General features: G+C 40.5%; 18 protein-coding genes across 29 annotated transcripts; 9 read left to right on the forward strand and 9 right to left on the reverse strand.

The window, feature by feature from the left end:
* Positions 1–9,947: 9,947 nt before the first annotated feature.
* On the reverse strand, positions 9,948–15,577 carry sparcl1 (SPARC-like 1). Its single transcript, XM_079554389.1, has 11 exons — positions 15,508–15,577; positions 14,485–14,534; positions 13,989–14,057; positions 13,114–13,911; positions 12,920–13,025; positions 12,470–12,594; positions 12,264–12,384; positions 12,022–12,158; positions 11,781–11,929; positions 10,288–10,436; positions 9,948–10,186 (listed from the first exon to the last, which is right to left on the reverse strand). The coding sequence occupies exons 2-11, from the start codon at positions 14,530–14,532 to the stop codon at positions 10,158–10,160; spliced, it is 1,731 nt and encodes a 576-aa protein (XP_079410515.1). The 5' UTR covers positions 14,533–14,534; positions 15,508–15,577; the 3' UTR covers positions 9,948–10,157.
* A 2,650-nt stretch (positions 15,578–18,227) lies between these two features.
* Positions 18,228–20,636, forward strand: scpp1 (secretory calcium-binding phosphoprotein 1). The gene is made up of 8 exons (XM_079554380.1): positions 18,228–18,393; positions 18,489–18,543; positions 18,894–18,941; positions 19,224–19,277; positions 19,364–19,414; positions 19,520–19,555; positions 19,635–19,694; positions 20,005–20,636. The coding sequence occupies exons 1-8, from the start codon at positions 18,389–18,391 to the stop codon at positions 20,533–20,535; spliced, it is 840 nt and encodes a 279-aa protein (XP_079410506.1). The 5' UTR covers positions 18,228–18,388; the 3' UTR covers positions 20,536–20,636.
* A 470-nt stretch (positions 20,637–21,106) lies between these two features.
* On the reverse strand, positions 21,107–22,984 carry aptx (aprataxin). The gene is made up of 7 exons (XM_079554376.1): positions 22,761–22,984; positions 22,634–22,680; positions 22,147–22,428; positions 21,997–22,056; positions 21,690–21,916; positions 21,482–21,585; positions 21,107–21,404 (listed from the first exon to the last, which is right to left on the reverse strand). Exons 1-7 carry the CDS (start codon positions 22,888–22,890, stop codon positions 21,256–21,258), a joined length of 999 nt encoding a protein of 332 aa, XP_079410502.1. The 5' UTR covers positions 22,891–22,984; the 3' UTR covers positions 21,107–21,255.
* On the forward strand, positions 22,959–28,172 carry dnaja1 (DnaJ heat shock protein family (Hsp40) member A1). The gene is made up of 9 exons (XM_079554374.1): positions 22,959–23,080; positions 23,486–23,636; positions 23,699–23,882; positions 24,002–24,106; positions 25,319–25,546; positions 26,106–26,220; positions 26,480–26,595; positions 26,682–26,782; positions 26,850–28,172. Exons 2-9 carry the CDS (start codon positions 23,505–23,507, stop codon positions 27,081–27,083), a joined length of 1,215 nt encoding a protein of 404 aa, XP_079410500.1. The 5' UTR covers positions 22,959–23,080; positions 23,486–23,504; the 3' UTR covers positions 27,084–28,172.
* Positions 28,173–29,142: 970 nt separating this feature from the next.
* Positions 29,143–34,865, reverse strand: LOC306961570 (WD40 repeat-containing protein SMU1-like). Its single transcript, XM_079554373.1, has 12 exons — positions 34,429–34,865; positions 33,662–33,872; positions 33,336–33,488; positions 33,145–33,261; positions 31,839–31,955; positions 31,597–31,716; positions 31,385–31,501; positions 31,184–31,311; positions 29,989–30,115; positions 29,725–29,880; positions 29,483–29,635; positions 29,143–29,327 (listed from the first exon to the last, which is right to left on the reverse strand). The coding sequence occupies exons 1-12, from the start codon at positions 34,452–34,454 to the stop codon at positions 29,229–29,231; spliced, it is 1,524 nt and encodes a 507-aa protein (XP_079410499.1). The 5' UTR covers positions 34,455–34,865; the 3' UTR covers positions 29,143–29,228.
* Positions 34,866–35,166: 301 nt separating this feature from the next.
* LOC306961574 (perilipin-2-like) lies at positions 35,167–37,499 on the forward strand. Of its 3 annotated transcripts, none has more exons than XM_079554378.1 (6): positions 35,167–35,398; positions 35,470–35,686; positions 35,757–35,839; positions 35,958–36,201; positions 36,392–36,495; positions 37,103–37,499. In XM_079554378.1, exons 2-6 carry the CDS (start codon positions 35,473–35,475, stop codon positions 37,442–37,444), a joined length of 987 nt encoding a protein of 328 aa, XP_079410504.1. In that variant the 5' UTR covers positions 35,167–35,398; positions 35,470–35,472; the 3' UTR covers positions 37,445–37,499. The 3 variants fall into 3 exon arrangements, with proteins under 3 accessions (XP_079410504.1, XP_079410503.1, XP_079410505.1); XM_079554377.1 differs by having other exon boundaries at positions 36,395–36,507; XM_079554379.1 differs by having other exon boundaries at positions 36,395–36,495.
* Positions 37,500–42,301: 4,802 nt separating this feature from the next.
* rps6 (ribosomal protein S6) lies at positions 42,302–46,127 on the reverse strand. Its single transcript, XM_079554383.1, has 6 exons — positions 46,068–46,127; positions 45,415–45,546; positions 44,916–45,126; positions 44,516–44,662; positions 42,500–42,657; positions 42,302–42,427 (listed from the first exon to the last, which is right to left on the reverse strand). Exons 1-6 carry the CDS (start codon positions 46,071–46,073, stop codon positions 42,332–42,334), a joined length of 750 nt encoding a protein of 249 aa, XP_079410509.1. The 5' UTR covers positions 46,074–46,127; the 3' UTR covers positions 42,302–42,331.
* Positions 46,128–46,498: 371 nt separating this feature from the next.
* Positions 46,499–53,705, forward strand: acer2 (alkaline ceramidase 2). The gene is made up of 6 exons (XM_079554381.1): positions 46,499–46,864; positions 47,120–47,234; positions 48,716–48,857; positions 49,125–49,262; positions 51,230–51,367; positions 51,495–53,705. The coding sequence occupies exons 1-6, from the start codon at positions 46,751–46,753 to the stop codon at positions 51,679–51,681; spliced, it is 834 nt and encodes a 277-aa protein (XP_079410507.1). The 5' UTR covers positions 46,499–46,750; the 3' UTR covers positions 51,682–53,705.
* A 473-nt stretch (positions 53,706–54,178) lies between these two features.
* Positions 54,179–59,027, forward strand: LOC306961577 (tetraspanin-5). The gene is made up of 10 exons (XM_079554382.1): positions 54,179–54,570; positions 55,149–55,199; positions 56,213–56,359; positions 56,438–56,608; positions 56,751–56,876; positions 57,547–57,594; positions 58,027–58,143; positions 58,323–58,384; positions 58,468–58,516; positions 58,600–59,027. The coding sequence occupies exons 1-9, from the start codon at positions 54,487–54,489 to the stop codon at positions 58,478–58,480; spliced, it is 819 nt and encodes a 272-aa protein (XP_079410508.1). The 5' UTR covers positions 54,179–54,486; the 3' UTR covers positions 58,481–58,516; positions 58,600–59,027.
* Positions 59,028–60,625: 1,598 nt separating this feature from the next.
* On the forward strand, positions 60,626–68,865 carry mttp (microsomal triglyceride transfer protein). Its single transcript, XM_079554355.1, has 18 exons — positions 60,626–60,933; positions 61,635–61,822; positions 61,912–62,055; positions 62,817–62,924; positions 63,012–63,128; positions 63,203–63,342; positions 63,417–63,567; positions 63,960–64,117; positions 64,197–64,365; positions 64,625–64,732; positions 64,811–65,023; positions 65,127–65,338; positions 65,410–65,507; positions 65,613–65,734; positions 66,117–66,344; positions 66,467–66,591; positions 68,195–68,365; positions 68,441–68,865. Exons 1-18 carry the CDS (start codon positions 60,876–60,878, stop codon positions 68,586–68,588), a joined length of 2,658 nt encoding a protein of 885 aa, XP_079410481.1. The 5' UTR covers positions 60,626–60,875; the 3' UTR covers positions 68,589–68,865.
* Positions 68,866–72,283: 3,418 nt separating this feature from the next.
* On the reverse strand, positions 72,284–79,116 carry LOC306961563 (uncharacterized protein C4orf54-like). Its single transcript, XM_079554351.1, has 2 exons — positions 75,107–79,116; positions 72,284–72,433 (listed from the first exon to the last, which is right to left on the reverse strand). The coding sequence occupies exon 1, from the start codon at positions 79,064–79,066 to the stop codon at positions 75,128–75,130; it is 3,939 nt and encodes a 1,312-aa protein (XP_079410477.1). The 5' UTR covers positions 79,067–79,116; the 3' UTR covers positions 72,284–72,433; positions 75,107–75,127.
* A 4,855-nt stretch (positions 79,117–83,971) lies between these two features.
* LOC306961568 (leucine-rich repeat LGI family member 2-like) lies at positions 83,972–87,992 on the forward strand. The gene is made up of 8 exons (XM_079554370.1): positions 83,972–84,298; positions 84,434–84,505; positions 84,672–84,743; positions 84,810–84,881; positions 85,013–85,084; positions 85,366–85,535; positions 86,592–86,756; positions 86,836–87,992. The coding sequence occupies exons 1-8, from the start codon at positions 84,114–84,116 to the stop codon at positions 87,669–87,671; spliced, it is 1,644 nt and encodes a 547-aa protein (XP_079410496.1). The 5' UTR covers positions 83,972–84,113; the 3' UTR covers positions 87,672–87,992.
* Positions 87,993–88,777: 785 nt separating this feature from the next.
* On the forward strand, positions 88,778–92,466 carry ccdc149b (coiled-coil domain containing 149b). 2 transcript variants are annotated; one of them, XM_079554371.1, is made up of 13 exons: positions 88,778–88,948; positions 89,637–89,798; positions 89,875–89,913; positions 90,046–90,153; positions 90,229–90,345; positions 90,428–90,600; positions 90,670–90,742; positions 90,826–90,910; positions 90,989–91,136; positions 91,212–91,288; positions 91,381–91,416; positions 91,524–91,589; positions 91,680–92,466. In XM_079554371.1, the coding sequence occupies exons 1-13, from the start codon at positions 88,898–88,900 to the stop codon at positions 92,108–92,110; spliced, it is 1,566 nt and encodes a 521-aa protein (XP_079410497.1). In that variant the 5' UTR covers positions 88,778–88,897; the 3' UTR covers positions 92,111–92,466. The 2 variants fall into 2 exon arrangements, with proteins under 2 accessions (XP_079410497.1, XP_079410498.1); XM_079554372.1 differs by lacking the exon at positions 91,381–91,416.
* Positions 92,467–92,604: 138 nt separating this feature from the next.
* LOC306961580 (extracellular superoxide dismutase [Cu-Zn]-like) lies at positions 92,605–94,463 on the reverse strand. Its single transcript, XM_079554385.1, has 2 exons — positions 94,283–94,463; positions 92,605–93,909 (listed from the first exon to the last, which is right to left on the reverse strand). The coding sequence occupies exons 1-2, from the start codon at positions 94,294–94,296 to the stop codon at positions 93,252–93,254; spliced, it is 672 nt and encodes a 223-aa protein (XP_079410511.1). The 5' UTR covers positions 94,297–94,463; the 3' UTR covers positions 92,605–93,251.
* An 82-nt stretch (positions 94,464–94,545) lies between these two features.
* LOC306961581 (uncharacterized protein) lies at positions 94,546–97,667 on the reverse strand. 2 transcript variants are annotated; one of them, XM_079554387.1, is made up of 4 exons: positions 97,451–97,667; positions 97,266–97,374; positions 95,966–96,277; positions 94,546–94,991 (listed from the first exon to the last, which is right to left on the reverse strand). In XM_079554387.1, exons 2-4 carry the CDS (start codon positions 97,362–97,364, stop codon positions 94,845–94,847), a joined length of 558 nt encoding a protein of 185 aa, XP_079410513.1. In that variant the 5' UTR covers positions 97,365–97,374; positions 97,451–97,667; the 3' UTR covers positions 94,546–94,844. The 2 variants fall into 2 exon arrangements, with proteins under 2 accessions (XP_079410513.1, XP_079410512.1); XM_079554386.1 differs by having other exon boundaries at positions 94,549–94,991; positions 97,266–97,371.
* A 1,046-nt stretch (positions 97,668–98,713) lies between these two features.
* LOC306961579 (uncharacterized protein) lies at positions 98,714–99,669 on the forward strand (the record flags this gene model as incomplete). The annotated part of the gene is made up of 2 exons (XM_079554384.1): positions 98,714–98,981; positions 99,048–99,669. Exons 1-2 carry the CDS (start codon positions 98,902–98,904, stop codon positions 99,667–99,669), a joined length of 702 nt encoding a protein of 233 aa, XP_079410510.1. The 5' UTR covers positions 98,714–98,901.
* A 979-nt stretch (positions 99,670–100,648) lies between these two features.
* On the reverse strand, positions 100,649–104,480 carry zfp91 (ZFP91 zinc finger protein, atypical E3 ubiquitin ligase). The gene is made up of 12 exons (XM_079553652.1): positions 103,739–104,480; positions 103,264–103,298; positions 103,054–103,166; positions 102,936–102,988; positions 102,671–102,754; positions 102,497–102,589; positions 102,233–102,415; positions 102,116–102,166; positions 101,963–102,041; positions 101,749–101,863; positions 101,577–101,676; positions 100,649–101,500 (listed from the first exon to the last, which is right to left on the reverse strand). The coding sequence occupies exons 1-12, from the start codon at positions 104,155–104,157 to the stop codon at positions 100,654–100,656; spliced, it is 2,172 nt and encodes a 723-aa protein (XP_079409778.1). The 5' UTR covers positions 104,158–104,480; the 3' UTR covers positions 100,649–100,653.
* Positions 104,481–105,504: 1,024 nt separating this feature from the next.
* On the reverse strand, positions 105,505–122,797 carry rbm47 (RNA binding motif protein 47). 8 transcript variants are annotated; one of them, XM_079554365.1, is made up of 7 exons: positions 122,393–122,797; positions 110,316–111,175; positions 109,900–110,227; positions 109,644–109,667; positions 109,107–109,313; positions 108,249–108,439; positions 105,505–108,002 (listed from the first exon to the last, which is right to left on the reverse strand). In XM_079554365.1, exons 2-7 carry the CDS (start codon positions 111,147–111,149, stop codon positions 107,751–107,753), a joined length of 1,836 nt encoding a protein of 611 aa, XP_079410491.1. In that variant the 5' UTR covers positions 111,150–111,175; positions 122,393–122,797; the 3' UTR covers positions 105,505–107,750. The 8 variants fall into 8 exon arrangements, with proteins under 8 accessions (XP_079410491.1, XP_079410493.1, XP_079410492.1 ...); XM_079554362.1 differs by having other exon boundaries at positions 105,506–108,002; positions 109,107–109,316; positions 122,393–122,796; XM_079554363.1 differs by having other exon boundaries at positions 105,506–108,002; positions 109,107–109,316; positions 122,361–122,796.
* Positions 122,798–138,046: the final 15,249 nt, after the last annotated feature.

Here is a 138,046-nt window from a genome sequence, read left to right on the forward strand (position 1 = left end):
TTCTCTTCTTCTCAGAGCCAGGGGTCTCTGGAGCAATACTAATGTTTGAAGACCTGCTAACATCGATTTTATTAAATAGTATTAAACTTTAAATTTAAATTTCAGGCCTCTAAAGTTAAAATTAAAAAAGTTTGAATGCAACTATTTTCTTCTTGTCAACCAGAAACCTTCACTGAAAAGCTACATTGACTCCACTGCTTCTGAATGAAAATCCCTCCCGCTGACAAAGACAAACTGAAAATGCACTGATTATTGTGACACATTCATATCCGCACTCAAAAAAAAACAGCTGTCAATCAATCTAATTGTGTCACACATCTTTATTTGACATGTTTAAAAAGTGTTTGAGATTACATGAATATACAAAGAACAAGACAAATGCTTTTTGCAGAATGAGCTGGCATGGTTTGGACTCCGAGGAACAAATCTCCTGTCGAAGGAGGGGCTTCAAGGCTCGAACAGGAAGGGGAAGTTGGAATGACCCTGAAGAAATGAGCAATAATTAAACACTAATTCAATCAGAGTGCTTTTATTGGGTTTGCGATTACATGGAGCCGTACCTCATCAACCCCGGGACCAGACGCGTCACCGCGCAGCTCCGGAGTAATCGTGGTGGACTCTTTGTTTGTCCCCAGCGGCCATGTCTGAGGCGGAGATTGAAATGCAAAGATGTAATTAACGTAGGGATAATTAATAACAAGAGTTGCAGCTAAATATATATTAATAAAGGCTGTGACAGAAGAGTATATATAGCCTTATCACATTGTCATAGACTTCAACAAAACTTGTACTTACTGAATCTGTGGGCACCTTGGGCTGAGAGGCTTGCTGCAAAATGATATAAAAAATGTGTGAGGGGGAACAAGAATGCCTTGTTTTATGCATACTGAACAGTTCGAAGAGCACATAAAAGAAAAGAAGAAACTACTGTGAAAGATTATATGCCCACAAATTCAATTTCTGTTCCCACACCCAATGTCTCCGACTACTTTAACAGGATATTGTGATTTCCCTCAGCTAAAATAATGTTTCAATAACAGGCTAGACCTAGGCCTGACACTTGCTGACATATTCAAGAAAGATACGTGCAGCGAAAACAATCTGCACAATGTATACCTGACATCAGTGTTAATTTCGTCGACTAAAATATTTAGTCTTAATTTTAGTCAAAGTGTTATTTTTGACGACTAAAATTGGACTAAAACTAAATTAAACGTTTTTCATGAGACTAAAACTAAGACTAAAATGTCCAGATATTTTAGTCGACTAAAATAAGACTAAATAAAAATGAAAGGGAGAGACTAAAATCATCCAAACTTCTATTGACAGTCTGAAAGAGCCTCAGATCATGTAAATCCTCTGCCAAAGGATCAGCTCTGAGCTTTGTTCATGTGGAGCAGCTCCATGAAGCAGAGGAACAAGATTAAATATGATTATAATGAATATTATCAATGCAAAGTCGACTAAATTTGTCTTAAATTTAGTCGACTAAATTTACTTGCAATTTTAGTCGACTAAAACTAGACTAAAATTGAAGATATTTTTTTGACTAAAACTAGACTAAAATGGAATTACATTTTCGTCAAAAGACTAAGACTAAAACTAAATTAAAATATGTCGTCAAAATTAACACTGCCTGACATAAGATGAGAGCATTTCCACCACAAATCCTCACACCCTGTTTGTGGTCAGTCTGCGAGACAGCGGCCATTGCATCACGGCACACCACATCCCCACAGTCATGACACAAGCCAGCCAACCTAATATTATTCTTCTGGCATTTCAGCATGTTTTCACCCCCCCTCCTACCCCTGTCTGAGCCCCCGCTGACTTGTGAAAAGAGTTACAGAGAGAGATTCCAGTCTCGACCTGCAGAGGGAGCTGTGGTCTTTGGGTGGTTCTGTCCAGGTTGGCGTTCGGCTGCATCTGTCCATTGTTTGGCTGTTGTGGCGCGACATTTCTCTGTTGAGTGTAGCCGTAACGGGGCATGAAGTAGGGGAAGCCCTGCAGGTAAAAACATGTCAAGAATATTGTCAGTTTCTAAACAGTGGGAGATGTTAGTGCAAATTAGGCCCTGTCATACCTGTTGTCTGGTTAGCTGGGGATAGCCATAGGCAGGATACTGAAACTGCGGGAACATCTGCAAGAAGTTCAAGGAACACGTTATCAGTTTTCTACTTAAGTAAAGAAAAAAAAGAAAACAGCAACTGTGTTAACATGACTGAAGTTCGTGTTAAAGTATAATAGTCATCATACCCATCTGTAGTCTACCTGTGCAGGGTTCTGAGCCTGCTGCGGGACAGTGGGGGCGTTGGGGTCCTGTGCAGGTCCTAGCGCCTCCTGCTGGCCGTTGGGGAGGATCACAGGCGTCAGCTGGTTTCCCTGAGACGGCAGCAGCATTGGCCCCTGAGGTCCGAAGGGCCCTGCCATCTGTGGGTTCAGGTTGACCACCTGTGGAGTGAGCAGTACTTCCGGCTGCTGCTGCTGCAGCACAAACGGGGGCAGCAAGGAGGAGGCCTGCGTAATTCACAGGTACACCATGTTATCCGGTTGTCCAGCGTTAGTAACTGATGAAGGTTTGTTTTGTTTCACCTGTGCTTGACCAAGAGTGGCGAGCGTTAGTCCATTCAGTCCATTCAGTCCATTCAGTCCATTCAGTCTAAAAATCTACAAATGAAAATGTTTGAATGCATTTATCCTGTTTAACAAGAAAAGGACTTTGGCGACAAAAAATCTAGTAAAATGCGTTGAAATTCAATGAAAAGAAAGGACATTGCTACAATAAGCTGCATACAAAATGGTATTTACCTCATTGCTGTTACTCGTAAGAATTCCAATCTGCACCTGTTAAAAATGCCACACATGAATCAAACAGATCGTATTTCTCAAAGTATAGAAGCATAAAAACTGCATGACATACTGGAAGTCCAAAACTTGTCCTCAAAAGACAGATCAACACGACAGCGACTTGAGGCTTCATTGTGGCCTAAGTGATAAAACAATAATTTTCAACAAAGCTTTCTACAATTGAATTCACTGTTTCTCTGCCAGTGCTTTCCCTTTCAGAGTGCCTATATCTTCACCTCAGACCCATCCTTTATAAATATTCTCCATGTCATCCAGTCCAGCGCCTGCCCAGACAAACCATGTGTGGTCAGTGCAACAGACGCGTCTCATCAGTTAACTGTATTATTATGTATAGGTCATGTCTCTAAATGCCATAACAAGTTTGGATAGTGGCTACGGCTAATCGTTCAGTAAATTATCACCACTTTTATACAATCTTTTATTGCAAAAGTACCATGACTTTGCAGATTTTGAGCGCAGTGGGTAAATCTTGGTGGCGGGGGGGCCTCACCTTAGGTACACTTGTGCTCATGTCGATAAGTGTAGAAACTATAGGGGTAATTACAGGCTCGAAATCAACAAGAATTTGGCTTGTCAGGGGAAAAACGAACGGCATCTGCAGAAAGAGTATAATCATAAAAACATGTGTCTCAATCATGTTCAGACTCATGCCGGCAAAGAGGTGCCAGTGATGAAATGTTTTATGGAAACAATGTTTAGTGAGCTTTTTCTTATTTTACGTTTTTAGTTACATGTAGTTTCCTAATGTTAGCATTGAATGTTAATGTTAATGTTTATGATACTGAACCGTAGCATCCAGACCGTGGCGTGCACATTATATTTTTCTTTATAAAGCCTCGAGACTTGTCTTTGTGAGAATTCCCATACACTATTCAAACAAGAGTGTTGAGAACATGGAAGGTTCAACTTAAGTGTGCACTGACACACATTGTATAGATTGCATATACCTGTATGTTCTTCAGCCTATTTATCATTGTTGTAATTTTTCGTTTGTCCATTTGATGGCAGCAAATGCCCACTTGGAGGCCAAGAAGAGACACTGCTTGGTAAATCAAAAAGTATTTTATTAAAAATTTGATCAGGGACATCAGCAATATATCAGCCGTTTTATTTTTTTTATTTCATTAAAACAAACGCCTCAGTTGTTTTGATGCTGAACTTCACTGCTACAAGGAAGACGCACATCGGTTGGAGATGGAATCTAAAAGAAAAGACAAATGAGTTTATTGTTTAAACGCAATGAATAAAAAACATGCTACCTGGGTATCTACTGTGGTGGCTGCGGTGCTGTCTGGAGCCGTCACCTGTCGCTGAAGAACGAGAGCACCAGTTTAGACATGGAGTAAATCACTCATCAACATTCACCTATAGATATAAGCTGTTTACCCTGAAGCGCTGAAGTGGGTCTGGCTGAGCTGGGAACGGCTGCTGCTGTTGCTGCTGCAGAGGGAAGCCGCCCTGCACAAAAACAAATAAACAATTAGAAACATTAGAATTAGCTGCTTTATTTTTCATACCTATGTCGTTACATAGATTATTAACTATACCATGACTTGTTGCTGTGGAAGTGGTTGCGCGGGGTTGATTGGCATCATCTGTGCAACTCGCATGTATGGATACTGCCAGTGAAAATAATGATTAAACATTAAAGATGCTGCATAACATTTAAACCAGTAACAAGAATACAAAATATGGGCTGATTTGCCCCCCTCAGACCTGACTTGTAACTGTGCTGGGGGTTACACTTTAAATTCTCTACCACATACTTGGTGGCATTGTTGGTTTAGCATTAGGAGAATGTTTTTGGGAGCTTTCGTTTATGTTTTGATGTAACGTAGCATCATATAATGACATTGATCTTCTGTCTGTTTCCGTATGCATTGCTCAAACCTGATTGGCTGCTGGGACAGGAGCTGGGTACATGTTGGGAATGGCTGCAGCCGGGACTCCAAAGGCAGGTAGACCCGGGATGAACTGAAAGAGGCGTAATTGTAACGGTTAACTGTTGAACATCCGATGAATTAGCGTTGCTAGGAGGCAGTTTCAGTTCTCACTTGAGGAAACTGGGGCTGTCCGATGAATCCGGCGGCCCCAGGAACCAGAATGGGACGTACCAGGCCTCCACCTACCAGACCTCCACCTACCAGGCCCGCAGCTGCCGGGTTCACCCCCATGCCCATGGCGTTCATCGCATTCATGGCGGCGAGCAGCCTTGCAGTCTGTCCCAGGGTAAAGAGGCATTCAAGGATCAACTTTGATGTTAATAATATTGTACTAAAAAGTATCCAATCCCTGGTTTGCCTCTTACCTTGCCGCCGCTGACCTGTAATAACAGAAAAAAGCGAGACACATTAAATAGTGCGAAAGATAATAGAATAAGAGTGATAGAAAATGTACACTTACGCAGCATATTGTAGCGAACATTATCGTGAAGGACAAGAGCTTCATCTTGTAATAATAAACAATGTCAAGTTTTTAGTGCTTTTATTTAACATCCTATCAATTCATTTCTATAACTTACCTTAAAATCTCTGTCGTGGATGTATATGTGCCGAGAAGGACTGCAGTCGATGTGTTGTGACTTTACTGGAGCTTTTTATGAGTGCCAGAGATTATTAGCAGCCAATTAGACAGAAGCACACTCAGAGAGATATGTATGGACTATTTTTGTCACTTGTGTGTCACCATTTGACACTTTTTGGAGATTTCAAAAAAGCTGGAGTATAGGTTGTTTTTAATCTTTTTCTTTGTTCTCAAAAGAGTGACCACCAGCAACAACAATGATTCACAGGCCTGAGGCATTAACCAAAAACTTGCACAATCCCCATAAACGCTGTGGGTAGAAGTGATGGGACACAAACAGATGATGCATCACCGTGTGCTGTAAAGGCGGACATGGGTTTTAGTGTCGTAAACATAATAAAATGTGTTTTTATTATTTTTATTATGTCTTTAGCTGTATATGATTCACGTTTATGCCCTTGTGTGTAGGTAGTAGTAGGGCTGAGACTATCCACTATCCATTTGTTTGTTCATACATTTAAATGCACTTGTAACTCGAGTTACTGTACTCGTTACTTTTGTAATACATTACCCCAACACTGATGATATGTAGTTTACCTTAAAATGTGTAAAAAGTCACGTGTTTATAAACCAAATGACATTTATTTAAATTTTAAAATTGAAAAGTGCATGTGTAGCTGTTGCTGGAAAACAAAGGAGAGATGATAGAAATGCCTCCAAAGTATTGTGATACTTTATAAAGTATCGATACTTGGTAAAGAACATAGCCAGAGCCCGCCCCATTCTCTCTCGGGCCAACAGGGAGATGCTAATGCATGCTTTTATCACCAGTCGTATCGACTACTGTAATGCCCTGCTTTCTGGTCTTCCTAAAAAGAGTATCTCAGGTTTACAACTTTTACAAAATTCAGCAGCTCGTGTCCTGACGAAGACCAGGAGGCGGGACCACATTCCACCGGTTTTAAAATCGCTGCATTGGCTCCCCGTGTGTTTCAGGGTCGATTTTAAAGTTCTTTTAATGTTTTTAAATGTCTTAATGGTCTTGGTCTTTCTTATCTTTCAGAACTGCTTTTACCCTATGAACCTTCACGGCCCCTTCGTTCCTCTGGCAGGAGTCTCCTAGTTATTCCTAAAGTCAACAAAAAAACTCACGGTGAGGCGTCTTTCCAATATTACGGCCCTCGATTCTGGAACGACCTGAGGAGGAGCTCAGGGCTGCAGAGAACGAAAATGTTTTTAAGAGCAGGCTCAAGACCCACCTTTTTAGCTTAGCTTTTAACTGAATAATCTATTTATTTAATCCTAATATATAAAATATATATGTGGGATCCTGTGCCAGGCGTATTGTTTTAAATGTTGTAATCTGTAAAGCACTTTGTGATGCCTTTCGGTATGAAAAGCGCTTTATAAATATAGTTTGATTGATTGGTTGATTGATTGATTGATTGATTGATTGATTGATTGATTGATTGATTGATTGATTGATTGTATTGCAGTAGTAGAGTATTGAGGACAGAAGAGAGACTGGCTGTGCGTGTCAAAGGCAGTCAAAAAAAAAGGGTAGGAGGCACTCCGGAGTGGCAAAAATTAATTAAAAATCCTTTATTGGTACATGGACAAAATGGATTAAAAAACGCCAACGCTATGTCTTCATCAGGGCGATCTTTGTGAATGAAATTGCTTACAGGTGTGTTAAATACCCGAGAGGGCTCACGTGAGGTATCACGTGACCCAATGTAGCAAAATAATACAACATGAGATCATTGAAAACATGGAACAAGCCAAAGAGCTTATTGCATATGTAGACAGGACATATTAAAAGGCATTTACATCCGAGAGAAAACAACATGTGTGAACAGTTCAATAATGACGGAGTTTAGAAAAACTGTTCATATAAGTACTCACAAGAGCACTAGTAAGGGGACGACAATGAGTGTGTTAATGCTTACATAGGACACCATAATGGAACAGAAGACGGAGACAACGAGAGACAGACCGAAAAAGTCACACTTGCGAAACCAGGAGTTTTTTGCTGTGGAGAGAAATGTCATAGGAAGGGGGAGAAATCTATCTCCTCATTGAGGCCCGGGGGGCTGGTGGGTAGTAGAGTATTGCAATACGATCTGATATTTTGTTCCTGCCCAAGTAGGACTTTTGTTAGGAATTTATGTAAATTTAGTTTGATACTTTGCATTTGAAGAAACACCTCTGCACTACTTGCTTAGTATGAACATGTTTGCAGACGTCTAAGTAAAAAGTAGGATGATTTATCATCCTACTTTATTTATATTACTACTGTAGTGCTATTGCCAATACTTCCATTACTTCTCCAATGCATGAATACGTCTAAATATTACTCTCAAGAAAACTAAATAAACATATTTATCATGATACTGGTTCATTAGAATAGTTTGGGTATGTGTTATTATTGTAATGTAATATTAGATCACTGAATGTGTGTTTACCATCTCTAACATAATTTCACCTCTCTCTGAAAGGTCAAGCTTCCTGTAAATGGGCACGTAGTCACGGCTGTGTGTTTTCCTGGGCATGTTGTCACATTTTGAGGCTGTCTGGGAGCGTTGTGGAGCTGCTGACTCGTCAGGCCGGACGCAGCAGGTAAACAACACTGTGAGTCTGGACTAAGATCGACTTTAATTACACTCTGTCATTGGCTGCAAATGAGGAAACGCTCTTTCTTTGCACCAACACGTCCTCGCAGAATCACATCACCTTTTCATCACGTGTTATTTTAAACTTTGTGTTATTGACTGGTTACTTTTTATATTCGAACTGCATGCGACATTTTTGTATTAGCTTGTGTTATGTTGTGTCTTTTGGCAGCAGTCTGCAATACAAAATTAGCTGCTATCAGAGGAGCTCCACCCATATAGTGTTTTCTATAGACCTTTTTAGGGGAAGGTTAGCGAAAAACAAGCCAATCAAAAGCTTCATGTTGATCTAATAACCACTACACACAGGTTGATTCATAGATAATCTTTATTGCTTTTTATACTGTGATTTATTGAGACATTGTGTTTAGAATAACACAGAATTTGATGTGATTTCTGCAACTTAAACAGTGTTTCTTTTATGGTTTCCTCTGTTTATCTATCCCGGAGCCTTCCTCCTCTTCCTCCTCTTCTTCCTCTTCCTCAGACGCCATCGCCTTCGACTCTGCGGCTTGTGTCCTCCTGAGACGTGTGGCTGCCGAGCGCACAAATCGGAGTCTGCCTGGTACTTTCCCAGCATTCCCCTGGGCAGGCTGCTGCTGCTGCTGCTGGTTGATTCCTGTTGCAGAGAGCAGTTGGACTTGCCCAGTTGTCAGCAAGCCATTCTGCGGGTTCCCAATGGCTCCCCCTTGTGGAAGCACAGCAAACAACGTGATGGGTGCTCCTTGTGCTGGTTGGATCACTTGCCCCTGTAGGCCCACACCGCCTCCACCTGCTTGTCCCACTACAAACTGACGTCCTTGCTGGACAGCTCCGAGAGGTATGAGCTGCTGTATGTGAGGTTGGCCCACTTGGTTTCCAGCTTGCTGCAGAAAAAGCGATCCCCCTAACGGGACTAACTGGGCCACAATAGCCTGTCCATTCAGTGGGACTCCATTTGGAGCCGCTGCGTTTACATTGTTGCCCGCTACTCCCACAGCGTTTTTGCCTCCCGCTTTTGCAAGTGCCTCAGCGCTAGCCGAGGTCAGACCACCCTCCACCAGAGCAGCCAGGCTTGGGAAAATCAGCCATAGTGTGCACAACATTTTATCAGAGAGCAGTAAGTGATCAGCAGCACTAAGCAACTTTCCACTCTGCTTTTATCCACAGTGTCCCGTATAGTAATTACAGAGGCACAGCCAATCAGAGTCCAGCACATTACCTCAAAACAAGTCACTGTGTTCACCGTGACTGGGCACCTTGGCTATTTTTTGCTTTGTTGACTTATACAGAGACATTCATTTGGATTATGTGGCCATCCTAAACCGGGAATTAGTGGACAGTGTTTTCTGTTGCTATTGTGCACGGGTCATATTTGAAAGTCTCAGCACATACAAAAGTTACATAAAAATACGCTTGAGTGATATATTGCAGTGTTTCACAAACTATGGTACAACACAGATTAAACTACTTTGGAAACTATTTGATTTCAAAATTCCTTCTGTCCTTAATTCACAATGAAAGCTCTGTCCATGACTTAATCCGAATCAAGGTTGAATCCATTTTGACACAATATTGTCCTGGATATAAATACATGTTTATAAATACATGTTGTTTAGCTAATTCTCGATAAATGGATATATGAAGTTTAAAGTCCAACTGTTTTCTTTCACAATGAAGTTTGACAATCATCAAACATGGATATACATTGTAATAATGAATGTATGTATGTCTAAAACAAAGCAACTGTGTTATTCTAAAAAGGTTTAATGAGAGTTGAATAGACAGATACATTTACAGTAATTTCTACAGAAGTAAAAAACAAAAAGAATTAATGGACAATGTTTATACTGACAAGCTAGATCAAGTCAACTACTGAAGGCTTTTGTAAACTCGTCCCGTTTGTATCACGTTTAAATGGTTATATTAAAAATTATAAATCTTTAAAGTCTCATATCTGAAACTAACTACATACAATTAATGTATATTCACGATTAGCATGGCACAAAGAAAGAGGACTCCAAAGTCTGTTCTAAACAGGAGGCAAAGTGGGTTGGTTCGTCTGTATTTGGGAAAGAGACAGTATCTCTTCAAATGCAAGAAGCTCTACAGTCTTCAGAAAAGCAAACTGGTATCCATGTGCTCTGTGAACGGGAGCAGGAAAAGCATTAATGACATTTCTTGAATAATACCTTTCAGATATGTTCATGAAATTTCATATCATTGGTTATTTTGTTAATCAAACCTTCTTTGATGCCAAAACAGGAAGTCCACTCTTTGAAGGACACCTGCTTGTCTTTGTCAGAGTCACACTCCTGAAAGAAGAGGGACGTGCAGTGCTCCATTGGCACCAGGGGCACACGCAGAGGGGCCAGCTCAGAGTGGGACAGCTGTCTGTAAAGTACAAGGATTAAAACAGTGAGTATTGTTTTTTATTGAAGATTCTTGGTTCTAAACTTGACCCCATAGGGGACTCTCCCAACTTCCAAAAATACAGTGATAACCAGATGTTTACAGACACTTTATAAAAAGACACATATGCATTTTTCCCCCTCACTGTGTGACATGAAACCAGAATTGACTTTTCCTTTTTTAGGTCAATTAGAATTTTAAAAAATGTTTCTATCTGCTAAATGCCAGAAGAATGAGAGATAGATATTTTGGGATTTTTTTTGGTTACTACCTACAAAGTCAAAAGTAACTAAGATTACTATGCCTTTAAACAATTTGGGAAAGCCCAGATGACGATGTCATGACCTTGGATGTCTGGTTCATCCTTGGGTGCAATTTCAAGACACTTGAAGGTATCAGGTTCTTTCAAACAATGATGGAAATGTCCAGTCATCATACAGATCAGAAAGAAGGCGGGTTCTGTGTCCCAGATATGAACGTGCTGTGTCGGAAATGTGAATATCAACTCAAGAACAAATGCAAAAGGCTTGGTGAAGATGCTGAAATGGGTAAAAGTTTGTCATTATCCAGTGAAACAAGTCCTGTACCAACATGGACTGATAGGGTACTCTGCCAGGAAGAAGCATGAAAATGACAGATTGGAGTTTGCAAATTAAAAAAAAGGAAAAAGACTAAAATTTTTGAAGACATATCCTGTGGTCTGATAGGGAAAAAAAGAAAAATTGGCCATAATGACCATTGTGACATTTGGAGGAAAAAGGGGGAATCTTGCAGCCTGACAACACTATCCCAACTGTAAAATACAGGGGTGGCAGCATCATCCTGTGGAGTTGTTTTGCTGCGGGAGGGACTGCACTTCACAAAATAAATGACATCATGAAGAAAGAACACTATGTGGAAATATTGGAGCAACATCTCAAGACATCTGTGCTCAAGTTAAAGCTTGAGCACAGATGGATCTTCCAAATGGACAATGACCCTAAGCATAAGGACAATACTGGTTACAAAGTGGCTGAAGGATAACAACGTCAATGTTTTGAAGAGGTTATCGCAAAGTTCTGATCTCAAGGTGGCCTTCACATTTGGCTCAGTTACACCAGTTCTGTTTGGACGAACGTTTGGCTTTGTAAAAAGTAAAATAAGTTCTATCTCTCATACTTCTGGCATTTAGCAAATATAAATATTTTTTTGAATTCTAATTGACCTACAAAAATAAAAGTTCATTCTGGTTTCATGTCAGACACTGAGAAAAAATGCAAATGTGTCTTTTTATATAGTGTATGTAAAAATCTGGTTCCCTCTGTACATACATAAATGCTAATGTACCTGTCAGATGGGTGTTGGTCGAGCTGGGCAAACTGCCAGTGCACTGGGTAGATGTACATGTTGTAATTTTTCTCAAAGTCCTGTTCAAGAAGCTCCACAGGGTGATCACCAGCATGAAGACGCCTCTCACTCTCAAAGATCTTTTTAACCTAATGCATACAAATGAATTCACCCAAAGTATTCATCTTGCAACATTGGGTTATTAGTAGTCGTAGATGTAAACTGGATTAAAAAATATTACTCTGAAGCGTTGTTTGGAAGTGAGGAAGCCCGGGGAGGTGGTGTCATGCTCATACAGCTGTAGCAGTACATTTTTCAGCCAGTCCCTCATCCTCAAGGGAAACTGGACCAACTCTGTGTCCTGACACGGCGGGATCACTAGGGTAAGTCAGAAAGAGGGGATACACAGTGTGAAATACATTACAAACTACTGGGATCAGTTTTGCCATATTTGTAATTAGGAATACACTGTGTAGCACTTGCATTTGCATGGTCCAGTATAGTCCAGGTGAAGCCGATGTCCTTTCTTGGTGCCCTCTAGGTTACATTTGGTGGCAAACAGTTCACAGGATGTGTCATATGTTTTGTTGTCTGTACCACAGACCTGCAGAAACATCAACAAACCTCATGTGAAATGATCTCACTGCCAACGGGAGATCCAGAGGCCTAAGATGCCTTCAAATACTTACGTGATCCAGCTCATTGAGACTGGGCGGACACTCGGAGGGCAATTGGCAGACACAACCCGGCTTGTTGTCTTCATTCAGTTTACATGTTTTCCCCCGTTTGCACCGGAAACTGTCGCATGGATCTGCTGCAAAACACGAAGGCAAACCCCAATAAGCTTTTATATGAAAAATAAGAATTCTGAACTCTGCACAGCTTTATAAAACCAGAACGCTTCCACCACTACATCCCACGCATTCCATAGTGATGTAAGTTTGTCCTGTGATTAAAGTCCACTTGATCTCTCTCATTGACTCTTAAACCTGCCGAGGTTGTGTTTTGCCAGTGACCGGGAAGCCGTGTTACAGGTCATGTGGAAGTTTATGCGGGGCGTTTTGGTCAGCAGATTCCGGGATGAGATTGTTGGGACTGTTGGGCCATAGGATATAGTATGCTGCTGAAAACAAACTGACCGGAGGCTTCAAGGTCATGTGTGACTCCTGCCAGAGCGGCTCTCGAGCTGGGGTAGAGGTCCACTGTGGCTCGGATCTGCACCGGATTCATTCCTACTAACGGCCCCTGGAAAATGGTTGGAAAGATGAAATAAATGTTTTGTTTACACTACACATGGAGTTTATTGTGTGAGAGATAATGTGTTATTATATACCCATTTCCCGGCCCTCCTCCTCTTAGTCTTGTGCGCTCCACTGTCCGTGCTGTTGCCCTCCGACTGGACTGGCTCCTCTTTGGCTGTTTCCTCTGTGCTCCGTTCTGCCTCAGCCTCATCTTTCTGTGGAGAATGCTTCCTCGACCTTTGGTTCTTCTTTTGCTTCCTCTGCTTCTTCCTGCCTTGAACATTACTGTCATTCTTACTCCTCTCCTCCTCCTCCTCCTCCTCCTCCTCTTCTCCTTGCACGGGCATATCATGTTGAAGCTCTGCAACGTCGTGTGGCACCGAATCCAGATCTTTCTTGTTTGTTCGGGTAGATTTATCATTCAGTTTTTGGTCCAGTTTGTCGTCATTTTTCGGGACAGGTTCGAAGTTTGTTTCATCCACACTAGACTCAGGTTTAACATCCATTTCTTTGGCTGGTTGGATCTTGACAAGCTGTAAGATGCTGCTGTCACTGGCGTAGTCCGAATCTACGGGAAGTTCAGATTCAGTGCTGCCGTCGGCCTCCTCGAACAACTGCTCTTGCTTAGCCTTAATCTCCTTCATTTCATCTTCTGCTTCTACTTCCAATTTGGTATCATATGACTCAGAATCTACCAGGTCTTCGTTGTCGTCTTCAGTCTTCACCAGGGCCTCCAATTCCCCCTCACTCATCAGGACAGCATCTTTGCCCTTGGTCTTCTCTGAGGGTGGGTCTTTGTGAGCGCTCTCCTCACTTATATCCGCATCTTGCTCCTGGCTACTGGTCTCATATGTAACCGAAGCCTGATCGAACTTCTCTGCAGAAGCATCCTTGGTCAGAAGGGGAAAAAAGTTGAAAATAGACTTTTTTTTGCAGCCATAGAACTGAATGCTAAGACATGAGTTACCTTTTTATTGTCATTGTCATGGGACACTTTGTGTGAACCATGATGCTTTACATGCGGTTTTGCGTTCACCTGCGAAAATAGAAGTGTGATTATTGCATTTAGTAATATATGTTACAAAGTATAGAATAAAAAAAAATTGAATAGATTTTAGGATGGATTAAACAATGTGAGGTGCATCACAGCACAAAAGGGCTATTGTTTTAAGACGCTGGTTCAATTTTGCGATGGTGAAGGTGTAGATGTAACGGAACAGAATAACAAGGGGCTAAATCAGGGTTCAAATGCAAAATATGTTCTTGTTGTGGGGTTTATGCTTTTTACAAATGTATTTATGCATTTTTTTATTAAACCTAAACTCTTTTCTTCATTTTAAGCCCTTGTCCAAATGTATTTTGTCCTTGGTCGCATACAGACTCTCCTAATAATCTAAATAAAACTAACATCATTTTTTCACCGATTAAAACTTTTGCTGCGCAGAATTGTATTTAATTCTTACCGCAAAAGTTGCTGCCAGTAACCAAATGAATATCAGACAGGTCCTCATATCTGAAAGACAGGGAAAGTTGTAAACACGATTTAAATTAGAATACCTTTATTTCGAGACCAAATTAACTCAGCAGATCAGAGCAGAGTCTCTCTGCTGCCGACGTGTCCATCACAGCTGTTGTCATGGTTACACATGGTCCCGTAAAAGTCACATTCAGAGTTAAGCAAACATCAGAAGCCACCAGACTGGAAGAAATTTGACTAAGTCCACAAACTTTTTGTCCCACTGGACATGAACAAAGTAGACATTATCTGTCCATCCACTTGGCAAAGGCACACAGGGTTTACTGGAGCCGACCAAAACCAGTGGATTCTTGTAATATGATGTTAGGAATAGCTTTGGTTTATTACCAAGATGCAAGAATATGGACCTTACGCTTCAGGCCTATAAGACTGGCACAGTCTGTAATATCCTGTGACCTCCTGAGGCTTTAATCGAGGAAAGACTTTTTGCACTATGCTGGTTGCACTTTATTTCTCACACTACCTCTTTTTTAAGTGCCAGTTTTTTAGAAATTGCGAGTACAATCCAACACAATTATGTTCTGTGTACTTTGGCACTGAATGACAAAGTCTGACTAATTAATGCAGTTATCATCAGATTGTTTACTTTACATTTTCTTTATAAACTGTATTGTAATGAAACAATATTACAAACAAAATTATTCTTAATCATTTGGATTTGAACAGTCTTTTATCAGTGATGCTAGACATTATAATCTATTACACCTTTAATGCAAAATACATTGTAAATAATAAGATGACTTAAATATAAGTGCACACACATGTTTAAGGTTTATTTCATTGATAACTCGTCACCAATAAAAAGCTTTATCAAAGCGATCATTTCCTGCCCATTTTAGCCAGGTCTCTCTCTTGCAAAATAGATCTTAGATCACAGTGGGACTTACTTGGTTAAATAAAGGCTAAATAAATAAAAACAACAAAAGAGCAATGAAGAATATGGTATTACCTGAGGGTGGCAGTCACAGAGAAGAGCGTCTGAATGTCAGTGTGTCTGTGTTGAACCTGTCAGGCCTCTGTTGGATCATCACAGACGCTCTCCCGGACCACTCCGTCACAGAGGTCCCACCCTGCTCACTCTCATAGGGGTAGGCACATTTGCTTGATGGAGGGCCAATTTTCTTCTTTGTGAAAAGACCAAGAGCCGAACCCCCCAAATGAATCTCGAAGTAAAGCACCACTTTCAACAAATGCCAGTGTTGTGCATCATATACAGTATGATTAATTGGGTAATTCATTTTTTCACATTTTTGAGTACTTAAACAAGCATTTGATCTCTGATTTGTGTAAAGTTATTTCTCAAAATCATCTTGAGGGCCAGAGGTTCTGCTGGAATTGGCCCCCGGGATGACGTTGCCTATCCCTGATATAGACAGTACCGTCTGAGAAGAGTGATACAGCAACATGAACAACATTTAAACAGAATTAGTATTCACGGCTAAAGATTATTTATAGTCTCATTTCCTTCCCTAATCTCTGTAGATATTGTTAACTCCTTGTGACATGTGACCACTAGATGTCACTGTGACATAATAGAGCAGGAATCTCCAACCAGTAGCTCTTCAGGCCTTTCTAGGTAGCTGCCAAACACTTTCTACATTTCTACGTACGCTTGATGACTTAAGATGCATTTCTTTTTGTTCTGAACATACTGAACCACAATCTGCTAACATTTGGGTCCATATAGTAAACTATACAGTCAAAATGTATTTGAAATATAATCTTGGCCACTGATGCTGGTTGCACTTTATTTCTCACACTACCTCTTTTTTAAGTGCCAGTTTTTTAGAAATTGCGAGTACAATCCAACACAATTATGTTCTGTGTACTTTGGCACTGAATGACAAAGTCTGACTAATTTAATGCAGTTATCATCAGATTGTTTACTTTACATTTTCTTTATAAAACTGTATTATAATGAAACAATATTACAAACAAGTCAAAATGTATTTGAAATATAATCTTGGCCACTGATTGTTCTGGGTGAACTCCACTTGTCACAAGTTACAAGAATGTCTTTGAAGCATAAGTTGCTCTCCGAAGTTTTTGTTGCGTAAAAGTAGCTTGTCCAAAAGGTTGGAGGCTCCTATAATAGAGCAAGGGGCATGTTCTGAAATGGTCATGCCACATACAAAGTTGGAACGTTTTTTTTCCCAAACAAGAGAGGGCAAACATTTTTATAATTATACATTTGGGGTTCTCCCAGGAATTGATTGGAACATTTCTGACTTTTTTTTTGTACTCTAGCAAGTGCTTAGATCACTGTTGAGCAGAGATGCACACAAGACAAAGTCAAATCTCAACTCTCTAACCTGTAAGTCATGTCCAAGTCTTTTGAACCCAAGTCCAAATCACGTCCCATGTTTTTTGTTGTCGGTCCAAGTCAAGTCTCTAGTCCCATGGCTTTTATATGTTACATACCAATTCAAATTACAATATTAGGAAACTTTGAAATTGGTTGAAACACGGCAAAGACGCACAAAAATATCCAGCAAAACAATGTGGAACCCAGAAACCACAAATGCAGCTGTACCAAGAGAGAGGAAGGTTGCTGCCTGTTTACACGTCACCGTGACGCAAAAAAAACAAAAAAATGAAATTAAATAGGTGGCGGCACATTGTGATTTTGACCCACTTTGCTCTCCTAAACCAACTATGGAATATATGACACCCAGCTTTTCCAAATAGATGCATTAATTTATTCTTTATGATAAATTTAGTTGAATGGTTCCACCCTCTAGTCACAGCGTAATGCCTGGAAAAATTAAAAATAAGTGATATGTTTAAAGAACAGGTACGTTTGCACTTCGTGTCTTCTTGGCCAACTACTTTTAATGACCTTTCTGCTTTGGAGATTAGATGATTACACACAACAAATATGTTATTAAAACAATGTAAAAACTAAATGCAGAGCTTGTTGATGTCAGTCTGAGTGCCACAACAGGCATCAATCTTCTCCTGCCTCCGCCTCTGTGTAAAGCAGAGCCCTCCAGCGCTGGTAGCTGTGGTTTGGGCAAACAGCTCCAGACTAGTGAATATCCACTGTAATTACTGGTCTTTCTGGCATCGTGGAAATCCAGTGTGAGGTTAAACTAGGAATTCTGTAATCTTATTTTAAGCTTGGCCATATATGGATATCCAGGAAGCAATTATGATGTTCACAGAAGTCCTATTTTCGACCTTACTGTACAAGCCCGTTTTCCAAGAACAGCTTGATTTTAAAACTGGAAAGGTGGTGACAAATTAAAACTGATATTTTGTTTTGTCAATTTAACTGCATAACCCATGGCTGTGGTGGAAAATATTACATGCTTTTATAGAAACAAATTTGGCAAGACGCTATAACTTAACTAATAAAAACTAAGGCAGTCACTATCAAAGCAAGAAAACACGCAATTTGAGCGGAAACAAGCATGACCCTGCCTGGCCCTCCTTTCCTCTGTGAGTGGGAGAATGTGTTTTTTCACCAAGCCACAAACCCTATGGTTGAGTATGCTAAACTATATTTCACATAAGTCTGACAGGGGAAGGAGGGACGGCGTCTGAATGAGCCAACCCAGTGTGTTTATGCAAGTCCAATTATCGTCTGCTTTCCATTTTGTGTGTCTTTCCAGCTCTTTCTTTGGGGTAAAAAAAAAAAAAAAAGTCTTGTGATGTTTGCGGGGACAGACAACCGGAAGGAAGTGATGCAAGCATCTTAATGGGCATAACATATATACAGCAGGGCAGGGGATCCTCAGCATCACAACTACACTTGAATACTGCATACGTGACTCTCGTAGCATTACAGGAATATAGCACTGCATCAGGTTTGGAATCACACAACAAAAATGAGGTAACTTGTGCTTTTTTGTTCATATTTTCTTTGTGCATTATTAATAGGCTTGCTCTATGGCAGTAATTTAAATGACCCTTATTATTCTTTTGCAGGGTGAACGCCATCATGATATTCTTTTGCCTTATCTGTACAGTTTTTGCAAGCCCAGTAAGTAGTTTTGTTTCACTTTGATGTATGACCGTGCTCCGCTGTCACCTACATGTACAGACAAAACAATCTATTCAAAGATTTGACACCAATGCAAAAGTTTAACAAGTACTGCATTAGTTACTGTAGTTACGACACACAAAATAGGGTGAAGCTGTATTTAGTGTCAGTGGGAAACTGTAACGGGTAAGAGGGGAATGGCTCAGACATCACACACAGCAAGAAGCTTTAGGGTTCAATCTTTTAGTAGTGGCGTTTGTATGAGAGAGAATGTACAAGCTCCACTACTAAAAGATTGAAGACTGAACCTTGTCTTGTCAAAGCTAATTATTATTATTATTATTTTACAGATCAGTGTCAATATAGATTTGGATTCACCAGAGCAAGACACAAACTCGGTAAGATATTTTTAAAATACTGCAACTGCTTATAAGTAACATTGAGCTCTTTCAACAAACAGTAAATCAGTAAAGTTATGGTTGGAGTTTTTCTGCATCTCCACGCTTCTTTTGTTTATATGTCTGGACCCTTTTGGAATAATTCTTGCTTGGGCAAGGTTTTAAATGAATGGCCCCCGGTTATATGATTTACTCTGTGATTGCAAAGATGAGGCTTGATTGTTCACAATAGAGTATAATTACAAATGTTTTGGTCTTGGCTAACCGCATGTGTCTGTTTAGACAGAAACTTTGTTGGTTGCACAATCATCTGGAAATGGCACCTCAGACGTTCAGGTAAACTCTACAGTCTGTGGAACAGTTTTGTCTTTTGTTTTCTTTCTGTTGCATATAAGTTGTAACTTTTATTTATCACGTTCTAGAGTTCAGAATCTGAATCATCGGAGTCGGTAGAATCTGAGTCAAGTGAAAATGTGAGTTAGAAACCACTTGTACAAAAAATATATATCTTGTTAATTGCATTAAAAAAAAACTATATTATGCATCATACATTAATGTGTCTTTGACCCGTGTTGCAGACATCAGAAGAAAGTGACTCTGTTGAATCAAATGAGGTAGGTTGAAATGTAGAAACTATTACTATTACTTTAATATAGCATGCTATATGTAATTGTGTTGTGTATTTTTTTCCAGACTGAGTTGCTGGTTGAAACTAGAGATGACAGCATGGGCAGTGAAGAGAATGTTAGAAAGGTATGGTACATGCTGTAGATTTAATGGGTTCTGTTGGTTTAGGAAGAATTTTCGATGCTGTCAGTCTGGCTGTTTAGTGTCATTCTGTTCATCATGTGAAAAATAATGAGCTTTACTGTTTATTTTTTTTATTCCTAAGCAAGACTGAAGTGGCTATTCAGAGAAGTAAATGTGATTGTAGTTTATAGCAGCATTTGGTTGACCTATAAGCAAATAGGCCATATGTGTATTTCTGGTTACAGTTTGTAGACTATATATAATATTTTGTTTGAGACATAACTAAATGTTCTGTTTTGTTTTTTTCTTTTAGAGCTGGGTTAGAGTATTTGCGACAGTTGTGCGAGACACAAGCGTTGAAGACAACAGCACAGAGGTGAAAGATCAGCCTGAAATTCTCAACAAGAACTTGGCAGAGAAGCAGACGATTCAACCTCCCACCGTGAAGACTTTGAAACAGAGCAGCAATGCTAAAGTGGCATTGGTGCAGAAAGCCACTGTCGGGACTGACTCCAGCAGCGAGAGCGCACAAAGCACCGACAACACCGCCCTCGTGACCTTCACGGCCGACAGCAGCCAGAGCTCGAGCAGCGAGAGCAACGAGACGTCCTCAGAGGCCAGTGACAGTGCGTCAGAGAGCGCACAGAGCTCCGAGAGCTCTGAGGAGGACAGCAGTAACAGCGACAGCAAAGAGCTCAGTCCGATTAAAGACTGTGTGAACGGAACCCAGAGCTGCGAAAGCGAAGAGTACTTCTTCCAGGACATAGGGGATGATGCCAATTATTCAGTGGACAATTTGATGGTGCCAGACGAGGACGACAGGGAGCTAAGCCTCAGAAGATGATGAAAACATTATGAACTGAATACACGAACTAAATTAAAACACTTCCAGTGTCACCTGCCTGCAACCTTCAGTATTTTCAGTTTACTCTTTTGCATCTCCATTTTAACTACTGCTAACTTTTGATTTAAATTGTGCAATTTATGTATCTCAAATAAATACGTAATTTAAATCTGTTGAACCCAGTGTCTTTGAAACAATATAAATACATATTTCGATGTGGTGAAACATGGCCGGTTAGCTCAGTTGGTTAGAGCGTGGTGCTAATAACGCCAAGGTCGCGGGTTCGATCCCCGTACGGGCCACTCCTTTTTTGTTTTATTTCGTTACTTTTGGTGATCTATAAATGTACTCGCCATTTACACACAACAACGGCAGATTGTACTATGAATGTATAACGATAAGGCCTATGGCGCCTTGCCTCGTTTCCATAGTGGCTGTAGTTCACAAGGCTTCCACTAGATGGAGACATGTTTTCTTTTTTTTCTTTTTTACTTTGATAGAACAGAGAACTGACATAGCCAATCTTTTTAAAGTAATAACAACAATGAAGGGGGGAAAAAAACTTCAATATCAACAAAGAAGTACAAAATCCAAGCATGTAGGCCAACATTGGGAAGGGAAACGGTAGCCAACTGCACTGGAAAAAGTTATAAATTTAGTCAAACAAAAACACAACTTTACAGCGTCTATATTGTCACTTAAACAGTTCTCAGTTTCCATTCAGAAGTGTGTCTTGAGATGTTCCTTCAGGGCAGGTATAGTCGAGAGCTCCCTGTGACACATGTGGCAGCGAAGAGGAAGCTTCAACAATTCACTTGTGCCTTCTTTAACACTGACTCTTCCATCCGTTTCTAGCATTCGAAGAACATCTGTGAATAACCAAATTATAAATTATAGTTGGCATAAAATTGAATGATAAGTTACACGCAATTGTTTTTATGCTCACCCTTAGATTCAATAAAGTAATCTGTTGTAAATGAATTCCAGTGCTTCTTGTTCTTAAGACAGGGAGAGTCAAAGTCCTGGCTGATCACATGGAGGTGAACGTGGCTTCAAAAACATAAGCATAGTGACGATCAAACACTCTACAAGTTCTGTCAGTGCTTTGTAAACACAAATCGATCTCTGCAGCCGATTTAATAGTGTATACTAACCTCATACTGGGAATAGCGTGGTAGCCCATACGGAAGCGTAAAGAGTCAGAGTGTGGGCATTGGCAAATCATCTGTTCTCCAATGTTGTGCATGTGTCTTACTAGATCACAGTGCTCCTTGCATAGTGACTTCAGATTGGGAATCGACTGCCACGGAAGAACTAGCCAGTGGTATCGTGCCTTGGGATATTTGTCTTTTATAACTACCACGTTTTCATCTTTGTAGACCTAAAAAAAAAAAAGTCATTCTAAGCAACAAGGCATTTATAACCATGTATGTAATATTCTTTAAATTTGACAGGAACAACCTGCATTGTTGGGTCTTGCATTGAAACTTTGAGCCCTTGGTTCCAAAGCCCAGAACCTTCCTACAACAAAATTGATAAAATACTTGTTACTTATTGTGTTACAGTAATCATTTTGATTGGCAACTATGTATGTACTGTATATAAACCTACAGTGCTTTTTGGGACTTGAGCATGTCTGTCTGCCACTGCAGCCTCCTCTCTGTCATTCTTCTTGGTTGTATTTGAGCTTGTAGCCTGTCCAGATTCATTGTTCACAGGAAGAGGCTCCCGGGGTCTTTTGACTTCACGCTGTATACCACTGAGGTCTTGTTTGAACTGCACAGTGTATGGGTATTGCGCATTGACTATGTGCAGTTGCTGTCCAGGCTTCATCTTGACCTCATTTCCCTTGCCAATCACAGCTGAGTCAATTGAAGTGGGGTTCAAGCCAAGCTTTGCAATAAGGAGAGAGAATGTGATTATCAGAGTTGAGAACTACATCAGATTTAGAACATGGAAAACATTTTCTGCAGCTCATCTACTGTGATATCTTAGTTATCATGAGGTGGAGCTTAGTAGATGAATCTTTGTTTTATTGTTTATTTTTTAAACCAAGTTCGAGAGAACGATAAATGATGTGGATTGGATTCAGTCTCACCTGTTTTACTTTGACATAACCTTTGTTGTAATCTGCTTTCAGTTCCACTGGTAATACAAATAGCAAATATAGTTCACAAATTCATGATCTATGAAGCAACAAAGCAACGCGCCAATTGACCGCCTACCTTGCTGACGGGAGCACTTTTTGTCTTTAATTGTTGTTTCAGGTCCTCGACCCAGGACGACCGCATGCAAGTGAGGCAATTGAATTGGTTTATGGATACTGTCCTTGCTAAGAAGCCAACAACGTTGCATTTTGTCATAGTTTTAGCTTCTTATTTCTTTCTCATTTGGATCACGCCACACAATTGTTTTTGTTGGGGCGCATACAGATGACGTCAGAGAAATGAAGCTCTGAGCTTCCTGTTCTCGTTGCTGAAGAGCAAAACATCTCTCGAAAGGTATCATCTGCCCAAGTCTTTCGACTCAAATTAAACCACCAGAGGTCAGTTTACATCAAATATTACGCTTTTATTTAGGTAGTAAGGCAGTCGGTTTGCCTGTATTTGGTAAAAAATATATAAATAGTTGTTGTAAATGTAACAAGAAGCTAATAATTAGCTAGTACCTGGCTTGTTAGCTCCTGGTTAGCTCACGTGGCTTTATGGTTGTTAGTAATGCTTATTAAGATAGTTACAACACAGCAAGGCAGACATAGCTCTTGACTGTTGTGTTCTGCTACTGCAGTTGTTTAAGCAGTGAGGAGATGTAATGGAGATGTTGTGAAGATCATATGACCACATTTACCACATTTGTGCTAATATATATCTGTTTCACATATTGAATATTGTTTATACCATATACATGTGTCAATGTTAATTCTTTGCCCCTTCCGTTAAAACACTTTTAGTGTATCCAAAGAGTCAGCCATGGTCAAAGAGACAGGCTTTTATGACATATTGGGAGTAAATCCCACTGCCACACCAGATGAACTGAAAAAGGCATATCGCAAATTGGCTTTGAAATACCACCCTGACAAAAATCCCACTGAGGGAGAGAAGGTAAGTAGGGCAGATACTAAGAGGTGTAAGCAAACATGATTTTAACCTCTATTATTTCATAGTTCAAGCAGATCTCACAGGCATATGAAGTGTTGTCAGATGCTAAAAAAAGAGATCTGTACGACCGTGGAGGCGAAAAGGCCATAAAGGAAGGTGGCACTGGAGGAGGTGGGAGTTTTGCTTCCCCCATGGACATTTTTGATATGTTCTTTGGAGGAGGTAGTCGAATGCACAGAGAAAGAAAAGGTATGTCATTTAAATTACAAATGGTGTGCTAACATTATGTACACTTCTGAGTTAGTCTTATAACAATTTACTATCTGGACATTGTTTGTAATATTTGTCTTCACTTTTCTTCATTGTAGGAAAGAATATTGTTCATCAAATAAGTGTCTCTTTGGAAGATCTCTACAATGGTGCAACAAGAAAACTTGCAGTCCAGAAGAATATGCTGTGTGAAAAATGTGAAGGTACAATGGTTTTGTCTGTTCGCTACAGTGTTGTTTTTGTCAACAAATACTATAGCAAAATCATTACATTGACTGACCTTTTTTTTAATGACCATAACGTAATGGTGACGAGCTAAAAATAGCTCTCTGGTGACTGAAACAGGTTGAGAGTTTACGGTGACGAGAAGAAAATGTGATAAAGTGGTTTGTCTGACTCAGACGTTTGCAACCGGGGCTTGAGTGTGGAGCCATGCTAATCTCCTAATCTATCATCGCATAACGAAAGCTTCAACCAGCACATTTGGATCTGTAGCTGCCAGCAGCTTGACACTGAGGGAGATATTTACATAAAGAAGAGGGGCGGGTCCAGAACGTAGAGGCCACCTCCAAATCAGTGATGTTCAGAATGAGTGACAAAAGCGTCCTGGTCCACTCGGACAAAGCAAAACACTCTGCTTTACTCATTCACACAACAGTTCAACAGTTTTCAAAATAATAATAATAATAATAATAATAATAAAATAATAAAAAACATGACATCTTTTAAGATGTTTGTATTTAATTAGTACTTTTCTTCTTGATAGCCAATCACCCAGATGAGACAAATATTGTTTAAGTGTGGGAAACCTGCTTGAGTTCACTCTAGTAAAATAGATATTTTATTATGTGTCCTATACGCACAGCGTTTTCAATCACGTCAAAGTATGGGGTACGCGATTGGTCACTCAAAGCTTCAGGGGGCACATGGCTCCACAAAGTTTGGGAACCACTGCAGTAGCGTATGAACGCAGGAAGCATGTTGATGAACGACTGTGCAGACGGTGCTGTTAATTAAAAATCTGGAAGCTATGATTGAAGGATGAGGAGAGCAGCCGCTTTTAGGAGAAGCCAAAACACTTCTGCCCATTGTGGTGTAATCTGACTATCAAAAGCTAAGTTATTTTCAATACTTATTGAAATTTATTTGTTAGGCTATTAATACTTAATTCCTTTTTTTTTTTTTTTTTTTTTTTTTTTTTAATGAAACTGACTTAAACTAGAATAAAACTTGCCCAAAACGTGTTTGAGTTTTAGTTGAGACTAAAAGGGTCACATTTAGAAATGAAACAAAAAGAGGGCTGCCTAAAACACCAGTGGTTTGCTACACTATACTCTTCTACTGTCTTAGAACTACTCTATTCATCTGTTTGTTGTATGTCTTCTGTTAGTTGACAGAGTGATTACTTTTTGTAGGTCGTGGGAGTCGGAAAGGAGCAGCACAAACATGCATGTCCTGTCAAGGTACAGGCATGCAGGTTCGTGTCCACCAGCTGCTGCCTGGCATGGTCCAGCAGATTTCCACTGTGTGTCCGAACTGTGAGGGCCGAGGACAACGAATCAGTCACAAGGACCGCTGCAAAGCATGTGCAGGCCGAAAGATTTTGCGACAGACAAAAGTCTTGGAAGTCCACATTGACAAAGGTTTGAGATAAAGTTGTAATAATACTGTACATTGCTTAGACATTTTATTAAACCTACTGACCATGCACGTAATACATTTCAGGAGAGATAACATAAGAAAAAGGCTAACTGTCAAATTAAACTGGGACTTCTTTTACAAAGCTAAGCCTCAGTAACTAAACTATGGGAAATGTAGCTAATGTACAAGCCTGATTAAGCAGGGCAAGCTAACGCTACAGTGAAAGAAATCCTATTTTGCAGCCTTCACAGATAACCTTATTCCCAAATTTAGTTATCCAGACATTTCTTTTCGTATTCTATACAAAGAGTCTGGAACCTTGTCTTATCCCCCTGAGATCCAACAGAGAAAATGACACGTACACACAGTGTGCACAAATCTTGGTCTGATTCCCAGTCCAATTCATTCATTCCCGATTGGGGAAGTGTGTTTGCCATCCATAACTAAGCACTGTCAATATCATACAGACATCAGTAAAATAAGTTAAAAAGCTACTATCAATGGTGGTAAAAACGTATATGTATATATATATTCAAAAATGTAAATATTTTATGACAACAGGGATGAGAGATGGGCAAAAGATTGTTTTCCATGGAGAGGGCGATCAGGAGCCTGGAATTGAGCCTGGTGATATTATTTTTGTCCTTGACCAGCAGGAACATCAGCGATTCACCAGGTAAGTCTTTTTAAGTAACAATTATCATGTTTGACCAATAACATTTCTTTAAAGGGAAACACTGGAGAGAGCACAAACGTCTTGTCCACACAATAAGGTGTTTGGTTATTGCCATGATTTTACTTTCTTCCTTAGATTTATATGGAAAATTGTAACTTCAAGCACCAGTTTAAGTTGTCAACTGTACTGGTTGCTTAGAGATGCAGACATTTCACCTGTTAATTACTCAGTATTTAACTCGTTCTCGTTTCCCTCTAAGGAAAGGGCAGGACTTGATTATGTCTATGGAGCTACAGCTGGTTGAGGCATTGTGTGGCTTTCAGAAACCTATCCAAACTCTTGACAGCAGAACTCTTCTGATCACCTCACCGCAAGGTACAGAAATAAATTAAAGTAAATTAGTTTTCCTTCTGCAAGTAGGCCTAATCGAAGTACACATTACTTACTGATATTTCATACAGGAGAGCTGATCAAACCTGGAGATACTAAATGTGTCCTAAATGAAGGCATGCCCCTCCACCGGAGACCCTTTGAAAAGGGACGCCTTATTATCAACTTCAAGGTAATTTCTCATTGTTTAGTCTTGGTCAAAAGTTTGATGAGGCAGTAACGTTTTTTGTTTGTACTAGGTTGTCTTTCCCCCTGCAAATTTCCTCCCCAAAAATAAACTAAAGGAGCTGGAGCGATACTTTCCAGCAAAGAAAGAGGTTGAGCAGCCCGAGAGTATGGATGACGACTTGTACATCTACGCTGACCTGGAGGAGTGCAACTTTGAAAGCAGAAGAAGACGCAACAGTCATTACTACTATGTGGATGAAGACGACTATGGAAGTGCTGGAGGGGTTCAGTGTCACACTTCTTAAACAGTTACCAGTTTAGACAAGAGTGTAGTAATTTTTGACAAAGAAAAGCACCTTTTCTTTTTTATCTTTTCTTTTTAATCAAAGTTGAAGTTGTTGAAACATTCATTTCAGTCAGATCCTAAAATCTCAGTCATAACACTTTACGTTATGAATACTGTTGTATTCTTTGCCAAAGCAAAGCATGTTACTGTCCCAGCCAGGACTATTTCCTAAATCTTCAATAGGTTTAGTGTTAATTTTTTCTTACACTGTGACAAAAATAAGACTATAGACTTTGCATAAATTACTTAAGCAGGGCTGCTCCTTGCCTAATTTTATATGTATTGTGTTGCATAAAGTTGTCAATTAATATTTAAATTATTGTATAATGTTATTAAATCTGTTGTTACATTCTTGTAAAACACAATGCAACAATGTGAAGGCTCAATTTCAGTTGCTGCAAGAATTGTGCTCAAAGTTGATTTTGTCATTTATAGGGCTATTTTTGAAAAAATGTCAAACTTTACACAAACGAGTTTGATGAATCAGGTCAGACTTGGGATTCACTTGTTTCAGCTGTATTGTTTTTCTTTGCCACATGTATCTATTCCATATGTATACTGTAAATACTCTGATAATTCTGCTGACCTTGTTATGAGCCACATTTTCTAGATCTCTTCTACAAATGATTATTGAGAGGACCAAAAGTTTGTTGTGGTGTTCATGCTAAAAAGCCAGGTTTTTACCTGGTGCCTTGTTTGAAACACTAAATGTTAGTGCTTATGTCGACAAATATGCCAAGCTACTAAAGTATTTCTATTATATTATTTGTTTTAATGGTAAATGTCAGTAAGATGTTCCATATAAATTCATAATACTAAGTCACATTTTTTAACAATAGCATGCAAACTACTGAGTGTCTTGACTTCTCGCCATAGACCGCCTCTTGCCCCAGCTGCCAAATTAGCCTTATTTTGATATGGCTCATAGCACTGTCTTGTTATGGGCCATTATCGTAACCTGGGAATCAATTCATACTTCTCTTTATTTTAAATGTATGCACCAATTTATTTGTGATTTATTGCCTCTGAAATAAAATTGTTTGATAAACTGGTCACTCATTGAAACAATTTTCATTTTAGCAGAAATAGATTATCCTGTGTACAGTTACGACGTGGGAGCTTACTGTCTGAAGTGATAGTGACTCATCACTGGGCACAGACAAATTAACAATCACTTACTATGCTTTAACACTAAGGCCTGATTTACTTAACCAGGTAAAAAAAAAAGGTGCAAAATTGAAAGTACTCTGACTAGTATCTAACACACAAGGCATCCATTTTCTTTAGGGCTGTGTTCCAGTTTGAGGGGGATGTTGTTCAGACTCTGGCGCTGTTTAATTCCCGCTTTTGGCCTTGACGCGGAGTGAAATCATGGATCTATTACAATATGTGAAATACATTTGCAGAGACACTTTTTCTCCACATTGTTTTTATTATGCACACAAATTACATTACAGCTCCCGTGAGGTCATGCATGTTTAATATTCATAAGAAAGTTTGTGTAGATCCATTTAGACACTGCACTGAGGTAGCATGCAGAGAACAGAGAAGACAAAACTATTGTACAAAAGTATTTTAACACCATAACCTCATCTACCTGATATCTTATGCATAAACAAAAGGCTTGTGTTGTAACCACAGTTTATCGATACAAATTTTCATGTCCAAAAGGCAGAGAAGTGGAAGACTTACACACAGGCATCACTTTATGACCTGCAACTTAATGGTCTAAATACAGAACACTGTAGACAGACACAAGGATTCCACAAGAATTGCAGTTCTGGTGATGCTGTGACCAATCATCGCGCTATCCCAATCTGACTCATTTTGTACACAACATTCACCTGCAGACTGTTACATCTCTCCAGCTATCAGGTGCTATAATGAGGTGTTATTCACTTCCCGCCAGAGGTTCCCCGCCAATATGCCACAAATGCGAAATAGCTGCACTGTAGACTTGCAGTGCTATGGGCAGTGTTAGTTGGGAAGAAGAATGTGAACATTTCTGGTTCTTTTACACAAATACAGGCCATTTGTAATGTCAATGCCTCAATTTGCTTTTCAGTGGACATAAACGCTCATGTCAATGTTCAAGGTTCAAAGTTCAAGGTTTCCACAACCTTAGGAGGCCATCCTCGCTGAACGTGGCGAGTAGACTCTCGTGTGGGTGGTGAGCAATGCCAATTACATCCTTCTCATGGACCTGCAGGGGAAGAAGAGACACGTCACCAAATCGTCACTGTCTGTACTCGCTCATATCTTTGCAATAAGGTGAATACATGGATTTAAAAAAAAAAGAAAAAGCCCAATAACAGCAGCACATCTGTTTATGTCATTAATTGCATGGGCAGAGCTTACAGTCAGTGTTTTCTCCAGTCTTCCTGTGGTGTAGCTGAAGCAGTACAGCACCAGGTCCTCACCCACACAGTAGATCCACTCTCCCCGAGGTGACACCGTGCAGCAAACAAAGTCTGCGCCTTCCTTTCGATCTGCACTAAAACTTTTTATCGTCTTAGGCAAGAGTGAAAGGGTGAAAGAAAATTGCAAAGTTATCACGGCTTTGCTATTTGGCAGTGAATTTTAGAAATATGGTTATTCACTTGGCCACGTAGGTTCATGATGACTACAGTACTGGAGTGGTTGCAGGCAACAAACTCGTCTGGGTTTTGTGGAAGAGGAATCACATTGTTGACCGGGACCTCGGAGATCAGTGATTTATATGTATGAACACAATCACAGGTTTTTGTGTTCCAGACCTATAGGGGAATGATTAACTCAATTAGACCAGTGTGAAAAGTTAATTACAACACTATCTTTTGCACAATCATTCATTAAATTTGTTAATATACACATGGCTGGTGTACCTTGACAGTGCCGTCTGATGAAGCGCTGATGATATGAAATCCATCTTGTGTGAAACATGCGTCGTTTACAAATGATGTGTGTCCATTGAATTCGTTCAATGTCTTTCCTGACTTCAGCTCATGGATTCTTTAAATAACATGACAAAGAGATAATACACCCAGACCACGTCCCCACACATCTCCTGTCTCCTAGGTTTCTTAAAAGCCTGCGGAGAAATCTGTTGCTGTGCAGGCGGGTGTGTTATTTTTAGCTGCGGTGGATTTACTTCACCACGTAGATTAGAGAAACCGAGACAAATGCCCGATGCTAAATGAGTGTCTCCGTCTCAGGATCATTTTGCATCTGTAAACAGTTTAGTGCCGCCCTTCAGCGCAACAGCCGGGAACACGTTGTATCTTTGAGCCCGAGCACATGGCATCTCATCTGCGCCCACACATCACGTGCCTCCCGACCCCCCCCCCCCAGCCAGTCAACGGTATATCCAAGGAGCACTGACTTTACATGCGTTACTCCTTTATTTAAATATTATGTAATTGTGCTGACTTGTACCATACTTCCTCCCATGATCTCGAGGCTCAAGTGGCACATAACACAAAATTAAATATATTTTAGTTGATAATTAATTAAAAATAATAGTAATCCTTGAAATATCTAACATTTACACTATCAGAATAATGAAAAAAAAAAAATCCCAACTGACTTCAGGGATTTAACTACCTTTTCAAAGCCATTGTAATTTTGTGCATTTACAGCGGGCAGAACAATGAATTCTCTCCCTTCCAACATTAGTAGGCATTACTGTGCAACTCAAATTAATCACGCTGGGTGTCAACAAAGCTACTTCCACCCACATAAGTAGAGACGAAACCAAACTTAAGAAAAGAAAACATCTAGCTCCTGGTGTGTGTATATTTGATACAGTATCATTGCACATGATGATTCTGATCATGATTATGAATTGTGTCCAGTGGTGAGACCTTGATAAGTCGCTTGCCACTACCGATAAGCTGTGAGTGATGTCAGCGCAGCCATGTGGCCGTAAGAAATTAATAACATATCCAAATAATGGCTTTTAATATGTAGAAACTTACTCTCAAACCATTATTTTGCAATCTGCTTTCTTGTCTATACATTTGTTTCTGTTCTTCCTGCTCTTGAAGGCTCTAAAAATGGTGATGTGGATTGTGGATTTACCTGATGGTCTGATCAAATGAGGCACTGAGGATGTGGTTGCTGTCCTTGGAAAAGCTCAGACAAGAGACACCTTTGCTGTGAGCGTGTTCAAATCTGCGCACACACAAGCCACTCTGCATCTTCCAAATCTGGTGCAAGAGAGACAATTAATAAGACTTGATAGGAGATCAAAGAAGAGACTGGCAAAACGTTTTCACCCACCTTTATTTTTCCATTTTGCGCACCAGTGGCGAGTGTTTCTCCATCCGGACTAAAGCACATGCACAACACAGCCTCGTCCATCATCATAAAGCTGTCTTGTGCCTGGTATTTCACATCCTTGTTAATCCATTCAAGAGAAAGAAGGCAAACATATGAAATACATGTTTGGATTCACTTTTCAAACTGCTCTGTAGTTGGAAAAATAGGGTTACTTTGCTTATATTTCCAGTGTTGTAGTTCCAAACTTCAACAAAGCCATCTACTGATCCAGTGACCAGGTATTTGCCATCAGGAGAGAAGCGGGCACACTCCACATGAGACCTCCTTCCAAACTGCACATACAATTTCATCAGCATTTGTTTTAACATCTTTTTCTGGATTAGCATATGAAAGAAGTTAAAAGTCACTCGATGCACAATCTAAAACAGACCGTTCAAATTTAAACCAGTTTTACCTTGATGTGGCGATACAGTTGTGTTGGGTAGCTCTCCTCCTCAACCGGGTCATTGTTAGGTGAGTGAAAGCCCATGTCTGGAGAGAGGTGGCCTTGGTACTGGCGCACTTTTTGGGTCTAGATGAAAGTTCAAGAAATTACTGATATTATTAGAACAAAGGCTGTGTTTTTGTTCAGGCAGCATTTATATGGTCATTCAATTTCCAAAAAGGACCAAAATTCCATTGAAATTATCTGAATATCTATTATCTGTCTTCTTTGTTCAAAAAGTTGTATTAGAGTTTCTTTATATTGTCTGTCTGTCTAAAAGAAAAAAAACAGTAAAAGATCATTACTCATGCAGGCAGGACACTTTAACATGCAACATGCATGTTCAGGGTACACTTAATGAAATATTTAAAACTTAATGAAATATTTAATTGTCCAATGAAATTAAGTTAATTAAGTTCATTCATATTGTTGTGTATTATTACTCCTGTGTTGTTGTTGATCCTCCAGGCTCTTCTTTGTTAGTCTCCATAATATCCCTGTATAAATTTGGTATTCTTACACTGCATTTTTCTTGCTTGGAAAAGGTGAGTTATCCCTCGTTATCCTCTGTTTCCTAGTGTGTGTGTTTTTTGTTTTTTTCACTAAACCTATATCTGGATTATTGTAAAATGTATGTTTATTTGGAAAACATTTTACTGGGATGTCAAAGTTGTTTTTTTGCGTGTGTGTGTGCGTGTGTGTGAATGCGTGCGTGAAAAAAAGAAAATGGCAGAAAGCCATTTGTGTAAGTAAAGTACACTTTGAACAGTTAGTAGCCTGGATGATTTTGCAAAATAGTAAAATATTTCTCTTAACCTAAATATATTATATAAATATAATAAAATAAATATATATAATTGTGTTAAGAACGCATTTATGAATTACATATGGTTTTGCCAATACAGTGATCAAATTTGACTCCTTACATGTGGGCAGGCATGGAAAAAGTGGTCTGGAAAGCTCCAAGCGTTGGAAAGGATTGAAAGCTTCTGGTGGCTCTTGCGTTGGAGCAAAACACATAACACTCTCATTAATGAAGGATAAATCTGCACCCTGGGCTGGACACTGGGCATGTTTGTAAAACTGTGCTGCAAATTTATTGACTATGTATTTTGTACGTTGTAATACATTTTGCATATTCAATGTGTTTTTATTGGACCCCAGGCAGAATAGCGGTAGCTTGGCTGCACTAATGGGGATCCCATCAATAACCGTGTTATAATTAAGGGCTTACAATCCACAATATTGACCCTCCATCTTATAAGCCCATACTTACACCGACTTGTTCCAACAGTCCAATCAGACGAGACGGGGGCACCACACACACCTCCTTCACCATGGCCTCTGCTATCGCCCTTCTCCGCTTCTCCTTGCTGCTTCCTTTTGGGTAAGCCTGCCGTTTTACCACATTTAAACATCACTTTCTGCTCTCATCCGTGAACTGGGGCAATCATTTTATTGCCTTACCTCTCTGGGGTCAAAGTAGGTACACATTAGGAGGCTTTCCAAATGCTTGTATCTTTCTGGTTGAGTTTGCTTGAGCATGATCATAGGGTCGGTCTGTCTGAGGAGTGAGCGGGCTGCACCCATCTCCCTCATTTCAATCAGCTCCATAACAACCTGTTACACACATTGGATTCTGCAGCTTTAATAAGAGCAGAGCATATCTAGACAGCGTTCTCAAACTAGTGTGATTGAACAGGAAATCATTTTGAGAGGAAACATAAAATTACATGTTTCTTTGTCACTCTGTAGCCTTGATTTAGAATAAAAAGTCATAAACGTTGTCTTACCTGCTCATATAGATCAATGAGTGTGTTGTCAGGCAGCTTCAAAGATTCGATGGCGAGTAGAACTGAGTCCCAGTGGCCATTGTTTATGTCGGCTACAAAGCTGTCGATGCTGTCCACGGTGTTCAGTGAGACCGTGGTTTCCTGTTGTAAAGTATTCAGCGTTCGGTAGAGATTGTTCTCTTTGAGGTACTGCATTATCAGCCGGATCACACTGTGAGACAGATAAGTGAAATAAGCACAAGGAAACAAACAAGTCATCTCTTGTTGGTAGGCTCTTGTATCATAGGATGATCTACCATCATTGGACAACTGCAAAAACTCAAAACAGCATTTCCCTCCTAAAGCAAAACATGCTCTTAAAAAAGTCAAACTGTTACTGCATTTGAAATCTGTATTTATTACTTTGGTCCTGTGACTATTGTGATTCTTGTTACATGCAGAATTTTCTGAGCTAATGATTAGTTTAAATTGGGAAATTACTTGGCCATCTTGTAAACAGATACATTGTAATATTGTTGAAATACATAGGCTACATTAGACATTTAAACATAAAAGGAAACTTGCAGCCAGAAAGGAAAACAATAACATTTGAGCATCGCCAAACCATGGACTGCAAACAATTCAATTAATGACAAAACCAGAAAAAAAAAAATTAGCTGCATTGAATGGAAAAAATAAATAAATAATAAATAAATAATATCATAGCTAAAAGTCAACAATCCCTATTTACTGCTGTTTCCATGCAATAAATACCCCAGAGCACTTACTCAGAGGGCTCCATCTCCACGGCCATGCTGCTGTTCTCGCTGCTGTTGCGCACTGGGCTGACCGTGTGCTGTTTCGATCTGTTGTGCTCGTCGAAGCCACGTGCAACCCGCGTGCTGGGAACCGCCCACTCCACGTGAACCGCTTGCGCTTTGCAGTGTGGAGACGTAGCGTCGTCCAAAACCAGACAGTCTGTGCCTCGCAAACGACGGTAGTTACACCTCCCCTCTGACGCACACCGTTAGAAAGAAGCATTTAGTGGCCTCGTGTTGGGGAGGAGAGCCCAGTGATGCTGCTGCGGCATTCCGCCACGACATCAACAGCAGCAGCATCAGCACCACCACCACGCACTGCTCTCGTGCCTGTCAGCGTGCTCCTTTGTACTGGAACCAAACCCCAGGACTCGTGCATCAGTACCACATTATTATTCTGTCGGTGTCTTTGCCTCGAGTGGACACCGTACCCATTCAAATTTCATGTGCGTCATGATGATCCCATACAATGCTGTCAAACCTGTTGACAAATACAACTTCTCATTACTTTTGTCTTTCATTCTTGCCATTCTTTTTTAGCAATAACCAATCTGTCCGAGATGGATGAATGCCACTCAGAGTGAGGACCTCTTAGGGCAAAAAAGCACTCTTTCCTGACCGCGGTTTGTGTTTAGACGAGACCGCACAAAATGTTAAAATAACTTTTATCAGCTACCGCGCTTGTAAGATCGCGAGATTTGGGTTAAAACTACTCGCACGGCGGTGAAACGGCCTGTGCTGTGCAGGGCTTTGATTATAGATGCATGGGCACAGGTAGGTAGAGCTAATTTTACTACATTTGACAAAGTAACATCAAGCAGCGACGACTTGGTTCTAATAGGCCTAGAGGGTGTGTGTCGTTTTGAGGAATATAGGCTACAGTATTTTGTTTTCCTTGGTTGACATGCTCAGCAGGAAAGACATGACCCTGAACCGCCAGGTGTGTGCAATTAGCTCCTTATTGTATATTGGGAGCAGCCTTTAAAATGTCCATAATGTTCATGTTTTTAGTAGATGATTCAGAAAAGCAACAGTGCTATTGTCAGGATGGCGAAGCTCTCCATTGTGCGCTCTGCTTGGTCCAGATTGACTGACGCCTACACTGACACCAAAAGCTCCCATCCCAACTTTAAGGTCATCTGTGATGCTTTGGAGGACCGGGCAGTCATTTGGCGCACTATGGCTTCGAACACGGTCTCCCCTGTTATGATGAAACTGGAGCCCCAGAGTAAGTTCTGGAAATTTAAAATGAATTGTTTCTCGATCAGCTGGTTTAAAATTGTCCGTGTGACTTACAGTATCCATTGCAAATTACATTGCTTGTAAAAGTCTGGATTGGTTGGAATCTGCTTTCTCATTGCTTCAGGCACCGACAGAAGAGGTAAGATGGGACTGCTTTTACTTATGCATCTGGTCATGTGATCAGTGCACGTGCAACTTGAGCATGATTAAGGATGTTCGAGGAGATTTGTTTTTATAAATCAATTATTTTCCTGCAGTTTGTTGCCATTGCCATGGTCAAGATGCATGAAGTCCAAGAAGTGGTGGGTGTCGCTGCCACTAGTACAATAGGCTGCGTGCAGCACACAGTGAAGCATGCCATGGACAAAGTTGACACAGACTACCATTCAAATCCAGTTATAGAGAGAGCTATGACTGTGGCTGAGGCAGGACTGGACCAAGCACTGAGCATTTCGGAGATGCTGGTGGACCACATGTTGCCTCCAGCTGAGGAGGAAGAAGGTATGGCCGCTGCAATAAGAAGCGGATTCATTTCTTTCTATTGTGTTGTATCACCTGCTCTATGACTGTAAACTTTGCACTGCATTCACATGTTAATATTTTTGATTCTGTTGTCATTTTTATTATTTTTGCTCATTTTTAAAGTGTATTTATTAATTGCACCCCCCTGAGTTTTCCTGTCTGTTATCAGCAGAAAAAGACCACTCAGTGCAGGGGTTTGAGTCCACAACTCTGAGGACATACCCTGTGAGACTGCTGTCCGTCAGCACCAAGTTGTGCAGGAGAACTTACAAGGTACGACCTACAGTATGACCAGTGAATGTTACCTCTCTCTTACTGGTTTAAAAGTCCAGTACAATCTAAACTCTTCCTGGGTTGCTCTAAGCTCCAGGCTGAGTACAAAAGAAGCTCAAGTTTTCACTTAGAATTTAGGATGTTCCGAGCTTTTAAGATGAGGTTTGGAAATTGGCTGTCACTGAGCTTTAACTTGTGAATGTCTGCTTGGGGTTGACGGAAGCTGCATCGTCTTTCTAGTGAAGATTTACCTTTGGGTTCCTCATTACTTGGACTCTTATCTGTTCAGCTGAAGAATTTTAAGCTACAGTTTTCAGAATTGATGCGCTTACTCAGGAATAAATTAGTGATAACTTAAATAACTTGCATTCAGGCCCCCACAATTGTATTACTATTGTTAATCTGAGTTCCATGTTGCAGCATTTCACCAAAACAAATTCCTTTTGTGAACCATTACTCTTTTCAAGGAGGCAAAAGTAATCTGAAACATTGGAAAAACTTTATAATTGTCTAAGCTTGATCATTTTGTTGTAAATTTGGTGAACTCCACAATTTCACTATAAAACACGTGCTGCTTTTAATTGGCTTACGTTTTCTTTATTAACAGGCTATAGAGAAACTGTCCAGATCTCCTTGCCTGGCTGAGAGACTTCAAACTCATTTGACAAGTTCCATTTTCAGTCTCCCGCTGTATCTCCAGCATCAAGCCGTGATCGTGATCTTATTCATATCACAGATGTACACCTTAAGTTGTCAATCACTTCCTGAACAAATTGGCAGTGAAGGCACTGCTACTCAGGTCTCAGCTCCTCGCAAGGATTTGCTCTTAGTTCAGTGGCAGGAAAGTCCCACCTGGCGACTGAAGCAACCCAAAGCTATGGACTGTGAACGCACAAGCTGTGACCCTTGCGATGATCTATGTAAAGCCAAGATTTGCACCATACCTTGAATTGATCACATTATGGTATTGAGGCATTATGTTACTTGTTCATTAAAAAATCTTTGCAGAAAACTAACGTGAGTATTTATGTAGTTGGTATTACAGGTGGTACCCATTAAAAAATGTAATCTAGAATTGCCTGGTAAAAGTGAAACTTGTTTAAATCAATGAATGTACAGGCCAAGTCACAGGTTGGTTTTAATACCCAATTCTATGCTTTCCAAATTTAAAGGCTCTATACTTGAATTCATTACATTTTAGCTGAAGTCTCGAAATTAAACCATTAGTTCCGATCCGAGCGCATTCGTGAGATTTAAATACAGCCCAACAGATCTCATTTGGATCTAGTGGATGCGTGGTCAAAATGGAGCTTTGTTCTGCATGAAATCTAAGGTTTTATTGAAAGATGCATATTAGGGTGTCCCAAAAAATGTTTTTTTGGAAAATGCCAGTGCAGTCCCCCTAAAAAGTTTCACTATGACACCATGAAACTTCTTACAAAATTTCAGCTCATTTAGATAATACACTGCTCAAAAAAACTTAGGGCACACTCAAAAAACACATCCTAGATGTCAATCAATTCGATTTTTCAGATGAAAATCTTTATTCATAGTGTAAGGAATGTGTTGAGAACAAAATAACATAAGAATGATAAATGGAAATCAAATTCTCAGCCCCTGGAGCTCTGGATCCAAAATTATAGTCAAAATCAAAGTGACAAATCAGGTCACTGGTTGATCCAGATTCTGTAGAATTTCCTCCAAACAAGTCTGTATCATCCTCAGTAGTGTGTGTGGCCTCCACGTGCCTGAATGCACTCCCTACAACGCCTGGGCATGCTCCTGATGAGACCACGGATGTCCTCCTGAGGGATCTCCTCCCAGACCTGGATTAGAGCATCAGTCAGCTCCTGGACAGTCTGTGGTGCGACGTGGCGTTGATGGATGGACCGAGACATGATGTCCCAGATGTGCTCTATTGGATTTAAGTCCAATAGAGCGCTTAAATCCAAGTGCTCTATTGCCACATGTGGCCTGGCATTATCAGGCATCAGAAGGAACCAGGGCCCACAGCACCAGCATATGGTCTTACAATAGGTCTGAGGATCTCATCCCGGTCCCCAATGCCAGTCAGGGAACCTCTGGCTCGCACATGGAGGGCTGTGCGGCCCTCCAATGAAATGCCTCCCCAGACCATCACTGACCCACCACCAAACCGGTCATGCTGGACGATGTTGCAGCAGCAGAACGTTCTCCAGGGCGTCTCCAAACTCTGTCACGTCTGTCACATGTGCTCAGGGTGAACCTGCTCTCATCCGTGAAGAGCACAGGGCACCATTGGCCAATCTGCCAATCGCTGTGTTCTCGGGCAAATGCCAATCGGGCTGCACGGTGTTGAGCAGTAAGCACCGGCCCAACTTGTGTACGTCGGGCCCTCATATCACCCTCATGGAGTCGGTTTCTGACCGTTTGAGGACCAACATGCACATTTGTGGCCCTCTGGAGGTCATTTTGTAGGGCTCGGGCAGTGCTTCTCCTGTTTCTCCGTGCACAAATGAGCAGATAGCGGTCCTGCTGCTGGGTTGTTGACCTCGGTCGCCCCCCCCCAGGTCTCCTGGTGTACTGGCCTATCTCCTGGTATCTCCTCCATGCTCTGGACACTGCGCTGGGAGACACAGCAAACCTTCTTCCCACAGCATGAATGGACGTGCCATTTTGGATGAGCATCACTCCCTGAGCAGCTTCTGTGGGTTGTAGATGCTCCTCATGATACCTCTAGTGGTGAGAACACTGGACACATGCAAAAGTGTTCCAAAACTACGGTACAAAGGATGAAGACAGGGGCTGTTTCCCAATTGCCAGGATCCTCGGAGTCTCGACCACTTCGGACGTCATTCGCGTCATCACGGCGCCGCCAAGTGGTGTTCCATTTCACCTGGACCACTCGCCCCCTCGCAGCTCCACTCCTCCGTTTGGCTCATTTACGAAGGATACAGCAGTGGATCCTCCGCTGCCTCGGAGAGCTGAAATTACCCATGATGCACTGCAACATAGTTTCTTTTTTCTTTTCTCGCAAAACTTTATTAGTTTGAACTCACTTTAAAAAAAGTTTTGTTCCACATAAACAGTTTCCTGGCCTCTGTTATTCATAAAACAGTTGTTTTAATGAGCATAGATTGACACGTGACCTGACGCATCCGCTCGCTCCGGAGGCCGTTCCATTTGAGCTCAAAGGCGGCGGGGAGAGGACACTCCGCTCCGTTTTGGAGGAGCCGCCACCGAGGACGTCAACGAAGTGGCCAAACGGAGGACGGATCCTTGCAATTGAGAAACAGCCACTGAAATGGTCTGTGGTCACCACCTGCAAAACCATTCCTCTTTTGGAGTGATCTTGCTAATTGCCTCTCATTTCCACCTGTTGTCTGTTTAATTTCCAAAACACCAAGTGAAATTGATTCACAATAAGTGTGGCTTCCTAACTGGACAGTCTGATATCCCAGAAATTTGACTGACTTGGAGTTACATTGTGTTTTTTGAGTGTGCCCTAAGTTTTTGTGAGCAGTGTATTTAGAGATCCCCCAAGGTCAGTTTTACCATTATGACCATTATGCAGTGACACTGCAAGCGTTTTTCAAAACAGTCTTGTATTATTGTTATTGCTAATGTAACAACATGTTTATGTTCACAGCAATATTTTGCAAAGCTCTCAGTACTTTTACTCTGCTCACAAGCCTGACAATAAACCCAATAGTCCACTTAAGCTGAACTACATGTCAGCAAGATCGTGACGGTTACACTTTAGAAAGTCTTTCCTGTGTTTCTCAACTATTTGTAAAACGAACTTTACGATCAAACTGATCAGTACGCTTAAGTTACAATGACTTATGTCAAAGAGACAGTCTATATTTAAACTACTGTTATATATTCTCTCTACTACTCTATATATCTGATTCTGTTGGTCTTTGTCATTACTCCTTGAGCGATGCTTCACTAACTGACCATGATGACAGTAGAGGTCTTTGATCTTTTTGATAATGTCCGGCTTGTGTCACACAGACAGTGTCAGTTTCATTTTGTGATGCTGGTGTACAAAGTTTTTCATAACATCTGGACAGTATGGAAGGCGAGCTCCGCTTATTGTTTCGCATGGACCAACCAGACCTTATCTTTACTTCGAGTTCCAGGTGCAAACAAACATTAATGTTAGACACATTATACTGTGCACAGTGATTAAACCTGTTTAGGATAAATTTGTTCAAGCTAGTTGAAGGCCTAAACAGTAAACCCTAGCAAAAAGCTATTCCTAAATAATTATGAACTTCTTAACCCCCACCTGATCCAAGCACATTTTCTCTAGTTTGGCTTTACCCACATCTAAAAGCTTCTTGAAAGACAAGCATCAAAACAGCGAAGCAAAGCAACAAAAGAGCAACAAAAAAATGACAAAGAAGCAACAAAAGAGCGACAAAAAAGTGACAAAGAAGCAACAAAAGAGCGACAAAAACGTGCTGGAAAAGCAACTAGAACACAATAAAAAAGCACAAATAAATACCAAAATAAAAAAGCAATGAAGAAAGGCCCCACTCGGTCAGCGGGTGAGCACTACAGACTTCAAACTTTCCAGTCTTGGACATAACAATATTTCGAAGGATTTTTCAGAGGCATTTTTTAATATCTAATTCCAAGCCTGATTTATTCAGCTTTGAACCCCAAAAAAAACAGGCGGAATTTGAGTTTTTATAGATCTTTTCACTTGTGATTAGTTAATTGAAACAGTATAACAGTAACAGTACATCCAAAATCCCCTCTAAAAAAATCTTAGTTACTAATATGTCAATAAAATAAAACCATCCATTATTTAGATTTTGTTGCCCAAAAATCGGCAATTTTGGCCGACAATTGTGACCTGCTGCAGTGTCGCCTATATGTACGCCTGCATTGCAATATTACAATTTTAAAAATGTCACTGTATAGCCTGGGACACCCTAATGCATATTCATCCCACACCTTAGAGTGAATCTAGGGGTTTTGGGATGGATTTCAGCCTCAAACATCTCGGAACTTTGGACCCCACTTGTACTGTGTTGCATCCTTTAACAAGCTTTTCATGTTTTGCCATTTTATCATATCCCCACTGAATCCACAACTTGTGCAGAATTTGGCCTTTTGGTCAGCTGATAAACCCAGGTCAACTTAATATATACACACATTCTTAAATGTTTCCAATTAAAAGCTCTAAGGTTTATCGAGAGAGTTGGTTTTGACTACTGCAATAACCAAATCAAGAGGCTGGGGGCTTTTTTTTTCTCCTGTCACTGGCATTTGAGTGGACGTTCAGTCAGAATTCGAGAATTGCATCCTCAGGTTCAGCTGCAAGGCAAGTTTATTTTTAGAGCACAACTCTGAGGCGATTCAAAGTGCTTCAGTTGCATAAAATTGCAAGAAAAAAGGTCAGTTTCCATAAAGATTCTAGTGTTAGACGCCATTGCAATTGTTAAAATGTGGGGCAATTTAAGAATCCCAAGTCTAAAAGTAACATGACTTCACTCATTTAAGCAGTTTATGCATTTAAAAAACAAAAAAAACAAAAAAAAAAGACTAAATGGAAGTTGCCATTTTTACATTCGCTACTGCCACCCCAGGGCTAACGTGTAACTGCAGTCTATATTAATCTTGTGCAATTCGGTACTTCCAAGTGATTTGTTGGACAGTATAGGATTTTCGCGGCAGTTGTAAGTCTGGGCTCATTTTTACACATTCCTGGAGCAAATGGGGGTACAAAATGCATAACATTTTGAAACCTAGTCCCTTTAAATGGATCATACATAAAAAATAAAAATCACAAAATAGAAACAAGGCAAACCTATTCATCAAAAGGTTATTCTTTATTTAAATTTCACTTTTGGCTAGATTCTGACTTGGATGTGGATGCCCTCAGAGATGAAAGGCGGCGCCTTTTGGCTATTTGTTCCTGGCGCTTCTCCTTGGCCTCCTGTTTGAAACGTAAGACATAAGTTAAGTAATAGTAAATACCACAGTCTACCACAAAACAAAGACAATTTACCTTCATCCTCTTGGCCAGCAGCTTGGCGTACTCGGATGCCTCTTCCTTGTTCTTCTGAGTGCGCTGTCTCTTCAGGGAGATGCGGCGACGCTTGTGCTGCAGTACACGGGGCGTCACCAGTCTCTGAATCCTGGGAGCCTTGGTTCTGGGCTTCTTGCCTGAAAACATGCAAGAAAACAAAGTGTAAGCTTTATTTGCTCCAGAACTGATCATAGTAGTGTCTTGAGTTGGCATATGTACAGTATATAAAATGAAACCACTATTAAGCTCTAGACTACTACAAATTAATTGGACTCGCCAAGGCCTGTGTATCAATACTAGAAATGTTATAGGAGCAAACCACACCCCCAGCAGCACCTCACTGCAAACAACACTTCAAAGATCTGTTTAAAAGACTAATTCTTTGGACGGTCAAGATTTGTCTTTGGGGCTTCTGATCAAAATCTGCCCTCGCCATCTTGAGGAAAAAAAGGAATGAGTGCCTTGGATGGATGGCCTTTCACAGACAGTCAAAGTGCTTCACACACAATTTTACATTTATTCCATAGTCGGTGGTGGCAAGCTTTAAATCGATGGGATAATTGGCCAGTCCTGTCGCAGATCCAGCAGGGACCGATTTTAATTGTTTATTACAATCATTTTATTATATTGGACTGATATACCAGCTGACCTCTTAAAATAGGCGTTATACATACTGAGATATTTCCTTAGTTTAGACGAGTTCTCTTGTACCCGTCCTTCAATCACGTAAACAGCACGGACAGCGTTAGCATTTAGCCTCTCCTCCACTATAGCTCCAAATGAGGTCAAGATAGAAGCTACCAAGCTCTTCCTTGTTTTCCCATTATATATGGCTACGTGAAGTGTTACACCACAAAGTATAATTGCAAAGTATAATTACACAAAATGAAACAATGGCTTTTCTAAGCAGATAAAAGGGTGAACTATATTGTAAGGCGTACCAGTAGTAGTAAAATGCGCAAATTTCAAACTACTCCTGGTGTTATTACGACCGGACACAAGGCAACAGGTACAAGAGAACTCGTCTAAGCAAAATATCTCAGTATGTAAAAACAGTGGCCTGTTCCTTTAATATGGGCAAAATAATCGTGAATCTTTTTTTCCAAAACCACCCAGTCCTTCATACACATATACTCCCTAATCATGTACATGTTTTTAGTGGTAGGGGAAACCGAGCACCTGGAGGCCTCGTCTGGCGGGACATCGAACCTTCTAGTTGTGACTTACAAACACTAGCACCTGCACTACTGTGTGGCCTGAACGGTGGAGCTTAAAAAGTAGAAATTACTTCGGTTTTCAAGGAGATTTGAGAGCTTGTTGAGCTGTGGTCATAAAATGTTTAAATCCACAGCCTCAATGCAGTTTAATTGGCATTTTAAATCACTTTTTGCAAATTGAAGTTCTACGTAGAATCTTAAGATACAGAGCAAAATGGAAATAACTGGATGAATGATTTTTCTGATGGATCAGAGCACAATAACATTAACTTAGTCATTTCATATAAGCCCACCATGTTGGGGGAGCTTATAAGTCATCTGTGTTGGGCCGGTGGACAACTGCCACACAATACAAGACAGTACATACTCAGTACATACAATGCACACTTCACAGCCAAATGCAGTATTATCACGGTCAATAAAAGTTATGCCACATGGCATCATGCAGTGCAAATAAAGACTCAAAATGGGCATCTCTGAAGAATTCTGTATCAGCCACTCAAACCTCAACAAATCAAATTTTCTAAGCAGCGTAACCCTAAGTAATCAAAACCACCATGTCACATCAGATCACTTACACAACATTTGTCACAAAGTAAAAAAAATTGTCTTCTATTCCACAGGTCAGAACAAATATGACCCAGTGAATCACTACACAAGACTGAATAAAGTAAACTGCACTAAGTGGATAAATACAGATGGTTGAAGTGCCACTAGCATTATGATATAAATTACATGCATGACATCTGAATTTAATACCAATACAATACAAGCTTACCTTCTTTAGTCACAGGCCGTCTCACAACATACTGCCTGACATCATCCTCCTTAGCCAAGTTGAAGAGCTTGCGGATCTTGCTTGCCCTTTTAGGGCCAAGACGGCGAGGGACAGTGCTGTCAGTCAGCCCTGGAATTTCCTTCTCACCTACAAAAAAAAAAATGTAGATATAAGAGATTGAAAAAACTTTAATTTTAACAATAAATGGGAGAGCAATGCAGTTCAATCATCCACTGGACAGGATGGTCGCATCTGGTAAGCAGCTCCACAGTTTCTTTAGCAACACCTGTCCCCCCTTTACGATTACAGACCAATCACAAAGGGTTTACCGGTGTGCAACGCAGTCCACATAAAAGCAAATTATTTACATGCAAAATCTATGTGCACATTGATGTGTTACCTTTTTTCACAATAACCAAGTTGAGAACGCTGAGATTGGCATCAACAATGCAGCCACGGACTGACTTGCGTTTGCGCTCGCCAGTCCTGCGAGGACGATAACAGGAGTGACCCTTGCTGAGCAGCAGACGCACACGCCCATGGGTCAGAACACCCTGCTTCATTGGGAAACCCTGCTTGTCATTGCCTCCACTGATGCGCACCACATAGCCCTGCAAACCAAATTCATGACCTTTAATACCTAAAACACAAACGAGGCTTTGAAACATCACATAACTTCAAGTCATTGAGGATACATAAAAATGAGTCTTCATATGAAAGACAGTCATTTGTAAGAGCTTTATCGTTTCAAACAGCCATGGATACAGGTCTGTATGCATCTGGTGAGCCGCTCTGTTTCTTTGGCACACTTTGTCCCCCCTTAATGACTACTATCGAATCAGAAAGGGTCTACAAGTGTGCCATAGATAAAAATATTTCCACATCAAGACTGCGCTCACCTTCCACTCATCGCCCAGAGGGTCAGCTCCCACCTCGGTAGCCATGCGCTTCTCATAGAAAGTCCGAAGCTTGCGCTCATCATCAACTTCAATCAGCTTCTGGCAGCCAGTAGCGGGAAACGAGATGTTCAGCTGCAAAAGAAATATATAAAAATCATCTTCACACACACCAGTATAGAAACCTTGTACAGTACTTTAAACATGCCAGCATGTAATGACAAACTATCATCCATAGGCCCATTGGAGGATAAAGACTGCCTGACAAACACAACTGCTACAGCTGGATAGCACAAAATGACACTAACGCAATAGCAGTTTAACCCAATCAACCGCACACTCCTTTACCGTGACGGTGATGTGACTCCTCCGTGTTTGTTTATTGTTTATTAAACGTTGTGCCGTTATTGGGTTTTAGACATACTCCAACCATGTCCACATTTTCCCTGAGCGCAGCCATGTTTCTACTGCTAATGTGCCGGGAGAAGCTACCACGGTTAGCACAGAGTGCAATCAAGTCTCATCCTGGGCCGCAAAGCTTCCAAAAACACATTGTAGTAAATGGGCTCGATTTTAAAGTTTGTGTCAACATCCACAGGGGGATATTTTAAACATATAGCAACTTACTGAGTAATTTAAAGCACTATAACATGTACCTTCATTTTGTCAAGCCGACCCAACCACGGTCCGCCACGGAAAAGAGACCGGATATCCGCTCCGAGGTCTCACATAGACCTTTTATGTTATCGCGATAGGTAATTTAGTCAGGGAAAAATCGTTTATTATGATAGATCCATGGGGAAAATGTGTAAAACCTAGATTAAAAACGAATGCGATGATATGCTATAATTTACGTATATAGAATATGATATTTAAGAAAATATTGATAATACTGAATAAGACATGGGGCTTCAAATACTTTTGATGACTATATGATCTAATTTCCTACGAATAATATGAAATGTCAGACAAGTCGTTGTTGGTAAATGTTTTATAAATCAGTTATGCGAAAATATTATAAATATGCAGCTGTGATCCAAGTAAGAAAGCACTGAATGCATCTGCGCAAGTGCGCAAGAGCAGCAGCTGTCGGATAGCGCGTCACGACTAGCGGAGGCTTTTTAGACGAAGAGACTTTAAAATGCAGCCAAGTCACGGCTTCTTTACTTTCACACATTCATTGTTGTACGCATGTGTGTCAGGATTTATGCTTTTCTTCGAAACTAACCTGGACTTGTTCTAGTCCGTATTTTTGATCGCTTATTGTCCAAGCTATCGATTTAACCGTGTTGCTCTGTCCAGCGCGGTCCAGCCTGCCGCAGGCACAACTATTCCAGAGATGAGTGACGTGAGGTTGATTTTTTGGGACCAGTTGCAGGCTGGCAGCTCTGATGTGGACTGGTGTGAAGGCAATTACCTGATCTACCCCAGCATCGCCGAGTTTTACAACACGGTTGGTTTTATGTGGGTCGACGGACCCCTTTCCTCTCCTGCTGAAGTCTTTTGTTTACAGCCACGGCGCTTATGCTCACTGTTTTTGCTTGAGCCAAATTTTTCCTTCGGTTTATTACAAGTTAAACATAATTTTCTGCTTTGTACAGTATGTTCAGCTGTTATCAACGCATAAGAACTAAACGAATGCATGATGTCAATAAACACCTGCTCATAGGTGTTTAGCTCACAGCGAACTCTTTCTTTATCATTTCAGATCAGCAACATACTGTTTTTTGTTTTGCCGCCCATATTAATGTGCTTGTTTCGCCAATATGCAACACATTTCAACAGTGGGATCAACCTTATATGGATTCTGCTAGTTGTGGTTGGTAAGTTGCATGACCCTTTTGCCCATGCTTGTCTTCACCACTGCCGGGCAGTCACTTTTGACGACCATAGCACCAGCAACTCATCTGTATAGTCACACACAATTTATTTTGGATATTATTGCCAGAAGACAATTACTTTTATCAAGTAGGTTGTTTCTATGATCCCAACTTTAAAATCCTACAGCAGAGCATTAGTTCTTCTTCCCCTCTCATCTCAACAAAGTTGCCAGGTAATCGCTGGTGACAAGAAAAGAACATGTCCTTACATGTCTCATGCTATAACTTTAAGTTTTCCTCAGTTTTCCTATTCTTTTTTTTATGTAAGTAGGGGAGGTGTATCATTATAGTTCATTTTTTCCAATCAAACGGGGATATGAGCTCATGTGCAGTTTGTGCTTTCTTTACTCTTTATACATTTGAGCTAAACAGAATAAATGTCCTCTTTGTGCTGACACAATATAGGACACATGGCTTTAAGTATAAAAGCATCACTGAGGCTGGCCTTGACCCAGCCTGTATGGTCTCATTCAACATGTCTGGAAGCATTTTATTGCATGCTACTAAAATACAAGTACAGTGTTTGTGTAGGGATTGACTGGCTGTTACAGGGCTGTACTAAATGTCCAAGGCAGTTATAATGTAGGAATCTCCTCGAGCCATGGTTGTGAAAACAGATCGCTGCAAAAGTCTGCTTCACTTTGATAACAATATGTTTCTGACTGATCCATTCCACCAAAGACAGTTTTCTGTTACAGCTAAGCAGCCCATTAATTAGCTATCAGTGCTAATAATACAGTGTATAGTTTGATTTATGACTTTGCTTATGATTGGAACTTTTCATATCGATTTCATGTAATATACATAGTTTATGGAATTGCATTGCAAAGCTTATCTCAAATTCTTAGCAACGTAAAGGAAAGTATTTATTTTACTCTTTGAACCCAATAAGAAAAAAAAACAATTTTTTTTCTTTTCTTGTACTAACTTAAAATATTCCTAAATCCAGAGGTGGGTAGTACTCAGTTACATTTACTCAAGTACATGTACCTAGATGTATATTTTTCTGGCATTTCCTTTGGAAATACTGTTGTTTTTTACACCATTTCATGTTTTTTTTCTCATAATTTATGTCACTACTGAATCGCAAATCAGACTAACAAACCGTTACTCAGTACTCACAGTACTCAAGTAGCATTTTCCCCAGATACTTTTTCAATCTTATTTGAGTCGCTCATTTTTACTTCTTCTTGAGTAAAGTTACTCTTATTTGAGTAAATATGTCAGGTACTCTACCCACCTTTACCATTAATCCACAAAGCTCAAACTTTGCCTCTTCGCTGCACTTCTGCATTTTATTTTGAAACGTATTTCCATTAGTCACTGTTTGGTTCTTCAATCCTAATGAGCTTTGAGCTAAAATACCAAAAAGTAACTGATTGATGATTTGGATTATTTTGCCTACATTATTTGTGTTTATTTAGGTATCGGTTCAACGTACTTCCATGCCACGCTCAGCTTCCTGGGCCAAATGCTGGATGAGTTGGCCATTCTGTGGGTGCTCATGTGTGCCATTGGCATGTGGTTCCCTAAGCGCTATCTGCCCAAGATGTTCAGAAGAAACCGGTAAGTTTTGAGCTGCATCCTGCAGCTTTTCTTTTGTGACTGCGGTCACATGTCATGTCCACTGCCCTGACGGTTCAGTTTAATAATAGGCCTTGTCAAGATAGCTGACAGTGTTAAACGCTACATCACATGTCTCCACTTCTCCTTCCAACATTTTGTCCTTCACAGTGTGCAATAACACATTTGTAAAGCTATATAAATGGTTTCTTCTCTCTTATGTCATGCAACCGAATGAGATGGCTGATGTTGTTCTGTTTTCCTATGTAGGTCAAGATTCAAAGTGGTTATTGGCGTGCTATCAGGCATCACCACAGGGCTTGCTTTTGTAAAGCCTGTTGTCAACTCACTGTCACTGATGACGCTGGGAATTCCCTGCACTGCACTACTTATTACAGAACTTAAAAGGTAGGCATGTGTTTGTTTGACATTTACCATTTGTGGGTACGCATTATCTAAACTTGAGCAAGAAATCTGGCAATGTACATATTTGTTTCTATGCATGGGCTTAATGTCTCTGTACATAGGCCCTTAAATAAGATTAAGAAGTATTTGATGTACTATTTAAGTATTTGATGTACTGTTTTTCATCAGTGACAATACCTTTTTGATAAGTGAAAGTCTGCTGCACTTTGTGTGTCTGTGTTAATCACAGGTAACCTTTTGTAGCCTTTCTCCTGCCAAGCATGCTGCTTTGAATGAACATTCTTGAAAATACACAACCACCATCTATGGCCTTTTCACTTTCCTCTCACACATGAATGTAAGGTCTACTTCCTGTTTCCATAATATTTACTCAATCACATCTTGGACTTTTAACCTTCATTCAGCCATTGTTTCACCTGATAGTAGTACTCTCAGTACCAGTCATCGACAAAAGGAACTACTTGGTATTTTGTTTTCCAGTGTGACAGAATTCCTGTGTTCCTGAGCAGTGGACCTTTCATCCTTCAACAGTTGTTTTGTTTGTTTTTTTCCTTTTTGTTCAACCAAGCCAAGAGCAAATATTACTATATATTTTTACTAGAAATACATCTCTGTTTCTTACTTATCCCATTTAATAACATATTGTGCGTTTAAAGTTGTCTAGGTTTAATTATGTGCTGCAACGCTTAAAACGGCTTAAAATAGCATATCACCGTTAAAGCAAGCAGATGTTACATTTGTGAAAAATATTCCCACAATGGCCAGTGGTGAATGAAATCGAGTAGAGTGTATCAACATTTTTTGAGTGGGTAAAAGAGTAAGAGTTGGCTAAAAGACAGCGCGCTGACTTTGAACATTGTCAACTGGAAGCTCTGGTTTTAGTGATATTTGCTTATCACACCGTTGCCCGTTGTCTTCATAATTGTCTGTTGTTGGAAGGAAGAGGGAGGGGAACTGATATTGGACAAATAAACAAACTGTAAATATACCTTAGACCTTTAGTAATGAATCACTCATTGAAATACTAAAAATGTACTACTTGTTCATATAATCACTGCATCAACTACTTTACATTCATTCATTCAACTTTATTTAAATGTCGCAAGGTCATTCCTCATTTTCATCCGAAACACGGAAATACCAAAGTCCAAACCTGTTCAACAAGAGATAAGCTACTAGACATAATTATTGCATAGTTACTGACTTAATAACCTTACATTATGTAAGATTTTAAACAGATGAGTGAGATGTTTCCTTTGGGAAAGTTGTCGGTGTTTAACAGCCCATTTGTACACTTCCTGTTGCCTATTGGTGCATGGAGACTTTTTCCTTTTCCTGTCTCAACCAATTATGGAACAACATCTTGTCTAATTTATCTGTACGCCCAAACTGTTAAATAAGTTCCCTCTGTGTCCTGAAAACTTCTGCAATTGTTCTTTGTAACTCAATTCTGTTCTGGAAACCGAGATCTTTCTCCTAGACACAGTGGTGACATGAATTGTATGCTTTTGTAAAGTAAGCTAGATTGTGGCCTTTAGTCAATTGTCTTTATTCTCTGTCAATAGTTTTCTGAATATTGGCATAGTGTATCAGAGCTTTCACAACATGTCGAGGAGGACAGTAGAAGAAGAAGAACTTTATTTGTATAGCGCCTTTCACACACATGTTCACAAAGCACTCTACTCAGTGGTGGTAAGACACGCAGACACGAGGAGAACATGCAAACTCCACACAGAACCCGCTGTGAAGCACAAGCGCTAACCGCTGCACCACCGTGCCACCCAGTAGCTCTAAGAATAGATCATCTTTGGATTAGTCCCAGTAGGTTAAAGGTGCATTCAGTTATAATATAGTATGAACCACTTTACTGCTTGTAAACCTTTTAAAAAAGTACAGTACACAAAAATCAAATGAAACCTTTTGTTTTTTTCTTTTTGCCTTTTTGATAGGTGTGAAAACTTGCGTGTGTTCAAGTTGGGCTTGATCTCAGGGTTTTGGTGGGCGCTGGCTCTTCTCTGCTGGGTCAGTGACAGGATATTCTGTGAAATGTGGTCATCTGTCAACTTTCCCTACCTACATTGCGCTTGGTAAGCTAAATACCATCTTATAGTTGAAGCTCACAGCTCAGAGCTGGTTAGAGTATGTTAGTGGAATATTTTCTTGTTGCATCTTCTGTACATTATGATTTTAACATGTGTTTCTCGACCTCAACAGGCACATCCTGATCTGTTTGGCTTCCTATCTGGGGTGTGTTTGTTTTGCGTACTTTGACGTAGCAACGGAGGCTCCGGAGCGAGGTCCGGTTATCATGTTCTGGCCCAATGAGAAGTGGGCTTTCATTGGAGTGCCATATGTTTCCTTTCTCTGCGTCCACAAAAAACCTACTGTGAAGGTGACTTAAGGTTTATTTGTGAATTAATAATTATTTAGTATCTGGCCAAAACCAGTTAACATTTCAGGGTTCATCCACTGGTGCTCCTGCAACTGGATGGTAAATGTGTCATACTTATAGACAGATGTTTGCCAAACATTGAGATACAGTATTTCTTTTCTTTTTGTGGCAGAAACCGCTGTCAGTATTATTTTTAAAGTATATTAATAGTGCCAAAAGCCAAGAGGCTTAAGTATTCTCAAATAAGGGATGAACTGTGTGTATTGTAAGTTAAAATGTCAACATTTTTTATAATGTCTCAGTGTAAACCAAAGAGTTGCCTTAAAACATACTCTAATTTTATAAAACTCCAATGCCCAACTTTACAATACTCAAACCATAGTTCTCACAGCACCTTCTGATCAGCATGATGTTTGGTAAATGAGGTCTTCTGGTGCAGAAAAATTACAATATGAACAAATCAAGGACCCTCCTTGTAAAAATTCAAAAATAATATAGATAATTTCAAGCAAAATATGGATTTTTAGTGTGTATTACATTGTTATTGTTATCTGGCCTCAAAGCTGTTTTCAATTAAGAAGTACACTATATCATCACTATATTAAGTAAACAATCAATGTTTATATCTTGAAATCATCTTGGGATTCCCATCTCAGTGCTCGCGACCCCCCGGGGGGTTCCGACACATTTTTCCCTTGTTTGGATGAGAATAAAACCCTCCATCTGCTTTCAGATAAACTACAATTTAATAATTAGATAATTTGAATTAATTTTGTAGATATGAAAGCTAATCCCTTGGCCAAAATGTGTACCAAAACTGTACGTACTGTATACACTCAAGTGTACATTCTCTACTATTATCATTTATGTTAATGTTAAAGATTTTCTTTTTGTGACAGCCAAACAAAATGTAAAGGGACAATTATAACCCTGTATTTCTGTGGTTGCAGAACAGAACATTGAAAATTAGCTACATACTCTCTGGCATTAGGCCACCAAAGCAAAAACATATGTTAAAAAAAAATTATGGCACAGACGAAACTTTTTATTTAGCCCTAAAGGGAACGTAGTCTTGAATTGACAACAAAATAGTTCTGTAGCAGGTTAGTGATGTTAGTGATGAAGCGTGATGACAAATACTCACAATTTGATTGAATATTTGTTTGGTAGATGTTTTTTCATGTGGATAGCCATCCAACACCAGCAGTTTCTATGCTACAATAACATTGGATGGGTATTTGGTTAACACAAAATGTTTAGATAAAGGCTTCACTAACTTCAAACAAATGAAGTGTTACTAGCGCTACTAAAAGTTTTTTTTTAACAAAAAATATTTTGTTTAATCAAAATAGTATATTTTTGTAAGTGCTGCCCTGCCAAACAGCATTTGTACAAAGTAGTTTATTTTGAATTGCTTTGTTTAGGGGGCTTCTATTGTGAAGTATTCCATGTAATATGTAGGACTGATATACAGTATTGTTGTTCAAGTACATTTAATCAAGTTGGAATTGTAAAAATGGTTGGTTATTATAAACATTGTCATGCACCTTACTATTACAAAAGCAGTCAGTAGAATTTGTAGTACACAAACAGTATTTTTGAAGTCTAAATATTGTAAGTAGGCCTATTCATGTTCTTCATTAGGTTTTTTTTTTAAATTTATTTATATTTTCAACACAATCCTAAACCTTAAGAGAATGTACCAGCACCTTAAGAAGCTGATCCAACTGTGGCATGCACAGTTCGATTTGCTTCATTTTTACTTTCAAATTCTACTCACTGCTTCTGCAGTACAGTATGTACAATACCATCAATAACCAAGTAGACCATTGTATTGCAATGTGTGTTATGGCATGAGCATTATATGAACAAGAATAACAATGTTAATGGTATGATATACTAATGAAGGTAAGTGTGATTGTCTGCCTGCTATGACATACCTGAAATAATCGCACAAAATATTTATTTTTTCATAATTTATGAACTTTTGTAAAATGTGTTTGTATAATAGACTCATATTTATCATGCAATAAAGATCAGTGGTACATATGCCTGCTTTAATTGTAATATAAAGTGTTTAATTTAGTTTTAAGCCATGTGCTTCTATTTATTTATAAACTTTATTTTTTTGTTTGCAATGCACACTCAATACGCCAGGCGGCAATGTTTTCAAACATTGCCAGCTAAGTTATCATTTAGCTGGTCTGTTTTGATAATTATTTTGTCATTGCACTTTTCTTACTCCCGTTTACCATGACAATAATTGGTGATTTATTGTTTTTTTTTTGTGGTTTGAGGTAGTTGTTGTTATGTTATAATCGCTGAGGCTTTCACACCATGAAAATTATGATTGAACAAAACGTAGAATGCATGCTTTTAATGCAACTTTTAAGTTTGTTTTAGCTTTCTCTCTCTCTCTTTAGTAGCCTACCTTGTCAAAGTGTTTCTTCTGTCAGAGGAAGTCCCGCCTCTTTGCATCATTTCAGTCCCTGATTGGTCGAAGCGCATGACTGTTTGACAGTTGCTCAGCCTTGCTCACGGGTCAGCTCGAGCTCCTATTTCAAGCTTTTCACACGGGATTTATTTCACATCTCCACTGGCCCCTGGCTACTTTGAATAGTCTGTTTCTGACAACTCAAAGGGACATCGCGACGAGAAAAGACATCGAGTCTGGCTTGTCCTTGGCCAATGCGGTCACCAGACAAGATGCTGCTCGGAAACAGACAGCGGAACAGCAACTGACACCATTTACTCGGGTCTAAAAAATAAAAAGAGGGGTGTTTCCACTCAGATTGTCAAATTCCCGGGTCCAAAATGATGTCGGGAAAGCATTTCAAAGCTCATGAAGTGAGCTGCTGCATTAAGTATTTCATCTTCGGATTCAACATTATATTCTGGGTAAGACTCTGTTGTTTTTGTTTTTTGGGCCCGTGATTTACTGCATGAAACCATTGTCATTACTCGCTGGAAATATGTTTAATAATGGCTTTCCTCCCTGTTGTGTGCGTCATATTTCGCTTGGCTCTCCCTTTATCTTTGTTGACGGCTCGCTGCTCCGTGCACGCGCTGCAGAAGAAGAGCTGCATTTTGTGTTTATGCCATTGTATTATCTAATGGTACAGATGTGCACAGCCCGGCATCACGATCCGCTCTGCAATAAAGACTTTTTAACAAAATCCAATTCAGTTTTGTTGGCGAGGATCTCCAGTCTGTCTGTGTAGGCTCAGGAGTTTTCCACCGTAGAGAGCACTGTTCAGGTTGTCATCTGGTTTAGGGTTAAACAAACAGTACAGATGACGACAATGGCAACCCTTCTCCACGATATGTAATTTAATGTTGTACCCACATTAATCAAGAACATTATTTTTATTTTTGTTTTTGTTTTTGTTTGTTGCTGAGAAATTATTCTCCAATAACAATCAAACATAAATCAAGAGAATATTGTCTAACGCGTTTACCCTGTTTGGTCTTTTCAGTTCCTTGGAGTGGCGTTTCTAGCCATTGGTCTGTGGGCATGGAGTGAAAAGGTTTGTTTACTTCTAGACTCCACATTGGGGCTGAAATATGTATTGTTATCGATATCGAGATATAAACATTCAAGATATCAGTATCGCAAAAGAAAAATATATCGTTATCTTATAGACTTCGGGAAATTCCACAGTTACCATGGAGATCCGCCATCTTTGCAGCTGTTAGCATACATTTCCATTGACAAACATTAGCTAAAAACAGTATTAAAAAGTGGAGGAAAAAAGCCTTGGAACAACTTCATTAGCTGCTGAGTTACTGCTGGTAAATACATCTAACACACTCTGGTGTCCGTGTGTTTTAATGTGAACAATAACTACAGTATTTTAACTTTTAAAATCTCCATTAGTTTACAATTGCTGCTAATCCCATAATGCTTAGCAATTTTTTAAATTATTTTTTATTACAACTTTTAAGTAGAAACGTCGTGCCCAAAGGCATTGACGGCTGGGTTCATAAATATTAAAACATAACATCAAAGATCAGCCTCTAAAACAGTTCAAAGTAGAACAAAATATGACATCACATTCCTGAACTCTATAGATATCGAGATATGAACATTCAAAATATAAAAATCGACAAAGCAATCTATAAACAATAAGGATTTTTATCAATAAAACTGCACTCTTTTGTATTATGATTTTATTTTTCTGAAAAATGCTTAGCTAACCCATACTTATATTGTACCGTACTCCACATTATACTCGTGTTTCTTTAACACTTGGCAGCATTTGACAAAATCAGACAGTAAAGGTTGCTTCCTGAAAGAGACTGGGATTGTCATAGCATATAGCATATCCTAGAGTGAAACAATAACAACAAGAAGAAGAACAGCTTCTGAATAGACGCAATTGATGTATTCCAGGACTCTATGGAGTTTGCGTGTCCCCCCAATGTCTGTGTAGGTCTCCTCCGGGTGCTCCGTTTTCCCCGCCACTACAAACATTTATAATAGTGTATTGCCTGGGAAAAAGATTCTGAATCTCTGTGTCTCCTTTGTTTTCTCCATAAGGGTGTCCTCTCCAACATTTCGTCCATCACAGACCTCGGGGGCTTTGACCCTGTGTGGCTTTTCCTCGTTGTGGGTGGTGTCATGTTCATTTTGGGATTCGCCGGTTGCATAGGAGCTCTGCGAGAAAACTCCTTCCTCCTGAAATTTGTATGTGGCCTTTTTTGAGTGATTATCATATTTGACATGGATTAAACGTTGTAAATGTGCGATTTTATATGTTTTCAGTTCTCTGTGTTTCTGGGAATTATCTTTTTCTTGGAGCTCACTGCCGGGGTGCTGGCATTTGTCTTCAAAGACTGGATCAAGGATCAGCTCAACTTCTTCATCAACAACAACATTCGTGCCTACAGAGATGACATTGATTTACAAAATCTGATAGACTTCACGCAGGAATATGTAAGTTTAAGCCTTTTTACATCCCAAAACAAGGCTGGTGCTGGTGTTTGGACCTGCCCCAAACCTGGATTAATCAGAAACACCTTCTTGTATTTGCACGTTTTATGGTCAGGATTTCAGTTTTGTGTGTTTGACCTTGCAGTGGGAGTGTTGCGGAGCATTTGGGGCTGACGATTGGAATTTAAACATTTATTTCAACTGTACTGATTCCAACCCAAGTCGTGAGAAGTGTGGAGTGCCCTTTTCCTGTTGCACCAAAGATCCAGCGGTAAGCCACATTCACCCTTCCCCTCTTGGTTACTCATGGGTGTAATGTCCTATTTTGATGTCTTTCATTATTTGTTCAGTCCAAAGTTTTACACTGTGTGCACTCTTTAAAAGACGAGGTTCTGAACTCTGACAGAGTTTTGTTATCTGCATCCTCCAGAAGGTTTGGTGGTGGTGTCAACAGGGCATTAAAAAAAACTCATTTGCTTTGGCCAGTTTAGTCCAGTAGGGGAGTTAGAAACAAAAACTGTATCTATCTTGGTATTTTTGGCTGAACAAGGTCTGAAGTAGAGCTCTCTGTGCAAAGCAGTGACAGCACGGTGAGTTAGCAAAAAACAGCTGCTTCACTGTTACTGAATTTGCACTGAAGACTTTTTATTTGCTGACCCAGGAACATGCTGCTCCGGAGAGGTCACACTGCTTCAAAGCAATAGTTTTACATTTTGTATTGATGTGCATTTGGCAAATATAAAAAAACTGACCATTCATTCATTGCCCTAATCACATTTTGTGGATCTTGATCAGGGCTTGAATTTTACATTAAATTTCCTGTATGCTGCCTAAAAAGCTTGGTGTGAAGTATAAGCTAAAGATTTTCATCTGTTTACCAAGTAAGCATTTCTATATTTTGAACCACTATATTATTTAAATGACTCTTTTTCGCCGTACAGGAAGATGTTATCAACACTCAATGTGGATATGACGTCAGAGCTAAAACCGTAAGTTTTCTCTTAACGGCACATGGTGTCTGTGGTGATGTTGCTGCTTTTCAGATTTATTTGCTGTGTTTCTGCCCTGGTCACATTATTCTGTATTACCAAAGTTTCTGAACACCCCAGTGAATGCAGCAGCTGGCTCCCCATCGGTACTCTGTGATATTACTCATGCTGCTGCAATGCAAGGGATCGAGACCCCTCCCCCCTCATTAGCTTTGGCTCTACTCTCTAGCAGCAAAATATAAGGAAAGGCTTGTGTTTGTTTTCCTGGCTTTACATGTGAGGCTCCGCTGATGTGAAGCAGTTTCAGTAAAAACTCACACAAGGGTTTTGTGTTCAATAGAAAAACATTGCTTTGTAAAGAAAATACTACAAAGCAATAACCTGTAATTGGCTTTTAATCTTCACTGTGAATTGTCTGTTTTGTGATACTAGGATGCTGAGCAAAGGACATTCATCTATATTAAAGGCTGTGTGCCTCAGTTTGAGAAGTGGCTTCAGGACAACCTGACAGTGGTGGCTGGGATCTTTATTGGTATAGCATTATTGCAGGTCAGTAACTATATACACTGGCATTCATATTCATCCATATAAAAATACATGTTTGTTTACATTAGAGCCCAAGACCCAAACTGTTTTTGATGTGGAATAGTTTTATTTGTTCATACGTAATCTATTGCCCTCTAGTGGCCAAAAACAACCATGCAACATTTTCATCTTTGTGTTCACAGATATTTGGGATCTGTTTAGCTCAAAACCTTGTTAGTGACATTGAGGCTGTGCGGGAAAGTTGGTAAGTTGAAACTTGAAGTGTTTTATGATCATTTAATTTTCCAAATGTACATTAAAGTCGTACTGTAATATTCTTGTTCATAGTTTGTTTACCTGAGACAGTGGATATTCAAGATCTTGAGGGATGTTCAAGGTACATGCATAATCCATATACATAGGTAAATCATGCACATTATACTGTTATACTTTGTTGTAAAATGATTTTCATCATTATAGGACTCTTTGATTTGGACTCCAACAAAGAAGGGACTTAAGTTACTGAATGTGTCCAGAACAGAGCTTTGTTTACATGTACACATTTAATGTTATTTGTAATCAAAGAAATCAGATATGTATAGAAGATCAACAAACACACTCTTAGTAGTGCCGCAGAAATGATAATTTATAAATATATTGATTTGTAAAGAGTTTTCTTGTAGAGACACAACTGCAGTTTTGATCACTGCATGGAGGATGTTGTATAGAGAATAGTGATTCTGGAAATGCACTGAGCACTGACTGCATGCCTTTGGTCCACCGATAGGACATTGGCTTACTGTTTTTTAATACTGTAATGTTTTCAATATAATTGGCTTATTTAGTAACGTTAAAATGGCTCAAAATTCCCATTTGTCCTGAGTTTTTTGACAATTTAAAAAAGAAAATTGTTCAAGTTTAAATTAAAACAAACTACGTATTAATATTATTTATACAACTCAAAACTATACTTCAATGCACTTTATTTTCACGTGAAGGATAATTGTCTTTCAATGCAGTTGTTATAGTGACTGATCAGTTTAGATGCCGCCACTAGGGGGAGCAGTTTCAGAACCGTATGGTCTCTACAACTTTTATGAAAGTAACTGCAAATTTGCACATTGTTTTTACTTATTTTCGTTTTCAAACATATTATGTTATTAAACCTGTAACTTAGTATACACATATTATTTAGTGTCATATTTTGTACTTTTCACTCAGTGATTCAATACTTAATGGCTTATTATTATTTTATTATCAGCACTAACCGAATAGTTGTTTTAATTCCTAAAATGGCAGATAAAAAAAGTGTTAATATAATATATTCAGGTATTATTATCTTGACTCGGCGTCTTGCATGATGCTTAATGTCCACTTCATTACACCAGCTTTCTCTGAATTGCCAAATAAACCACACATATAAAATCAAGATTTTGTCAATGATGGAAAAAATTAAGTCATTTATTTTCTTCGTTTCTTTTGTCATGGTTTTGTTTTTTGCAGCGCAAAAGGCTGCAAGGGAAAATAAATAGTATTCTCTTTAGATTCAATGAACATCTTTGCCGCTCACAGTACCACACTGTTTAAAGGCTGTGATTGTTTCATCTTTACTTTTGTAAATAAATGGATTGTGATCAGGTTGTAAATATTGCTACAATAAATGTGCATCTTTGTTTTAATGTCTATTGATTTAAGTATGGGGATTTGCAGGAATTCAATGTCTCAAATTGTGAGCAGAGAAAAATAGATGAGATTTTACACAATAAGTTATACTTGCTACGTACTTTAAGTACCTTTTGACATAGGCTCATAGGCTACCTGGTGTTATCTGCCATTGATTACATTCAGGGCTCACCTTTGACCTTTCTAATACTTCCTCAATTTTCGTCTGCCCAGAGTATTACAGTGCACTGCTTTCAGCTTTGTAATCTACCATCAGTTTGTTTTGTATTCTCTCGATGTAGTGTCACCAACAACTGAACAGAGAAAGCAGAATGATTAGACAGAAAAGAAAAAGATGACACGCGACTGTACTAGTGAGAGCAGAGCTTTTACAGTGTAATACCTGGCTACAATAATCTGACTGAGGGAAAATGTAATGGGCTAATAATAATGGACCACTAGTCTAGTAGTGCAGTGATGGCCTGTGTCCCGTCTCCCCGTGAATATAAAAGTCTCTATAATGCATCCTTCTTCACACTTGAATTCCTCTGGGCCCAGATGCTGTAACTTGAGCGTGCGGGCTCAGGATTTCGCGTCCGGGGTCAACGCCACAAAGAGCGATTGTTCCGGCAGAAAGGCAATATCCGACCCTGGTCCAGAAATGGGGTGAAAAGGTGTGCGGGTCAAGGACGTCTCTGTCGCCGCTCGATAATCACTTCAGGACAATCATTCTCCAAACATTTCTGTCTTCCTCCATTTAACGCTGGAGCGTGTGCTGGTGGACCGTGGATTAATTCAATCAGTGTGATAATCCCATTTCATTGATGAGAGACGGTCACGTGATTTGGCCCAGGTTCAGGGATTCCTGATGGTGTCCAACTCAATCTGAGAGGTTTATGCCAAATCTGTGCTGTTCGGGTTAATGAGTTACCACTATCTCGTACTTAGTACTACAGCGTGGAGTTTGGAGTCTGCCCTTCTCTTTCTGACAGAGAACGTAGCTGCTGCTTCGCCTGTCTTTGGCCCTTTCGAGCCATTTGAGCCTTAGCTCCTTTGCACCGGGGTTATTTCCACCGGTCACGCCGAGGGGACCCATGATGTTTGCCTGTGTTATTCTTCTGCTCTGTGCGGCCTGCTCCATCTCTGCCAAAGGTGAGTTCTGGGGGCGCTGTGACCTTCCACATGTTGCCCTGGGATGAGGCTTCAAGATACAAACCTGCCTTCTATGTTTGATTTGAAGTGATATTACTAAAACCTCTGTTTATGATTGTGTGTTCTATTTGGTTAGATATAGCCCACTACTTTATCAAGTTAGTAATCAAGTCAGTAGCCTGCTCAACGAATGACTCATGAGAGAAGCTATGATTTTCAAGAACTTCTCATTTAAAAGTCAAAAGTTGTTTTATATGTGAAGCCACAATATTTAATGTAGGCAACTGCTTAACGTAAATGGCTTGACGTATTGGGGTGTCATTAATTTGTTGTTACAAAAAAGCTAAACCTAATGTTATAAAGATATATTTTTTCTGTTTTGGCAGAGGGTGAGTTAATCTACAATCTACAAAGTAGTAGATGAGAGTGATGAAATAGCAGTCCATAGTGACACGTCAGTTTATCTTCACTAAAGCTGAAATGGCAGCAAAGCGACTCGGTGGATATACAGCCTTTATCTGTGAACACACCTAGTTGCGCTGAAGAGTGAAGAAGGTCATCTTTGTCAGTCACAAGGATTATAGCCAACAGGCAAATACATGTTGGGAAAGTGTTTTGTGTGCCTGTGTGCAAAGTAGATGCATTAAAAAGATTCTAAACGTCTGTTCTTGTTTGACAATTGGCACTCACTGTTTCTTCAGATGTTGCTCTTGGACCTCGGCTCAATAACAACCAGCTGTACAAATTCAGCTACGCCACAGAGGTGCTGGTGGACAGGACCCGGGGGGCAGCACGGGGCAGCGCTGGTTACAGGCTCTCCTCAGACGTGGACATCAATCTGGTGTGGAGAGACCCGAGCAACAAGGATGACCAGCTCATACAACTTTCAGTGGGTGGTCCTTTGCAAAACACAGTCTTATCTTTGTTTCGATTTTGATGCTGTATATTCGACTCGTGATTAAACTTTGTCATGAGCAGATATCAAACGTCAGGCTTGAGCACGTGTCCCAGGGTTCAAACCAGAAAAGCATCCTCGATGGATCCACTGCTGAAAGTCTGCTTGGGAAGAGTAAACTCGCTGCTCTGACCAAACCGTTTATGTTGCACTTAAGAAATGGAAAGGTAAGACATAAGAATTTAACTTTAGCCATGGCACTGGGACAAAAAGACTGTTAAGTCCTTGGTTTGACTCATAGCAGTATAGTATTTACATTATCATTAACTTTATCTTGTTTTGGAGCGATAATGGTAGCAGAGAGAGTGAAAAACCCAAAGATCACTGAAGGTTAGTAGGTGAGGAGTTGTTGGGCGTTGTTCATTTGAAGCTTACTGTCTTTGGAGGAAATTGTAGTTTTTATACAATTGCCTGTTGTACGACTATATCAATGTGTTTGATGATGATGATTCAAGGATGTTGCAGCTACTGACTAAAAGAGTGTGTGAAATGATATGCCTCCCTGGTGCTGTTCATTTATTTATAATGCTGACAGCTGAGGCAGGAAAATACACAAAGTGGCACCGCACAATCTATTTAGGGTGGTCCTATTTGATATTGTGGTTGGCTGCCGCAAATAAATCACATAGTGTTGAAGAGAAGTTGTAGAATGATGTAAACACCTGCGTTTATAATTTATCACATCTTGATGTGCAATTCTGACAGTAAATATGGCTGACCCAAGTGGTACAGTCTTAAGCTGGAGAGGCAGTGGCGCAGTGGTAGAAGAATTAACCTACAAACCCAAAGTTTGGTGGTTTAATCCCCGCCTTGACCAGTACATACTATTGTTATGTCCTTGGGCAAGACTGTACATCCTCCTTGCCTAATGCCTGAATGTGGTGTATGAGTGATTACGATTTTATTTACATTTTTTTTAATAATTTAGACAAAAGCATTTTATTCATATTGGGCGGAGCCTGCTCTTGTCAAGAACATCAAACGTGGTGTGGCCAGCTTATTGCAAGTACAGCTACACAAAGGAAAAGTAATAGAGGTAAGACATAATGAAATTTGTACCATTACCCATCATTCATTTTGACTGGGGTTGCCAATAGTGACATATTGATCCTGACCATAACAGAACGATGTGTCAGGAAGATGCACTGTGGAGTACAAGGCCGCGAAAAATCAAGTAACAAGAAACAAGATTTTGGACACATGTAAGACGGGAGAGATTGGATTCACTACACACAGCAAAGTGAGCAAGTCTAGTTATATTGACGCCAGCATTCTGTGTGAAATTATACACTCACTGTGACAACTGCACTTTAGGTGCTCGGCGTGAGCAAGAAGGCCAGTTCTGTTACAGTTTTTACGCTTGAAGATGGATTCATTCATTCAGCTGTGGCGGAAGAAGCACACAGCCTGGCTATAAACGCCCACCGATCGACTGGTGCTAAAGTCGAGTCCAGGTTACAACATGAACAGTACTTCAAAGGTGTGAAACATGACCTGTAAATTCTAATTGAATTATTTCTGCTCTCAGACAAATACTTACTCTGATGGGAACCGAGGCTGGACCACTCGAGGCCGCTGGCAAGGATGTGACGAGCGTTGTTAAAACCATTGATGCCAAACTCGCAGCTGTTGGTATCATAGCTGAGAAGGTCAGACCTCAGTGCAAGGGCTGTCCAACGGTAAGTGGCCAGTTCTATTTAGGCTCGAGCTTTTACTGTGAGATTTAGGACATGGCCCTGGTTGAAATACAGCGTTTTTTTTTTAATTTAGCATAATAACTACATAACATAACAGTCTATAAGAGGACAAGCATGGGAAGGGGCTGCTGTTGTGCATAACTTTGCTATGGGAGTCTGTCCAGCCCCTATCCAGCCTCTTACTGCGCCAGGTATGAAGCTGAAAATAACACATAGTGCCACCCGTTTGCACAAACATCTAGGCTACAGTCTGCCCTTAGAAACACAATAACGGGCCCGATATCTCTAAGGGTATATTTTCAATCAGCTTGAGTGTCTTCTCTCCTGAACACACCTATCTTACGAATGGGCCCTCTGTGTTTTTCCTGTTTTAGCTGTCTGAACATTGGCAGTCCCTGCAGAAGCTGCTGGAGCCAGATGGACTGTCTAAAGTCTCAGCTCCTCGTAGCTTCCTGGCTCTGATCCAAAGCATTCGGAAAGCATCCAAGGACGACATCCTCAAAGTGCTGAAGAGTGCCAGCAAGACATCTGCGTAAGTGACTCTGCATTTACCTTCCTCTTCATGGGTGTAGAATTGTCTAACCTGTGTCTGTGCTTCTGTTGGTGCTAAGCCCTCAGGTGGTGGATGCAGTGACTTCCTCTCAGACAACTGCCTCTCTGGATGCTATGCTGGAGTTCCTGAATTTCACAGACCCTAAAGCCTTTGTTTTGCAAGAACGGTTCCTCTATGCATGTGGCTTTGCCTCACATCCCAATGAAAGAATGCTTAAGGCACTGCTGGTGAGTTGCCAAATGCGTATTTATCTGTGCATGCTTAGTAATATTATCTGTGCATGCTTAGTAATAGTACTAATAACAATAAAATACTCAGTAAATTGCCCCTTTGCATAGTTAATTATACATAAGCCTATCATGACAAGACACACCTTTTGATTATGCTCGACTGTGTTAACATCATACTAACAATAATAAAAGAGCACTTATAACAAAGGTATGTACATTTTGCAAGTTTTTTTTTTATAGCATCTTTTTTTTCCAGGACATCTCCAAAGGAAAAATTGCTAATAATGACATCAAAGAGTCAGTGGTAATTATTATGGGTGCACTCGTCCACAAACTCTGTCTAAAAGGTGGCTGCAATTTACCTGTAAGTTCAACACAATAATGACCAACCACAGTGTCGAGTGTCAATGAAAGAGTACATTGAGTTGCTGTGTGTTTGCAGACAGTGGTGGAGGTTAAAAACATGATTTTAAATGGACCGGAGAGCTCACAGGAGGAGTCGCGGGTGCAGATGTATCTTCTGGCTCTGAAAAACTCTCTGCTTCCAGAAGCCATTCCCATTTTTATTAAATACGCCGAGGCTGATCTTGGGGCTTTCAACACAATCTCACTGACAGCACTGCAGAGATATGACAGCAGTCTAATGTCAAAGGAGGTAGGTCTTGTTAACACGTGTCCCCTTTTTGTGCTACTCTATTGTTGCTAAGAAACAAACAAAATGTTGTTGTTTTTTCTTTGTTTTTTTTGTCCAAACATAGGTCAAACAAACAGTGAACAGGGTTTTTCACCAGAACAGGCGCATCTATGAGAAAAATGTCAGGGCTGCGGCTGCTGATGTGATCCTCAACAGTGACCCCTCACTCATGGAGGTCAAGAATTTGCTGCTGTCTATTGGTCACCTACCTCATGAAATGAATAAATACATGATATCCAAAATCCAGGACATCCTGCGCTTCCAGATGTCTGCCAGGTATGATCAAATTAGACCATATTGGAACATAATCCAGAGAATGTCATTTCTTTTCTGTTTGGCTGTCAAAGCAAAACTATTCAGGAGGCTATGAAGGACATGATTGTCAACAACTATGATCGTTTTGCAAAGGTTGGCTCATCTTCGTCTTTCTCAGGTTTTATGGCACGTAAGTCATCAAACCTTTCTATTTTATTTATAAATAATCAATCAAATATTATAAAGGATTATTATCTATCTAGTGTATAATGTGTGGTTTATTTATTTGCTGTAGGATCTGCTGATGTCACATCCACATACAGTTTGGACATCTTGTATTCTGGCTCTGGAATTCTCAGAAGAAGCAATATGAACATGTTTGGTGCAAGCGGAGGAGCGGTTCTGCATGGTCTACAGGTCTGTGGTTTCAATAAATGTTGTGATCTTTTTAAAATGCTGCATGACTGTTTCTGCCAGTTGAAGGGATGACAAGAAACCTTGAACAAAATAATATAAATAAATAATATAGCTTCTTTCAGCGTTAACAAACATCTTGGGATTCACGGTTTGCCTTTATCCCCGCTCCAACCAGTGCATAATGCTGTTGTGTCCTCGGGCAAGACATTTCACCAATCTTGCCTGAAGTATGAATGTGGTGTAAATGAGAGGTGTGGTGTGCAGCAGGGCTATTGGCGCAGATTAGCTGCCACGTTCTTATCATTCCGCGCCAGGGCAGCTGTTGCAACAGTGTAATGCTTGTTTATTGTACTAAGCTCGAGTTTGTATATCGACTTTTCAGGTGGCCATTGAAGCTCAAGGGCTGGAGTCACTGATCGCTGCCACTCCTGATGAAGGCGAGGAGAACCTGGAGTCGTTCTCTGGGATGTCTGCTCTACTTTTTGATGTGCAGCTCAGGCCAGTCAACTTCTTCAAAGGATACAGCGACCTCATGTCCAAAATGTTCTCCCTGTCCGGGGAGCCACTGAATGTGGTCAAGGGCCTCATCCTGCTTACTGACCATTCGGAGGTAAGTAAATCAATATCAAATACATTTACATTGTAGTTGTATTTATTCTTTTTGGGGATGGGGGCAGAAAGAGCCCGTTGAGGTTTAGAATCTTCGTATTATTAAAGTATTTCTTCTTCAAGGTCATCCAGCTGCAGTCTGGTCTGAAGGCCAGTGCAGAGTTTCAAGGCGGACTGTCCATCGACATTTCCGGAGGAATGGAAGTCAGTCTTTGGTACCGAGAGTCCAAGACCAGCGTCAACAACAGGTACAGTAGACAGTAGACAGAGGTACTTTAATTCAATACTACCACTATGTTTGTAGGTCACACCTTGCCCCCTAATACATGATGTATTAGTGGATCTGAAATTTGAGCAGGGCCGAGGTGGGGCCTGCTTAAGTAAGAACAAATACCATTTTGATAGACAAGTGGTTTGTAGAAAACAAGTGCAGATCCATTGTCACTCATCCGCAAATAGACATGTGTTGACGCTGGGTTTATGTGAACTTCAGAGAGCCTATATAAGTATTGTCTGATTCATTTGTTCCAGTGGCATGCTGTACATGCTCCAGGGCTGTGCTTAAGGCCTGTCTCAATTCTAGGTTTGAGTGAATATGACGTCAGTTCGGTCTGGTCTTCTATTTTAAAACATAACAGTCAATACACAACAGTAGCTGCTGAAACTGGAGCACGTCATCATCTGAGTATCAGATATCTCACAGCATCTGGTGATGAAACCGGGTTTAAACACCAATGCTGGACATATCTGCTTTTGCATGCGCCCTATAACGGTTCTAGTTCAATGTTACCATTCAACACAAATACAATTTACATGTCTGTGCAAGAACAGCCAAGAGCCTGCATAGTACTGTATGTTAAGAAACGTGTTTGTTAGTTGTCTGGATACAGACAAACGGCAGGTGATGGGATCAGCATATTTGTACCTGGTCCACTCAGATGGCAGACTGACAGCCTAGGTTTAAAAGTAGAATAAACCACCACAGGCTGGAAGTTTCAAAGGTAGATTATTTTGGTTGACAGTTTGAAGCTAAGTTATTGTATAGTAATACGTTTAAATATTTAAACAGGTAGCCAAGGAAACACATTGTAATGTAAAGTATAGTGAAATCTGTCCCACTCTCAAATTCACATAATGCATAAAATATTTGCATCCGATTATCACACTTGACTTTTCTCAAAAAATATTGCTGGGACTCATGTGAACAACATTTTCTATAGAACTGTATAGGCTTTAAAATGTTTTTTATGTGCCACAGAATAAATTGTTGCAAGTTGTTAAATCAAACCATGTAGAGCCACAGTATATCATAACTGAGTAACTGGAGTATGAGCAAGAAGTCCATGTAATAACCTTTTCACTTCAATATGGAATAAACCCACACTTTGTAATAAAGTTGCACTTTACAACTTGCGCTTGATTTTCCATAAAGTGTAATAATGTGCATTTTGTAATTGCGGTATTTTACCAAGTATCAACTTCAGGAGGCAACAGTTGCTCATGCGGTTTAAGAGAAAACCAAAAAACCAAGGCATTCCTCCCACATCATAATTCTCTATTTACATTTTATAAAAAGCCTTTATTGTGCTGGGCTTGTGTATATTAAAATATTTTAAAGCATACAACAATGCAGTGTTTGCCTGTGGTAGAGCTGGGTTGAATCCTGCTCAAACCAGGTCATAGGGCCATATGTCATATGTTTTGTGTTTTACTACACAATGGCTACACGTTTTCTGTTATTCTGCAATGTTGTTACACACTGTGGCTCAACATCCATGCATATAAAGTGTATGCAGCTCATTTCAAACATCTTTTAAGCTTTGTTTAACATAATTGCTACTGTGCTTTTAGGGGAGCGTTTGTTGTATCTGGCAATGTTACTGTGGACATGGATTTCCTAAAAACTGGAGTTGAGGTCAGCTTTGACACAGAGGCATCGTTGGACTTCGTGACCACTGTCCAGTTCTCCGAGTATCCTTTCCTTGTCTGCATACAGATGGACAAGGCCACGTTTCCAATCAGGTAAAGAAAATACAATGTAATCATCGGTGTGCCCTGCTTTTTTTCAGTAAACATGCAATTTTTGTTGCATTTTAGCGAGCATGTGGCCAAATATGACAGCTTGCCCTCAGGAAAACACGCAACATCACAGACAAGCAAAAAACATCTTGTACCTGGCTCCGAGTTCCCTCTACACCAGGAAAACTCCAACATGTGCAAGAAGGTGTTCGACTCCAGTTGGTAGTATGGTGGATAAACGGATACACGGCATGGACAAAGTTATCACTGCGTTCAGGGACAGCTCTAACACCTCAATACAAGTAACGTTTACATGTTTCCTGGAAGAATCTGTCAGGAAGTCTTACATTGTTTTATGTTTTTTTTAAGTGTATTTAAGACAGGCACAAACAGGACTTACTGTATATTTGCAAAAACATATCACTGTCATTCCCCAATTTGTCCAACCTGATTCATAATACAAGACACAACATATTATTGGTGTGATAAGGAATACTTATTTTTCTGAGCCTTTTGAAGTGTGTAAATTAACTTTGTTTATTAATTAAATTTGTTTGGGTGCAAGAATTCTGTAATTGGCTGACAATAAATATGCACAGCTCTTTTGCATCTTGCATGAGGTATAATTCTGACACAGGTCTGTTGTAGTTTGTAAAGCTTTGGCGATAACAGGTAATATTAAGTTAATAAACATTGTTAACGTTTGTCACTTTGTAGGTCTATGTCGCGGTTTATTTTCCCCTGATTTATGCAAAGACTGCACTGTCACCGATGTGTTAAGCTCACTGCGCGTCTCGCCCCGTCTTGAGTTGTGGCTGTGACATCAGAGCCCTGCTGGCATCCAAACACAACAACTGGTTCTTAATGCAGATTCTTCAGAAACCACTGAGAGCAGCTGGGGGCAGACCAGTGTCTGCCAGTCTCACCGCTGCCACGGCAACCCAGTAAACAGCACCGCAAACTGTCAGGTTAAACTTAAGCCCTGCGCTCTCGGGTGGTGTTTCAGTGTCACCAGAAAGCTAACCTCGCACACTAGCACATGCCAAATGTGTACTTCTGTTGGCATAAATCTGATTTCCTTTTAGCCTGCGCATCTCTTTTTCACATGCTTTTAAGTAGTAAAGCACCAGCAGGGTTAGAGTGGAGGGGAACACATGTTATTGAAGGCCTGAGTCTGTAGAATATAAGTGAAGTGTTAGTAACTCATTAGCGCCTTCTCTCTTATACACACTGAGAGCAAAACACTGATGTGGTCCATGTCCCGGCTTCAGAAGAAAATATGCAATTATATTGTATGTTTTAAATTATTATTTAAGATCAAATGTTTTATTCATTCTTAGATTATAGAGATAAGACGCTTCTGAAGAAGAACTTATGAGTGCGGTTAACACAATGATCCACTGTTTATAGTATTTACACCTCTAATGTGAAAACTTTTTACATTACTGTTTCTATCTAACCTGTTGGTGAGCTGTGTCTATAAGATTAATGTAAGAGAAAGCAAAAATCCAGTCAATGTGAAGTTTAGGACATATTTCAGTGAATATACTTTCATCTCTTATAGGTTCTTGGAGAACACCAGTGCATTTAAATGAACACTAAACATATAGGGTAGCTTGCATGATGAATTTATTGCAGACATATGTAGGCTTGTCAGTCTACATTACACCCATTCATCATTTCCATTACATCAAAGCATGTGAGTAAGTGCAAACACAGCACTAACTTGTCTCTCCTCTTTCATCCTGACCTCTGTCTTTTCTGGGGCAGCTAAGCCACACTTTCTAGATTTTGCCAAACGACTCCTAATGTCACTTACGTGGCCTCAGAGCTCGAGGGCTGCCCTGAACATTCGACATTTACACCGACCCTCTCACTTTCGCGAACCACCTTTAAGTATTTGCAAGCTTGATGTTAAGTATCCCCAGTTTGAATATTGATGTCAATAGATTTTCTTAAACTAATTAACATTGACAAAATGTAGAATTCAGTGTCATTAGGGATTTGTAAATCGGTTTGTGGCAAATATGGCCAAGATTAATTACGTTTTATGTTAATTGGCGCTGGAGTGGAAAACTTCTTGAAGTTCATTTCGAATCTCAATATTGTCTATGTGCATATTTATCTGTTTTCATATTTTATAAAAAATATAATCTAATGGAAAATTAAGCTTGATCAATAAATAAAAAAATATGTTTGATTTCTTTATTTTTGGCCATATTGAACAGCCCAATCAATGGAACAGAATTATTTGCTATAGGAAAACCAGGATGTCCCACTATTTCAGGCAAACAAACTTTAAATTGTGGAATAAATATTCTAGTGGTGCTTTTTATTTTCTTTCATGTTTTTGTTTTGATTTTAAGCACAAAAATGTTGGTGAATATTTAAGTCAGTGTTTTAAATATTAATTTAAGATGCATTTAAGGTTGCATTGTCAAGTTTTTCCCCAAACACTGTGAGTAAACTATGTCTAATCTACCACAGAGTCTAGTATTCACATAAGAAATAACAAATATTTCCTCTGTTTTCACAGAGCAGTAAACATGTGCATAAATAAGGTATTTGGACTGACCTGCAGCTCCAAATACCTTTGAGTGTTTAGTTTGACACATGCTAAAACAGCAACACACAGAGATCCTGTGACAGATGCTGAAATTATTGAGTCAAAACGACTCAGTGTTTTAGTGCAGCTTCAAAAGGAAACAAGATACAGGTATTACCCAGTATCACAATGAGTTAGTAGATATTAATGTGTACCTGTAGTAATTACGTATAAAGCAAACGGGATAGGGTTTATTCTTTGGCCACAAAAATTGCACTGCTATGGTGTTAAATGTATAGCCACACGCAACACATGTAGCCTGCATATGCTCAGTCAAGTAACATGACTCCTTGTTGTACACTCACATAATGTTGAAATGCCTGGCATAACTCAAAGTCACAAACACAGACACATTCAGTCTCACACGCATCACCCCTGCGCCATTACACTAAAAGTGTAAAATAAACCAACACTAATAGAGGAAGTTATCCCCTAAATGTCTCCGCTGGCTCCTGCTCATTAGCCACATTACTACTTAGATATACTGATCTAAGTACATAGCTGAAGAAGAGCCCAGCTCCACTTTACCTCCTAACTCACACCAACATACCAAGAGTGTGCGCTAACATACATCATCACACTCCCCAGAGATATGCTGTCAATATCAGCACTTTGTGGGGATAAAACAGAATAAGGCACGGCTACTTGAACTGAAATACACAGTTACTTATGTAAAGTGTTGCTATACCTCTACCACCACACTCGTCAAAATAAATGGTCCCAGTGTTATCTGCATAGGTAATTTATCTAATTGTTAAAACAAAAATATGAACAGACTCTGTAGATTTACAGCACAAAAAACAAACCAATTTCTCTTGTTACATAATCAGCAAAACCTTGCAGTCTTTGCTCCCATTCTGCTTGTAGAAAAAGTACACATGAGCACATATGTAAATAACTTCTGTCTGAATGACACTGATGTCCCTCAACTACTAAAAAAAATAAAACAAATGATGATCATAGGTACACACTAAACCCCAGATCAAGCTGCTGCTAAGAATAGCTCTTCTGTTTATACCAAACTAAGAAAGGTTGCACTGCTAAAGGTTTGTGAGCCAATATGGACACGATAGTTTTTATTGAATCTAAAGTCACATTTCCACTAAAGAATCTGGCTTAGTAACATGCTAAATAACATACATACTGTTGTTAGAAACCATAAGCAGTTTAATTTTGGTTTACAAATATATTACACCGTTCTTGTTTCCTTTTTAACTGCACTGATCAATATTTCCACCAAAATCAAAATAAGCAGCAGATGAATGGAAAGTTTCACAAGGCGGAAAATAAAGCAAAGGCTGATTTTAAAACCTACAAAGTGCTACAATAAAACTGTAGTAACAGAACAAATGAACACACCAGTCTCCTGCTGTGACCAGTACTACCAAGTGTGCGCTACAAGGAGAAGTCCAGAGGTCAAAACTGCTTCTACAGTCAGTGGAGTTGAAGAAATCCTCCATGGTGTTCTGGAAGAGATGAACAAAAGGAAATGATTTTAGAAGTAATGTTCATAGTCGTGTGTGGAACTGGTCGGTGGTTTAATATTTTGATTTGTTTATGTAGCGAGTGTGCTCAGAGCTCAGGCTGGCAGTGCCCATTTAGGAAAAAGGAGAGGGGGAGGGGGCTATAAAAAGTTGACCCCATCTCAGCCTTAGACGCGCTTCGAGCTGGAGCTGCAGCCGCATCTGATCTGTCTGAGCAGCTGTCCTCTCCCTGCATCAGCACAACAAATACTTTACATTGCCTGACCTTTTCCTCCTGCATCACTATCCCAGCCATGCCCCCGTGGCCCGTCACTAACACCCTGTGCCTCTCCCTGTCCCACTTCACACCACTACGGCCCATGTGAGGCCTCTGTCTGCCACGCACCCAGCTGACATGTCCCGCTCATGCTCGTCTTTGGACCACTGCACTCACACATGACTTCTCAGTGCAGGACATCACTTTTGTAAGAAAGGCCAACAAGTCTGTTTTCTTGATTTAAAAAGTGTCATGCACTTTTATTAGCATTGTTTTAATAATTTTGTATTCAAGAATTTAATATGTGTTTAAATAGTGTACAGGTAGCTTTGTACAGGCTGTATGTGCAATAAATGTACAACGCTATAACAATGTTACTTCAAAGTCTATATTGAATGTAATGTGTATTGCAAATCGAATTAAGTCCTGTGCACCCAGGGCTTAAAGCAGACACTGACAGAGATTGTGTGATTATTTGAAGATCTCCCACACAACTTGACTCAAAGGCAATTTAGATCTTACCAGTGGTTGAAGAGTTAAGCTGAATAAAGAAGGCATTTTGTAAATGTGTCGTTTGGTATTTTCTCACTTTGTCTCATTGTCTCAAATTACAACAGCACATGATGAGAAATGTTTACAATGACACATTAAACTACACATAACTGTGAAACAAGTAATATCAAATAGTAATAATAATAATAATAATAATAATACTGGCTTACACTTGTATTGCGCTCTACAAGCCTGTAATACCAAGTTTCTCAAAGCACTACACCACAGCTGCCCTGGGGTAGACTGATGTAAGTGAGGCAGCCAGTCTGTACCATCAGCCCCTCTGACCACCACCAACTATTCACTCACTACATTCACCCCAGGCTTCCTGCTGTTCCTAAACAGTCCCCCATCCAACCAGGCCCTTCCTTCTTATCGTCCGGGATCGGGCGGTATGAGATTTTGCAATGACATTCAGATCATGCAATATACTTTCATTATATGGGGGTAGGACCCATTATAATTTGGCATAACTTTGACAGTTGTAAAGTATAGCTTCAATTACAGAAAACGCAACAGTATAAATGTAATTTTTTGTAATGAAGATAAATATTAACTTTTCCATAATAAACCACGCCTAATAACCAGACAGAGCTACAATATATGGACACTTTATACAGTATTGCACTGTATATTTTTTTCAATATGATCAATATTTTTTTTTACTATGAAATCAAGTTTATCTGAGCAGTTTGGAGTCATATTATAGTAAATACAAACTTGTGAGTATGACTGAAATAGCAAGAACTCTGAGAATGAACTTCATGTAAACAAACTCGTCTGACACTATTAAAATAGCCCGACTGTGTGTAATGCATAGAAAAAGTAACTGTAGGGACTGGTCATGGCTGAAAATCCAGCCTCCCAGGGAGCGCAGCAGAGGTCTGGAGTCATGTTACCTGTCATGACCCTCCTGCATGTCTATTAACACTGACATGTCACCACAGCTAAGGTGCTCAGCTGCCAGTGGCACACTTCACTATACTGTATCATGGTGAGTGATCAAAGTCTTCTGTCTTAGCTGCACAATTATATAGTGCTCCACTGAGAACTCAAAGCACTTTACATCAAGTAACTGTTGACCCATTAACACATTCATTCACACACACATAACCTGCACAATAACAGATCCCAGAAGTTAAGCAGAAAGGGCCTGGTCGGTACTTGGATGGGGGACTGTTCCGTAACACCAGGAAGCCTGGGTGAATGTAGTGTGTGTGTGAGTGAGTGGTGGTGGTCGGAGGGGTCGATAACACAGATAAACTGCCTCACTTCTGCTAGTCTGTTATTGTTTTTTCTGTTTCCTCTATTTTACAGTTTACTCTTGGTTGTATGAGTTTTTGTTTTTTTTTAGTTTGGTGATGACCAGGAAGACCAGTTGCAACTGTGACAGAAACCACAGAAACTCCAAGAAGGGTCTGAACGCAGCTGATGGAGGGGCACATGATCAGTGGAACTCCACTTTTCCACAGGAAATGACCTAAACCCTTCTCCTACCCTTAAAGATAGCGGAGTATACAAAAGGTGTTTTATTGAGATTAACTTAAATAAATGTGTCAGGAAAAAAGTGGAGGTGACGTCATTTCTTGTGGAGGTCTGGAGCTCCATTGATCACGTGACTCTCATCGGCTGCGTTTAGACCCTCTTGGAATATCCTGCTAACAAATAATCACATGTACCAGTGCACCGACCAAGAACACAACAGAAGCATCTAATGCTGCCCCAACATATAGATATATTTAAGATCAATTAGTTATATTTAACATGTATTTGTTTTTTCCTGTAGTGACTACTTAATATTGTCAAATATGAATAATCATTTTTTTTATGCTGCAGTGTGTTCTTACCTATGGTGTGATAAGTGTTGGTCACCGGTGCTCCACAACAAAACTCATAGTCGTCCCATCAAAAGAAGGAGGGGCTATGATTCTTGGACCTTGTGGTGTTGAGATGCTGATAATGGGCTTCCTCTCGGAGCTAGCAGTACGTCCACGAGTGATCACATGTCCAACAGTCGAGGAAAGTTGCTCACTGGGTGAGGCCTCACCTGAAGCACTGTAGTACACATTCTCCACAATGACAGGAGAGTTTGTATCTTTCTGTTGTGCACTTTTTAACTTCTCCCGGGTGGCCTCTTCAGAGTGACAGGGGGACTGTGGGAGCACTGGCTGCATGGCCAGTGTAGGAGAAGGGATGAAACCTGGATAAATCATGTATGTGGGTGCACAGGCCAGAGGGGACACTGAGAGAGGCACAGGGGTGACTGAGGCCACAGGGGAGACAGGAGAATGAGACATGGGTACATCCACAAACTGTCCTGTGTCGGGATCAAACAGTCTCTTAGTGGCTTGTACAGGAGTGTCCACCAGGTAGTATTGTCCCGTAGTGGGATCCAAAAGCATCTTCCTCTGAGTGTCCCCTCCTGAAGGTGTAGGCGACACCGTGGGGACAGAGGGAGAGAAGCACAGCACATGCTGTGGAACAACTGTAGAGTGATGATAGATAGCTGAAGCTGGATATTCCATGATTAATGGTGACCTTTTTTTATTTGTTAATTTAGTTTTGCACGTCTCATCCTTATTTGCATTGTCCTCCTTGGTTCCTGGCACACCACGTAGTGCCTTGATGTCAGGTGTGAGTCCGGGTATAGTTAGATAGTTTTCAGAGTCCAAACTAGCCTGTACCACTGTGGGACCAGCTTTGACCTGCCCACATTTTGGTGCTTCTATTTTCATTGAGAGTGGAGCCGCTGGAGGAGTTTTAGAGCTTTTTGTGGTGGATGATTTGGAAACAGAGCATTGTGGGTTTGCATTACTGGCTGTTCTGTAACTTGTGTGTGGCATAACTCTGTGTCCTGAGTGTAGTGCACTTTGATTGTCTTCAGTGTTGAGCTGTGGTTGTGTCTCATTGTTATATGGAACATGCATGACATTCATATATGCCTTTGCGTGAGGATTGCATGTTGGTGCGGGGTGAGCCCTCTCAGTGTCCCCCTCATCCCGCTGCTCCTCTTTAGTGATTAGTGACAGCACATGACTGCCTGCGACTGCAGGGTGCAGTGCCTGGTTTTTACGTTTCCACTCATTTCTGTCAAAGACATATAGCTGCTCCATACTCTTCACAGCAGCTGTAAGCTTCTCCAGTGCAGCCTGTTTAGGTATTTTTGATAAGTTTTTCCGCTCAAGCGACTCCCCTGAAATTCTTTCTAGCCGAGGTTTTACTGGTTTATGGTCAGATGCGGATGGACCTTCTAATTGCTCAGGATTTGTTTCTGAAGATGTAGTTTCAGACAGAACTGTTGAAACTAACCTGCCCGCTTCTGTCTCGCTCTGCGATACGTCCTCTGACTTCTGTTTGGTGTTAGTTTTAATCGAATTACATTTTATAATAATTGGAGTCACTGATGGCTGCTTTACTGATTCTTTACTTGTGTGACCTATATTTGCTGCTGTGGAAACAGCTGGAGGATGTTTATTATCACTGTTGTCCAGGGATACAAAGCGGTATGAACTTTTGACTAGTTTACGCACATCTCTGACTTGATAAATTGGCGTTTGAAACTTGCACTTTGTATCTCGGATGTCTCGTACTGTGAAGCTGGGCATTTTGTCTGAAGCTGACACAATGGGACATTTCACCTGACCTGCTGCTCTGAGTGTGTTCACAGTGCTGTAACTGATTTGAGGAGTTAAGAGACTGGCAATATTTAATGTGCACCCTTTGTTTTCCTTTACACTCCTGAGACAGATCTTAATTTCTGGTTTCTTTCCTGTACTATTTGTTGAAGACATGTCTTTAGAGAAATCCTTGTCTTTTGTAAAGAGTTGACATCTTGGCACAAAAAGCAATTTAGTTAGCATGTTGTTGGTATTCTTTTCAGCCTCTTTTATCTCAGATGTGTGATGTGTCTGGCTGGATGGTGCTTTTAGACAGGGGCTCTCCAACTGTTCCTTATTGGATCCTTGATCCTTTCTGTTTTTTCCCTCGTCTGTCGGCTCACAGGAACTGGCTCTGCTGCCCTCAACATACAGGTCTTCTGTTGAGTTTCCAGTGAATCCAGATCCTGACTCAGACGTTTGTCTTTGCATGCTCCTCAGATCCCTAACCTTCAAAACATCTGGCAAAGATGGAACCAGACCTGAGTGTGTGTCATGAATTTCGCCTCTTTCCATTTTACGTTCTTTCTCAAATTGCATCTTCTTAGAAATAACATTTTTTAAAAGGCTGGATGCAAATATAGCCTTTTTGTGAGTGTCGCCTCTGTCATCTGTGTGATGATATTGCATTTCACACTCTGATCTGGTCAGCACTGCACCAGGAACTTTCTTGTATTGTGCACTGAAGGACTTTGCATGCTTGGAGCCGTCAAGCACCCCCTTTTCAACATCACAGTTGTCCTGGACCAGATCACCAAACTCGATCGGTTTGCTGCTGCTAGATGAATGTATGGAGGGCTCTCTATTATCCGTGGGTGGATTATTGCTTTGGGGGCACTTCATTTGAGCAATTGATTTGCTGTTCATTTTATTCTCTGCATTCTGGTTCCTTTCTAATGTGGTGGTCTTGTGAGAAATAATGCTGTGCTCTTTGCTACGTGATATGTTTCTGTAATTCCAATCCACAAAAGCCCACTTATTCAGTCCATGTTCTGAGATAGACGACTCGCTGGATGTGCTGAGATTGATGGCATCAAAGTATGGACATGCCAGGCTGCGGAAAGACTTGGCGGTTAAATTACGCACCTCTTTATCAGCGTCGTCCAGCTCACTGATGGAGCTGGAAGCCCCACTGGAGTACTCATTTATATCTTTCCTTCTAAGTTTGGTTGCCAGGTGCTGACGGCCGGGGGCCGGGATGAAATACTGGGCTCTATCGCACAAGGGCCCCGCTCTGGCGCCAGAGCTCACAAGTGACAAGTGCCCCTTGTCTCCGCTATCGAGCAAAGGCAGCGGATCGTTCAAGACCCTCGAGGCCGTCTGTATTGATAACTGAATCTTCCCGGCGTCCCGTTGGTTTTTACAAAAGCTTTCATCCGAGCTGGCGAATTTATCAGACTCCAAGAGATCACTCTCGTCCTGCTCAGTGCTGACAACCCGCCCTCTGAGATTAGCCTGCACTTTTGTTGCACTCTTCTCCTCAAGTATCAAAGTTCCCACGTGAGTGTTATCACTCTCCAAAGTGGCGTAATCCACAAAGGAATAAACCAAGTTATCGTCTTCAAACTCCCAGCGCGTCCCTCTGCCCAGGTCGTAGTCCACGTCATGGTCCAGTTCGGTGAGTTGGATCTCGTGCGTAGTGATGTAGTGGGACTCGTCTTCCCCCGTGTCGAAGCGGTAGTGGTCGGACAGCAGCGCGCTCGCCTCGTCATCTTCGTCCTCGGTCTTGCTGTTCAGGTACATGTCCGTGTAACGCAGCTCGTCGCTTTCGCTTTGCGCGCGCTGACTGCTCGCGCTCGCAGCACGTCCATCATCTTTCGGCAATTGGTCAAAGTCTGTGTCTTTGAAGTCGTTTGACACCGATGGTTCGCTTCTAACTGTGTCTTTCGATTCTTCTAAAACGGACTTCTCATCCGCTCCTTGTTTAGAGCCGTCACATTTACTGACAGACAGTTGATTTCCCTCGCCAGTAAAAGACACTTTGACCGTTTTAGCGCAGTCCGTTTTGGTGTCCATGTAGTTTGACTCGTCGCTCCTCGCATCGACCTGCTCTTTAATCTCTTTCGCACAGTTGTGTTTGCCCTCCGGTAGCAGCTTCTTATGAAGTCCGGTGTCATCTCGGTAAGTGAGAGTTTCCTCGGCTGCTTCCATTTAGTCCGGTCTTACCGCGAGGAGGTGTTCCGCGTGGTTACGATGTTACCCTGACACAGGACGGAAAACTCTGAGGGGCACGAGCGGGGCGAGCCCCAGCAGAGGTCCAGGGGAGGGCTGGGGGAGGGCAGACAGACTGTCAATAAGAGGGACAGGGACACGGGGGAGTCCCGAGGAAAATCCCTTCATTATTAGATCTCATGTCAATCGTTTTCAGCACCATTCTACAAGGAACAGCTCCTTCTGCCTCATAGTTCACATTTCTCACGGAATAATGCCAGCCATTATTATTATAGGGGAATATTGTTTTGCTGACAGACAAACAGGCTGCTGACTGACGTGGCCTGGGCTTGTTGCATATTACAATAGCTATATGTGTTTAGTGAGTCTATTCAAATGAATCCCTGCTGCCTGTGCACATTAAGCACAAGTAGGCCAACATTGTAAGATTGTTTTCTTCATGTTTTTCCTGATAAAGTAAAGTAAATGAATCATTACAAATGAGATACAATAAAAATGAAAATGCAAATGTTTGTGGATTCTTTGACATTATTCTCAGTGTTACCCCTCCCCGTTGTTTACCTTGGTGAATGGGTGCAATAGGGGATAGATTTCACAGTGGATTTTGAGATGATTGTTGACATTACATCATGTGCCCATGTGACCTAATTTGTTTACTTTTTTTTTTGCCAGACTTTACTGTGTCAGCATATGCTAATTTACTTCTGTAATGTATTTGTGTGTCAGTGTGTGTGTGTGTGTGTTTGTGTGTGTGTGTGTGTGCGTGCGTGCGTGCGGACATTTTCTACACCGTATATTTTATTTTTTGTTTTTGTTGGGCAGAAATTCAATTATCGTGTTTCTTTCTCAAGTATATTTTCTCAGTGGCTTATACATGAATATTTCCACAATTTACAGCAACCTGAAGGCCTTAGCTTCATTCAGACACCATGATCATCCATACCCAGCTGAATAAACCTACTTTTTTTTATAAAGGCATTATTTTCCCTCAAAGATTGGTGAAAAAAAATCAGTACAAACATTCAACCACTTGAAGCTGGATAACGACAGACAGATATTGGCATGATAGAGAGATGAGAAATAGTGTTACAGTGTGTAAGTGCACAGCTGCCCAAAGAAATGTTCTTGCGCCAACTGGTGCCAGTGTGCCTGGGCAGCTCGGTCTCAATGCAGATGTAGGCCACAGCTCGATGTGTCATTGTCACTATCCATAGCGACTGGACAGGTGCCAGTGATGGATGGATCGGTCAAGTTCTGTTATCATAAACAATGTGAGAGCCGGCTCGATGGGTTATAATGACCCATTTATTAAAGGCCTGTGTAGGTGTTGAAGACACAAGTGTTGTTTCTGGACAGGGCCCCAGATTGGTGGAATGCAGAGGGGAGGGGCAGTGAACAGTTGCTCCATGTGGAGGGCACACGGACAGCACTATCAAGGACAAAGGAGCAGGGATAACACTTTTACACCATCACATCTGACTTTTACCCTCATTAGACTATCGCTCCCACAGAGAACAGACAATTTAAGTATCTATTTAGATCGTTAAGTATTATCCACAACTATTGTAAGTAAGTAATCACCAAGCAAAAATGCATCTGCAAGAGCAAAATGCCTGTAACATAATTTGAGAAAAAGCTTCTTCATTTCTAATTACTTTAAATAGGCAACAAATGTATTCAGAGTCTCTTAAGAGGTCAAAGTCAGGATTCTTGTAATTCATTGTATCGGTAAAAATATATATAATTTATAATTGTGATTAATTTAAGCTTGTTTATTGTTCCACAAACTTCATTAGTTAATTTCTATGCTGGACTAAAAGGCAAAAGCACATGGATTGGTTGAGTTTCTTAACCAGGCGGTATCAGTGGTCTTGGTGGGACAATGTTGTGTTTCCTCTTCCTTCAGTAATTGTAAAACGATGCATATAGAAAAGTAAATTAATTAAGTAAGTTCATTACGCTTGCTGGTGCTTTTTTTTTTTTTCTTCAAATGTGAACCTGGGTTAGATGGGTTAAAATGACAGGTTAAAATGACCTCCACAAAGATGATAAATTTAGGAGGCTATTTAAAATGGGGACCGCACTCACGCAAGCCTGTTGAGATCAGTTTCTTACAGTGGCTACATTAAAACAGCAGGTGTTAAATCATGGCCGCCGTTAATCAACACCACGAAGAGTTCATGTGAAGACCAGGCCTTCGCACACCACAGCAAGATGCAAACAACGGCACAACATACAGCCACTTTTCTGTGGCCCTGCTCCGGCAGAACCCCACAGTATATCTGAGTGTTAACAAGTGATGATTTTACTGTGACAGATTTTTAGACTTGACAAGCGTGGGCCGACAGTTGTTTGAGCTGACATTAGTGCTGACGAGAGTGACAGGTGACCTCTGATGAGAAGCTGAGGAACAAGCCTCAGTTTTGGAAAAGTAGTGAATAGACCTGAGCGTATCTTGGTTTGTGTTCTTTTACTTGTATTTTATTATTATGTGACATGTCGTTATTGTGAAGCACTTTGGTCGACTGTAGTTGTTTTAAATGTGCTATACAAATAAACTTGAATTTAATTTAATTTAAACTTTTGTTTTTCTCATCACAACTGTGAGCTATACTGCCTTGAAATGCACCACAAGGGCCACAAGCAAATGTTTGAGTGGGCAAAATTTAGAGAACGATGGAGATGAGAAATGAATAAATGGCATTACACTTAATTATGTCCTTATTTACTTTACCTGTTTTGGCTCCTGTATCAATCACCTGCTCAGTGCTGACTTTCTCGATTTAAGCAGCACTGTTATGACATTTTTATGTTCCTTGAGAGATTGGCCCAGGCAGTAGCCCTGCTTAGTTTCTCATACTGATGACAGAGCCTTCTGCTGCAGGGAACCAGAGACGTTTGAAAGCTCAGGCACCTGCTATGAAGTAGAGAGCTCCAGGTTTCCCCCAGTACAGCTCCTAGTTCAGAGGTCATCTGTGGGTTGTTAGGTGTTATATGTGTCCTGGTTCATGGGATGTAAAGGATTAGAGTTCTCTAAACCACGGACAATAATAATTCAATAAGAAGTTTCACACAGGACTTCTTTTTTCTAAATCACTCCACACCTGCTCTTGGGACAGACTGACAGAGGCGCAGCAGCACACGTGCCAACGCCGGACACTTTGACCACCACTGATCACTTAATCACACGGTGATGTTCATGATGTTTTAAATTCACAGACATGTTTCCCTAAAACATGTTGTTGTTGTTGATTTAAGATGCAGTTCATTGCACATAATATAATTTAGGCACTATTAGTGTTGATTTGAGAATGACCAAGACGTAACACAAAGATTTCCCACCAAGGCTGAACTCACAATCTGCAAAATATATAAATAAATAAATAAATACATACATACAGTAAATTAACAAATGTTGATAGGTGCTAACCCTATGTTTCATAGTAATAACTTCAAACATTATTTGTTGTTCTATTTACTGAGAGAGTTCTAGAGCTCATAAGCAGCAAACTTTGACAGCTTATGAAATAAATAATATCATGTCACGTGTTGGATTAGGATCTGTGAGAAAACTATGGTCAAAATAACTTCTCTGACCCCTGACTGACTTCATAACGTTTTATAGACATCCAAGTAATTTGCAAAATGTAATAACATGACATCCAGAGGTCAAGGGTCACACATAAGAGCCACTTGACAGTTTAATTTGTAACTCTTTAATTTGTAAAATAAAACACAAACTTGTGTAAGTCCAGAAAACTGAATTCAAACATGCAGGTTATGCTCCTCACTCCCTAATGACAGTTTGATGGTTGTCTAGAAAGAAATAGCAAAGAGATGTTTGCTGTAGCATCATCTGGTTTCAACTCGCACGTGTCCTGAGTGTTTTAGAGATACTCTAGACTAAAAACAGCAATGTTAGATGCAGAGCTGTCACAGATTATGCCAGCAATGGCAGACATGTACGCCTGATGCCTTCTGGCAACGAGGCTTCAGTTTCACTGTGCTCATAGACTCCTGGAGCTCCAGCAAAGGTCAGCACCTTGTTAGGCCTATGCATATACAGAGAACAATGTTGTTACCAACACCTAAAAAGTAATCATTGAACCGAATAAAACTATGAATAAAAAAATAACACTGACACGTGAGACACTGACACGCGCTTTACATATTAATTTTCATTGTAAAACCAAGTTGAACGTGATGCCTTATGTCTGTAAATTTTAACTTTCTCTCTTGAAACATATATATTGATAACTGATATGGTCCATTGTGTTATTTATGTGTGTTTTTTTATTTTTTATTTTGCATGAAATTTAAGCTGGGGTTCTATGCTTCAGGAAACTATCTGATAAATAATTATTAACAACAATAATGTTGTAATTCTACTGACAGTTATTTGTAATGTGTGTTTTAATTTTTGTGTGCACCTGCTCTGGGACGCACATGGACATTAGCAATAGCTAAATCTTTTACAACCCATCTTTTCCTGAAAATGAATGTATTTTACACATGGTCCCAAAAATAAAATAAACAAAAAATAAACTGAATTTGATGTCTGAATAGTGGCTCCCTCTTGTGGTACTTTCTGAAACAACAACAACAAGCAAGGAGTTGCCCTGCAATAACTTGTTCATTTTTGGACACCTATTTTGTTCACAAACATTAAGTGCAAGATTAACAAATAAATAAATACAAATCCAAACAAAATTGGGATAATGAGTGACCGTGAACGCGGCTCTGGAACTGAAATAATAGACTGATAAATAATACGCTTCTTTAAAATGATTATTAGGCTATTATTATGAATATGTTTCCCCTGACTCCTTTTTCGCATACGACAGCCATTATTACAGCAGCTCCAGCCTCTCGCCCTGTGAGAGCTGAGGAGAGCGCTGCGCCGTATCAGCCCGTGCCAGTGCCAAGGCTCAGTGCAGCTCTCGGAGGTGACCCAGGCGGACGGGACAGGACAACGGCAGAGCTCTATTTTGCAAGTCTATGACTCAACTGCAGCCATTGGCGATAAATGGACAGCATGCGGGCGACTTGGGGATGTTTGATAACCGCTGTGGTGCTGCTCTTTCTTTGTATTCCCGCGGAATCCAAGAAAAACTTTAAATGTCCTTCAGGATGCTCGTGCTCCAAAGAGACCATCGTCTGCGTGGGCGCTTCACAGATCCCACGGACAATACCCAGTGACATCAATTCATTGTAAGCTGCAAAACTGAGCTTTGTCCATTTCCACGAATACTTTGTGATGTGATCTCTCTGCAGTCAGATATCCGATACGCTGGCGCACTGTGAGCATTCACCTCTGACTTTGATTTGTGTGTCTGTGTTCATCAGGAGCATAGTAAATGGATCCTTTGCTGAAATAACTGAGGCCATGTTTGCACTTATGCCTTCTCTGCAGTTACTGTAAGTGCAACGACAACTGATTCATAAATGCAGACACATACAAGCAACACAATGCATAAAGTCTCATTATACACACTTTGTTTCAAACAGAAAGACATTTTATGTGGCTAATGTGCTAGTGCTCTACAAATAAACTTGCCTTGCCTAATGAAATTTCTTTTTGTAGACTTTTAAATGCCAATTCTCTGACCACAATCAGAGATGATGCCTTCTCTGGACTTCCACATCTTGAGTATTTGTGAGTATTATTGTCTAGCAAATACAGAAATTGTCTGTTTATTATCTGACGTCTATGTTTACACAGATTTATAGAAGGTAACAAAATTGATACTCTAACCAAAAATGCCTTTCGTGGACTGCGAGACCTGACTCATCTGTAAGTTAGTTTTCACCTTCTGCAGTACAGTTATTCAATGTATTCATCTGATACACCATTTTCAGTTCACACACTGAGGTGAGGATTGAGACCATTGTTTAGACTAAAATGCTGTCCTCTTATGGTTTCAGATCACTCGCTAACAACAAGATGACGATCTTGCCAAGAGACCTCTTCTTCGATTTGGACTCGTTACTGGAGCTGTGAGTAAGCAGTTGTGGAATCAGTAATGTTCGAACGTGTCTTTTTTTTTTTCCACAGTGCTTTGCAAAGTAAAGCTGACTCAGGCTGAGCGCTGTCTTAGCCAAGCACAAATGATTATAGGCTTTTACATCTCTCTCAAATGTAGAGCAAAACAAAACCTGGCTTGACAAAATGTGAGGACAGCCATTAGGAAAATTGCACATCAAATAGTCAATATGTGATCCTTTTAGGCTTACTTTAGTGAATCTGCTGATTTTACACATTCTCTTTGATTTATTAGGGACCTCAGGGGAAACTCCTTCCAGTGCAACTGTGAGAATAAGTGGTTAATGGTGTGGCTGAAGAACACAAATGCCACTGTGTCAGACGTGATGTGTGCAGGTCCCAGTGATATGAAGGGCAAGCGTCTCAATGACCTCCCTCTGGCACCAGGACAGTGCATGTCTACAGGTAATTCATGTTCATTCACTACCGTCTAATGGCCCAGCAGGCTTTTGAGTTGCAGTTGTAGTTTTGATGAAGTAACTCCAAACCATATGATATAGTATATATACTGTAAACAGAGCAGTAGATTGAAAATGAATATGGCCAAAAGTTTGCTTCAGTTCACTTGGTGATGACTGCTCAATGATAAAATAAATGTGTTGAAGTTTTGCTGTGCCTTTCAGTAACTATATTTAGGGCTGGGCAATTTAATTGAATTCACAATCTCTACTTTGGTCAATCTCAATAGTCATGGGACTTTACGATTGTCAAGTTTACAGCATTTCCTTGTCAGAAACATCTCCTAGTTTGGATGAGACAATGGACTTGATCCCCAACTTAACCAAGCACATTTTCTCCAGTTCGGCATTAACCAAATCTAAAACCTTAAAAAAAAAAAAAGCATCAAAGTAGCGATGAAAACGAGGATGGAAAGGCGACAAAAGAGCGACCAAAAAACGTGCCGGCAAAGCAACAAAAATGCGACAAAAGATGTGGTGAAAACACGACTAAAAAAGCAAAACACAGAGCAATGAAAAAGCAACAAAAAACGACAGAAACATGACAATAAAGGCACAAAAGAGTCGAAAATACGCCAAAAACCAAGGCCGTGGAAACCCTCAGCACACCTGGTGGATCGAATCGCATTACAGGCAATATTAAATAAATAGGAAATAAGCACAGAAATAGCGTTTTTGGGGGCAATCATGTCTCTCAGCATCCCTTAACGAAAATATCTTCTCACAGCTCTGAAAACGCTTAAAAAATGTGACAAAATGCGGCGACAACATGACAAGAAAAGTTGGAAGGAAGGATTAGTTTTTGTTTGAGCTTAAGTTTAAAAAGACTGTATAAGTTCAGGATCAATATAAGAAAAAATAATGTGATTCGTTCTTTTGCCATATTGTCCAGCCCTGACAATATTTCTTTGCCACAATACAATAAAACTAGAAATACATTTAAAACTCACCCACTCCACATGTGTCTCTTTTATCCTATGCTTTTGTCCACCTCCGCACACAGACTTTGTGCGTCACCAGTCCATCAATGTGCAGGCCATGGCCGCAGATGTTTTTTCCTTTAAAGAGGACATATACGTCGCCATGGCTTCTCCAAATACCAACAGCTGCGCGATCATGGAATGGGATCACATTGAGATGAAATTCCGAGGTTTTGACAACATCGCAGGTTTGGTTGTCATTTTTCTCTGCCATGAAAACGGAGGGCCGTGTTTGTAATCTATGGCTTTCTTTGATTCATTTTGTAGGAAAGTCTATTGTTGGATGCCAGTCTGTCCTGATTGACAACCACATCTTGGTCATTGTTACACAGCTTTTTGGAGGTTCTCACATTTTTAAGTTCGATGTCCAACAAAACAAGTTCTCCAAATTTCAAGCTCTCGAGGTCTTCAACATCTCCAAGCCAAATGACATTGAGGTTTTCCAGATAGACAAAGAGTGGTACTTTGTGATTGTAGATAGCTCCAAAGCAGGCCTTTCCACTGTGTACAAATGGAGCGATGAGCCTGACCGTAACGAGACTGGCTTTTACACTTACCAGTTCCTCCATGAGTGGTTCAGAGACACAGACGCTGAGTACGTTCAGGTGGATGGGAAGTCCTATCTGATCTTAACCAGTCGCTCGCAGTCCCCTGTCATATATCTATGGAACAAAAGCACACTGAAATTTATAGTTCACGGTGAAATCCCAAACATCGATGATGCTGTGGCCGTCAAAGCCTTCAGGATGGAGGATGGCACGTATCTCGCCATGACATGCTACATTGGTGACTCCAAAGTTCTCAAATGGACCAATAAACAGTTCAGTGAAATTCAGCCTCTTCCCTCTCGGGGCGCTATGATCCTCCAGCCCTTCAGCTTCACAGACAGACAGTACCTTGCACTAGGCAGTGACTACTCGTTCACTCAGATATTTCTCTGGAACGCAGATGCAAAGATGTTTAAAAAGTTCAAGGATATTTATGTTCAGTCACCTCGATCATTTGTAGTAGTGAGCACTGATCGGAGAAATTTTATCTTTTCTCCCAGCTTCAAGGGTAAAACGATGGTGTTTGAGCATATAAAAGTAGATTTGAGTTTGTAAAGCTGATGTTGTGTACTTTTAGCCTGGCAAGATTCAGAGTAGAACGCATAGGTGGCAGCTTCCAGGCTAGTGTCTGTGAAATGCATTAGGATACAGACCTAATAACAATGCTAAACATAAAAAGGGAAATACAAAGTTTTATGATGCTTGTGATACTAACTTACAAATGTGAAAATATATAACCTTATGCAATAAGTGTGCAGCAGCTTAAACCATATGAACTATACAGTGCCTGTAATAATTTCTGGACTATGCAATTTATGCTGCAAAAATGTAGCTTTAAAACTTTGTTGCTGCACCACATGATGAATGTACTAAATGTATGTAATAAATTCCTGATGTAGTAATAAAACTAAATAAAACAAAGTCTAATTTCTACCAGAGTAAGATTGCATCTTCATTCAGACGGCATCTTGTCATAGAAGGGGGCGTGGCTTCGCTGAGGGGGAAAATAGAATCTTTAGAGAAACATAATTGTCCACTCTTTTTAGCCATTTTCTGGTGGAATATGAACACATTTATCACATACAAATAAAGTCAATTGTAAATCGGGCCCATATAGATATTTTCTCACAGCAGATCGTTCAGTAGAAGTGAAAATAGGGCAGTTGTAGCTAGCGCTAGCTAACCGTTAGCATTAGCCCGATGCTAACATGTAGCATTATGTTAACATTCTCCGTTATTTATGTATGTATGGGCTGTTGAACCACTTTGCTCCTCCCCATGTCTTTGTATCTTTATTTAGTAGAAAAATATATTCATAATTCAGCATTTGTTAAAGTAGTTTTTGAATAATTAGAGAAAGTTTAGATTTTTCTCCTACTTGTTTTCCCCCTTAACTGTTTTTAAACATGACCATATATGGACAATTCCAGAGACGCCGTCTGTAGCAAAAACATTTTATTTACTTATTATTTTATTTTGTTTAGATTTGTTAGATGCAGTGATTTGTTTTTCTAGCTAAAACGAGTCGTGCTTTCAGAGGAGACAGAGGCACAAACACATTTTTAGATAAGTGTAGAAATGTCTTCAACATACTGTACCTGCTCATTTTTCGTCCCCTAAAAAGACCAGGAAATACGTCACGACGCTGCCTATGACGTCAGAAGAGCGGAAGTGATGTAGGTAGCTAATCCGTTCTGATGTTGCTGGATTTTCCTGTAATGACAAAACTATGATTACACTTTAATTCACCTGGAGTTCATTTCGAGGCGCTGCAGACACACATGGAGGGATCTCAGAGGAGCGAGAGCGACTGGCAGGGGATGCTCAATGAGGTGAGACCAATCTGAGAAGAAGAGGATGGTGCGGGATAGTGTGTGTGGCGCATATACCCCTTTAACATAAGAAACTGCAACACTGGCGTATCTCTCAAATAAAACCATAACACGTGTATAGCAGATCTAGTTTGTGGGGTTTGACTTTAAGAAAAAGGAGTTGACACATGAATTGGGACGCGGTACAGGCGATACCTACTGGGGCAAAAACGCCAATACCTTAATTTGCCTCAGCCTAACCTTTAGCCAAGCCCTGAAGCCAGTCTTGCTCATTTACTGCACAGCAATAACATGGTAACAGGAGGGAAATAGCGCGGTAACTACAGGGATGGCGAAGGTTAATGCGTTTTGCAGTCCTGTGTTATCAAAAAAAATGTTTCCTGTCTTTATTCATACTGGATAAAGGTATAGGGTAAAGATGAATCCTATTACAATGAAATAAATTAGGTGTGTGTATTGTTTATATGTAATTTCAAAATGATTACAGTACTACTACTGCATATGACATGTTACTTCCATCCTTTCAGCATGCTGTCACTGTGCTGCAAAGTATAATGTGACCAAGTTCTTTATTTATTCATATTATTAAATTGCAAGTGATATTTTAAGATGCTATATTGCTATTACTATAGGCTACTACTATTATTCCAAAGACGACTTAAATGATATTTAACTTGCATTCTTTTAGTTTGTTATTTGTAAAAGAAAGCTGGAGAGCAAAAAGGAGGCCCTCCTAATCCTGTCCAAAGAGCTGGACACCTGTCAGCAGGAGCGGGACCAGTACAAACTGATGGCGAACCAGCTCAGAGAGCGACACCAAGGACTCAAGAAAAAGTACAGGGAGCTCATTGTAAGTTCTCTGAATAAGCTTAAATATTACTTTTGGGCCTTACTTCACTTAATTGCCTTTATTACCAAATATGCAGGATGGTGATACCTCTCTGCCTCCTGAAAAAAGAAACCAAGTAAGAATTGTTTTTTTCTTTTATTCTCATGTATTATGCCAATACCCCAGTGTTGCAAAAACTTAACCTTTTGAGGGTGTACAACATTAAAAATTCAATTGTTTTGTTGGTGATGTGCTCTCACTTCATCAGGTAAATTTGGCACAGCTATTGAGAGACTCAAGAGACAGAAGTCAACAACTTTCTGATGAACTGAAGGAAGTGAATCAGCGACTTGTAGAAGCTCAAGGCGACAATAAGGTTCAACCAGGGAAAAGGTTTACAAGCTTTGCTTGTGGTGTATAATCTAGATAAAACCTCTCATCACTCCCACAGCTGCTGAGGATGACCATCACCAAACAAAGACTGGGCGACGAAGAGGTTGGAACGCGTCATTTTCCAGCACATGAACGAGAGGATCTAGTTAAACAGCTGGAGCGAGCCAGGGAGCAGGTGATCAGAGCTGCTCCATTGTTAATGTACCTCATTGTTTTTTATGATTTAGATGCATGAAGATTTGCGTTGTGTGTTGTAGAACGAGGTGCTGGAGCACACTGTGAAGTCACTGACAGACGAACTGCAGGACATACGAGCAGAGAGGGATGTGTTTCAACAGAAGGCTCATCGTCTCAATGTGGAAATGAACCACCTCCTCGGGAACGATGAGATACGAATGCTGGACGTGGATGCACTCTGCGTGGAGAACAGGTTTGGAAAGCCCTTCTTTTTAAGTTCAGTTTGTTATATCATCACTAAATTTGAGCTTTCATTTGACAGATATCTACATGAGAGGCTAAATCAGCTACAAGAGGAAGTTAACATTTTAAAATCAAATCTGTCAAAGTACAAGGTAACTCTGAACATTATTCCATAGGTATTTTTTATGACACATATAATGTAAGAACTTACTTATTTGGCAAATTTTGTTTGCAGACTGCTTTAGAGTGCCGGAAAAACTCAAAATTCAACGGTAAACCCACCAGTAGTGCACTCACAGGTGTGCTGTCTGCCAAACAAGGTCTGGCCTCATATTTAGCTTTATCAAATGCAAAACAATTGTGTATAAAATGTAAACAATTATAACACTCTGTTTCAGTGAAGGAGTTATTGCTGTCAGAAGAAAATGGCTGTAGTTTGCCAGTCACTCCTCAGTCCATCTCAGATCTCAAATCTCTGGCCACAGCACTGTTGGAGACCATCCATGAGAAGAACATGGTGATCCAGCACCAGCGACAGATCAACAAGTAAACAACATTATCATTAATGTTTACATCTATAGCCATATTGTTCCTCTTTTACAATTATTTTTTCCCCCCTAGAATTCTTGGGAATCGAGTGGCCGAATTGGAGAAAAAATTTAAATCATTGGAGATGTCCGGTATATGGAGTCTGCCTGGTACTTATAGTTATACTATATTGTTCATCCCTTAGTCTATGTATAATCTCTATATAATGACTTTCCTGCTTCTGCTGCTTTCCTTCTTGGAGGCTTGACTTATAATGTTTCTCTGGGATATAACGGAAGTAGGTTCAATCTTTTCACTGATCTGCACTTTACTGTCCTCAAATTGTATCATACATTTGTACCTATAATTGTTTCCTTTTAAAAATGTTGTAATACTTTTTAACAGGAGGAAGAGACAGCATTATTCTAAGCACACAACCTACAGACTCCCCAGACTGCAACAGTAATGAAGGTGCGTTAATAAACTAATTAAGCGTTTGGGAATGGACTCACAAGCTTACATACAGTGTATATACTTATCTTTCACTGTTTTTTTCTTTAGGAGATGAATTATCTGTTGAAAGGGAATCTAACCAAGACCAAGAAGAACAACAAGATTTTCTAGCGTCTCAATCGTCGGCTGAAATACTGGAGAAGTTGCCACTGAGCCATTCCCCGCCTCCCCAAATCAGCAGCCACGCGTCCCAAACAGTCGACCCGAGTGATGCGAGTTTAGAGGAAACGCCTCTTGCCGATGTTGCTGCCGCGCCCACAATTACAGAGAACAATGTAAATGAAAGCCTGGAGAGTGAGGCGGACAAGAAAACAGAGGACAATGAATCTGACTGTGCACAACACGGAGTTTATCGTTCTAATTCCACCGGTGCGTCACACATCGAGGAGGATGTCCGGTTACACTTGGACACGGAGATTACAAACTCTTCTGATGTGGAGGAGGATATTGACTGTGGCCCTTTACAGGAAAAGAACTGATGGTATTGTTATCTAAAGAAGTTTTATCATTCATGACCAAGAAGATTGTCCATAAATACCACACCAATAAAATGTCCACGCAGGAGGGCTCAGACATCAATGGTGCAAAATGGAGGCTGACGATTTAACTGGGCGAAGGAGAACTGTTTGCTGCTCTTCACTAAAAATAACTGGAAGAAGGAGGGAAGATAGAGCACATTTGCTTGAGAGGTGATCGGTTGAGCTGTAAGAAGCAAAGTGTCAAAAGAGACATGGATTTTGGTTGAATGTCTGTTTCAGGCTTAAGGATTTTATTTAACTTTGCACAAATCATGTGAAATATTTATTTTAACTTATCACTCAAAGATGAATTAATTTGACTGACAACATCCTTAATGTCAGTTCTAAAACTAATAGCTGTTCTTTTACAAAGACTAATTACATCAATTAAATTATAATTTTATTCAATCTTGCACCTTTGGTGTGTGTGTGAGTCAAGGTATTTTTTTTTTGTATTTATATTTCAGTTTAAATTTGCTACTGCTTTTATGTTGTCATTTTGTAGATTCAGACCAATATTCAGGTCATGACTGCTCACGGGGTGTTTTATTTATTCACGTCTGATATTAATGCACATCGTAGTAAAAGAAAGAACAAATTAGACAACAAAAAGATTAAGACCCACATTTATTCAGAGAGCACAGTCTATAGCAGTGGTTTCCAACCTTTTATCCCTCAGGGACCTCCCAAATTTAGCAGTGGACAAATCAACGACCCAACACCCTTCCTCAATCTGATGAATTACTTTTATGTTTATGAAAATTGAAATCATCTTTGTTGAACAAATTACTAAATCCTATAAAACACATTAAAATGCCATACTTACATTATAATTCTATCAACCTAGTTTGAACCTAATTTATCAGAAGTTATGGGGAAACTTCGGGACCCGATCTCAAGGTTGGGAATCACTGGTCTATATCATGATCAAACTGACAGCATATGTCTAGGGATTATATGCCAAACCATCTGCCATTATGCTGATGACAAACATATACTACTGATTATGTGCTACAAATGTCTTGTCTGTGTTGTGCTGTTCAACACGGTAACACATCTTGCTTGTATGAAAGTCATCGTGTTCATTTTTAGGTCAGTGAAACTAAGCTTTAACAAATAAATTTCTCTTATTCACTTTGGACCTCTTCAAGGCCTCAAGTTTGTTTGTGTGCTTGATCCAAAGATCTGCAGAGGATATCCCGATCACACAGCAGCCAATCCTTGGACCCGCGTTTCCATTTTGCAGACTGGCATCATCCCCACCACGTCCCAAGTCGTCCTGCTGCTGATGAACAACCACTGCTCTGCCGATGACAGTGTGCCCTCCAAACAGCGTGGCCTCGGACTCAATCCTGGCCCTGATGCGACCGTTCTGAGTCACAAAGTTGCCAAAGTCTCCAGGATGATGGGGGTGGTTTACATTAAGGGGGTTGTAGTGGCCCCCAGCAGAGGCACAGCCCGAACTCAAGTCTCCGAACTGATGGATGTGCACCGCCTTGGCCTCGGCTGTGTCTCTGTCAAAGCCGCGGAGCTGGAGGCTGACGGACAGTTTGCTCTGAGGGGAATCTTGTTTAAACAGGACCACACCGTACACCTTCGGGGCACTGCCGGATGGCGCGTTGGGTTTGACCATACACGCTGCATAAAGGGTCCCATTGAACTGGAATGCCTCTGGGGGGTGCGGCACAACATTGTGAGCTGAGATGCAGAGCTGAGATTCGAGCACAATCAGCAGGACGCCTCCCAAAGTATAAACTGACCTTTGAAGGATAATACAAAAGGTTGAGTAAATATCCAATGTTTGCAATACTGTTTGTTCCACCCTTTTTTTTTTTTTTACAACAGTGTTCATTTTGTTATATAAAAACAGTTACATATTACATGGGATTCATTTCTTTTGCCAAAATACAAAAGAAAATGGGTCATGTCGTTTTTATCACACCATACTTTTTATTCCTACTAAATAACTAGTAAAAACTATCTGGAAAGTTTTGCATTGTTATATGATTGTTATGATTCTTCAAAATGTGGCTAATTCTTTCCTTTAATATAGTCTACATAATGTGTCTTTGTTTTATCCTTCAGGTAAAATCCATTCTAAATCTTTCAATCAAAAAGACAAAAGTCTCTTACCAGAATTCATGCATCTTGGTCAAACGTCTTTCCTATTGTCTCTTGTAAATGTGTCTTCTGTGTGTCCTGAAAGCCTCACAGCAAATGGTAATGTTTCCAAAAAAGTCTTGTGTAAGCCTCAGTGGGCGTAACTTAAGGAGGTTGGGCAGTACTTTTACAACACACATGGTTCCCATTTTATTACCAGGCCTACATAATAGCACCGATTCCAATAGAATAATGAATATATGAATAAGTATATGCATTTTATATACTTATTTCATAATTTGTTTACCCAAAAGATAATAACTTAAAAAAATATTCAAATGCAGAGTGTCGCAAGATAATAAGTTTTATACTGTGGACAATACAATTACAGTTAGTTGCAAAGTAATAAATTAGTTTAAAATGTTACTTATCTGACAGTAAAATTGTCAGAGGAAATAAAGAAAGAAGGAATGAAGTAGCCTATGGAGCATTCTCCAGTTGAAAAGGGTGGTATTAGACAGTGGTCTCTGTGATGGTTTACCCTGTAATCCTCTGTTCACAATAATCTCCCGAGTTCGTCCCTAAAACTCATGTTTCATCTTCTACTTCGTCTGCTCCGAACCCTGAGGCTCCCTCGCAGAGCCTGAAAGGTGCTGATAGCCATCTTGGCCCAGTAGTCGACCTCTTTGTAGACACGGTACACCCACAACTTCAATTCAAACAGAGCAGTGGGGCACACCACCTGAAATAACAGAAAATGTTTTGATATCTCCATAAATATCTCCAAGGAAATACTTTGCGACAGAAGAATTACACAGCACAACAATTGGACCAAAATCATCATTGATCATCATCGTTGCATTGGCTTGCGGCACGATTAGAAGGTCCTGGGTTTGATCCCTGGGCCGTGTTTGCCTGTTCTCCCTGTGATGATGATGTGTGTGAGTGAGTGGATGGTGGTGGTCGAAGGAGCCGTTGGCGTTGATGTGTGGAGCCAAAACGACATCCTGAGCTTACCATCACCGTGTATGGAGCGCATGTAAAGTGTGCGTACAATGCACAATCCAAATAAAGTATTTTCCTTTCCTGTTCAATACATATATACACTCTGTAACGTGTATCAGTATAATTAGTATAGTGGTTCAATGGAAACACCGTTCATACATGGATCAAAGGTCAGCAGTTTGAATCCCAGCTTTGACAGGTGCAGATGGTTGAGGTGTCCTTGGGGCAAGACCTCTTTGACTATGTATGAATTTAGTGTGACTGAGTGGTTGGTGATTGGCAGCTTTGCTTCTCTCCGATTACCACAGGGCAGCGAAGGCATCAATAGTAGCCTAACACCACCAACAAGTAGGGAGGGACTCAATACTGACTGCAAAGTAGTGTTTTGAGAAGGCTGTCAGGCTTTTACAGCATAATGCAATCTGTAAGCCAGTATTTATTTTATTATTACTATTATTGATATTGATATAATTAATACATTTGTCTTCCTGAATTTCACCAATTCTCCAGTGCAGCTGCAGCAAATAGGGGCCATATTGAGCATCCAGAGACCATTAATATCAAGTTAGGATTTCGTTTAAGAATAATTGGTGCATAATTGTTTTAATTGCCAATTGAAACCAAAGCATTTTGAAGAAACCTTCCTTGGCAGATCATGCAAACTGTATACTGAGATTCAAACGTTGGACCTTAGTAGTGATCTGTTTTTACCTCTGATCCAACACTGGACGTTATCAGTGCAGAGCTATCTTGTGATTTAATCATCTCTCTGGTTTTGGCTATCAGAATTGAGACTCTCTCCTTCACCATTTTCCTCTGTTTCTCATACTCTCCCGTCTGCCCACTGCTCAGTTCCTCCTCTTCTTTAGAGATGGCTTTGTCCACGAGAGCACAACACTGAACAAGGGCAGAGTGTAAACACCACAGCTTATCCTGACAGTCCAACAGGGATGACGACAGCTGAACAGACACCAGCCGACTGTCAGCAACTGTCACTTCGGAAGAAAAGCTCTCCTTCTTCCTCTGAAATTAAAAAAAAATAAAGAATGATTAAATGAAAGGGTGGAATGCTTTTGTTCACCTTCAACATGTTCAAGCCTGTACACAAATTTATTTGAGCACAGATGTTTATCTGGTGTACTAATACAACTACAATGAGTGCTGCCAATACTATTGAGTAAGTGGAATGTGAAATAGACAACATCTCACAGTATCGATTTAAACAAAACTATCCTAATTTTCTACCAAACTCACCACTACATTAGCTGGCATTAAATCTGAGTTATCCCAGAAGCTTGTGAACCGTCCACGGACTTAGAACCAGTGTGACAGATTGTCCGAATGTGACCTGCCCATGAATTGCCATGGGATGTCCGCCAAGGAGTGTGACATTTTTTGTCTGGGAATTGCTACCCCCATCTTCACAGTGTGGTAGCCATTATGGTGGATTATTTCCGATTTTGCACGCAAAGAATAGTCAAGAGACGTGCAGGAAGTGTGTCATTCATTGACTGGTTTAAACATGTTGGAAACTTAATTCAAGCAGCTTTGACAATAATGAATACAGACGCTTCAGGGGTGGAACTGCTATCAATCTAACAAACAAATACAGTATAAAAGTCAATAATCGACGAGAAGAGAAAAGAATTGGTGGAAACATTTTCAAATATCCTATGAATGACACAATAGCCTTGGGCAGTGGCAAGTCTACTCCAACAAAAAACACCCACCTTTATAACTGTGCACTCGCTTGACTGTGCATTCTACATAAAACATACCATTTTATTAAAAGCCACACACCCATCACTCTTATCTTACTCCTGCACACATCCTTACTCTCTCTTTCTCTCTCTCTCTCTCTTGCTTATGTCTATTCACTAGGTTCCAGTAAATGAATGGCAGCTGCACTCAAATTGAAACAAATACCTGAATGTAACAACCTCGTACAGGGTTGAAGTATATGAGCATGTTCAATGGCAGGTTATGGTCAGTGGAAAAATCCCATACTCACAAAAAGTTCCAGCAGGATAGAGCATTCATACTGTAGTTGCTCAGCTATGGAAACAGCACTGGGCACTGCAGTCATTCCTCTGGTTCGCCTGAGTGCCATTGGACCTCTGCTGAAAGAAAGGTGACACAATTACAAGTAGAATAGTCTTCGTAAATACATCAACAAAAATCTTTCATTCTACCCACAGTGACTTGACTTGACTTCACTTCACAGTCACTTCAGTTTGCCCCTTCCCTCCAGTGTGACGGCCAGTTTCCTACTGTTTTGGTAAAACCTTCTTCCAGGTTGATCCAATGTTGCTCCGCTTGCTCTGAGCTGCTTCTGTTATACGTGTGGTGGCCAAGTCTCCGCCCTTTTCCTGTGGGAACTTGATGCCGGTCTGGTGGAGGAACTCAGTGGGACCTGGGGGTGAAAGGAGGAGCTCATGAACTTATGCATGAGGAGGTTATCTGATTTACTGGAAGTAGAGCTGCATTTAGACAGTTTGGAGGCCACTTAAAAGAATGGGTTATAAATTATAAATAATAAGAAATGCACTTTATCTAAGCAATCGTTTATCTAATTCAGTGCATAGACCTATCAGCCAGATAATAGGTAGATATTTACTTAATTAGAGGCATACTTACTTACCTTTACTAAAATGATGTAGCTCATGGGTTCTAGTGAGGGGCCAGGACTCCCTGGAAATGAGATTCTTGATCTTGACTGGTTAAATTATGGTGAATTTGTAAGTAAAACTATGATGGGTACAGCAAATGACACTATTTAATTTCTTTCAGTAAATCCAGTGAGTCAGACAGCAGAGCATGCAAGGCCAGACAGACCACAGCTGTCCTGCACCTGGTCAGGGCAACAACCACAAAAAAGGGAAATAACGAAAGAAAGAAAGAAAGAAAGAAAGAAAGAAAGAAAGAAAGAAAGAAAGAAAGAAAGAAAGAAAGAAAGAAAGAAAGAAAGAAAGAAAGAAAGAAAGAAAGAAAGAAAGAAAGAAAGAAAGAAAGAAAGAAAGAAAGAAAGAAAGAAACAGACAGACAGACAGACAGACAGACAGACAGACAGACAGACAGACAGACAGACAGACAGACAGACAGACAGACAGACAGACAGACAGACAGACAGACAGACAGACAAACAAACAAACAAACAAACAAACAAACAAACAAACAAACAAAACAAACAAACAAACAAACAAACAGGTCTGCTGCTATACAAACAAACAAACAAACAAACAAACAAACAAACAAACAAACAAACAAACAAACAAACAAACAAACAAACAGGTCTGCTGCTATACAAACAAAGACCTACCAGATAAAATACTAGACAGATGTTTAATCATCAAACTAGTTGAATGACTGTAATACCTTTCCACTCCACTAGATGTCAGTGCAGGCAGAGGGGCGCTAACGAGCTGAACAGGTTAGTCTCATTGACCGTAGACGCAGAATAAAAAAACAGGTTGGGTGTTTTTAGTATCGAATAAACCTGTAATAATAGCTATAGGGGTGGAGATATAGACAGTTATTCTCCATATCACCGCTATAAGGTACTTTGTCGCGTTAAAAAGACTGCGGAATAGATAAGTCGCTCGATATCTGCTAGTAAGCTAACCGCTCATCAAAACAACAGCATCATCATGAACACTCTGGTGGGTTACGGGGTGTCCTCCGACTCTGACAGCGATGGAGACGCATCAGATGAACACAGTAAACCAAGGTAACACATCTATTTGCCAGGATCGGTTATGATATGAAGATAATACAGGTGTGTTCTCGTCCAAAGGTCAATTCAGGATGCGTGTCATGATGTTGAACCTGTGCAAAAGAGCCGAAACTTCCTGCTCGAGGCGGATTCTGGGTCGAGTGATTCGGAACTGGAGGAAGAAGATCGACCCGCTGCGCCTGTCGCTCATAATGCTCCACGGGGAAGCTTTCCGAGCCCCTCGCTCTCCCCTAAGATGAGCAAACTGCCTTCCCCGTCCCTGCAGACCTCCTCCGACACAGGCGTGTTCACCAACCCTTACAAGGCTCAGGCTGACCAGAAGCTGAGTGCTCTGCAGAAACACGTACCCCTCACGGAACAGGCCAGACCCTCTCACATCGGAGGACGGCGGATCTGCGTGTCCTACAGGAAAGATGGCAGGTGTAGATTTGGCATCAAGTGCAAGTATGCTCATGATAGTGACCTACAGACCTCATCCTTTGACACTCACGCTAAAGAGGTCCACTCAGGTGCCTGTAGTGCCCAAGGTACTCCGGGCTTCCAGCAGGACACCGAGGAAAAGCCAGAGGGCCAGCAAGTAAAGAAGAGGAGGGTTGGACTAAGTAACACCTTAATTCCTCCCAAACGAGCAATGAAGCAGTATGCAATGCAAAGAGGAAAAGAGGGAAGCCATGTCTTGTAATTGTCTCTGCCTCTTGTTAAAACCAAAACAAGTGGTGTTAAGACATTTATTTTACATGATACAAATGTTCTGTTATTTCTACCACACTGTTACAAGTCAGAGGTGCAGATCTAGTATTGACTTTCTACATATAATTTATAGACATGTGACATCAAACCATGACCAGTTATTTGTTTTCTAACATTTATAACCTTATAGGGAGCAATACAACATCAGTTTATTAGTTGGAAAGACCGCAGCACAGATCAAGTATGTTTGTTTCCATGCTAATCTGCTATAAATTTAGTGACATTTACATGTAAAGATTAGGGCTGCACAATATATCACCGAATTGTGATCGCAATATTAGGTGAAGCAATAATTCAGGAAGCCACAGTTTATCACAAATACACTGGAGGTCTTCCATTTTACTGAGATTTATATATTTTTTTCAAACACAGCCTAAAACAATGCATGGTAGCTTAAAAATGATAAAGTTCAGTTGAAGAATTTTACTTATTTACTTCCATTTTAGCCTGGTTTTGGTCTCTTCTCTTATTAGTGACACATTTTCAAGATAGAAAAAAAAAAAGATTGTTTGAATTAAAGAAAACGAACAGTGTTGACACAGTTTTGTAAAATATTGCAATATTCGAGACGGTTATCAAATAAAAAAAGATTCTCATACTGTGCAGCGAAGGTGTAAGCATTTCATTTTGGTGGAAACCTTGACAGTGCCACATTCAAGATTAGATATAACATTAACCTGGGACAGGATGACTATATTGCATTAACAGCATTGTAAAATATTCATGAACATACACGTAATAAAAGACATGTGTTAGCATCACTGTGAACAAACGCAACAACTTGCAAATACTTTCCCTGATACAGAAAATCTAAAATGCTACGAAAGGTACTGAAATAAACAATACATTTTACTCTATCGGTGCCCTGTATAACTTAAGCAGTGAAATACAGTGTTTTAAGCCAATATTTGAATAATTAGCTTCCATTCTCCGTTTCTGTGCACCATCCTGGTTTTACATCAGAGCTCCCTTGGTGTTCCCACACTACGCTGTCCTCACCTGCCTCTGTTTGCTGGAGAGTGCTACTGTTTGGATTGGTGGAAGACATTATGGGATTGTCAAGGATAAAGCCTTCCTCATTAGAAGAGGCCACAACCTGTAACTGTGGGGAAGACACGAGAGCAGGGCTGGTGGTTTGCAGGTGAAGCTGACTGACAGGCTGGAAGGTCATCTGGAGAATGTGGGGTTGTCCTGTGCTCTGTAGCTGAGAGGAGTACGACTGAAGAGGTGGCTGCTGTGTCACTGAGCTCAGCGGCTGTGACGTGGCCTGCACAAACTGCACAGGCATCTGGAGCTGCAGGTGTGTCTGAGGCTGGTCAGCAGGCGAAGGAGGGTCAATGGGGGACAGTGCAATAGTTACAGGTACCTGCATGGCATGAAGGCTTTGATCCTGACCCAGTAAAACCACCTGATGACCCACTTGTTGGGCCATATGGTCCACCTGGGACATCACCGCACTCTCCTGATCATCAGGCAAAATTTGGCCCACCTCGAGACTGCTGGTCTCTCCCGGTGCAGGGATTCCTTGTAGCTCCAGCAGAGAAGCAGGGGTTGTGATGAGTGCACCGGCATTAGCTGCCAGTGCCTCCGCTATCAAAACCTCTGGATGACTTTTAGCCTTGTGAGCCACAACACAGTCCTTCTTCTCAAACTTTTTGCCACAAATGGAGCAGGAAAACTGGTAAGTAGCATCAGCATCATGTTTCTTCATGTGCCAGTTTAGAGATGCTTTTTGTCGACAAGTGAAACCACATATCTCACACCTAAGAATGAAAGGATGAGAACCATGTTTAATGAAAGTCACACCAGCACCAACAAGCACAATATTTGCACACATACTGTAGAGGCTTCTCTCCGGTGTGGATCATGCGGTGCACTGCAAGATTATGGGAGCTCTTAAAGGCACGAGCACAGAACTCACAGATGTAGTCCCTTTGGTCTTAAAAATACAAGCATGTCATAGGGTGGTATTTAAGTTGAAACAAATTGAGGTCATTGTTATTTCAGATACCTGTGTGATGCTTCGCATGACGCAGCAGCTGCTTCTGCAGTCTGAACAACCTTCCACATGATGGGTGTGGACAGACATATTTCTTCTTTAGCAAGTGCTGGTATTTTATATGATGCTTGTTGATAAAATAACAGATCAAAGGCATTAGTCTCAATTTGGACATTGTATGCAATTGCTTGCTTAATAACCTTGAAGCTTTCATTATCAGACAGACCTGTAAGTAACGTGGATGCGCCAATACTGTGCCACAGCCCTCCATCTCACAGCGGACATACTGCACTGGGGGCTTTTTCCTAAAAGAGGCCACACATATTAGATATAACAATTATTATTAAATGATTATTTTAAGCAGCGACTTAAGTTGTACCTTCGTTTTGGCAGGCGTGGGGTTTTGTCATCTTTTTTTCTCCTGCCTCTCCTAAAAGAGGAGGCAAATGTTTAAATAACAGTCATATGCAGGTAAGTATTCTATGAATGAGCTTACTTCCTGGGTCCCCCTATCTCTTCCACATTTTTTTCTTCAACTTTGACTTCTTCCTCTACACTTTCCATTCCTTCCTTTTTAATGTCCGTTTCAGTTTTGGGACACATATCCATCTCGTTTATCTCTTTTTCTTTCTTATCCCTCTGTCTTGAAGGAGGCCGGCGTTTTGGTTTAGGGCCTTCTCTGAGGAAATAATAAATTATCCAAATTAATAATTCAAACTAGTGTTATTGTATTTGATGAATTACTCTTGCAAGTGCTCACCTTTCTCCTTTTGGATCATAGCTCTGGTCATTTAAATCATCCCTGAAGGGAACATCTTCATCACTGCTTATAGCTTCATCCTCTTCCGCACTACTGTAATAATAAAATGTTAAAAACGGCATCATAGCAATACAATCTTAATATTTCTGCTCCTTCTCCAGTCACTTTCATTACCTGATATTGGTCAAGTCCTGAAACTGCGGTTCTGAGTCCTGCTCCTGGTCACTGAAAATATTTCCTTCCTCTTCTTTCTTCTTACTGACATTTTTATAGTACAATAACATACAGGATAGAATGGAATAATTAACAAGGAACTAAATGTGTACGTTATAATCAAGGTCACTTGTTTAGTATTTGTGTAAAACACATCGTCTTGTTGAGCGTGTGGTTATTGTGACAATACAACAGTGTTAAAAAGGAAAAAAATACCACTACTTACATTTCAAACTTCATTTTGTTCATTTCTTCGTCCACTATGAAGAGAATACAAGTCTAAGTCTATTCTCAGTTCTTTACATTTCATGGGATGCATGTTTAAAATGTGGTTGCTTACCAACAGGGCTTTCAGTTCTGGGCTCAGTCTTACATACTGGCTGAACTGGGCTACGTGTGGCCCGGTTGGAAATAGTCTTGGCACGGTTCTGTGTTGGAGGTCGCTTCGAAGAAAGTACTACAAGCAAATGAGAAATGAATCAGAAATGTTAAAACACTGTTTTTTGTGGAAACAATGCTGTAGTTTATTACAATGGTAACTGAATTTTTATTACCTTCAGCTTCTTTGCCACTTTTCTGATCCTGTGACCTGTCATAGAATTGAGAGGCAATTGAGGATTGAATGAATGGATGGATAAGGACCAAAATAAACAAGCAAACTCCAAGATTTAATGAGTCAGATGAGCTATTCCTCACATTTGATGTGTAAAGGAGGGTGGCATTACCAAGTGTTCCAGGAAATACCAACAATTGCATTTACCAATATGTTGACTTATACTCTTGCTGGATTGAACCAGAGTTTGGCGAAGTTTTGCCTGATGGCTGTAAGCAATTTTAAAACCTGTGCGCACTTGTCACCGCCCACTGAGGGAAGCCAGTCACTACGTTTTGGAGAATATATTTGGTTACACAACGACATAAACAGCTGTGTGGATTTATATGTCTCTGGTTATAATCTGCCTGGATGTCTGCGCACTCTTACTTGTTTGCATACCAGTGCATTAGCATTGCTTGTATTAAAACACTTACTCTGTGATGTGTGGCAAGTCATCAGCGAGCCCTGCACTTGCACCTTGCGATCCTGCACAGTCAGACACTTTCTTTCTCTTTCCATTTGAAACTTTGCGCCTCTTGATAACAGCAGGATCAGTGTCTAACTCTTCGTCATTTTCGTCCTCACTTTTCGCGTCCTTCAGCCATGCCGGCACAGTCCTCGTTGACCGGTCACGCAGCACCCGTCCTGTGCTCTGTGGGCTTAAAGATGCCCCATTCACATCCGTGGATGGAGCAGAGACTCCGGCTCTCGGGCGCCCCACTCCCCGCTGTCGAAGCCCCCTGCGCGGTGTCGTGCTCATAACAGGAGCCGAGGTCTGCTCTCTGGCCTTGTCCTCCGTAGAGACATCTTCTGTGTTTACATCCTCCGTTCGTTCACCCACTGCTCCTTCCATCGCAGCGAAGACAGTTCAGCTCAGGTTACAAATCACAAAAGTCAAGCGGGCTACTTGCAGTTTGAGAAGTAGTCGATGTTGGTTTTAAGAGCGTTTTGATCGCGAGAGGCCTTGATCCAACAGGGGCTCATTTTCAACGAAGGCGTGAATTTGTCGATGATTATATAATTGCATTTATTAAGAAGAAACTGAAAACTTTATCTATTTAGTTATAAGCCAATATCATTTTAAAGAAGCAGAGCCTAGTTTGCCTTCTTAAAGCTATAGTAAACCTACTTATTCCTCTAGGCCGTGAGCGCAGCCATTTTGTGCGCTTTGTTACGTCTCCTTTAAGCCAAATATAAACCGAGGTTACGTTGAACGGCAGCGGAGCGCGCGCTAGCAGCTCTAAAAACAAACTGGATACAACTCATGCGCTTACGTCAGATGCTAAGAGGCTAGCACTTTTGTTTATACATCTGCAGTAGGCGTTCCAAACGACGCACACGCGCACGCAGATGCTTTGAAGCATTGTGGGAACTGTAGTTTTGTAATATAAAAGCTGCCTTATCTGTTGTTACATTGTAGTTACGTCTCCTCTCCAGTTATACACTTATGTGGATAGAATGAATGCCTTTTAGTACATTCTATCCATGATTCTACCGCACACGCGCGCACACACACACGCACGCACGCACGCACGCACACACACACACACACACACACACACATTATTTATTTAGGTTTATTTATTCAATTCAACAAACAAGCTTGTAACTGATGCTATGCAAACAGTTTATAGCTAGTGCTAATTTTCAACTCCCTGATTCCTGCAGCAAGGATTTGAACCAATATATAACGTGGCTGTCCTGCATGCTTAATTTGTAAATGTATATTTTGTATTTCAACTGCGCAACAAATTGCCATGTGTGTTCCCAAAGCTCAGGACTGAAGGTTGTGATGCCACATTTATCCATCAGATGGCGACATTGTAAGCATAATATACGGCCGCTAATGAAGGACTTGAGGGCGAAATAGTCACCAGCCCATATGTTCAATTTGTTATAGAATGAGTCATGTACCTTTGCTTGGTGTGAAGGCATTAAAAGGCTAGCACAAATTCACGTTTAGACTCGCTCATTAATACATTATTTACTTTTTGTGTTTGTACGAAAAGCAAAGGGTGTTTCCAATTGTTAATGTTGTATCTGGTAAGTCATGGGTTTCCATTCACAGAGGTCAGAGCCAAAGTCCTCTGAGCCTGAACCATTTAAAGATTGACTCATTGCACTATATTTTTTTTTCTTAGCTTAATCTTCAGCTAAGCCATTCAGTTTGTGATTAGTGACAGCAAAAGAAACACATACCAGGCAAAAAGGGATTCTATTGAAAATGCTTTATTTAATGACTACTACTATAAATAGGCTATAATAATGCTGAACCAGTATTCTTTGTTATAAACCATTTGTCTTGTGTAAGGCATTGCAAAAGGACTTTTGGCAATGAGGCACACACATAGAAAGGCAACATCAGGCATACTGCATCTGGTTCTTCAACTAAACACAATGTCATGCTGCATCTGCAACATGTATAAAGCGTTTTTAGTGGGAGACTAAATAGGTTTTAGTTTTTCACGCACACATACACTCATTGGCTCTTGTATTAGATGAAAGCACAAAATCCATGGTGCAACTAGTAAAGCTGAATAAAAGCCAACAAAGAGAAAATAATTAAAACTTGCACAATGTGTCGATAGGAAAGAACCCGATGTTCTCATTCAAGAACATCAACTCTAATTTGAAACAATAATAACAGAAAAAATGCTAAAGTAAGAATACAAAACTATTGGACTTTTGGCATTTTGTATACTTTGTTACTCTGACTACACAGACAACATGTAATAAATGAAAAGAAATTGCATTAACAATATATTATAGCATCTCTTCTGTCTTCATACACAGCTCATGTAATGCATATATTAAATATATCCTAACTTTCATACAAAAACATTTCAAAACGTTTTAACAGCAGTTTGCCTTATCCATTTTATGCTGGTACAGAACCGATAGAAACAGACTGAGCCAGCACCTGAAATCATCTTCAACACAAGGTAAAAGATTGGTCTTTTCTGTCATGGAGAAAGGCATCTGTTGTGTGTTGTTTTCTTTTATGATTGTCACCACAGCAGCTTGTTTTGTGATGCAAAATGTTTCTGACAATGGCTATATATTTTCATGTGAGGTATTACTCCAGTAATCCAAACCCAATGTCACACTTCTTTACTTTCTTCAAAGTGCTGAAAACCTTTCTGTTCTTTATTCTACACATGGTTTCTGACACTGTAAAGCAGCCCAATCCAGTCTCAATGGAGCTCATTATGACATATTTTAAAATCGAGATGGTACATATCTTTACATTTTATAAATATGTTTAAGTGCACCTTGGTTTAGCATGCGAGGAAATTAAGAGGATGTTGTTTTCCAGACAGCTGTAGACAAAACTACTGATAAACTAAAATTATATCACTTCGGGAAAATTGAAAAGATTTGGTGTGATGCACAGATTCTTAGCATCTTAAAGTTGCAGTCCATGTACCAAGCTCCGTTAGGCACTAAGGCACTGCAGTACTATGCAAGGCACAGTTTGTGTAAAAAAACAGGTGTCAGTTGAAATGGAGTGTAAAGTTGTGTATTAAATGCTGTGATCTAATCTCCAGTTCACAAACGCTGCCCTATTTCTGTCCATATTTGTTCACCTTTCAAAAGTAAAACTTTTAAAACAGCAATAAAACACACAAAAACAAAATAGATTCAGTCTTAATCTCCTGCCAACACAGTCTTTGAGAATAGAAAATCTCTCCAATGGGAATGTTACGCAGAAAATCTCCCCATTCATATCGTGAAACTTGTCACTACTAATCTGGCAACAAACCACTCTTTTTTTTATTTTTTTAGAAAGAACGCATGCAAACAAAAAACCTATAAAAGATAAAATATTTAAAACCTTCATTACAAATATATATAAAAAAGTACCAAATAGTTTTAAGCACACACATTCAGCCAGTGTGGACGGACAGCATCACCAGCAAATAGCATTGACTAAAATAGTTAATACTCATAAAAATACTAAATTGTCTTCCAAAAGTCTTCAGAGATATTAAATCTTGTCAGCAGTTTGACATTTTACTTCCGGTGCATCCTGTTCTCGCTAGTTTTTTTTATAACAGACTGTATGTTAAGATAATCTTGAAAACAAATAGAAAACTACATACAAGAAAATCTTAAATATCTTTCTTTTCTTCATAAATACTTGATTGTACCTTCAGAGTATTCGTTGCTACAGCAACATGGTTAAAATGTGAACTTTTGTGGATGTTGGTTTATAATTGAAAGAAATATTGTAGAATAGTGATGCGTCATAGCTTCAGAGCATAGTTGGATGACAGCAGTAGGTCCACAACGTTAGTTTCCAAACATTAGAGTCATGTCAGACTGCATTGTTATCACATATTTTGTGAAAAGGCATTTCTAATGGCATTTAGAGCAGATACATTTATGTTTAAGGTGAGACTGAAGCCTGCTGGTCTTTCCGTCACAGAGAAACAGATGCCTAGTTCAATATGTTGGATATACATCGTGAATAGGCAACTGGAAGGCAGCGGCTGGAAAGGCCTGGGGCACAGCGTAACCTGCGTATCCTCCATAAGCAGCTGCTGCCACAGCGGCGTTCTTCTGCAGAGCGGCCAGAGCAGCACTGTTGGCAGCATAGTTTGTAATGGGGACATACCCAGCTCCATAGAGACCGCTGGCAGTAGGTATACGTTGCACATTATGTGCCATGGCATACACAGGGGTGATTGGGCGACCCTGAGGAAAAAATAAAGACATGATCACATGATATTTTACTTTATCCAAATTAAAATCTTAAAATCAAAGTTCAAGTTTCAAGTTTAATGGTTTTGTATAGCCCAATATCACAACAGAAGTCACCTCACAGGGCTGCACCAAACATGTACCAAAGTGTAGGACGTGCTAATGTTTCTAACAGTTTGTATTGGTTACTAAGGACATTGTATAGAGGCTCTTAGTGTGGTTGGTATATGATGCACACACCTGAAAAGGTGGAGGGGTGGAGACGGCGGGGAGCACCGTTGTGCCTGCTGGAGTGCTGCCGTGTTCTGCATGTTGCATGGTCAGAGGGTTGATGAGGTGCTCCACAGTGTGCACCTTTCCGTCCTCCATCAGTTTGGCAGCAGGAGCAGCACTAAAGACTGGGTACTGTCCACCAAGTGTTGGCAATGCCACTGGACAGAAAACAAAACAGAATAAGAATCCAAAAGAAAAAGGTTTTCTTCTCTAGTCTACAATAAAAATGCATGCACATAATCTCAAATGGAAATAAGTAAATCAGAGTTAACACTAATAGAAAACCTACACACAAAGATTAAAATTGGGTAAAAAAGTAAAGGGATTACAAGGAGGCAGTTTGAGTGTGATTTGGATTATGAAGCTGCTAAACTGTGGATTAACCCCAAAGCCCCAACACAAGCACATATCAACACAGACATAGAAGTGAACGGCACAATTGTTGTAAAGAGACAAAAGTCTTTTGAGTGAGAAGCAGATCCTATGATTCCACACTGAACCCAAGCACCGAGAACATAAGCAGCAAAGTGAAGTATTAGAACATCTACAACAATATAGCACAGTGTTTAAACTATTTCTGAACATTATCCTTTAAAGGTAAATCCCCAATAAACATTACAACATTAACTGGTACACATTTAAAGTTGTTGTATGTAAAGAAATCACTTCTTTCATTTAGATTTCTTTAATTTGGAGTACATTATAATATTAGGATATTAATGTCTGCATGCAAAGTAATTGTCAGTAGTAGTAAGAAAAGGACAGAAAGGACCATGTAAGAGGTAAGAGATGTGCCAGGGCATGACTTAGGTCTATCTCACTGACTTGTGCCAGGTTTGATGCCAACTGGGTTGACAGAGGCAGCGAGCTCCAGAGTGGGCACCAGCTCATAAGGTTTTTCGGTCTGCTTGGTCTTGCCCTCATGGTAGCGGCTGTAGATGCCACGACCGGCAGAGTAACCCCCCAGGTATGAGCCGCGCGGTCCAGGGGTACGGTTACCTGAGGGAGCACGACCACGACCTCGCACAGTACCTGCTTAAAATACAGGAGTCACATGACAAGGGGCTGGGATTTCAGGCGTTCACTGTGTAAGAAATAGTGCACATATGGTGTTTCTCTTCTCTTGATAAAGTCTATACTGTAGTGCTACAAAGTATTCGGGCTGTTGTTAGTTGGAGAGTATAGAGTCTGGAATTTAGCCTCTTTTAGGTATTTTCTTTTTCTCCTCTGCATTGTCCCGACATTAAATGGGAGGAGATAGGGCAGCAGAAAAGAATGGTGTTAGAAAATGTACAGGTCTCACATGGGAGAGAAGCTCAATGTTCATTAAAGGTATTGAAGAATAAGGATGTGAGAAATTACCATTGTTCTTTATCAGTGGGAATCCTTTAAAGAGAAAACAAAATGATTGTTCATGATTTTCCTAGTACCCAAGGACCACATAATCAATAATCAACAAACAATGGGATTAGCATTCATTAGTCCATCACCTCGCATCATTTATTTTATATAACACATATCTATGATTCAAAATGTATGCAATGCACTGTATTTGAGTTAGCATCAATCAAACCATTCCATCTAATCATTAGAAATAGAGGCACAATTCAAAACTTACCTTTTACAAAGTAGTCCCTGTTGGGTCCAATCAGGGTACTGTAGGGGTATCCGTAGTAGGCCAGTGCGTAGGGGTCGCACTGGTAGATGTAGCTCTGCTGTGCAACCTCTGGGGTGGAAGAGGCTCCTTTAGAGGCCTTCTGCCGAGAGTACTGCTCTTTGTCCACTGGCTTGGCCAATGTCACCTCTACACAGGATCCCTCCACCTCTGTGCCGTTCAGGTGGTCCATGGCCAGTACGGCATCGTCCCGAGAGGTGAAATGAACAAAAGCATAGTCGCGGATTTTCTTGACCCGCTCTACGCAGCCAGGGTTCCACTGGCTGAACACCTGAGAACATTATTTTATATTTTACATTTGCTCACATACACCAGTTGTGTATGAGTGAAGGTCAAAGGCTATTTTGAGCAGATGTTACCTGTCTGATGGTCTCCTCGCTGGTCTCCATCATTAGATTCCTGACATACAGAATCTTCACCGTCTCCATGACGTCCTCATCCACATCAATCTCTGGCTCAGCCCAATCGACTGCAATCTGATGGCCCCACAGCTGGATGCGTCCAGGCATCAGCTTCCTGCGGGCCATGGCAGCTGCACGGTGTGATTCATACTCAACAAAGGCAAAGCCACGATTCTTCATCTTGTCTGCAGCACTAGCATAAACTATAACATCTAGAACACCCTCCGTCACCTTTGAGACCTCCTCCATGATTTCCTCGCGCTTTTTAGTCTTGGGTATACCGCCAATGAAAAGTCGGCAGTTGTCCACTGAGGAACAGACGCCCAGTAGTCGCCCGGGTCTCACTTCGTAGTTGTTAAGCTCGCGCACAGCACGCTTGGCTTCATGTTTTTCTGTGTACATTACAAATGCGTAGCCACGGTTCTTTCCATCAAAGTCCATCATTAGACGCATTTCATAGATGCGTCCCACAGACTCAAACACAGGCACTAACTCATCTTCATAAACGTCTCGTGGAATCTTGCCCACAAAAATCTCACATCCTCTGGGAGGAGAGGGGCCATTCCAGCCAGGCGGAGGGCCATATTTACGCTGTCCATTTTCTTGCACCATGCTGTAGCCAGAGTGCTCCATCAATGCTAACAAAGCAGTTTCGTTGGGTGCACCTGCTACACCTTCAGGAACAGTCATCTGTCCATGTAGCTGGTGATGGGACGAGCTGGTTTTGGAGGGTTTAGAGAGGGGGCAGTTGTTGCTCATGGCTGAAGAAGAAGTGGAATCTTCGGCAGTCATTCTGACAGAACCATCAGATTAGAGGCCTGCAAAATAGAAGTACATTGACCATGAGAAGAATTATTCAAAACAAATCAATAGAGAATACATACCGACAAATAACAGTAGAATACTATTCCATACATCTCTAAAAAACATACAAGACACCACGTGAGCTGAACTTAAACATCAAATACTGCATCTATAAAGCTCTTTATCTGAGCTTTTACAACCTTGTTTTGCAGTTTCTTGCATTCGATATTGACCTCTGACATCTGTCAGCCACACTGCAGGGCTGTAAACACTTCAAACACCAGATCAAGGTTCATTTAGGACAGGATCATAATCCCAATAAATAAAGTGTACTCAGGGATATTGGAAGAAGGCTACAACCATGACCAAGCACATCATTATAGCAAATTGTGGTACATTTATTTCAGCAACCAAGGCCAGAGCCAAGGAAAGTAGTACAGAGCTGCTACTATTACAACTAAAGTATGTATAAGTTGTATTCAAGCCAACAGGAGAGCCACAGTTGCTGTGCGTCACTATAGTGCAGGATGGAGATGGAGTAGGTGAGGCAGTCAACAAAGGTTAAACACGACAAAGCCAGGGCGCCATGGAAACGCTCACTCTCCCTTGCTCTGACCTAATATCCTCTATCCAGCTCTAAACACTCACAGCACCTAGACCTCCATAGGCCACTAACCTATGAAACCACACTTAAATCAACCATGTACTCCACAGAGAAATTCAACTGAAAATGTTATCTTTCCCTTTAATATCCTCACAAACCCATGTGATTGTGTGTCCCAGAAAACAAATGGCCAAGCTCACCGTTTTCTTTTTGCCTTTGGGTTTAAGGTTTATCTGGAAAAAGACCAACACGCCTCGCACAAGAGAGCACATACAGTATGTTGCCATATGAGTAAAACAAACAAAATAGATGCACTAATGAACATAGGGAGAGTGATTCCAATTGTTTATTTTGAATGCTAGTTTAGTGGGACTTTCCGAGTTTAGATCCAAAGAACAGACCTGTTATTTGCTACAAACAACTGGAGTTATTTCTGTGAAGCTGGTCCTCAGTGTTTCAGTGGCTCCCGTCGTCCCACTTTTGTTTCTTTTGACTAGGTTTCTTATCAGTCTTATCTGGCCCTGCTGATGACAAAGGGAGTACAACATTCACACTGGGAGTTCTGCCCAGTGATAACAACAGGCTTTCAACTTCAGACCTTAGGTTTCATTTAGTGCAGGACTTCTTGTGACTACAGTGAACTATTGCTATATTGATGCGCGCACTGACCTAACATAATATCTCTTGATTAAATCTAACCATGATACTGATGTACTGTGGGCTGCTCTGGAGTGAGTGAGCGAGTGTGTGTGCAGGAAAGAGAAGGAAACCCGAGGCTGAGGGAGCAGGTAGATGATTAACTTTGACCAACATGGCTTCAAGTAACTTCACCCTGAAGGGATTAGCGCAAAATGTTTTAATGTAGAAAGTGATCAACAGCATAATGATATTCCTGCACTGCATCTCTTGACAATACAGCGAAGACAGCAGGTGTTTTCAGATGAAACCTCAGTCAGGTCAAAGAGGGGCACTGGGCCTGGAAGTTTAAGAGAGCAGGAGCTGATTGGGTAACCAGGCCAACCTGTAGTTAATTATGGCTGAGACTGCACATAACATTGTGTTTATGATTGATAGGAGCACATGATTCACTGTGTATTAACAGATTGTTAAAAGAGATACAATTGTTTTACGAGCAGAAGAAAAGGCTTTAGGGCTTCCTTTGAGTATCAAAAAGCTACACTTCCATTTCAAATAAGAATATTCTGTAAACTAACCCTTTTCTACAACACAAACATGAATACACAAACCTACAATCTTTCTGTGAGTCAAAGGACACTTGTAGATTGGGGTAAAGATTAGCATTAACTGTTGAACTCCTTTTTTTGTGTGATAATGTTTCACTGTTCAGAGAAAAACACTGAATAGCCACTGCCACAAACAAAGACTTTAGGTAATTTATGGATGATATTGCATAGGATAACTAAGTAACCTTAGTTAAGTTTAGAATAGGAAGAAAGAGATTTCAAGAGTTCCAACTGCTAAACCACAATCGAGCAAATAAAAAAAAACAACACAGGGAAGTGAGAATGAAACAGAGCAGAATCCTTGAGAAAAGTTTGTGTTGAGATCTGCTGGTGGAAAGGAAAGAGGAAGGGGAGGATAGTTACCTCTGTTGCTTGACTCTGCTCTGCTGCTGGCAGCCTGCTCTGGGAGTGTGGACCCACCTCCATGAGACAGGTACAGCAGGGCACAGAGAAGGAAGGGCCTGCCTCCTCAACACTCACACAAGAGGGCGGGCATTCAACAGGTAGCTTTTGTATGGTTCCTTCTCTTTGTCAATAGCATGTATACTGTATCTTTGAGGATATGATACAAGCCTCTGCAGATTCATATTAAGTTCTGCAAAACTGTCAACAACTAACAACAGCGCTAAGTCCCAGAATGGCAAACAGGAATGCATCATGGGAAACAGGTTTTATGTGTACTGTCTACTGTCTAGTGTTCAAATTCCTCTTTTCTAAAAGAGGTTTAAAAAGAAACAATTTGTCATGTCAGCGCACGATGTAGATGTGGTTTTCTGCGCAACAAGGGCGCACATTTACCCTCATGGCTTAGCTTAAGCAAACATCACACACCTTCCTGGGCAGTCAAGAGAGCAGATGGAGAGTAAAGTATAGTAACTCACTTTCTGTTGTAGCAGTTTGCACGTCCCTCTGTCTCCACCGCACAGAAATAACGGGGCAGATGGGGTAAAGGGGGTAAAAGAACTGCATGTGTTCACAGAGGTTTGTTCAGCTGCGATCAAGCCATGTCCCACTTTGTGAGGACACAAAACCCCAGAGAAAGGTTAGAAAACTGACTGATAAAATGTGAATTGATTAAACCTCAGAAACAACATGATAACATATCAGTTTTAAAACTGAGTAATGAATAAACTGCACATTGGTTTAAGGTGTGCTATGAGGTGTGGTTTGGGTATTAGGACCTTTGTGGTTGTGGTGCATTTGAATAAAGTCAGAATGTAACTGATCAAATGATAAAAACAAATAACTTAGGCACTAAGCAAAGCCAATCAAGATTTAGAAGTGCCAGTTCTGACTAGTGAACAAAGAGGCAATCAAAGGTCAGGCCTTCAGGTCAATGGTTAACAGGGAAACTCAACGGGAGGAAAACAATAGGCAAACTATATTGATTTAAGCCATTTATCAATCATCTAACATGATGCAGCCACTAACCTTTGCTTCCAGTTTTAAGAAACATTTGACAGTGGAGGCGATCCATGCAATACATTAACTAAACAAAACTAAACTAAACTAAAGAGTAAGAAATGCTGTCCAGGAAGCCTAGGGTTGGGTAGTCGAACAAAAGTGTCTTAAGGCCCCTCCGACTGTGTCAGACATAGTAAACGAAGGAGGGTGAGATCCATGGAGACAGTGTACAGTGCGATCGAAACTGTCTTTGGATCTGTGGACAAAGGTTCAAACCACTGAGTAACAGCCAACCAAATCTAGTGCTGATGAAGACATGTGGAAGACACAAAACAAACAACATGGAAGAGCTCATCATTAGACCTAGTGCGTTTGTTTGTCACAATGTGACTCTGATAAATCTATAACTAGCACAAAGGCAAGAATCAAAAATATCATGAATAGGCAGAAATAAATCCTATAATCAGCCTCTGGAGTCTTCTCAAGTGCCATCTGCACATATAAGTAAATGAGTAGCGTGTCACAAGATCACAAGTGCAGTTGTTTATTTCTGTAGAGAGATATGACATGGAGAAGCGCACCACAGTGCTCAGCACCACGCTGGGTTTCCTGGAAGCCGCTCTTCCCAAAAACTGTAGTAAAGAGGGTTTTTTTTTTTCCCATGCCATTTAAGAGATGTAATGATTAATCTTTGAAAAAGCATCTGATTGTTTCTGAAAGAACAGTACATTTTATATTTAAACTGGAAAACCTTTTCCCCTTAGACAAAAAAATTACTTTCACAGAAATGCTTGAATTTTGAGTGTCAAAGCCAACTACTTGGCAGCATAAATAAACTTTTATTGCAATTACCAAATGATTCTAGGATAGACAAGTGTCTCATTTGTTGTTCCTAATTCGATATCTTAAATTCCTTTAAACTGTCTCCTTTTCCCTTTTGCATTGCTGTACCTGTCACTCTCATTCCTGTGGTTCACTCAAGCTCAAACAAAGCAGTGAGGAGGAGGTGGGCAAAGAGGGGTCGTGGAGGACAGAGGAGGGGGTTCAGCTGAGAAAAGCCCAGATGGATAAGAGCGCAATGGGCTAATAACCGCACAAGAGGGGACCTAATGTTCTTTGTCCCATCTCCTTGAGCCTTGCTCTGAGAAAGAACGTAGACTGAGTTTAGAAAATGTCAGGTCAGTGGTGACATCCAGTCCACCCCAACACCACAGAGATGATGATTCCACTTAATTCACGCTGAAAATGATCTTTCAGAAAGACAGGCATCACCCATGTGGAAAGGATTGGTAGTGCCCAATCTCCTCCCTTCCACACATTTGTCTGAGTTAAGAAAGGCCGGATAAAAATGTCAAATGCCACAGTACATTGCCACATGGCTGAAAAATATCTTGTTATTACTAATCAGAAGAGCCGGTTTAGCTCTAGCACTAGCTCAAAGGAGCTTTACTTGCCTAGGCAAACACATTCCTTGGGCTAATCAGCTAGCCTGTTCAAGGCCATGGTTTCACTGACGTTGTCAGCATCATACACTCGTGACAAAGGTTTACTGGCTCTGTTGTCCTTTCAAGAATATGTGATGAAAACAGCAAAGGGCCTGTATCTAAGATCATATCACATCAGTTTCTTACAGTGCTTATGCTATGGCTGCCACAACACCTGACTACTCAAATATCGACCCACCCTGTCAATAAACATACTCACACAATGTCCACAAATACACACTGGCAAATCTACTGTTCACGCTCATGAAAAACCTCAGAAAGATTGTATACAATTAATAACTTGTGACAAAAAGAGAAGATTTATGGTACACCTTAAGGCACGTAACTATAAATATATTGGTCTTTTTACAGGGTTTAAAGTCCACAGATTATATGGCATGTGTCCCGGAAGTCAATACAATAATTACACTGGACCATGCACGTAGTCACTGAAGCATTTTTATCCCCCACCTTAAACTGACACTTGTACACACTCACCCAACATCATGCCACTCTTCTGGTTCCACTGGTTTCAAACGCAAGGTCACGGCTATAAACACGGCTATGAGAACAGTTGTCCATTCGCAGTTACTTTTAGGGCTTGACAAAGTTGTGAAACTGGCATTGCAGCTACAAGCCCATCATCCATCAGATTGTAAGGATGATAGATCATTTGGTCACAAAGGCACCAAACCAGGATTTCCACAGAAAGTCATCTCCTTTAAGCAGTAAGAAAGTCAGAAACATGGTCACTGTACCTGTCTCCCAAACAGGGGTGTGTGGATCAGGCAGGGGCTGTTTCCTGGTCTCACGGGTCACGCTTCTCACTTACACTGGTCGACAATACTGTATGTCTATTCACCTTTTCACAGGTGCTGACAGGCTGTAGCAGCAGTATAGTCTCCCTCCGCGATTGGTCTGGCTGTGGAGAGTGGAGCTGAGGTGCTTTAATATTTACTCATTCTCTAAGGCCTCAACACAGAGGTGGGGCTATAGGCGACACAGCAGGTAACCCCCCCTTTCTCATTCCCTCTGACAGAGGACAGGTATAAGGAATGAAAGCTCAGAGGGCGTTTGGAACAGGTGTAATTACAGTAGGCTTCAATTTTTGACTTAAAATCAAAATTCTTATGCAATGACTTTATACATTATCCACACAATCTAAGTGTGGATAGTTCTGTAAATTGGACTTTTTCATTTAGCCCAATAACATGTGGCGTATTGTGCGAATGTGATGTGTAAGTGAGTGATGTTCGGACAGGCTCATGGCGCTGTGGCTGCAATAGTAGCCTATCAGGCTACTAGAAAGGAGTGAAGGCAACATTGAAGTGGTGCAAGAAGCTTGTCAAGCGCAATACAAGTGTGTGTGCCATAGTTAGTATTATTATTATTGTCATACATAACCTTTGTTAACTATTTTGCTAATCAAAGTACAATACTTGTGTACAAACAACATGTCTGTGTATCAGTTAAATTATTACATGAATCACACAGTTAAAGAATGTAACAGGGCAATGATTAAAGTAAGACAGCCAGTTAAAGGATTAATTGTGGGTTGTGCAATTTTAAATTGCAGGTGAAGGTTCAGCCCTGAATTATCACAGACACAACGACAGATATTTCCTGCTCCACAACTAGACTTCAGAATGTTATTTTGTAATGTTTACAGACCCCTTAATTCTTTCCTGGGTTATTAATATTATACTGTAATCTGCAAATGTATGAATTGTTATTTCTTTCATAAATAAAGAAGTAAATAACCACAAAATAGTCTTAGGCCTGATATAGAGACGGCACATTCAGATCCCCCAAAACACATGTAAATATAAGAGTCGTGTGGATTATAATATCCTAAGCGGAGAAGCAGTTTTACATTCCCATCATGCATAAGCAGAAACTTTTGGGGTCGGGGGAGGCAGGCCATGTAACAATGTGTGGAAGTGTGTACCTAACCTTAAACAACCCTAAAGGGAGAACGACGTCTATGCCTTTATCAGAGGAGGTGTCACAGGGCCCCACCAAAAACACTGTATGAGAGTGACACATTAACCAAAGACTCTGTTAATGAGGGACGTGCAATCACTGATTCTTAAGATTTTGGCCGCGCTCACAAACAGGCTGTAAGGAGATAGTCCAGAGTCCACACTGAGACTGGTGCGATACGTGAAGGACAGAGGGCCATAAAGGTTATAAAAGGGGCTGGTAACTTCATTACACTACAGGTTCCGCAAATATTTAATATTATGAAACAGTATGATACTATTATGTACATTCTATTTTCTCTTCTGTTTCTCTTCTTACTGTTTAAATATTTGTCTGAAAATTATGTATGGCCCGTCCTAAGCTAAGAACACTGAGAAGACACTTCTAACAGTGGAACATAGTAAACTATTCTCATAAATGTAATCAAGTAATAAACAATTTAAGTCGTTTTTTCAAATCGTTTAAGTCACACCTGTTGCCATTTGCTCTAAAGGCTGTACATGTGTATTGCTTCTTTTACTGTTTACACAAAAAACAAAGCTGTATAAAAGCTATGGGAGTGTGTGAACTGTTTACCATGTTACCATCTTCATTCAGCCAAACAAAATGCTTGTTTGTGTCCAAAATATATCCAATGGGCAGCAGAGTACTTCTATATAAAAAGGATATGCACAGTATGTGTGCTGTCAGAGCTTCTTGTCATTCAAATGTGACCTAGGCATTGTGCTATTATTTTTTAAGTAAATAAAACAGAAACTAAAACTCTTAAGTGTAATCCAGTTGATGTATATACAGTATAATACTATCCAAAGAAAAGGGGTAAATATTTGTTTTAGTTAACACTTTAAAAAAAAAAGATCCATAGAGCAAAAAGACACACACACGTCCACACTGGGACAATGAGTGATGGGTAGAAAAACACAGATGTGAGATATGGACTGTGAAAACGCTGATATTTCCTAAAAGTTTGCACACTAAGATTTCGTTTGTGCCAACCAGGAAATGTCTGGCCAAGTCGAGTTTAAACACTTCCTCATTCACGTGTCTCCTCACATCCTGATGCTGCTGTCAACCAATCCCCACGTTTGATCAACAACGCTACACTCAGCACAAAGTGAGGGCAATTCTCTCATTCGAACTCAATCTGATAAAAAAAAATGGCAATTTCAATAGTTGCAAGAGGCATGTGAAATGAATGAACAGATTTGAAAACAAAAATCATTCATCTAAACAAAATCACAAATTATTCATGTTATCTGTTATAACTTTTCCAAAATTGCGCAGCCACTTCCCCTTCAAGACTCCAAACTGTTCCTCGCCATTTTAGAGAAAGACGTTTTTGCTTAGAAGTGCTGTCAGCTGACTCTTTGCTTACGTGGGTTGTCACAAACCAATGGCTGAGCAAGACCAGTCACAGCCAAGGTCAAAGTGAGCAAAGTGAGAGATAGAGAAGTGCGGTATCAAGGAAAAAAGAAACAAAAAAACATGCCGTCATCATCACTGCTGACCAGGCTGAAGCCACTCATTATGTGGCCACTGATCACAGCTCTGTGCCAGCACTGAAGTAAGTAACCCTCAAAAACCTACAGAGACATAGCTTCTAGCAGCATCTGGAGGAATGTTCAGAGTCAGACCAGTGCTCAGATCACTAATGTGTTGTCCTTTATTATATTGTTACTATGAAAATATCATAGTAATGTATTGTAATTTGCATTATATTATTAAAGTACTTAGATACGTTTCAAATGCCCCACATCAGACACATGTTCTATGAAATGATGGCAACAATTTTGCAGCTTGGATCAACTATAACTGTTTCTTTTTTCTTAATGCATCTATAAAAAAAGATGATGAATAGCAGCTACACAAACACAATAAAGGAGCAGGAAGATGATCTGTCCCAAGATACACACAGTCCACGGACGAGTGTGGCCACTTTATGATCTGTGAAAGATGCCATGCTAATCATAAATCGATAAAGTTTCCAGCATACACTAACGCTTGTCATGGTTAACAATTATCGTCAAAATACATTCAGGATCTCTCTGTGAACATATATAATTATCCTAGTTAGTAAATGAAAATAAAATAAATATGATTAGGATTTTCAAGGAAACACCTTCAGTTTCCTAAAGAGATGAAACAACAACTCAACATGTGCTTTCCCTGACAGAAATCCTCCACCGTCCACACCTTGTATCTGGTCTGGGGTCCACACAAGACATCCATTGTATGTGGTAGCAGGTATGCAGAGAGACCTGCTCAAGAATCGCATGATAGAGGGAGCAGACCAGCAAATATCTTCAATTTAATTTTAATAGTAAATAAATTAAGAAAGTGAAGGTCTGAAGAAGTCAATATTAAATAAGTGGCCAGTATTTGGGTTAAGGGGGAGTTATGTCTCCATGCCGCCACATAGAGGCAGAGGAATCACACAGAGGTCAAAGGTAGGGCAAAGGAGCGAGAGGGGGAGAGAAAGAAAGAGAGAGAGGAAGCGAGAGATGAGAGGGAGAAAAAGAGAGAGACAAGAGAGAGAGGGAGGAAGAGTGAGGAAGAGAGAGGAAGAGAGAGAGACAAGAGAGGGAGGGAGAAAGAGCGAGAAAGAGAGGGAGAGGGAGGAAGAGTGAGGAAGAGAGAGAGACAAGAGAGGGAGGGAGAAAGAGCGAGAAAGAGAGGGAGAAAGAGAGGGGAAGAAAGAGAGAAAGACAAGAAAGAGGAAGAGAGACAGAGAGAGGGAGAAAGAGAGAGAGAGGGAGAGAGACGAGAGGGAGAAAGAGAGAGACAAGAGAGAGAGAGAGAGAGAGAGAGAGAGAGAGAGAGAGAGAGAGAGAGAGAGAGAGGGAGAACTCTTTAAACTTTAAATGGAAGAGAGAAAAAACGAATAAAGAAAACAATATTCAACAATATGTGCAAGCAGGAGAAGTGAGATTTTGTTGTGATATACTCTGGGGACATACAAGGAATAATTTAACAAAGATTAAAATAACCTTTTTTTTGCATCCCTGATACTGATGCTATTCAGCATTGGGCCAATTGGAAGCTAACTAAAGAGGGAGGTACATGGGGTGCAGAAGTGGGAAGAATGCGACCATTGTGCTTTCCAGGTATGTGTGTGTTTGTGCCAAACAGAAGGGAGTGTGTGTGGCCTGATCTAGTTACAGGTGTTTCATAAACAACACAATAGTGCTAACAGCATCTCCACTCCCTCTTTCGTTTTCACAGCATTAGTCCCTTGCTCACAGGTTTAAGAGTCGTGCTGCTGCAGGATTAGGCTCATGCACTTGTTTCACACACACCACAATGAATTTGGGCTTCCTCAGCTCAAGAATGATCATGTGACTACCATGTGACATAACCAATACTATGTGTGTATGTGGGAGATTTGCGCCACTTGTGCATTTTCTGTTCCCTTTTTCCCTATTTGAGACAGAGAAAAGAAAAAACTCAGTTAATCCACTCTTATCTTTCTTTCTTTATCAAATCAAAAGGCATCAGCTTTTGTATTTTTTTTCTCTTCCTGCTGCTCTTGCATCCTCTATGTTGTCTATATAAAGTATGTATCTTGGATGACTGTCTGATGCTATTACTACTCTATCCTCGATACAGTTTTACAGTATTGTGTCTATAGAAAAGTACTTAGTCTAGGTTCATCATAGCCTCTCCGGTTAAACTGTATACTGCGGTCGTAGCACTGTCTAAAGGCAAGCACTGCAGACAAGTTTGATTAATTATAAAGACAGGCTAAGTACCTGGTATTACTGCAGGCAGTGTAAAACAAGTCATCAGGTCTGACCAGCGCTTCCACACGCCCATGCCTTTCACACACCTTGATCGGGTGAAACTATTTACAGTATTCACGGACAACTGATCGCCAGTTCAGATGAAGGGCACACAAAGACTGACAAAAGCTACACAAGAATTTTGACAAAGTTTCTGAAAAGAAGACAACAGTAAAAACTTCTCACTGCCAGATCACACAGTACTAATTTATTAGAAGAGTAATGTTGCTTTGGCAGTTGCTTTAAGTGCTAATCTATCATTCTTTAAAATAGAAAAAGCAGCATTGGAACCACCCAAGAGCCAGCTGCTTTGCTTGTATCAGCATTTTAAAATTAATTTATACAAAACACAATTTCAGAAAACTCAACTTTCCTCCTATTAATCTTCATTTGTATAAGAACAGGACATCCAAGATGAACTGGCACCCGGCTCGACCAGTTTGCGCAACACACACTCCAGCAAACTGAGGCACACATGGACAAAAAGACGAGACAAGTCACAACCACACACTCACCCCACACAAATAAACACTGAGTCCCTGTCCTGTAACCTTGTAGTCAAGGTTAGCGCAGCCCGCCGGGTCAACACTGGCCCCAGCTGAAGAAATGTCCTTCCAGATACCCACTGAGTGCGTATCAGGAGAGAAAACAAACATCCTCATACAGAACTTTGATACAGCAACGTTACCTTTAACACGCACATTTGCAAGTACAATTTTTCCACAAAGCTGACCTGTTGGATGATCGGATTTGTAGTCGCACGGTCGCCAGAGTGTTCTGCCACAATCAACGTCACTTTCTCATCATACTTTCTTCTTTCTGTTCTCCTTTGAGCAGTCAAACAGGTTCACCCCAGCCCTGTGTCTGCTGTCAGCGCGCCTGCCTCCCTCGCTGACAGTCAAGGCACCTCGAGTTGCACGCGCAGACAAACTTTGAGAACACCGCTCAAAGTTTCTGTTCTTCTTTTGGCTGAGTACTTTTTTTTTTTTTTTTCTTGGATTGTGACTCAGATACTCTGTTCTTGTCCCTGCCCTCTGCTCCAGTCACCACAGCGCTTGTAGACGCAACAGCGGGAGACAGAGAGGGGGTGGGGGGGGCGAACAAGGTCTCGTGGCGGAGGAGAGAGGAGCGGGACAGCGTGCAAGGTGCAGGGGCACGGCAAAAGACTGGAGAATTCAGAAAGAGAGAGAGAGAGGGTGGAGGAGGAGATGAAGGGAGGAAGGCCAGTAGTAATTAGCGAAGCCTGTACCTGACTCTCACTGACATAAGCCCCACATTCCTCAGAAGTGCGGAGGGGGGGAGCACATAAGAGAACAGAGGCATAAACACGCTAATGATCCCGCAGAACACCCACTATTTCCCTAAAAGAAAATCAAAAATGGTCCTTACGGCACACCATCGCTGGCAACACTCTCCGGTTAAGGCTTAGAGACGTGAGTTGGATCAGAAACTCATCCATAAACTTGCTGAAGCTCACTATCCTCTCCTCACTGTCGCTCTCCCTGCGCTGGCCCAGGCTCCGCGTCTCTCCAAACTGTCTCAATCTGTGTATGGTGTACACACTACCTGCTCCCAAAACTCACCAAACCTGAATGTGGCTGCCCAAACCCCCAGTCACTCCTCCCTCCTCCCGCTTGTATCATTCCGGATGAGAAACGCTATCCTCCTGTGGCCTGAGTGAGTCCGAGGCCGTGCTGCTGAATCATGGGAGCATGCATTCCTCGAAACACCTCGATACAAACTTCTGATGAGCGAATTCGCCACAAGATTTGTCACTGACCAACACAGAAGCCGCCTTTAGGTCATGATGACAGGCAGTGCTATGGCTGACTACTGACCTAAAGCCTTCAGTTATCTCTAAATGTGCATCGAAGTTAATATTCAGGCGGTTCAGAAAGTTTTCAGACCCCTTTTAATTATTTAAACTTCTATTTTATTCTGTGGGAGTGAAACCAAATTGATATACAACTTTTTTTTAAATCACCCTTCCATTAACCTATAACTGACTCCCGCTCCATCAGAGCTGTGCTGTATTTGAATATTCCTAGTCTGTGGTAAATTTCATTCATTCTCCATGATAAGGTACAGCCTGCAAATAAACCTGAGTGTAGTTTTTTAGTATAAATAATAATAATATTGACTACTATTACAATACTAGACTTCAACAAAATAAACAAGTAAAGGAGTGTGAACACTTCCTGAACCAAGTGTAAGTGTTATGAAGTAAGTAAAACTTTGTCAAAATCACCTAAAAATGAACACGACTCAAAAACATCACGTATTTCTTAAGTCTTCTTGGTTTGTCTCGCCATTCATTCAATTTGAACAATATCGTACCTGTGTGATCATGTTGAGGCGTTTCAAAACTAGTGAACTCCAGCCTCATTCACCATTGTGCAAACAGCCAGCGCTGTATTTAGGAGCGTGTTTGCCTACCTGGATTCCTCAGACTGCAATGTGGGCGGAGACTGGTACTTCCTTCTTCCTTGTGTCAGGTGCACCGTCCTGTGACTGTGACGTCTTTTGAGGCAGCAGGTTATGGAGGGGAGCACAGGACTGGCCGGTTTGTGGACGAGAGGCGAGAGGAAGCTGGACGCCTGTTTCGAGTGGAAACACACAAAGATAAAGTCCCCCTACACATCCACACACACACACACACACACACACACACACACACACACACACACACACACACACACACACATACTTGTAAATCAGTACAAATGGGGACCTCAAGGCAAACTGCTCCATATGGGGACCCCATTTTTTTTAAGGGAATAGAGCCACCAAAACCACTCTCAAAATTTTTTCTTGAGCCTTGGGCTCCAGATGCAAATTTTGAACCAAAATCTCCTAAGTTTTCTTTTTTATTTTTTGTCCGGTAATTGGTGACTTTTGGGGACCTGTCTATTATGTAGTACCTGAAACAACCACCAGATGGCAATAGTGGGGAAAATGGTATTTCTTGTATTTTTTGTTATTTTTGAATGTTGGTAGATAGGTTAACAGGAAAAAGGAGGAGGTTTAAAACAAAAAAATCAATGCCCAACAAATGTTCATTAACAATGAAATATTTATTTACAAAAAAGTGAACATGGGTCTGTCGCCCAACGGTTTGCCAGTTATCATGCATGTTCTTCAACACGAGTAAGTTGGAGGGAAAGTTTAATAGAATTCTTGACTAGAGACCTGCAACGGGCGGGAATTCTCACGAGACTTGCAGGACTCGACACTAATTTTGTAGGATCGGTCAGGATTCATAAAGCCTTAGGCGGGAACGGGCGGTCAGACCAAAACATAATCCACAAAATCCATTCCTGTACAGGTCTCTACTTTAGACTCTTGCATAACTTTACGATTGCACAACAGTATGAAAACTCTACCTCTAGCTGTTACTTCCTGTATTTAAAGGAACAGGCCACCGGTTTTCCATACTGACATATGTTCTTACCTGAGCTTAGACGAGTTAATGTGCACCTGTCTGGTCTTTGTGCGTGCACTCAGTCAAAAAGACCAAAGATGTTGTTAGCATTTAGCCTCATCTCCACTCCTCTATGGGGCTAAATGGGGTTAAGTTAGAAGCCACCAAGCTCTTCCACGTTTCCCATATTTAAATACAGTTACATGAGTAGTTGCACCTCGACATCTGCGCAGTAAGACGCCAAAGTGCTTCTTAAGTGTTATTACGCCTTACAATATAGTTCCCCTTTTCATCCACTTAGAAAATTGACATGTTTAATTTTGTGTAACTATACTTGGATCTCACATAACCATATAGGGGGAACGTGGAGGAGCTTGGTCGCTTCTAACTTCACCCCCATTTGGCCACATAGAGGAGAGGAGGAGAGGCTAAATGCTAATGTCTATGGTTTCACACATCAAATCACAATCAGGCTCAGGCAAGAACATATCTCAGACTGAAAAAACAGTTGCCTGTTCCTTTAAAGGAATAGGCAACTGTTTGTACATACTGAGATATGTTTCTTACCTGAGCTGTGACGAGTTCTTTAGGACCTGTCTGATCTTCAGTCACGAAAAAACACAGCGCAGACGGCGTTAGCATTTAGCCTCTCCCTCTCTCCTCTATAGCTCCAAAACAGGTCAAGATAGAAGCTACCAAGCTCTTCCACGTTTTCCCTATTTAAATATGGTTACGTGAAGTGTTCCACTACAAAGTATAATTACACAACATTAAACAATGTGGATTTTCTAAGCGGATAAAAAGGGGAACTATATTGTAAGGCGTAATAATACCAGGAGTAGTTCGAAATCCGCGCAGTAATATCTTCACTTTAATGCACAGTAATCTTCACTTTACTGTGCGGATGCCAAATTACTCCTGGTATTATTACGCCTTACAATATAGTCCCCCCTTTTATCCGCTTAGAAAATCCACATTGTTTAATTGTGTGTAATTATACTTAGTGTAACACTTCACGTAACCATATTTAAATAGGGAAAACGTGGAAGAGCTTGGTAGCTTCTATCTTGACCTGTTTTGGAGCTATAGAGGAGAGAGGGAGAGGCTAAATGCTAACGCCGTCTGTGCTGTGTTTACGTGACTGAAGCCACGAGGGAAGACCAGACAGGTCCTAAAGAACTCGTCAAAGCTAAGATAAGAACATATCTCAGTATGGAAACACGGTGGCCTGTTCCTTTAAGGATCAATAAAAGCCAAAAAATATATATACAACAGGACAACGTTTTCTTTAGCCAACTCTTACAAAAACGGTTTCTGTCATCGTACCTAATGTGTCATAAGCACTTACTTACTTACTTATTACTTTCTTTTACAACTTTGTCGTCTCCCAGCCTCAATCCGGTTTTTGACGTAAAATTTGACACCCTCCCATTTCCTTGTTTGAAGTGCCCCAGCAGACTCTTCAATACATTGGATGCACTGCGCCTTACCAGGGACCTTTCCAGACTGAATGTTGTCCATGAGGGTTTCTTCTACTGCATTCACTTCCTGCACTGTCCACGGTCTCTTTTTTCCTTTAGATCCTGGAAGATATGCAAAAACTAGAATCAGAACACTTTTTATTGCCATTGTTTGAGAACAGGTTCACAAACTAGCAATGTTTCTCAGTACAATCGTGCAACAAACATAGAATTCAGGTAAAAATAAGCTATACAAACTTTAAATCTACAAGGCCATAAGGGCATGCAGAAAAAAAAAAAAAGTAAAATATAACAAGACGACAACAAAGACATAGACATGACTTACTATGACTTTACAGACAATAACCAATTGTATTGCAAGTAGTTGGAATGAGCTTTACCAGTGGAAGTAGACATTTCTTCTGTTGGCGTCCGTGTCTGCAGTCCCTTTCCTCCCGTCTGTCCTGAGTGTTCAAGACAAGTTATTAGTAAACTAAACTAGTATATAGCTAAAAATTCTCTTTTCCTTGGTTCTATGGGCATAAAGAAATCATTGATTTCACTCACCAACATGAAATTGTTTTTTTTTATGTTTTTTTTTTTTTTTTTTTGTAATTACAGCTTCAGCTTTATTTCTGTCCCTTTTAAATTAAATGTATGAATTGTGAGAGCAATATATACATGGTTCACACAGTAACTAATGCCAACGTCAACACGTGTTTGAAGACCCACAGAATAATAGAGGGGCCGGGGACTTAGCACAAGTTCCTGGATGTTTCTCCCATAAAATGTATCATCACTTCATTCTGCAACACTATCAGACATTTCTGACCAGTACCAATCCTTCCACTTCTGTTGCTCTTGTGTTGCTCGCTCCAGTCTCCCTCTCTTTACTCCTCCATCCCTGTTTGCATCCGTTTCTCCTTCGTCTTCTCTCCCCCTTCCTCTCCCATTTCTACTCCTCTCACTCCCCTCCTCCCTCTCATCCGTTTGCCTCTCTCCCCTCCGTCTGTCCTGTATTTCTCTCATCAGTCTCCTCCTCTCTCCCCTCCGCCTGTCCTGCATCTCTCTCCTTAGTCTCCTCCTCTCTCCCCTCCGTCTGTCCTGTATTTCTCTCATCAGTCTCCTCCTCTCTCCCCTCCGCCTGTCCTGCATCTCTCTCCTTAGTCTCCTCCTCTCTCCCCACCGTCTGTCCTGTATTTCTCTCATCAGTCTCCTCCTCTCTCCCCTATGTCTGTCCTGTATCTCTCTCACCCGTCTCCTCTCCCCGGTCACACTCTCTCTTCTTTCCTGAATCTCTTCTTCCCGAATCAAACAGCCAAACTCTCTCCTTCATTGATTGTTTAAAATACCTGGAGACTTCGAAGAAAACCCAGGGATATGATCTTCACTTCCTGGTTGAAGGTTTTGGAGTGCAGGCTCTCCCCTCTTCCTGGTTCCTGTGGACATAATGAGATTAATCTAAGCAAAATACAGGAAATAATTGTCTTGTTTTCTTGTCCTTGGTCTCCTCCCTTTGTGTCCTTCGCCTCCTCTCCCTCTCCCCCACATGTGTCAAGTGTTACTTGTTCAAATACCTGGAGATTTTGAAGATGACCAATCTGGGGCTGAGATTGGATCAGTTTCATCATCTGATGCCTCTGTGTCTTCCATGACCCCCTCTAAAAACAAAAATGAAATGGTTACCAGGACACTTAATAGATAACAGGAAGTAACAGTACATGGCATTGTGAAACTTATCTTACCTTGTGGATCTATATTTATTTGATCCAGATTCTTTCTATGTGGTTGCTTCTGGTGGGCAGATGAATCGTCGTCTTCACTGTCTGTGCTGCTCTTTGTGTGATCTGGGACATACTCATCTTGGCTACCTTCAGATGTGGACATGTCATCCTTTCTGGGGTTTGACTGAAAAAGACAAGACTCAATTATGGATTTGGGCATGCAGTCATTTAACAGGACACAACCTGGACGCAACTAGACCTGGACGTGAACAGGTCTGGACAGGAGACCAGACCTGGCTTGTGTCCGAATGTCCCTAACCCCTCATTCACTATATAGGCCTGCATTATATAGTAGTGTATAGTCCACTCATTCTGTTGGCGATTTGGACAGAAGCCACTACTTTCTCCGAGCTGCGCGACGTCACATGCACTGCGGCTGCAGATTTCTTTATTTCTTTTTTCTCAGAACTTATTCATTATACAGAGAGACCTTTTTTTGATAGGTTGACCTTGCTAAAGTTTCTCCATGAGTTGAGTGGCTGAGCTAAACCTCAGCAAAATAAAAAAAAAATGCAAAGTCAAACTTATTTGCTATATAAAAAAAAGTGTTGGGAAAATATATAACTTTCGTGGGATAGAGTAATCTGTTTTGCGCATAATCTGTCATGTGGACAGAGATATTTGTTTATATTGCTGTAGAAAACTCTTTATTAAAATATCCGGTTAACTATGGGGCGTTATTTTTTTCCTTATAGGCTATATGCACAGTTTCCCCACGTGACGTCTTCCTGGACAGTCAGCCAGACGCTGGACTTCTTGTCGCTGATCGTTTACGTTCACAATTAGCAGGTTCCCACACAAATGTAGAGAAGCTCAGGATCTGGTTAAGGACAACGAGTTACTGATGGAGTCACAGAAACGTGTTACAAACATCATGTTCGCTGTGAATCTGCCCCAAAGGAAACGCCAGCTGTCGTAAGGGACGGAGCTTTATCTTAGAGCTAAAGGCTAGTGTTGAAAAATGATAATATAACATGTAAACAAGTAAATATAATTTAAACTAACAGGACGATTCTTTTTTGCGCAGGCTCGTTCCAAACGCCTCGCTAGTTTTATTTTTTTATTTTGCGTTAGCCGCGTTAGCCTCAAGACAAAAACATCCACGTTATGAACACGGAGTTTCCTCCAGTGAAGTCGTTACGTCTCATGTAATATTTTTTAACCTGCTCCAGTCACATCTGAACTTTTACTCGCTGTCCTTTACCAAATCTTAAGCTATTGCTTCATTTCTGTGGGACCCGCTAATTCGGACAGGAAGGACAGCGTCTGGCTGACTGTCCAGGCGGAAATCACGTGGGGTCACTGTGCATATAGCCCATTACCCTGCAGTGTCTTGCCTTAAACAATATTGTATGCACAGACTTACAATTTGAGGTAGTGATGTAATTTCAAAGTTTTTGTGTGTTTCCTTTGTGAGCCACTCTTCATGTCGGGTCACACAGGCATCGTGGTGATTTCTCAATGTCTGCAGCCAACGAAAATATCTTACTTGTGACTACAAAACAAAACAAAAAAATCACTCGCTGTGTTTACATGTATCTGCCCTATAAACAGCATGAGACTTAAGGTTAAAACGTTGGATAAAACATTATGGCCATGTAGTGGTATTCCTTTTATACATGTATTAAAAAATGAATGAATAAATAAAGCCTTTTCTATACAGTACAGTGGTTCACAAGAAGAAGAAAAAACATCTCACCTCAGATTTCCCATGTCCCTCTTTATCCTTCGACTCATTCATTGTTGCTGAAAAAATAAAGTTGAGTTAACTATGGTAGCTGTGAACAATCTTTGCTTAACGTCCTGAGATCTCAGACATAGTCTATTGTCCCATTGTTAGATGAGTTATTTATGTTTAATGCCTCTGTGGCAGTCTCAGCTCCACTTCCCACAGCACATGGTGCTACAGCAGCTTCTTACCACTATGCTAAACATGTTCAATGTTATGGTTATTCTCAAAGCTAAGACTGGGTCAGACAGAAAAGTTATGGACGACCCAATGCAAAAAAATGCCCACCAGTATTGTGGAGCTCAAAATAAATGTCTAATTACTTTACACCAACGTTTTAACTGTATAATGTATTCCTTGTTAAAGAAAAGTGAGGCCACGTGAGTCTGGTTTTGCTAATGTACAACTAGCATGATAGCTAACCACCATGCAGCTAGCTAATCAAGCTAATATCCACTAAACTTTTCAACAATCTAATCTAAAAAAAAAAAGAGCCTCATATACCTTCCTTCAAGTAGACAGTTGAGCAAAAAATAAGTCTGTCTCTTTATGTATTGTGGTAGAAATGAACAGAAAAGCTAGCACATTGCCACAGTACTTAGCACTGTTTTTGAAACGTTTTTGAGCACATATCTTAGAACATGAACATTGCAAACTAATTTGTCATCTCTAACTTAGTTAACTCTCAAAAAAAGACTTACCAGTTTGTTGACTGTAAGCTACGTGACATCTGTCGTGGACGCAGATGCAGAGAGATGCAGAGCACGGGTAGTGGCACCACTAGCTCCTCCCCCGCAATACAAAATGGCGGCCAGGGATTTTGCAAACCAAAACAAACCAATGCTAATTTTTTAAAGAATATCAAAAGACAAAGGGTTAAATAAATTAGGCGAAGGAGGAATGGCATTTTCACATATGCCTACAGTGAAAATTGTGCCTGTGTCCACAGGCTACTTAAAGCCTTAATATCCAATTTATTTTTAGCATTGATTTCAAAAGAAGAATTCAATATTAAGAGTTTTAAAGCATGATGTCTGCTAATCAGCTATGCTCCAACTTTTGGACACAGAATAAAAAAAATTAAATTGAAGATTTGTCTAAAACTTTATAAACTGAAAAGTTTTTCAATGTAGTATTGAATGTTTTCTTTCTTGTAAAATATTGTGCAATGGTCGGTAGTTAGCACATAGCTGATAGCCTACCTGTGTGTCACGATGTAGTCAAGCCACCATTTTGTATAATGAGACAGTTTAGAGATGGACATTATGAGTACCTGTTTATCCTGGTTTGTGTATCACGATGTAGTCAAGCCACCATTTTGTATAATGAGACAGTTTAGAGATGAACATTATGAGGACCTGTTAATCCTGGTTTGTGTATCACGATGTAGTCAAGCCACCATTTTGTATAATGAGACAGTTTAGAGATGAACATTATGAGTACCTGTTTATCCTGGTTTGTGTATCACGATGTAGTCAAGCCACCATTTTGTATAATGAGACAGTTTAGAGATGAACATTATGAGGACCTGTTAATCCTGGTTTGTGTATCACGATGTAGTCAAGCCACCATTTTGTATAATGAGACAGTTTAGAGATGAACATTATGAGGACCTGTTAATCCTGGTTTGTGTATCACGATGTAGTCAAGCCACCATTTTGTATAATGAGACAGTTTAGAGATGGACATTATGAGGACCTGTTAATCCTGGTTTGTGTATCATGATGTAGTCAAGCCACCATTTTGTATAATGAGACAGTTTAGAGATGAACATTATGAGTACCTGTTTATCCTGGTTTGTGTATCACGATGTAGTCAAGCCACCATTTTGTATAATGAGACAGTTTAGAGATGAACATTATGAGGACCTGTTAATCCTGGTTTGTGTATCACGATGTAGTCAAGCCACCATTTTGTATAATGAGACAGTTTAGAGATGAACATTATGAGGACCTGGTAATCCTGGTTTGTGTATCACGATGTAGTCAAGCCACCATTTTGTATAATGAGACAGTTTAGAGATGAACATTATGAGGACCTGTTAATCCCAGTTTGTGTCATGATGGAGCATCACCACCAGTCTGTTGTTATTGTTGATAGGGATGCACCGATACTACTTTTTTCTAAAACTGTTATGAGTACTTTGACTTGAGTAGCCTACTTGCCAACACCGAATACCAAAACGAGTACCATGCATTTTTCTCAAACATTCTTGTGTATAGATGGTTTATAGACTATATCATAGCAGACTAGTTAGTAGTTACCCATTTACCTGAGAAACGTAGATTTAGTTATATGAGAATCTTACATATGCTATTTTATTCTTTTTTTTTTATTGAATATAATTTTCATTATTATTAATCATTTTTTCCAAGGCTTAATTTGTCATTTGTTTCCTGGGTCCTGGATACCTGATACTATCGGTGCATCCCTAAATGTTTGTTTTCTAGTTCGTTTTAATGGACCTCTCAGTCTTAATTGTTCTTTAAACGTCACTATTGTAAACAAAACAACAATATTAACAGCTTTAATATAGCTCCTTTTTCACAAATTGTCCCGACCGGCTCAATGAGGAAAGCAACCAGAAGGGCGGTTAAATACCAATTTTATTACAAAGTTTAACTCCAAAAATGGCAAAGGTGGCTGGGACTGAGCTGAGCCACCAGGCCAGATGCAGCCAATCTTAGGGGACAGCTGAGAAGCCACACCCAGTAGCCATGGGGGAGGGTGGAGCACCTGCATACAAAGAGGTGAGAGGGAGGAGCAAAAGCAGGACACAAGTCCCTCCCCAACACTCAGACAAGCCAATTTATAATTCTATTTGTCAATCCATCAACTGTATTTGAAGAGAACCATTCATACAAAATAACTCAAAGTGCTTTACAAATATTCACGCAATGGTTAATGACATAGATTTAATGACTGATTTAGACTTGATTCAAAGCAGCCAGCGCTGTTAATAAACGCCCTTGTAGTGAAGATAAAAAGATAGAGGCCGCTATGAAAGTTCATGGGAGGCAAATGATGTGGTGCACATTGAAGTTGGTTTCACGTTGGATGTTGGATATTCACTTCCAACACTTAGGTAGGCTACTGCTCTGGAGACACCTACAGCATGTTCCACACAGCCCACAGCTCTAGACTGGTGAAATCCTGTTCATGTGAAGCCTACATAAAATCACATTTATGGCACTTTTCTACCTTCATCTGGTAATAATCGTGGAGGCAAACAATAACAGTGATCGCTCCTAGGACAGGCTATAGATAGACTCAGGGCAGATAAAAGTCCCTCTGCAGATAGGGCTGAAGGCTGAAGAGAACATTTATTTTAGTTTTTATGATTTTCTTTTGGGTTGTCTGTGTTAACATATCATGTTAACATTACACTTATATTGAATTAAGTTGAAATAATAATCATTAAACGATAATGGTGGTGACTGTGGCACAGTTGGTAGAGCGGGTCGTCTCATGATCAGAAGGTCGGGGGTTCAAATTTGCGTACTGACCTTGTGTCCTTGGGCCAGACACTTCACCCTCCATGCCTCAAGTGTCTGCGTACACTGTTGTATGAATGAGAGAGTGAATGGTTCCTTGCTGTGTGCCTACAGTATGTAGGTGGAAAAGCGCAATATAAGTTGAGACCATTTACCAATAAAATATATCCATTTTAGTTTTAGCAATGGTAGCTAGTAACTTAAGAAAACCAGTTACCGTCAAGCCCTAAATATTTCTCATATCCTGCTTATTTGCTTTTTTTTAATTGCATGTTACATTAAGAACAACTAATATTTTCATGTATTTATAATGTAAAAGGTTACAAAGGTTGAAGTTGTAATAAGTGCAGTGCAACAGCAAACACATGGTGGTGGTGTTTTGTGGGGACTTGGTGATACACACTACCAGAACATGGTGTCATATGAGGACTGATGCAGTACCAACAGCCACCTTGTGGGGGCGCTGTTTTGTGGGGACCTGTGATACACAGAACCAGAACATGGTGTCATATGGGGACTGCAGTACCTCAGTGTGTCCACTAGGGTCGCATACACTCACACTAATTCAGGTTTTGGACATTCTGGGGACTTCTCAGGAAAAGTACATGGGGCCCATCTTGAGGCCATTTCTAGCCGTTTAAAAGCATTGTGCCTCTGGGGACCTCGAATGAGGTCCTCATAAGGTTTTAGGTCCCCACATGGCTGGTGTGTATACAGGTGGACGTCCCCACATGTGATGCTTTACAAGAACACACACACACACACACACACACACACACACACACAGCGCTGCACTGTAGGGAACTTGTGAGCTGTGTGTATAGGAAACTGAGATTGAGTCAGATGAGAACAAAAAAAAAGGTTTCAACACACAGCAGCTGAACTCTGGGGAGGAGGCCGAGGCAGTTAAAGGTTGCTCAATGCATTTTACTTAAAAGCTTTTTCCAACAGACCTTGAGTAATAAGGCTGCTTAAGATCTGTTTTAAAAAGCCTTCTTTGTGTGGCTGATAAAACAGCTGTTATGTTTCTGCCTTCATTGATGATTTGACTTAAAATAATAGGCTAATTCCAAAACCTACCCATGATTTGGTGTTGGGTCCTGGGTACTGCACTGTAGCTGCCCACTGCTGTGACAGGTTGGACAAGCAACATTGAAGAATAAGCCAAATTTCACTACAGGGACAAAAAAGGAAACAAATGATCACTATGTGCAAAGATTATGAATATGACGTGGTATGAATGAAAGATTAGATGCTGGAATGTAATAAGAACAATTTTAGAAATCCATTTACTGTATTTTCCGGACTATAACTCACACTTTTTTCATAGTTTGATTAAGGGTGCGACTTACACTCAGGTGCGACTTGTACATCCAGATATATAATTTCACGTTTGTTATTTTCACTAACTGTGCCACCCAAAATTAAAAAATGGAAAAGTTTGGCCACAGCTGGAGGAACGAGTTTGCAAATGGCTGCTTGAACAACGTGATGCCGGGAGAGGCTTGTCAACGGTACAGTTACGCCTTCATGCCCAGGTAGTTGCCAAGGCTGGTGCGACTTATATACTCCGGAGCGAGTTATATGTTTTTTTCTTTTTCATTACGCATTTTTTGGCTGGTGCGACTTATACTCTGGAGCATGTGACAATCAGGGCAGGATCTGAGCGGCTTTCTGTGCATAGTACTGTAGCATAGTACTGTATTTTCCGGACTATAAGTCGCATGAGCTCTAAACAAAAGTAAACTCTTCCCACAGAAAGCCGCTCAGACCCTGCCCTGGTTGTCACACAATGGGCAGAGAGATCTGAGACAGGCAGAGAAGAGATTCCCAGGAAATGTGCCGCTCACACTCCAAACGCCTGACAAAGACACACAAAGGCACGGGCCACTGTATCTATTCACCTGCAACAAGTGGGTCCAATCAAGCTCTCACACATACCGCATGGAAGCCGAGAAAGGAGGAAAACTAGGATCATGTTACCATTATACCATGCACTGAACTGGATTGACAGTGGCAAAATGAGTCAGATTTGTGAGTGTTGCTATTTGTTTTTATTCCTGTTCTTTTTTACCCCCAGTGTTTGACTCAGATTTCACATAGGACTGATCAGATCGCTTACACATTTGGCTGTGAAGTTGCAAAGGGAGCGGTTGTGAAGCACTGACCTTGTATGTTATAAAAGCAGGCAGTCTCTGTTATATGGACTGCTCGGGTCGCTGCATTGTGGCTTTGCTGTTGCACTTCATGAGTGTTTGAACGTAGTTGAGGTCGTCTGAGTGTGGACTGGCCCTGACCGGAGCCGCAGACAACACTGGGCTTTAACACCAACGTCACAGCAAACCTCATTAATGCTCTTGTGCTCAGCGAGGCCAAATCCCTTCAATGGGTTACAAAATCCTGTGGAAAAGTTTGCTGCCTGACTGCTTGACTGTTATTACGGGGTATTAACATTTAGAGGGGTAGTTCCTCCCTGTGATCACTGAGACAGGTCCTTTATATGCATAATGTGGACAAACTAAACCACTGCTAAGGGCTGATCTCACAAATCTGTTTAATACTTATATTGAAACATCATCACTTAACACAATCACAAAACAACATTGCAGGGCTTGACATAAAGATTAGCCCTTTATTGAGAAAATTCCAGGTCGGCTTACGGCCGCACGACCCGCCGTCTCCAACAGGGCTGATTATTGAATACGCACAAACAGCACACACATACACACAGAGCAGCACGGAGCAACGGGGGCCTGCGGAGTGGCGACACTGGGGACGCGTGTTGCTCAGGATAATCTCTCCAGCTGTACTTTCACCCACAGAGCGACGCTTGTTGGGCCTCACATACGGGTTTTCCAGCATCTTCAGTTTTCACAAGACTCCAGCAGTGTTTTACTCGTGTTCACCAGTAGTGCTGCCACAAAAGTAAACTATAATATTTTAGACTACTTTGATGACTTTCAAATCTTTGGCCTGATTGTCACACAATATTTTTTTTTTTACAGTAACAACAGCTTGTGCTAGTGCAAAAAGAAATGGGCTGCACACTGCAAAGGGAAGGGAATGTCTCCCCCTGTTGCTCAACTACAATAAATGTATTTTGGTATTGCTCCCGTTTGAGACATCTTCTTTCTGCTCACACAAATGAATTATGTAATTTTTTTCACAAGTGTAACAACATGTCTGAAATATAACTAAGGGTGTCCAGTGTTCAAGGCTGCTGCCATGTGACAGCATTCGTGGGTTCGACTCCTGGCACTAACAATTTGTTGACTGTCTCTCCTGTTTAAAGCTTATGGGGCAATAATCCTTTAAAAAAAAAAAGTTATTTCTATTCGTAAATTACTAGGGATGATTGATGTAAAACAGGAGCCAGCAGAGGGCAGTGTCAGTCAAATTTCCTTGCATCTTTTCTGGAATAAAATTTAAGACATCATTAATACTAGAGAAATGAAACTGTCTACCACCTCTTCTGAACAGAATATTATCCCTTTTTATTTTGTTTAAATCTCTCATCTACACTACACAATCCCACTACACAAAAAGTGCTGTTAGTGCAGTTAATGCTTGGCCAATAATTGAATACAGTATCACATTAAGGAAATGGCCTGTTCATTGTCATACTGTTACCATGACAGTTCAAGCTCAGAACAAACAGTGAAGTGCTTTAATGGGTTTATCATTACAAAAGCAAATATATGTACACAGCAAAGCATGAAAAGAGAACAGCTGGTAGTGTGTACTGAAAACATTATGTTTTATTTCACTGAGAGCATGAGCGGAGCAGTAAGGATCCATTATAATAAAGGTAGGAACTGTTCTTTATCATCATACATACTGTGTTATCTTAATGCAATTGGCTGTATGTTCTATTAGCACTCACAGAACATTATTGAACACGCAGCACATTTTGCTCAATTCCAACTTTTAAACATTGAGGAGAGTTGCCAAAGCCAATTACTGCCAGCCGGTGTGTCTCTCTCTAGATGAATTCACTTTAATTGGAAGCTAGTGGTCCCTGCACTTTTGGCTCTTAATCCTTAAAGACTCGCTGTTGACTAGAGAGAACTGCGCCGTCATGTCCACAACACTGGTCTGACTGTTAACGCCTTCATTTATAGCCCTGGAGACAAGTGCAGCAAGTCAGAGAGAGATGGACCTTTGTGCAGGGTCAGAGAGCACACATTAATTATTCATGCTCATGTATCTGACACAGCGCCTAATTGCACCAGGTGGAAACTGCAAGTACGTTTTGGTCATACAATCTCAAATCTAATGCCATCATTACAGATGAAGGAATGATACATAACTTTATGGACTCACGTCTTTGACAGACATCTCCTATCAGAAACACAAAAGTGGACCTTACTTTTTTTGCTCTGTTTATTTTATGTGGACAGGGACAGTAATATGAACCAAATCAAACTCTTATTGCACCAGGTTGAGCCCAGTGACCCACAGCAGCCTCCTGCAGCACTGTCTCGCCTGCTCAGAGCTCT

The sequence above is a fragment of the Gobius niger genome (genome assembly GCF_951799975.1).
Source record: "Gobius niger genome assembly, chromosome: 3".
Classification (NCBI taxonomy): Eukaryota; Metazoa; Chordata; class Actinopteri; order Gobiiformes; family Gobiidae; genus Gobius; species Gobius niger.

Coding starts and splice junctions, on each gene's coding strand:
- sparcl1 (XM_079554389.1), bottom strand. CDS start 14,532: ATGAGGACCTGTCTGATATTCATTTGGTTACTGGCAGCAACTTTTGCG. Junction 13,026..13,113: donor GGAGGAGGGCCGGGAAATGG/GTATATAATAAC, acceptor ACCATTTTCCAG/GGGCCGTTAGTAGGAATGAA. Junction 12,385..12,469: donor GTCTCAATGAGCTGGATCAC/GTAAGTATTTGA, acceptor ATGTTTCTGCAG/GTCTGTGGTACAGACAACAA.
- scpp1 (XM_079554380.1), top strand. Junction 19,556..19,634: donor ACTCTGTTGAATCAAATGAG/GTAGGTTGAAAT, acceptor ATTTTTTTCCAG/ACTGAGTTGCTGGTTGAAAC. Junction 19,695..20,004: donor GTGAAGAGAATGTTAGAAAG/GTATGGTACATG, acceptor TTTTTCTTTTAG/AGCTGGGTTAGAGTATTTGC.
- aptx (XM_079554376.1), bottom strand. CDS start 22,890: ATGCAACGTTGTTGGCTTCTTAGCAAGGACAGTATCCATAAACCAATT. Junction 22,057..22,146: donor CTCAAGTCCCAAAAAGCACT/GTAGGTTTATAT, acceptor ATTTTGTTGTAG/GAAGGTTCTGGGCTTTGGAA. Junction 21,586..21,689: donor CACGCTATTCCCAGTATGAG/GTTAGTATACAC, acceptor ATGTTTTTGAAG/CCACGTTCACCTCCATGTGA.
- dnaja1 (XM_079554374.1), top strand. CDS start 23,505: ATGGTCAAAGAGACAGGCTTTTATGACATATTGGGAGTAAATCCCACT. Junction 23,883..24,001: donor AATGCACAGAGAAAGAAAAG/GTATGTCATTTA, acceptor TCTTCATTGTAG/GAAAGAATATTGTTCATCAA. Junction 26,596..26,681: donor TCTGATCACCTCACCGCAAG/GTACAGAAATAA, acceptor TATTTCATACAG/GAGAGCTGATCAAACCTGGA.
- LOC306961570 (XM_079554373.1), bottom strand. CDS start 34,454: ATGGCCGTGGAGATGGAGCCCTCTGA. Junction 33,489..33,661: donor TCATTGATCTATATGAGCAG/GTAAGACAACGT, acceptor TGTGTGTAACAG/GTTGTTATGGAGCTGATTGA. Junction 29,328..29,482: donor GACTGGAGAAAACACTGACT/GTAAGCTCTGCC, acceptor CTTCCCCTGCAG/GTCCATGAGAAGGATGTAAT.
- LOC306961574 (XM_079554377.1), top strand. CDS start 35,473: ATGATTCAGAAAAGCAACAGTGCTATTGTCAGGATGGCGAAGCTCTCC. Junction 36,202..36,394: donor TCCAGCTGAGGAGGAAGAAG/GTATGGCCGCTG, acceptor TGTTATCAGCAG/AAAAAGACCACTCAGTGCAG. Junction 36,508..37,102: donor CTTACAAGGTACGACCTACA/GTATGACCAGTG, acceptor CTTTATTAACAG/GCTATAGAGAAACTGTCCAG.
- rps6 (XM_079554383.1), bottom strand. Junction 42,658..44,515: donor ACGGCCTGTGACTAAAGAAG/GTAAGCTTGTAT, acceptor GCATGTTTTCAG/GCAAGAAGCCCAGAACCAAG. Junction 42,428..42,499: donor TGCTGGCCAAGAGGATGAAG/GTAAATTGTCTT, acceptor CGTTTCAAACAG/GAGGCCAAGGAGAAGCGCCA.
- acer2 (XM_079554381.1), top strand. CDS start 46,751: ATGAGTGACGTGAGGTTGATTTTTTGGGACCAGTTGCAGGCTGGCAGC. Junction 46,865..47,119: donor TCGCCGAGTTTTACAACACG/GTTGGTTTTATG, acceptor TTATCATTTCAG/ATCAGCAACATACTGTTTTT. Junction 49,263..51,229: donor CTTATTACAGAACTTAAAAG/GTAGGCATGTGT, acceptor CCTTTTTGATAG/GTGTGAAAACTTGCGTGTGT.
- LOC306961577 (XM_079554382.1), top strand. CDS start 54,487: ATGATGTCGGGAAAGCATTTCAAAGCTCATGAAGTGAGCTGCTGCATT. Junction 54,571..55,148: donor GATTCAACATTATATTCTGG/GTAAGACTCTGT, acceptor TGGTCTTTTCAG/TTCCTTGGAGTGGCGTTTCT. Junction 57,595..58,026: donor ATGACGTCAGAGCTAAAACC/GTAAGTTTTCTC, acceptor TTGTGATACTAG/GATGCTGAGCAAAGGACATT.
- mttp (XM_079554355.1), top strand. CDS start 60,876: ATGATGTTTGCCTGTGTTATTCTTCTGCTCTGTGCGGCCTGCTCCATC. Junction 65,339..65,409: donor CGCTTCCAGATGTCTGCCAG/GTATGATCAAAT, acceptor TGGCTGTCAAAG/CAAAACTATTCAGGAGGCTA. Junction 65,735..66,116: donor CGGTTCTGCATGGTCTACAG/GTCTGTGGTTTC, acceptor TCGACTTTTCAG/GTGGCCATTGAAGCTCAAGG.
- LOC306961563 (XM_079554351.1), bottom strand. CDS start 79,066: ATGGAAGCAGCCGAGGAAACTCTCACTTACCGAGATGACACCGGACTT.
- LOC306961568 (XM_079554370.1), top strand. CDS start 84,114: ATGGACAGCATGCGGGCGACTTGGGGATGTTTGATAACCGCTGTGGTG. Junction 84,299..84,433: donor CCCAGTGACATCAATTCATT/GTAAGCTGCAAA, acceptor TGTGTTCATCAG/GAGCATAGTAAATGGATCCT. Junction 86,757..86,835: donor AGGTTTTGACAACATCGCAG/GTTTGGTTGTCA, acceptor TTCATTTTGTAG/GAAAGTCTATTGTTGGATGC.
- ccdc149b (XM_079554371.1), top strand. CDS start 88,898: ATGGAGGGATCTCAGAGGAGCGAGAGCGACTGGCAGGGGATGCTCAAT. Junction 90,154..90,228: donor AAGCTCAAGGCGACAATAAG/GTTCAACCAGGG, acceptor TCACTCCCACAG/CTGCTGAGGATGACCATCAC. Junction 90,743..90,825: donor CAAATCTGTCAAAGTACAAG/GTAACTCTGAAC, acceptor TTTTGTTTGCAG/ACTGCTTTAGAGTGCCGGAA.
- LOC306961581 (XM_079554387.1), bottom strand. CDS start 97,364: ATGGCACTCAGGCGAACCAGAGGAATGACTGCAGTGCCCAGTGCTGTT. Junction 96,278..97,265: donor CTATCCTGCTGGAACTTTTT/GTGAGTATGGGA, acceptor TTTTAATTTCAG/AGGAAGAAGGAGAGCTTTTC. Junction 94,992..95,965: donor CGTCCAGTGTTGGATCAGAG/GTAAAAACAGAT, acceptor CTGTTATTTCAG/GTGGTGTGCCCCACTGCTCT.
- zfp91 (XM_079553652.1), bottom strand. CDS start 104,157: ATGGAAGGAGCAGTGGGTGAACGAACGGAGGATGTAAACACAGAAGAT. Junction 102,755..102,935: donor AACAAAATGAAGTTTGAAAT/GTAAGTAGTGGT, acceptor TAAAAATGTCAG/TAAGAAGAAAGAAGAGGAAG. Junction 102,416..102,496: donor TATGATCCAAAAGGAGAAAG/GTGAGCACTTGC, acceptor TTATTTCCTCAG/AGAAGGCCCTAAACCAAAAC.
- rbm47 (XM_079554362.1), bottom strand. CDS start 111,149: ATGACTGCCGAAGATTCCACTTCTTCTTCAGCCATGAGCAACAACTGC. Junction 109,668..109,899: donor CAGGGACTACTTTGTAAAAG/GTAAGTTTTGAA, acceptor TTCTCTTTAAAG/GATTCCCACTGATAAAGAAC. Junction 108,003..108,248: donor CCACCCCTCCACCTTTTCAG/GTGTGTGCATCA, acceptor TTTTTTCCTCAG/GGTCGCCCAATCACCCCTGT.